General features: G+C 39.0%; 6 protein-coding genes across 14 annotated transcripts in view; 3 read left to right on the forward strand and 3 right to left on the reverse strand.

Moving 5' to 3' along the window:
* Window positions 1-27,626, reverse strand: part of LOC141434748 (uncharacterized) — a 201,254-nt gene extending 173,628 nt beyond the window's left edge. For all 8 annotated transcript variants that reach the window (XM_074097288.1, XM_074097371.1, XM_074097583.1 and 5 more), the window contains exon 1: window positions 27,416-27,626. The gene's annotated coding sequence lies outside the window, so the exon portion shown is untranslated. The remainder of the gene's footprint in view (window positions 1-27,415) is intronic.
* Window positions 27,627-29,598: 1,972 nt separating this feature from the next.
* LOC141437126 (pseudouridylate synthase TRUB2, mitochondrial) lies at window positions 29,599-35,445 on the forward strand. The gene is made up of 5 exons (XM_074100405.1): window positions 29,599-29,786; window positions 30,584-30,775; window positions 31,843-32,059; window positions 33,095-33,231; window positions 34,524-35,445. Exons 1-5 carry the CDS (start codon window positions 29,663-29,665, stop codon window positions 34,769-34,771), a joined length of 918 nt encoding a protein of 305 aa, XP_073956506.1. The 5' UTR covers window positions 29,599-29,662; the 3' UTR covers window positions 34,772-35,445.
* Window positions 35,446-43,035: 7,590 nt separating this feature from the next.
* Window positions 43,036-44,135, reverse strand: Pa1 (PTIP binding protein Pa1). The gene has a single exon (XM_074101517.1). The coding sequence runs from the start codon at window positions 44,043-44,045 to the stop codon at window positions 43,593-43,595; it is 453 nt and encodes a 150-aa protein (XP_073957618.1). The 5' UTR covers window positions 44,046-44,135; the 3' UTR covers window positions 43,036-43,592.
* Window positions 44,136-44,942: 807 nt separating this feature from the next.
* LOC141436700 (uncharacterized) lies at window positions 44,943-73,733 on the forward strand. Of its 2 annotated transcripts, XM_074099835.1 has the most exons (11): window positions 44,943-45,067; window positions 45,490-45,646; window positions 52,735-52,847; window positions 55,477-55,586; window positions 55,803-55,890; window positions 60,508-60,694; window positions 61,526-61,668; window positions 62,707-62,854; window positions 64,328-64,434; window positions 70,875-70,905; window positions 73,456-73,733. In XM_074099835.1, exons 2-10 carry the CDS (start codon window positions 45,496-45,498, stop codon window positions 70,887-70,889), a joined length of 1,062 nt encoding a protein of 353 aa, XP_073955936.1. In that variant the 5' UTR covers window positions 44,943-45,067; window positions 45,490-45,495; the 3' UTR covers window positions 70,890-70,905; window positions 73,456-73,733. The 2 variants fall into 2 exon arrangements, with proteins under 2 accessions (XP_073955936.1, XP_073955855.1); XM_074099754.1 differs by lacking the exon at window positions 70,875-70,905.
* Window positions 73,734-76,522: 2,789 nt separating this feature from the next.
* Window positions 76,523-95,713, forward strand: LOC141440503 (uncharacterized). The gene is made up of 13 exons (XM_074105032.1): window positions 76,523-76,799; window positions 83,055-83,140; window positions 83,932-84,028; window positions 84,557-84,693; window positions 85,269-86,022; window positions 86,406-86,493; window positions 87,326-87,454; window positions 88,630-88,792; window positions 89,988-90,154; window positions 92,268-92,397; window positions 92,716-92,872; window positions 93,394-93,536; window positions 94,871-95,713. The coding sequence occupies exons 1-13, from the start codon at window positions 76,544-76,546 to the stop codon at window positions 94,988-94,990; spliced, it is 2,427 nt and encodes an 808-aa protein (XP_073961133.1). The 5' UTR covers window positions 76,523-76,543; the 3' UTR covers window positions 94,991-95,713.
* A 2,618-nt stretch (window positions 95,714-98,331) lies between these two features.
* Window positions 98,332-141,760, reverse strand: part of LOC141434477 (nose resistant to fluoxetine protein 6-like) — a 64,553-nt gene continuing 21,124 nt past the window's right edge. Inside the window, exons 2-15 of the mRNA XM_074096924.1 lie at window positions 122,840-122,959; window positions 118,068-118,198; window positions 114,927-115,099; window positions 110,166-110,338; window positions 109,574-109,678; window positions 108,650-108,810; window positions 107,860-107,960; window positions 107,125-107,256; window positions 106,278-106,443; window positions 104,417-104,496; window positions 103,913-104,138; window positions 102,869-103,043; window positions 101,902-102,044; window positions 98,332-101,169 (exon numbers count right to left, since the gene is read on the reverse strand). Of these exons, the coding sequence (XP_073953025.1) occupies window positions 101,041-101,169; window positions 101,902-102,044; window positions 102,869-103,043; window positions 103,913-104,138; window positions 104,417-104,496; window positions 106,278-106,443; window positions 107,125-107,256; window positions 107,860-107,960; window positions 108,650-108,810; window positions 109,574-109,678; window positions 110,166-110,338; window positions 114,927-115,099; window positions 118,068-118,198; window positions 122,840-122,959 (2,015 nt within the window). The 3' untranslated portion in view covers window positions 98,332-101,040. The remainder of the gene's footprint in view (window positions 101,170-101,901; window positions 102,045-102,868; window positions 103,044-103,912; window positions 104,139-104,416; window positions 104,497-106,277; window positions 106,444-107,124; window positions 107,257-107,859; window positions 107,961-108,649; window positions 108,811-109,573; window positions 109,679-110,165; window positions 110,339-114,926; window positions 115,100-118,067; window positions 118,199-122,839; window positions 122,960-141,760) is intronic.

A 141,760-nucleotide genomic window follows, 5' to 3' on the forward strand; every position in this document is an offset into this window, starting at 1 on the left:
GCACGTACTCTTACGCTATGGCAGATTTTAATGGAAGCGACTGTATTTCTAATGAGAACGAGCGGAGTTTTGCAGGTGGTAGGACCTTGTGCAAGGTCCACCCGGATTGCTACCACCATCTTGGTCGCTAATCCTGCCGTGAAGCAGCAGTGCTTGCACTGTTGTGTTTCGGCGTGGAGAGTAAGACAGCCGGTGAAATTACTGGCACTTGAGGTATCCCATCTTAGGCCTCTAGGTGGCAACGCATCTGCAATCCCCCTGGTGTTGCAGATGTCTATGGGCGGTGGTGATCTCTTACTATCAGGAGACCCACTTGCTCGTTTGCCATCCAGTCAAATAAAAAAAAAAAGTCTCCTGAAACACGTATCTCGTGTACTACGATTAATTAATTATTTTGTAAGATTAATAAACACAAAACATCTTCGTTATATTCTCATTTAGCTTAAGGCTTGAGCTCATACTATTTTATACGAAAGTGAAATCACAAATCGAACACGGAACTGTTGAAACGCATCGCTATTGGCGAAACGGGAAACGCACCAGGAAAGGTGCGTAGGGATTGCGATAGCGGATACATATCAGGAACGGGTCGATTCTGTGCCGGAACAGCGGAAGAACACTTCCACAAACAGGCGGACACTAGATAAGCTATAAGGAAAATGAATTTAGCACTAAATAGATATATTGTGAACTAGCTTTTGCCCGCGACTTCGTCCGCGTGGAATAATAACTTTGGGAAGTATTTAATTTATTTAGGATACCTATTCTGCCAATAATAGCACATAGAAACTTCCACAGTTTACTGAAAATAACCTATTTTTATACATTGCTATAAATATAAACTCTTTTTTTGTTCTTTCATCATCCATACATCCATATTCTTTGGTAAAACATAAATATTTTGCGGGTGGCCACATTTTAGCAATACGACGTGGATTTTACCCTACCAAAAAAGGACTAATTATTATCCTTCATAGTGAACTCTTGACACCTAACGTCCTTTATTGTAAGTTAGGAGGGTAGGATTATAATTAAAACGGCATTTTTACTAAGCATAGCTACACATATTTCCGATTAACACACTTATAGTAAATTTGTTTGTAATTCCTTAAGAACTTTCATCCCCATATTTTCAAGTAGGTAAATAGCTCGAAATTTTAAAAGCGCCGGAAAAAATGTTTTTTCGTGTTCCGTAGCTGAAAAGAAAAAATGGAACCCTTTAGGATCACTTTGCTGTCCGTCCGTCTGTCTTTCTGTCAAGATCCTCTATCTCGTAAACGCACGGAGTATCAATCAATCAATCAATCATTTATTGTATCGGTATCGAATTGAGATTAAAACCCTAAACTATGGTCAATAGTCCCGAAAGCTGTGAAATTCAAACTTCTAAGTCAAGGCAATCAAAAGCTAAAATCTGAAAATCATAATTTTTCATGTCTGACTGTCTATGTCTCAATAAGCCATCTATAATAACCCCACATTGCGTACATTTTGCTATGAGTTTAAAGGGCACTGCTAACACTGCATCATCTCCTCTGCTAACATCCCCTCGCCGGTAAAAATTTCAAAAACGCTTGAACAAATATCTATTTATTTTATTATAATGTCCAAATGCCAAGTTTCACAAAGAACCATCGATTTATCATCGACGATGACGAACTTCCATATAAAATTTCATCCCTTAAGCTATTTCACCCCCTCACAGGGAGAATTTTAAAAACGCGTGAACAAACATCTATTTACCTCTTATCACGTGCCCAAATGGCTAGTTTAATAAAGATTCATCGATTTATCTTCGATAATGACGACCTTCCATATAAACTTTCCGCCCCTATTTCATCCCCTCACAGGTCGATATTTAAAAAAGCTCAAACAAAATATCGATATATTTCTTATTGAGTGCCTAAATGCCAATTTTCATAGTTTTCTTCGACGGCGACGAACTTCCACCATATTAAGTTTCATCCCCTTTTCAACCCCTTAAAACCTTTTTTTCGCAATAAAAGGTAGCCTATGTTCTTTCCCAAGGCCTATTCTATCTCTGTACCAAATTCATCCAAATCGGTTCAGCGGTTTAGGCGTGAAAGCGTAACAGACAGACAGACAGACAGAGCTACTTTCGCATTTATAATATTATATAGTATGGAAGTATGGATTGAGTGCCTAAATGCCAATTTCATAGTTTTTATCTTCGACGGCGACGAACTTCCATCATATTAAGTTTCATCCCCTATTTCAACCTATTAAAACCTTTTTTCGCGATAAAAGGTAGCCTATGTTCTTTCCCAAGGCCTATTCTATCTCTGTACCAAATTTCATCCAAATCGGTTCAGCGGTTTAGGCGTGAAAGCGTAACAGACAGACAGACAGACAGACAGACAGACAGAGTTACTTTCGCATTTATAATATTAGTATGGATAGTATGGATAGTATGGATAGTATGGATTATACTTTTTGCAATCTTAAACGCTGACATTTTGTTAATAATGAAACTTTAATTTATATATTTTTTTCTAATTATTCTTCAGAATGGATTTTCATTTACCCAGTTCAAATAATGTATCAAGGAATTTAAATTTAATAAACAATTTAGAATGTAAGAAAATTACAGTGCCCTGGCAGGGTATCATGTGCTTGCTGGCATCTTTACTTTAAGATCTACAATAATGGGGAATGTCTGAAAATTTTTAAAATGTTGTAACTTCTTATATCAATAGGAATAACAAATAAATCAAAAAATAAATATCACGCGACAATTCACACCAATTGACCTAGTCCCAAAGTAAGCTTAACAAAGCTTGTGTTATGGGTACTAAGCAAAGGATAAATATAATTATATAGATAGATACATACTAAAATTCATAGTGAACACCCAAGACCCGAGAACAAACATTCGTATTTTTCATACAAATATCTGCCCCGACACGGGAATCGAACCCGGGACCTCAAGCTTCGTAGTCAGGTTCTCTAACCACTAGGCCATCTGGTCGTCTAAAAACGCTAGGAATAACCATTCTAATTAACAGAAAAAAATATCAGATTTATAAGTAGCATCAATTAATTTAAAAAAATGAATGAGTTTTCTTTACCGCCAAATTACCACAGTCCGGTCGTTTACGGGTTGTTGGCTGTAGTAACATATTTTTGAGTGGTTCGAATAGTTACTTATTTTTCCACTTGACTGCACAAATTGGTATTGAAAATTTGTTTGAATTGCGTGGACATTAAACGTTTTTTGAACGGCTAAAGCCGCTAAAGCCAATCCCTCGTCGCTAGGTTTGGGGAGACCCTTACTGTCACACGTCAAAATAAATTAACAAAAAAAAAGATTTCGTCAACAAACAAAAACATCAATATAAACACTTAACAGGATTGGTCTCGGCGCGTGCGCCCTTGGAATCACTTCCTTGGCCGGCCGCTTCCTCATATAGTTTGTCCAATCACTGTACCTTTTAAATGGTCTTAATATCCTTTCGATGTTGGCAGCAGACACAGAAGCTTCAAATTTAGAAAACAACTAGTATTTAGTGTATAAATCAAGGAAAAACTAAAATATTGCCACCTGCTAAAATTTATTCCTTGCTTCTTTCCATTGTACGGGTTGCCTGGAAGACATCACTCTGAAGCGATAATGCCGCCTATTTATTGCTTACTTTAGAAAATCTCTAATCTCTATGTATATACCTATGTTTTCTATACTGCTTACGGCGCTGGTGTGCAATAAAGAGTTATTGTATTGTATTGTAATATTTTACAATTTCGGTCCAGTTTTCTATCTAGAACCTGATTCTGGTGTATCTACACCAACTGCATAAATGACTGTAATCCTATATCTTGGCAATCGCACTAAAGTTCACTAAACAATCTAATTTAATATAATATTATTACTTGTGAGATATATTGTGTTTTCATGCGATGGCCAAGTCAATCTGTTTATTTGAAACATAAGAGTGATATTGATATGGTCACTATATGACGTTAGGGTAGTTTATTTCGTAGCCTTAAGCCGTGGTGGCCGAGTGGTTTGACCTATGGCCTCTCAAGCAGAGGATCGTGGGTTCAAACCCCGGCTCGCACCTCTGAATTTTTCGAAATTCATGTGCGGAAATTCATTACATTTGAAATTTACCACGAGCTTTACGGTGAAGGAAAACATCGTGAGGAAACCTGCACAAACCTGCGAAGCAATTCAATGGTGTGTGTGAAGTACCCAATCCGCACCGGGCCCGCGTGGGAACTACTGCCCAAGCCCTCTCATTCTGAGGGGAGGCCTGTGCCCTGCAGTGGACGTATATAGGCTGGATGATGATGATGATCCGTTGGGAATATCGGGTTACACAATAGCGTACTTATTCTAGAGATCAAGCTGTGCATACCAAATTCCAACCCCTTAGCGGCTGAGCTTGGAATAGCGACCAACACAAACTTTCGCATTTTTAATATTAGGATTGCTTCATTTAGTTTAGGCGATGTGGATTAGGGTCGCGCGGGTCAGTTCCAAACTAGTTCTTTGTGCATCTGTCATGCGACGCCAACCGGTTGTACCGTTCTGTCAAGGTGACTCGTTTGTTGGACTCTGGCTCTGGGAAGGCCTTATGTTTGTATACGTCGACGACATCTTTGGTAAAATATGCGATTGATTCAGTGCTTGCTTCGCTGTGATCCGTAACTGTGAAAAACCGGTCAACCGTAGTTCCCGAACTTGCCTTAACTTTGCCTTAGAAATCATTTTTTACAAAAACTTAAAGTGATCAACCGATTAAGTTGAAAATAATTTTTCTACAAAGTTTTTGTTGAGCCTAACTTCCGTGTTTTTTTTCATGTTTTTTAGAAGTGCGGTTCAAAAGTTAGTGGGGGGGACACATTTTTTTTAAACTTTCGGAGTGAATATCTACAAATTATTCACTTTAAAAAAATATAATTCTGATTTTTAGTAGCTGAAACGAATTAAATATGTACATTATTATTTTTTAAACCTAGGATACAATATTTAAATTGTTTATTAATAAATTAAATTAAGTTTTACAGTCAATGTGACAGAGGGTAAATTTGTTAGCATTTTTATTGTTTATCGCTATCCCGCGCGGGAACTATGCAATTTTCCGGGATAAAGACTATCCTATGTCCTTCCCCGGGACTCGACATTATCTGTGTACCGAATTTCATCGAATTCTAAATGATGAGATAACAAACAAAACAAAGTTTCGCATTTACAATGTTAGTGGGATTCTATAATTGAATGTAATGCTATATCCTTAAGCCATTGTAATGATTTAAATCTAAATTTACTCCGGGGCAACTCGGTTATGCTTTTAGGTCATCGACATCTATGTACCTTACGGCACTAGACTGGCTGTTTGGAACAAACGTGCGGCGCATCAATCATCAATATTACTTTGACACAACCCCTGTCACGGACGTCAACAGACTATAGTGAACTGTTCACAAAAGCGCGCTGTGAACTGTTTTTGTGCGCCGTTTTAAAAGAAACATGCAGTCTGGTACATAGATGTCTATGTTTTAGGTACTCCTAGCTTATGGCACTTGTCTCACCGCCAGCGAGGAAACGATTGGCTATCGACTATTTTCTCGCTCAAGAAACGAACAAAAGATATAAGATCCTGTGTGAGTAAAAGAGACACATATATTAATAGTTGATCGCTGGCTGTTCACACTGTCGGCGAGAACTCGCTCTTACATCTTTTGTCGCAGCGACAAGAGCTATAAAACTCGCTGAGCTATAGATACTCGCTCAGCGATGTCAGGTTGGCGGCCGCCCCGCACGAGCGAGTCGAGTGGAGCGAGTAATCGCCCGTCGCACGCGAACACTCGCTTACAGCCGAGCGACAAAACTACACTCGCTTCTCGCTGCTCGCCCACTCGTTTCTAGTTACTCGCTCTACTCGCTTCTCGCTCATCGTCGGCGGTGGGACAAGTGCCTATATGATGGTAATGTTCTAGTATTCAATGAATTCTGCGGTAATTTATGACGAGTTAAACTGTGAACATGAGGAAATCAGTGTGACCGCATTAGTGAGCGGATTATCACCGTATTGATTTACCTATTACGTCAGTGCAGGCGCGTTCGGGGAAATGCGACGGCAATATTTATCAAATTTGAGATACCCTCTTGAACAGTAGTTGCAGTGGGTAATGTTTTGTCATCGTCTTTTGTCGGATAAGTTCTTATTTATAAATAAAAAAATAAAAAAATATCATGGACACTTGACACCAATTGACCTAGTCCCACACTAAGCAAAGCTTGCACCTACTATGGATATTAGGCAACGGATAAACATACTTATATAGATAAATACATATATACAGAATCTTTATTCAGTTTAGCCTAAATTATTTTCAATTACAGTAGAAAATTATAACCTAGTCAAATAACTCGCCCCTCGCCATTCCCGCCACAAAGGTGCCCTTAACGCTCACGGCATTTCCACGTTGGATAGCTATGGACAGCCTGTGCACCAGAAATGACTCGGAGCGAGGGTCCTCCCCTCTTTGCCTCAGTCGACGGCCCAAATCACCCACAAAACGCATACACATACATATTAAACATCCAAGACCCGAGAACAAACATTCGTGTTATTCACACAAATATCTGCCCCGGCCGGGAATCGAACCCGGGACCTCAAGCTTCGTAGTCAGGTACTCCAACCACTTGGCAATCCGGTCGTCAAAACAGTGCTACACCTCAACGCCGCTTGCTCTCCAATTTCCTACCAATCTGAAACTCCAATTCAACCCCGCAGCTCGCGGAGACCAAAGGCCGTTTAATCACTAGTGAACGATAGCGGATTCCAGGAATTTGGTAGATAAAAACGCACCAAATAATATCAACGGTAACGAAGCCGAACCGTTCCGTCAGCAGCGGTCATCGGTCAGCCCAATTTGTATCAATTGTAAATAATTAAAACGGCCCGGCGACACGGCAGCCTCGCTTGTACACGATGTACTCGCAGATTTAAGCGAAGGGGGCCTACCACGCTCTCTTAATACGATTCAGTTTAGGCTATAAACTGAATTGCATCGCTGTTTCGTACCACGACGTTACTTTTGCGATTCAGTTCAAGCACGGTTCAGCGACAGCGATACAGACATTTTCATTCACTCACTTCAAGCGGTTTTCGTACCATGACGCTTAATTTGAGTGGGAATTGAATCGCTTCAGTGTCAAATTTAGCGATTCAGTATAAGTTACTCATTCTGTTAATTCTTTTGGATCGCTTTTTTTCAACTAATGAATTTAAAGAACTTTTAAACTTATATTCAAGTTTTATAACTTTTCATACGTACTCACGACATTGTGCTTCTTAACTCCTCATTCACAAAACTAATTTTTCAGTAAGAAAAGAGACTTGTGGATTAGTGACAGCGTAAACATTTTATTTGTAATCAACACAACGGTTGCTAAGAACATGGAATGACATAGATTTATGGTTTTCCAAAATAAAGAGGTTTTAGTATACAATATTTGGTTTGCATATAGCGGCATCCCTTTCGCGACTTAGCGTTTCAGTTTCAGACCAGAGACAATATCGGTCTTTCATTCACTTGTAAACCATTGAGACTCAGCTCTAAGAAATAAACGTCGTGGTACTAATTTCGACGATTCAGTTTAGATGCCTAAATTGAACTGCTCTGCGTTTGGATCGTTTATGAAAAGATCATGGTAGGCCCCCAGGTCGTACGGGATGAATGCGAGCAAGGACTGCTAGAAACATGAGATGCTTTGAATACTTTTGCCGCTAAACTAGGGTTCTCCCCACTGTCAAAGCGAAATCAGAAACGTCGCGGTCAAACAGAACTATCGACGCTTTTTTAGGGTTGTGTAAGAAAAAAACAGATCCCGTATAGGATCACTGTCTTTCTGGTTGCCCGTCTGCCCCGGCTACAGACAATTTGCTCAGAAACCACTAAATCAATTGGGTCAATAATTGGTGTAATTTATCCCCAAAATTTAAGAAAATTAAATAAATACAAACTTGCTGTGTTACATACATATCAAATAAAAGGGCTTGTTATGAAAATCTTAATCATATCTTCATTTTTTCTTAATTTTTAAAATAAATTTGCTCGTAAACAGTGTCGTAACGTGCTACCTTGGTTGCAAACCCCCAAATAAAACCCAAAATCTTTTGTTCTTGTCATGAAACCCAAGGTCGGTAAATGAGTCATTGCGCGTACTGCTGCTGCTGCTGCACGACCTGCGCAAAGAGCGCCAAGAGCGCAGCCAGCGGTATAGGCAATTTATGTAAAAATATTAGTTTTTCTGTTACAATACAAATATACAATTTCACTCACAAATGTGATTATAAACATTGTACGTCGCACGGGCGGTACTGGAATTACGAACATCGACTCATTAAAGCCCGTCTTCGACTTCGGGCTTCTAATAGACTCTCGTTCGTAATTCCTTATTTACAGCCCTTAAGACACAATGTATTATTAGCATGGATTCAGGTGATCCACATTTTAATGCCACAATCCGATTGCGTTAATGCCCATTGGTTCAGCGGACGCTGCGTCCGCGCCGGGGCATCGCAATGAGGCGAGCAATTTGTCGATACACGGCAAATCGCGCGGGCAGGCCGCGGGTCGTTGACCCTGGCCGTTCTCTGGTCTAGACCGGCGGACGGCCTTTTTTATACTTGATCTCACACCAAACCAAATGAAAAATTAAGACAGATTCTGCCAACACAGTGGAAGCGCAGTTTTTTTTTATTTTATTTTTTGTTAGGAGGATGAATTAGTTAAGTCTTTGGTTGCAGACCCCTACACTACAAAGTGCAAAATTCTAACATCTTATCTTGCCGCTGATGCTTATATTATTAAATACGAGAGTGAGAGGGACGGTACGATACGAACTTCGATTTTCGAATTTCGTAGTAGCCCCCTAGCAACTCTCAGGTACACTGTACAGTCGAGTTCATAAAGTTGTGAGCAAAATTTTGATCAAAAATATCTAAAATCGACTCTATTATTAACGTGCGCGCGTTCAGATATTTTTGATCAAATTTTACACCAATTGTGTGAAAATTCTTTCTTAACGCACATTGCGCAAGTATGATTGAGCGTATAGTTTGGAATGACATATGATAGTTTTAATCCCGGAAAAGTGGACAGTTCCCGCGGGATAGAGATAGACGAATTATACGCGGACAGAAATAACTAATCGTTAAGGCATTAACCACCTCCGTCTAGACTTTGTACTCACTCGAGAAGCTAAAGCCAGCGTATCTTATCACAGGCATTAACAAAATCAATTTACTTTCGGATAAAACGGACATATACAACCGGACGTCACAAGGACGTTCCAATATCAAAATGATCCGACATAGGACATAGTATTTACTCTTTGTTATCAACGGTGATCGTACTTTTTCCAGCATTCTTGGTGCAATGACGTGAAATGACACACGTCAGCGACCTAGGGTTGTCGACGTGTATAATATGATTGACGTTTAAAATTATGTAATATTATGTTGTCATTGAAAATGAAATACTTTTTTTACCATCAGTTATTATATTATCTATATATATTATATCCCAAACGAATACCTAACGCGGCCGCGCGGCCGGCAGGGAAACTTCTCTTAAAGGTAAACGTCCACTTGTCGGTGTCGTACGCATCGGACGCATCGCACGCAACGGATCGTAGTATTCTTTGTTAAGAAACTCATATAAGTGCGTCCACCTGTCCGCATCGTAAGCATCGCACATTTCTATACAAAGCAACAAATCCGATACGTCCGAAGCGTACGATGCGGATAAGTGGACGCCTACCTTAAAACGAGTCATTCACCAATGCCGGTGACTCAGCAAGAGTAACCGCCGACGGCAACCAAAGTAATTTCGGGAACACCGCCACAGGTGCAACTGATAGGACCGGCAGAAACCCCAGCGAAACTACCGTATCCACCTCCGACAGAATTGCACGTGCGCTACAGGCACAGAATATATATATAACAGTACTAACGTAAACGTACAGAATGGCCAAGCTACGCCCCGCACCGGTTCGAGTTACCCCACCCCTCAAGCGCAGATTGCAGGAAAACCGCAGGAAAGCAGTCGGGTGCGCGACGCGATGTACCTATGTCGGCCGCACGGCACTAAGTTCGGCAGCAATAATTTTGCGAAATGGTAACGGTACCCTACCTACTTCCTTTTTCTAAATAAATAATGATATCTGAAAGTATCGCGATTAATACATGAAATAACTACCTACCGAATAATTCGTTTAAGTTTGTAGTCGTATATCTATTTTAATTGAAAATAATAATGCTTAAATAAATACACAGACAGACACATTTTAATTAGGTTTAAATTAATAGTTAAGATTAACGATTACATTGATTTGCACTATCTAAGCCATACCTAAGTCATCTAAGTCATTGGTAGCACTTGTTAGGATTTTGCGATAGTTAGCCCTGTGTATCTTACGCACACATAGACGCGTGTACAGACGTCGTCGTGCCTATGTAGATGCAAGAACGCGTATTTTGTACGGCGTAGCCGCCGTGTACGAAATACAATTATCTTTATATGTATCAATATATAGAAAATGGGTGAAATAAAATTGTGGGAAAAAGAAATTAGACCATCGGAATATACAGTACAGATGCTTTATTACACATATGACCCGATAATAGAATTTCAGGCAAACAGCGAAGCAGAATTATGGAGCGCGTTACATAGAATATTAGACAATATAAGTAATTCGGAAGCCACAACACTGTGTAGAAAAATATTAACAATATATAGGGAATATAGGGGTTGTAAATAAAGAAATACTAACCAAAATTTAGTATTTTTATTTATGTAGCACTACACAAAACGAACAATGGTTTGGAGCACATGGCACAATAAAAACTGTCGCGATATGAATTGTAAATATCATGTGGAAACACGTATTCAATAATAAGAAATGATGTATAATTAACACAGAAACCGCGCACGCAATCTTTGCACATTACAATCGCCGGGTGAGTGTAAGCAGGATAGTAACCTTTGATAAACATTTGCACGGCGCCACTGTAGTCCCGGAACTGATCGTAATGGTCACGGAGCAGAGAGCACTCTTCCAGGGAGAGAAAGGACGGAGGCCCGCTGCTAGAGTTGACGGAAACGCGACGTACATCGTTGGTCTGGAGCGGAACAGGCTTGACAGAAGCCGATGCGGCAGGCACTTGAACATCGATGAGTCCGGGCGGACGATCAGGAACACTGGGCATGAGGTCAGGGTCAGGCTCGTAGCGAATAGAGGGAACGTGCCCGCGTTCCTCTGGAGTAGGCGGTATTACAGACGGAGACTGGAGCGCAGTTTCCATGATGGTGACCGAATCGACAGCGCACTTAGTATTTTCCATTATTAAGACAACCGTACCGAACGACAACTGGATAGTTAATAAATATGTATAATGTTTTATTTTATTATTCTTAATTGTCAATAAAAATAATAATGTAGAGTGCACTGTTAACAAATTGATACTACTATTAACTAAGTACATACCGAAATCATAGTGAAGGAACAAAAAAAAAGTTTAAACATTTTATGCGCATTTTTAATCATTAAAAATGAACTAACTTTGAGTGGTAGATCTACCTATGTATTTTCAATTTCATATTCCATTTGTATCCTGTTCTACCGTTTTGCCCAAAATGTATATGACAACACTGCACACCACTGAATAGCTTCGCCGGCGTGTGCAGGTTTCCTCGCGATTTTTTCCTTCACCGTAAAGGTCGTCGTAAATTTCAAACGTAGACGTTAGACGGACGGACGGACGTCCTATGGCTGATATGATGAAAACTAATCTGAATACAGAAAAGTATAATCCGGAAAATGTGTAATCGTTTTTTTATCACGCAAGTCACATGACGACATTATCCACTTGCATTATTATCGACCGGGTAAATATTTTGCAACAAAAACGAACACACTAATTTGGCAATCTATTAGCTAATCGCTATTGTATTGTAATGGATTAATTAACTATATAATCGGTACAAAGTAATAATTAGCAGGCATTCAGTTTTTTTTTTTAATAATCTTACACGCTCAATTACCCAAAATTATGCAATACGTCACCACAGCAATCATATAAATCAGGGTTTCTCAAAGTGGGGATTCGATGGTGGGGCTTCGCGAAGACTGGCACGATGATTAAGATTGGTTTTTGCAGTCTTTTTGTATGTTTTAACTCCAAATTTGTTACTTATTTGTTGTTGTTTGTTTCAGTTTGTATTTTCGTGCGTTGGCAAGATGATTCTTACCTATATTTGTTACCCTTTATTGAAATATATTATGATGATGTTTGAAATAAAAATAAACTTAGTTTCTCCAACAGTCAATTTTATTACTGTCTTTCAGGGGGGGGGGCGCCGTTGCTTTAAGTGTTTACCGTGTTTACAAATAAAAATATAAAATAATCTATATGAAAACTAATTCCATCATCATCATCGGCCTATCTTAGTCCACTGCTGGACATAGGCCTCTCCAGTTGCACGCCACTGAGCACGATCCTCGGCCAGTCTCATCCAGTTCTAACTAACTAACTAACTAATTCCATACCTACCTATTTCCAAATGCATCAACTTTTATCGCGAAATGGTTTTCTTTAAGCTTTCAGTCAAATCTAATTTATAAAAATACCATTAATCAATACTTTAATACCAGGGGCCTACCATGACCTTTTCATAAACGATCCAAACGCAGAGCAGTTCCATTTAGGCACCTAAACTGAATCGTCGAAATTGGTACCACGACGTTTATTTCTTAGAGCTGAATCTCAATGGTTTACAAGTGAATGAAAGACCGATATTGTCTCTGGTCTGAAACTGAAACGCTAAGTCGCGAAAGGGATGCCGCTATATGCAAACCAAATATTGTATACTAAAACCTCTTTATTTTGGAAAACCATAACTCTATGTCTTTCCGTGTTCTAAGCAATCGTTGTGTTCATTACAAATAAAATCTTACGCTGGCACTAATCCACGAGTCTCTTTTCTCACTGAAAAATTAGTTTTATTAATGAGGAGTTAAGAAGCACAATGTCGTGAGTACCTATGAAAAGTAATAAAAGTTTAAAAGTTCTTGAAATTTAAAAAAAATCCAAGTAAAACTTAAAATTCCAAAAGAATTGACAGAATGAGTAACTTATACTGAATCGCTAAATTGACACTGAAGCGATTCAATTCCCACTCAAGTTAAGCGTCATGGTACGAACACCGCTTGAAGTGTGTGAATGAAAATGTCTGTATCGCTGTCGCTGAACCGTGCTGCCGTGAACTGAATCGCAAAAGTAACGTCGTGGTACGAAATAGCGATGCAGTTCAGTTTAGAGCCTAAACTGAATCGTATTAAGAGAGCGTGGTAGGCCCCCAGACCATTGAAAGCTTAACCCATCTATAGGTTCCATAATAATATTATAAATGCGAAAGTGTGTTTGTATGTTTGTCCGTCTTTCATGTCGAAACTGAACAACGGATCGACGCGATTTTTGGCATAGTGATAGTTTATGGGCCAGAGAGTGAAATAGGCTACTCATTATCCCGGAAAAATCGCGCGCAACAGCCGCGGGCAAAAGCTTTCATGTATATAAACTAAGTGACGCCACCGATATATATTTCGTATCAGTAAAACCAAATACGGCAATAAAATTAATTAACTCATTTAATTGCGTGCGATAAAACGGCTATAATGGTCACGTGGGTCACTGAGCTGAGTCATAACATTACTGTTAAACCCACAACCTAACAGCGCAGGATAAAAGTAGTACTGAGTACAGAACAATTTCTAATGGCTGGCCTATTATAATTTCCACTAATAGCATCAAAATAAATCCGGAATCATCCCAGCCTACACCTGTACGTCCCACTGCTGTGCACAGGCCTCCTATCAGAATGAGAGGGCTTGGGCCGTAGTTCCCACGCGGGCCCAGAGCGGATTGGGAACTTCACACACACACCATTGCATTGCTTCGCAGGTTGTGCAGGTTTCCTCACGATGTTTTCCTTCACCGTAAAGCAATAAAGTGTAAGCCTTCACCGTAAAGTATAAGCAATAAACATTTGTGCTATTATCTATCTATTCTGTAACGCATATGGACTGAAGGCCCTTTTTGGTGACCTGGCTGGCGTGACACCCCGTAACGACCAGATGGCCTAGTGGTTAGAGAACCTGACTACGAAGCTTGAGGTCCCGGGTTCGATTCCCGTGTCGGGGCAGATATTTGCATGAAAAATACGAATGTTTGTTCTCGGGTCTTGGGTGTTAATATGTATTTAAGTATGTATCTATCTATATAATTATATTTATCCGTTGCTTAGTACCCATAACACAAGCTTTGCTAAGCTTACTTTGGGACTAGGTCAATTGGTGTGAATTGTCCCGTGATATTAAAAAAAAAACTCGGTTTTATTGTTAGTTTCAGTGTTTTAGGGGCTGTTTCATCATCCATTGATTAGCGTTAACGGACGGTTAAATGCGATGCCGTCTCCGTCCATCCGAACAAAACAAATAGAGACGGCATCACATCTAACCGCCAGTTAACACTAATTAATGGATGGTGAAACAGCCCCTTAGTCCTATTATTGTAAGGTGGTGTTCTGGTGGTACTGATGGAACAAATTAATCTCTCTTTCTCTCTTTCAGCAGGGCACAAGCGAGCAGAGCGGCGCGGCTGATGTGCTGCCTTGTAACCATTCTGCGGAGATCGTCCACCAGTTGTGCAATGATACCCGCCCCAGCGCCCGCTGATCGAAAATCGAGTTCCTCTCTCTCGAAGACATTTATATCTAAGGCGTATTATAAAGTTAATGATTATATCATGGACAGGGATATATTGAAATAATTACGATCCGCATTAGCGATCCCTTCAAATAGCGAGCCTACTGTGTTTAAAATAAAGTTGTGTAAAATACTTGTGATGTATATCATTTAATAATATTGTAAATCTGTTTAAAAAAATATATACATCGTTGAGTTTCTTGCCGGATTCTTCTCAACAGAGGTTTTTCCGAACCGGTGGTAAATTTTTTTTGACATTCATAAGTGCTTGTTATAGCCTAAATTTAATAAAGATATTTTGAATTTGACTATGACTTTGACTATTGAATAACATGAGCGACAGCGAGACGGCATGTAACAAAGTTCGAATTTAGCACTTCACTTCCAACCCCTTCTTCCGTGGGATTAATTCTGATGTGACCCCGCCCCGCCCACCAAATCACTGTGTATCTTCAGTAGACACAGTGCAGGCTGGTTGACTCATCAAGTAACTAGTAGAAGATCCAAACTTGAAAAAATCTGCACCGGTCTGACAATAGCATGAAATGTATTATATAATAAATTTGGTATATTAGAAATGGTTTGGCTAAAAAATCCTGGACAGGCTATTTTTTTAAATATTTTTTATTAATTTTTAATTAAATGCAGACAACCCATATATCAACAATAAAACTTACGTTGATTGATATACAATTTGTTCTATTATCTGGACGCTGTTTTGCAATAATGTGTTAACTCTGATTAATTCTGCAATACAATGTCAAACCTTAGAAAAAAAAATTAACAGTTGATTGCAAAATGACAGTGAGTTGACTTAGTAAGTATTGCAAAACAGAGTCCATCTAATCAAGTGAAAGTAACTGACATTGACATAACTGTTTAAGTTTATACCTGGCAACCCAGTAGTTCCTCCAAAAACCCCACGTCTCCTTAAGTTCTATAGATTTTATACTTTAAGTCAATATAAAATTTTCTTATTATCTCGAAGATGCAACAAAAAATTATGAAAATCAATTAAAAAATAATTATATAAATATATCCTGTCCAGGATTTTTTTTAGCACACCCATTTCTAATATATTTTCTAATACGAAATTCATTATCAGACCGGTGCAGATTTTTTCAAGTTCGGATCTTAGACCAAACGTCAAGTTGCAGATGTCAGTTGCGCCACTCATCGGTTGTTGACGTGTCGTGGGAGCTTTTGCGCATCCCACACTGACAAATTGCTGTAAAGACCATTAATAGTCGTATACCATATACCATACTTTGCGTATACAGTAGTGGCGTGGCGTCAGATATTTCCGTGGTAAATCCAAAGCAAAGATCGCTAAATCCATATCCCTACTTAATATTATAAATGCGAAAGTAACTCTATCTGTCTGTCTGTTACGCTTTTACGTCGAAACCACTCAACCGATTTTGATGAAATTTGGTATATAGGTAGTTTGAACCCCAAGGATCAACATAGGATACCTTTTATTCCGGTAGAGGGCGCCACCGCGCGATAACCTAGCTCCGCGCAGACGTAGTCGCGGGCATAAGCTAGTATAAAATATTTAATTCGTATAGAATCAGCCATCCATACTAATATTATAAATGCGAAAGTGTGTGTGTTTGTCCATCTTTCACGCCGTAACGGAGCGACGGATCGACGTGATTTTTGGCATAGAGATAGTTTATGGGCCCGAGAGTAACATAGGCTACTTTTTATCCCGGAAAAATGCACAGTTCCCGAGGGAACAGCGCGCGATAACCTAATACCACGCGGGCGGAGCCGCGCGCAAAAGCTATATAAATTCTGTATGCCTTGTTGTTCCATTTTGTAAATAATGGACAAGCCGATGGGTATAGAGTTCTATGGACGCTTTGCCACTGGTATACAGTCAATCAAAATAGAACGACACCGAAGGGACACCAATATTCGGTCAGTAAAGACGGTTCATCGTTATAACCACTGTTATTTTGATAAATGAGATCGTGTTGTGACTTCTTTGTTGGTTATTCCATCCGATATGTTGTTATAAATGATGTCGTTATAAACGGGTTTGGCTTATCTCTAAGCAGCGGACACTAAACATCAACATGGAATGAAATGTCCCACTTTGGAGTCTATTAATTATTGTTATAGTAGGCTTTTTTGTTTATTTTCTTTTTAATACAAGTTTCCGCTGACTATACTCGCCGTCCGTGTCGCTCTCTCTGTGGGTTTCATAAAAAAAAGACAGACCAACTACGAACTCCAGACGCATCACTGAGGGTCGAGAGACAAAGGGAAACCACCTAGTACACTATTTTCCCAAGAAAGTGGAGGTTCACTGCTGATCCTCACGGCCACGCATGACAGCGACTTAGAAAACATACTTCCATTGTCATCTACCGTACATTATGTTTGCCAAATTTGAAGTCGATCCGACCACCGGAAATGGGCTAAAATAAACTAGCAGATTTGACCCAGCAGACAGGACAAATTATGCCCTGTTCACATTGTTCCAGTAAAATCGTGCCAGTGCCGATACATTGCGGGATCATAATCCAAACGAGTACACAAGATCGATCGAGCACCGCAGTGTCTTGCTACTGGAGCGGTTTGGTTTGTTTTGGTATGCTTGTAATACTGCCCTCCTGAGCCAAAAGGCACCTTTTGAAAAAAACCACTTGAATTATTAATACTATTGTGTAGCTTAAGACATTCTGCATCACATAACTCAAAAGTGTGTTTTAGGGTTCCGGAGCCAAAATGGCAAAAACGGAACCATAGTTTCGCCATGTCTGTCTGTCCGTCCGTCCGCGGCTTTGCTCAGGGACTATTAATGCTAGAAATAGCCGTTATTTTGCACGAATGTAAACTATGCCGATAAAATGGTACAATAAAAGAAATAAAAATTTAGGTTACCTCCCATAGACGTAAAGTGGGGGTGTTTTTTTTCTCTCATCCAACCCTATTGTGTGGAACATCGTTGGATGAGTCTTTAAAAACCATTCGGGGTTTGCTAGGACGATTTTTCGAGTCATTGATTTTTTTGCGAAATATTCAACTTTAAAGTGCAAAGTTTCATTAAAATCCAGCAATTAAAAAATTTGAAAAATTCAGGATGGTAGTAAGTATATCAAACTTACAAGGAAAACTATAACGGCTAAGTTTTCTTGAGAACTATTAGTAGGTTTACTCTTAAATAGCAGCCTAAGGTATAAAATAAACCTAAACTTGGAAGATTCCGTATAAAATACGAAATCCTTAGAAAAATATTACTTATATTTTTCGTAATGGCAACGGATCCCTATTTTGGGCGTGTCCGACACGCTCTTGGCTGGTTTTTATTTTTTCGAGGTAGCGCCTTTTGGCTTAGGAGGGCAGAATATACATCCGCGCATACGGTTACTGAATCGCATCGATCTATAAATCCGTACGAACGGACCGCAGACCGGTCATAGTGAAAGTGGAAATGCGACGATCGCAATTTCCCAGGAAACCACATTTCACTGTACGCGGAGTCGCCGCTCGCCGATGGTTTTCCGCGTCGGCCTTGTAAGGAGATGCTCGGATCTCTGTTCGATTTGAAACCATGTTGATTGTCCTGCCACCGAGCGGCAGTGCAGCGAGGAGAGTAAGATTGCCGGTGATATTAATAAGCACGTGCGATATCACATACGATAGACAGAACCCCCACCAACAAACCCCGTCCAGGGGCGAGTACACTATATAGTCGCGTGTGTGACCGGGGGTCCTATCCCGAATCGGTCTTTTGAGTAGGGAGCGCAAATGTCACTGTGATGCTACTTAAATCATCCATAAACGATGTCAAGGCCTTATATTATTATAAGACAGAAAAAAAAGTTGTTCAGACTTAGCTGAGGTTGGTTCTGATAAAAGAGTATTTTTTAAAAACATAAAACTGCATAAAACATCCAAATTTTCTTGACGTCAGGAAAACGTCACGAAATCTCGTGAGGAACAAATCGTAATTCGAACCAACAACAAAGATTATATGACTTTTTATCACATTTACCAAAAGGTGTTATATATATTTAAACACAATATTACTTATTTTTTGTCTTGAAATAGCGTCAGGAAATATACATAGTTTTTTATAAGTGGACAACTGAAAATGGACATCTTTTCGAGAAATACAGAAATAGTCATAGAGCTCCTTCATATCAAATTTCAAGTTTCTATGAAAACCCAGGGGTTTATCCAGAGTCGTTCTAAAGTTATGGTGTGACAAAGGAAAATACGGATTACTTTTTATACCTATAAGTTACAATACTATCAGTGTTTTCTATTACAAACGTTATGTTGTTGAATATCGGATAACTCTCCAATAATCTCGTTAATTTCCAACCCTACAAAAAATATAAAAGTATACCCCGACGTTTTACTTTATGAAGTTTTTCTGTTGAATAACAAATCTGCAGCGTTTCAACTCAAACCGCCTTATTCACTGGCTGGCCTTATGCATTCGACCTTGTGCTTTCAGACGAGGAAAAAAAACGATTCGTGAAATTGCCGTCTTTAGACTAAGTGGCTTATTACGAGAAACTAAAAAAAAAACTTCCATTTGTCTCTAATTGCAGTTTCTTAAAGATTTCTTAAGGAGTCCGGCTTAATGAAGCGTGAACATCTGCATCTTTGTTGTATAAATAAGTTTTTGTCAAAAATGTTATTTTTAATACAAGCTTTTGTTGCTGACTGTATTTTTTATTGGCTGTACTTGCGTTTTTATCTAAATTACTATACGAATACACTGCACTGGGTCGATTCTAGGGTAGGCAGTTGCCAATGAGGGCTATCGCGTATGAATTCACCACTAGAGGCGCTAGTGTAGCGTGAGGTCTCCGAAATGTCAAATCTCATAGTTTTTGAGTGAGCTACGCGGGTTTATTTATAAATAGAATAATTTTGTGAATATTTTGCAATATCTGAAATTAATTATGGCAAATATGCGTTCCGGAGCAATGAATGTCTGTGTTTTGAGACAGTTTTGTCTTTCGGAAACTTTTGTCCTCCCTTTTTTCCGAACAAAACGGGGACTATGCAACGCTGTGGCATGCTCGATATTTATATGGTACGGTTTTAAGGTGTATTAAATATGATTTAATCTAAACTTTGTTTTCACGCCCGTAATAACAGACTTTCAAACCTCTTAAATACTTAAAACCTCACGCAACAGTGCGCCATCTAGTGAGACAAAAAACGATAGCCCTCATTGAAGCACTAGCCCTGCTGCCTACTCAACGCACGGCATAGAATAGTAGAGACGTTGAAACTTTATCTACCGTTCAGAATCCCACTTGGAAGTAACTGAGCGCCAGGAGAGTATTAAAGTACCTGGGCGACCGAGCCTTGCTCGGGCTACAACTCGATAAATGGGCCAATCAACTATTTCACCGACACTTGGAGCGTCTCCTGCGTTACCAAAATTGTCTCTGGCGTTACCAAAAAAAATCGCACTTCCAACAAGTTATTTCACGTTTAATAGGTTGAACTTACGTAGGATGGCATGTATTCGTGTACACCATCTATTAAGATTGGTTTTTTGGAATCTTTTGTATTTTTATTTCAATTCCAAATTTTTTACTTTTATGGTCATCCCGTAAAACCGAAATTCAAAATACAAAACTGAAATATAGATGCACAGAAAAACAGAGAAATAAGACCATCACTGGAATCGAACCCAGGTCCTCGGTAATCCGTACCGCGTGCTATACCGCTACACCACTGATGGTCAACAACCATTTTCTTGGTCAACAACCGATTTCTGTTTTTTCTGTGCATTTCAGTTTGTATTTTCAATTACCATCTATTAAATTACAGAAAACATGTTTACTTACAAAAATCTGCAATTGTTTGAAAAATGTCGCAGACAGATTAGTGTGGGTAAAAAAAGTTGATCGGCCCAAATAAGCGTTTTTCCTATCCAAGAAATAAGACCATGTTAGATCGACTTGTCATCCCCGAAAACCCCCACATACCAAATTTCATCAAAATCGTTGGAGCCGTTTCCGAGTTTCTGATTGTATATTATAAAAATACTAGCTATCTAGCTAGTTTATCGCTATCCCGCGGGAACTCTGCAATTTTTGGGATAAAATCTATCCTATGTCCTTCCCCGGGACTCAAACTATCTGTATACCGAATTTCTTCTAAATCTGTTCAGCGGTTTAGACGTGATTGAGTAACAAACATCTAAACATCCAAACATCTTCACAAACTTTCACATTTATAATATTAGTAAGATATATACAAGCACTAGCTTTTGCCCGCGGCTTCGCCCGCATGCAATTCGGTTAACGCGCGCTGTTCCCTCGGGAACTGTGCATTTTTTCGGGATAAAAAGTAGCCATATCACACTCTGGCCCATAAACTATCTCTATGCCAAAAATCACGTCGATCCGTCGCGCCGTTTCGACGTGAAAGACGGACAAACATACACACAAACACACACTTTCGCATTTATAACATTAGTATGGATTTCTCGTTTAAAGGCATCCCATTAATGAACTAAAAGAATTTCCTTGCTCACCCGCGACCTTACGATAGCTAAGCCTATGCAAAATATGCGTGTTCATGCAGTTCCTCCACCTCCACACTGTAAGAACACACACAAATCACACAAACCCATCTATCACCACCACCATTACACTGACGCGTTTCGAACTCAACCCATCCCATTAACATAAACTCCATAGAACACTATTATATTCAGGCAATCTCAACTCCACAAAAAGTTGAACTAACCTCTACCATGATCCCTCCAATCATCCGACCCGTGTCTTGTGACAGCTATTACACGCAAAAAGAGACAAAAAATGCAATCGTGTGGTTACCGTCACGCCATCTCGAATTAGCAGTGACAAAAACATGGACGCGGCGCGGTGTCTCGCGCGATGGCCGCGGTCCGGTGCAAACAGGGTTGCCGTACGTCAGGATTTGTCCTGACATATAAGGATTTTGACCCTTTGCCAGACTTGCCAGGCGTGGCAAGTGTTAGGGTTTTTAGAAGAGAACTCATGAAATAAAAACTCAGTAATTAAATAAAGGAATAAACGAATTACAAAAAGGTACTACCAATCCACAACAAGTTTCGTCAAGTAACTTAAACTATAAACAAGAAAAGACATACAATTGTAAAATTGTTATTGTAAAGTTGTAAGTTGTTGTTGTAAGTTGTAGTTGTGTTGTTGTGGTAATTAAATATAGTATTATGTCTTCCTAGCGGGACATCCCGATTTTCAGGGGTCTGAGGCCGCGTCCCGACTTGTACCTAATCGGGAAGCTAAATATCCCGATAAATCAATAAAATGAAATATCAGTATCATTAGAAAATAAGAAATATGTATATTTTACGCATCAGCATCACATCACTATATCGAATGCGACAAATCATTCAAAATAGCACGTATCACATCACTAGCGCTAAAGGTTGGTATAGAATTGATTTTTATGCCTTTGGTTTTAATTCTAGAGAATGATGAAAAAGAGAAATCAGAGACGTGCGAGCGAGACCGCTCCGCGATGTCCGCGATCATGATATTTTTGTGCAATAAAGTGTTAAGTTGTAAATGTTTTTTGTTTATCCCAATCTACAACCCTACATCCCGATTTGTATGCCTTATGCACAAATTTAAAAAAAATCGGACCTGGCAACACTAGTCCTCACGTACATTTATTACAAAGTTTACACAGTTTCAATGATTAAAATAATAAATAATTTATTGAATCAGGCGTTACGGATGTCGCGATGTACGCGACCTTATAAGACACTTGTGTGTAGTGTGGAGGAACTGCATGAACACGCATGGGCGTACGCAGAAAACCCCCCCCTGAAAATTGTATGTCCTACAATATATTATGCCCCGTTTACCTATGAAGCAGGATCCCTTGCGGGTGTTTGCCCTACACACTACATATATCTGTGTTTCATGTAGGTGTCTTTTTGTAGTGTGTATGACAAAACAAGCGCGGGCGATCTGACCTAAAAATCTGACTTGCCCCCCCCTAGGCCAGAAGCTAAGTACGCCCTTGTGAACACGCATATTTAGCATAAACTTAGCTATCATAAGCTCGCGGGGCGGGTGAGTAAAGAAATTGTTTTAGTTCATTGAAATAATAAATGTAACTAGTATAATCAACAAAAGGAATAATATTTCTTGTAATAAAATTTAAAATAGAATAAATTACAGCTAAAGAGATATCAATCAGCGCTGCGCCATTCGTTGTTCAAGCTACAGCCAGGTTAATGTCAGGATTTTAATCAGGACACGTAATTTTTCCACATGACAACCCTAGAAGCGCGGCGACTCGCGCGATGGCCACGGACCAGTGTAAACAACTCTAAAGCCGACCTCAGATTTTAAGCTATAGTTTTCGTATTATTTAACCCTTAATAAGGCCCCATTTATTGAAGCATACTACCACAGAATCAAGAGCAGCTATCGAATACATACCTGACAATAGTAGATTGTACAACAAGAGCATAAAACGGGCCATTTTACCCGAGGCGTTCATATAGCCACCCGAGCCGGTACGTACGTATCCATGTTACATACTAAGTACAATACTATTAGCTTCTGTAATTCTCGGTGGAGCAAATGATAGCTTCAAATGAAGGTTTCCAGTCGAACAAAATATGAAAATATCGCTAAAGTTGTAATGAATAATTGCCATTGTATCTGGGGGGCACGCAGTGCCCCGCCAAGTCGAGCAAAACAAAAACAAAGGCACGGCCGTACCATACTTTTCTCGGAGCCATTCAGGCTATTTTCAACATTTTCTTTTTCTCAGAAACGTCAGTATTCGTCAGGTTACTTCAGTCAACCTCAGCATCTACCCATCAATACGGCGTAGGGGAAGTTCGCATCGAATCCTACTAATATTATAAATGCGAAAGTTTGTGAATGAGTGAGTGAGTGAGTGAGTGAGTGAGTACTCGTATGTTTGCTACTCCTTCACGCTGAAACAGCTGGACGGTTTTGGATGAAATTTGGTACGAAATAACAACCCCTACGCTTAGTCATCAAATTTGGTATGTTGGTAGCTGCACGTCTGGAATAACACATAGGCTAATTTTATCCCGATATTCCACGGGATAAAATATTGAAATTTCAACCGCTGGGTTTAGTGTAATTACACTTTGGAAAGTAAAACAACCTCAATGAAGACCACGACATAAATTTTGGGAATACGCAGGGGAATTTTGCAAAATCCCGGAATTTCAATTGCTACTACCAGATCGAATACTTTAAACGTGCGAAGCCTCGGGTAAACTCTAGCTATCAATATTGTTTTAACATTTAAGAATAAAACCTTACACAATTAAAACAAACAACACTGATAGATAGCGTACGGGCGCGGGTAGGCGTACCGTGGTAACAATTAAACATAATTTATCGCGCGGTTTATTTGCGATTGCGCGAGGCGTGACGTCAGAGCTGACTCAGCGCAGAACATATGGTGTGACCTAGCCTAGCTCATCTGGAGGCGCCCGAGTCGTTCTAGGTTACTCTGAACCCGGCGACTTGCCGACATGCAGATGTATTACCAACCGACAAACCACTCTGTTCACCCGGTTTGTTGGTTAGTAATATAACTTTTTTTATTACTAACCGAACAACTATCTACGGATTAACTAATGGTTTGTCAGTTGGTAATAAGCAAGTGACAAACCGTTAGTAGGAGAACCTTGATATTTTTTTCCATTTTCATAACCAGAACCTCCTGTTAATGTAATATCGATTTTGATGAGAACATAGGCCGACGGCAGACGTGATGAGTCGGCCACAAGCCTTTATTTAGTTTCACCTGTCCCGTTGTCTATCTGTCTGTCTGTAATGAAATCTGGCAAGTTAAATTCGACCAACCTCAAGTAGTTAGTTGGATTGACATGAAACTTGGTATACTTATGTAAATTGAATGACAATAGAATAATCTGCTAGTGACATACATCCTGGTAGTTCGGCTAGGATCGTCTCCACAGGACGGAACTCTTCAACGGTTAATGGCATCGACTTGAAACTTTGTATGCAAATGTAGTTTGGGTGACAATACAAGTACAGTCAACAAAAAGTACAGTCAGCAAAAAAATGATTTTTTTTACTAAAAACTAATTTTTTTGGAATCAAAATATCGCCAAATATAAAAATTTGCACCAACAATATTAGCTAAGATATGAATATGTTTGCTTGTATACTCAGCGGCACAGAATTTCACCCACTCAACATACAAATCGCAACAAAGCGCAGTGCTTACACTGTTGTGTTTCGGCATCGAGAGTAAGACAGCCGGTCAAATTACTGGCACTTGAGGTATCCCATCTTAGGCCTCTAGGTTGGCAACGCATCTGCAATCCCCCTGGTCTTGCAGGTGTCTATGGGCGGTGGTAATCTCTTACCATCAGATGATCCAATTGCTCCTTTGCCATCCAGTCGAATAAAAATAAATAAATAAAAATACATATCACAGAAATTGCATGGTTGCCGATGAATAATGCAAACCCAATTCTGAGGTAACTGGCAATTGCAACCACTAATACATTTATATCATACATACAATTACACAATTACGAAAACTATTACTAACTTTACTATTACCAGACAATGCAATGCATTGGTAAGTAAAATTATTAACAAAGCAATAGTACATTGTGTCTTAAGGGCGGTAAATAAGGAATTACGAACGAGAGTCTATTAGAAGCCCGAAGTCTAAGACTGAGGGCTTTAATGAGTCGATGTTCGTAATTCTAGTACCGCCCGTGCGACATACAATGTTTTTCATCACATTTACGAGTGAAATTGTATATTTGTAAAAGAAAAACTAAAAAAAAAATCAAAAATTGCCCATACCGCTGACTGCACTCTTAATATATATTGCACATAATTTATATTGTTGTAAGTAATTACTTACTGTATAAAGTATAAATCAATTGTAAAAATAACAGCTGGTTGTACAGTCACCAGCACCAATATCTGACACAAGAAAGCATACATAAATATCTGCTACAACTCAAATTTATGGGCCGGTAGGATTTGGCAAATATTTTTGCATGCTGTGTTGTGGCAGATATTCAATGCTGGTCTAAGTTCACTAAAATAATTTCCAAAATTTAAAACAGTATTCTCAGCTGGGCCTGTAGAAATATGTAAAAAGTTTTACATCCCACAGTTATAATATTGTTTATTTTGGTTAGAATTAGATTAAATTGACCACAATTATCAAATGGTCAATTATGTTTGAATCACAATTTCCGTAACATCCAACTTAAATGCATACTGCATGCATACTCAGTTCTTTAACAAAGCGAAGCTGCACCAACAAAATAAAGTTGTTGTTTTGAAAATACACACTGAGACATGGATGCACAGAAAAACCAGAAAAAGAGACCAGCGCAATCCATATAACCCCTACACCACCGCTGGACAGGACTCTAGACACAAATTCCTCCTATGCACACATATCTCAGGTTGCTTTTTTCTCTATTACGCTACTTAAGCAGCAGCACTAGCAACATCTATGTTTCGCTCTCATCGAGAGACGTCACATTCTTTCGGAACTAACCGCTCACCCAGACAAGAGATCCATGTTTCAGTTAGTATTTTCGATATGGTTTTCACGGGATACCCGTAAAAGTAACAAATTTGGAGTTGAAATAAAAAATACAAAATGATCAGAGGCCTTATTGTGTAACGCGCGGGCTCTTGCCATCGCTTTCACCATCTCTTTCTGTCACCATCTTACACCGTTAGACAGATAAGTATAACTAATGCGATAGCAAGCATCCACACATTAGACAATATGGCCTCTGATCAATTGTTGGCTCTAACAACAGACATCTGGCAAAGCCATTTGCATATACAACTTCTTTGGCCTGTCCCGTGTAGGGAACAGAGCAAGCACCCATGAGGCTGACATGATCACCTGGAGTGCTCAAAGCCTCATCAAAAATTAAAAAAAAAACTTTGATAACCTTTTTTTTATTTTGTCAGTTGGTAAATCAATCATAACTGGATGATTTAAATAAAAAGAAGTGTCAATAAATAAAAAAAACTTGTTATTTTTAAATTGCTAGGGTTAAATTTTTCATATTATTATAATAACAGCTATGGTACTAAAAATAAGTTCAATAAACTACATAAATGGTGAAATAATTAGTTTTGAGTCACTGCATATTTACAACAAAAAGACACATTTGTGAGCAAAAAATCAACCTTATAAACTTAGGAACAAACAATCTCATTGGATCTAGTTTTAGTCATAGGTGCTTAATTGAAATTTCTTTGAACAGACAAAATAATGAATGACCTAACAACTTGCATGATCAGTTTGGTCATGTATTTTGAGTATTAGTCAAACATTTTAATAACAAAAGAATAGGTGTACTTTAGCAAGTCATCAGTTGACTTTTTAAAATCGTTTTATGCCTAATATATTTGTGATACACTGTGTATGACTTGTTCAAAATGATCCTAGTAACCAGATAGAGTGGGTAAACAACGCCAGTCTATGCAATTTTGAGGCTAATTCTTCACTCCGAATAATACAGTTTAACGAATTCGTGTGAGACGCTCAGTAAAATCTCATGAATGTAGCAAAGATGAAAAAAATACGTAAGTAACTTACCAGCAAGTTTAAAGTTTCACAAGGAACACTTCACAAAAATGTAAGTTGATTACGAATACACTGTCCGGAAACGAATTCACACTGCACAGTTCAAATTAGGAATTATAGGTATTATGTTTACAGCGCGCTTTGCTCTCGATTTGAGCTACCGACCGTTCAAGACATCACATCAGCCCATCGGCCATTGCATTGCTTGCTTCACAGACTACTTCACCTCGCTCGCTGGCTGGCGCTTACAATCGAGAATCGACGAATCAACACGACAAAACGAACGATCAACGACAACGAAGCGACGGACGACGAACATCCGCCGTCATTTCTTTTTTTCTACTATATGTTGCCATGGTAAAAAAAACATTTTCTTCTATAGTGAAGAAGAATTCAGTGAAACGTTTTATATCGCAAGCTTAGTTTCTAACTGTTTTAACCGATATTAAAAACTGTATGTTACCACTTTTCTAAGAACTAACTTTGATGTTGTACCTTTATTTGTTTGAAAGGTGATATTTTGCAGGTGGTAGGACCTTGTGCAAGGTCCGCCCGGATTGCTACCACCATCTTGCTCGCTAATCCTGCCGTGAAGCAGCAGTGCTTGCACTGTTGTGTTACGGCGTGGAGAGTAAGACAGCTGGTGAAATTACTGGCACTTGAGGTATCCCATCTTAAGCCTCTAGGTTGACAACGCATCTGCAATACCCCTGGTGTTGCAGATGTTTATGGGCGGTGGTGATCTCTTTCTACCAGGAGACCCACATGCTCGTTTGCCAACCAGTCAAATAAAGAAAAATTAAGTTTTTGTAACTTAGATTAGTTACACTACAAGCGAAAAAAAATTTTGAATGAACTCCACAAAAACCCATGAAAATTAATTACAGTCCAGTCCAGTTTAATTACAGTTGTCAAATTTAAGGTTTGCAGCGGAGAAACAAGTTAAAATAAAAATAGTGTAGGTAGTTCTTTGATATGTTGTATATTATTAATTGTCTATGAGTGTGTTTCATAGCAACCATAGTATTTTATTTAGAAAATGTATATTCTATGATGGTATCTAATGGATACACAATAAACTGGCGACGAGGATGGTGTGCAACTACTAAATGGATTGAAGGCTTTCAGATGGCAAGAACAACAGATGATGGCACTGATGTATTAAACTGTTTAATACATCAGTGATGGAATAAGGAAAGAAATACTGTCGCAGAAGTTTCAATGAAAGGTAAGGAAGAAGAGATAAATTTCATTTAATAAAGTGCGAGCGAGCAGTTAGCTCTTCTGATTATAAGATTCATGGTTTTCATGTCTTGTAAAATCCAATGTACAATAAAAATAAATAAATGCACCCCAATAGGTATGTAAGCTAGAATCCTATCATGGATGCGACTGTCTGTGTCTGTCACGTATAGTCACTTACTTTATAGGTGAGGCCACATGCTAGTCGCTGGACGCTCTTTTCCTGCGATAAATCTGGTCACGTGACCCTATACAAATAAAAAAACCCGGCACTCAAAAAAGCAGTGTCAAGTCACTGCGTCGAACAGCAGCGTCAAGATGGTTGCTTGCAGGAACGATCTTGGTCTTGGAAGCTGATTTCTTAACCTCCTTTAGTTAAGTTTTTCCGAAATTGAATGGTTTATCTCTATAATATCACGTGACCAGATTTGACGCTGGAAATGAGCGGCGAGTGACTGAATGTGGCAGCGCCTTAATATCTGCCACAGTAAAGTGTGCAAAAATATCTTGTACCTCCTACCGGCCCCAGGAATAGAGTCGTATCAGATATAATTGCGCGCTTTGTTGTGGCAGATATAACTGCTGGTGACTGTACGATTTGGCTGTTTTTTCGATTTTCAATTGATAGTTTGAAAATAGTAGAAACTCAAAACGTTGTCTTCTAAATTTTTAGCGCTAGCAACATGAAATTAAAAAATAAGCAAAAGTGTTTTTTGATATTTAACCGAAATAAGGCATAAAATTCGAAAATTAATGAATATCTTATCTTTACCTACAATTTTTAATAAGCAACCGTATACAAAATTTACGTTTATTTATTTAGTTTGAGGTTTAATTAAAATACGTATTTTAGCATCTGTTAGCTTAAAATTTACTCATGCTTGTGTTTAAGTTTACTGTTTGAAATACGTCTTAGGATTGTTTTGACTTTTTATTTGTCACTGTCACTTCAGGTTTGGTTATGTTCATGTTATGTTTCACAAAGCGAATATTTTATTATAAATGCTATTTTAAACGATGGTCAAGTTTCCTAATGCCGCTGCGGCTTACAAAATCTTAAACGGCGTAATTTGTGTGTACAAACCACCATGCGTTCCAGTGAGACAAGTTCAACATACGATCATAACAAATCTGTGCAGAGGTTAGTTCTGGATATTTGTTACTTTTACACAGTTTTCGTTTGAATTCACGTTTACAGTTGACTTAATAAAATTAAAACATCCCCCAGATAATTATCCATTAATAACTTGCCATCGTATAAAATAAATATATATCCCGCTGAGTTCCTTGTCGGAATCTTCTCAAAAGAGGCTTTTCCGAACCGGTGGTAGATTTTTTTGGACATTCATAAGTGCTTGTTATAGCCTAAATTGAATAAAGATATTTTGACTTTGACTTTGACTCTGATCGTAACATTAGACCTGTCTAATTAGATGCTCACAAATATCTAAACACAACTATTTGTAATGTCAACAAAAAATGTCAGTGTGGGTCGTATTTTTGAGGGTTTTTTTTTATTCGAATGGTTGGCAAACGAGCTAGTGGGTCTCCTGATGGTAAGAGATCACCACTGCGTTGCCAACCTAGAGGCCTAAGATGGGATACCTCAAGTGCCAGTCATTTCACCGGCTGTCTTAATCTCCACACCAAAACACAACAGTGCAAGCACTGCTGCTTCACTGCAGGATTAGCGAGCAAGATGGTGGTAGCAATCCGGGCGGACCTTGCGCAAGGTCCTACCAAAGTTCCCATGATGATTAAACTATATAATAGCCTGCTGATGATATGGTGTGGCCAACTACTATCGAATATCTTAATTCAATTTAGACTATAACAAGCACTTATAAATGTAAAAAAAATCTACCACCGGAAAAAGGCACGATGTACGTTAATTTCACCTATACTGACGACACTAAATTAAATTCTATTTTTGCCTAGATCTAAATGCGTTGCCAGATCGTCCTATAGAGCAGCGTGTTGAGATTGTTGGAGCAACAAATGAGCCTATGACTGTGAAACTGGTTCCAAATTATGCCGATGACCCCCTGGCCTGCGGGCCGAGGTATATCCATGATGACTTCCGATGCTCCTGGGCTACGCATTTGGGGCTCTTCAGCAGCGGTGTGTTGTGTAAGTATAAGTGTTGTTGTTCCAGTTTAATTCACTATCCTTGCTTATATTACACTAGTGTTTACCTGCGGCTTTGCACACGTAAATGATAAGATCCCGCAACTGAATTGAAATTCCAGGATTTTTAAAAATTCCCGTGGGATTTTCCGAACATTAAAAACAATAATGTCAAATTTCATGAATCTAAGCCCAGCGGGTGTTTGTTTCCAGATTTTATCCCTATCCCGTAATAATATGGGATTAAAAAGTAGCCTATGTTTTGTTCCAGATGTCCATACCAAATTTCATCCAAATCTGTCTAACCGTTACAATGTGAAGCAGTAACAAACATAATCACTTACACTCACAAACTTTCGCATTTATAATATTAGTAGGTTAAATCTGTAACTGGAAAACTGTGGCCATGTGATGTTGACGAAAACTACTCAATTTAAACAGTGCTAGAGCAAGGGGCAGACCTGCAGCCTCTTGGTGGTAATACGGTATTTGACTATTTAGTATATTTTTTATAAATTAAAACTACACAATGCCTGTTATCAAATAGAAAAACAATTTTTAAGTTACCTTTACAAATAACAAAGTTATAAAGATTTGAAATTCAAGATTAGATAGAGAAAGACATAATGGCATTTCAAAAAAAAAAAAAAAAAACACTATAATTCCAATTTTCAACCGATTTAAATTTTCTCTTCGCTAATCACTATCTGTATATCTATATTTTCATAATAATATTAAGATATGGAAAAATCAGGAGTTGTCAAATACCATATTAAAATAATAATCCATACTAATATTATAAATACGAAAGTGTGTTTGTATGTTTGTCCATCTTCACATCGAAAGGGAACAATGGATCAACATGATTTTTGGCATAGAGATATTTTATAGGCCAGAGAGTGATATAGGCTACTTATTATCCCAGAAAATGCACAGTTTCCCGACCGCGGCCAAAAGCTAGTCATAATATTATTATACACTAACATAGTCAAGTAAGTAAGTGTAATGTAATATATATACTAACAATTACATGTGTTAGCTAGCCTGAAATAAGGGTTTTTTATCTCCAGTACTGGGAATAAACGACGGCACAAAACTCACATACAACTTGAACACATCCCGACTGACGAGGGCCTTCAAAGTCCATGGACAGCTGGGCAAAGCGACCGACACTTTCTTCTGGAATGGAAAGACTATGGAACGCTCTACGTACAGCCATGTGACGAGGGAGAAGATTGACAGAGTCGTCGCGCACATGCAGAGTTCTCATCAGAAAACTATATATGAGTAAGTGAGCGCGAATGACGCTGCGTTTTCTACCGGATGTGTTTGTCATAATCATAAACTCATAGAAAGCTATACAGGGTGGCCCATTTATATCGGTCAGTATGGGAAAGTCTGAAACTATACGACATACGAAAATTTCTTCTTAGGAACCAGGACATTGATTTTAATAACAAGAAAAACTGCAATCATGCATTTAAAAAAAAACCTGTACTCAGCTCGGGCTGTAGTTAAATTACAAAAAATAATATTTATAGGGGGGGGGGACTCCATACACGTAACAGAAATTGAAAAAAAAAATTTTTTTAACTCGCATCAACGTGTGGCACACAGTTCGACAGCTCTTTTGAAAAGATAGTAAGGTTTCTCGAAAACTTTTTTGATTAAGTGAAGATTTCCGGAAATAATCGCTCCCAAAGTAGCAAAAATTGTGTAAACCGTTTGTCCAAAAAATATGGAAAGGTAACGCTTAATAAATACTTTCAACGAAATTTGGTTTCAACATGATATACCGTTTTTGAGTTATTGCCGAAAAACTGCGATTCTCAACATAAGGACGCAAGTGCCGTGAAGATACGCTCTTTTTCTGGTAATCGATTTTAAGACTGTTGTAAGTGTTTTAATTGTTTTATAACGCACATAATCCTGCCTCCTGGTCTTGGGTTCGAATCCCGGCCGGGGCAGATATTTGTGTGAATAACACAAATGTTTGTTCTCGGGTTTTGGATGTTTAATATGTATTTAAGTATGTATTTATCTATATAAGTATGTTTATCCGTTGCCTAGTATCCATAGTACATGCTTTGCTTAGTTTGGGACTAGGTCAATTGGTGTCAAGTGTCCCATGATATTTATTTATTTATTTAATATTACTTGATTTTATTCGTAATGGCTACGGAACCCTATCTTGGGCGTGTCCGACACGCTCTTGGCCGGTTTTTTCATTCATATCCTCGTTACACATCCTCGCACCGCTCAGCTCGTACTACACTCTGGTTGTAACGCAGCCTAATGTTTATATTTGTTCACAATTCACAGGATGACAGGCCTCCACTTGGAATCTCAGACACTGTACGATCTGGCTTCGAAAGGTCCGATCAGGCCTTCAGACAACAAGCTACCTGTGCTGTATGGCATCAAATGTGTTCACTACAAGCCACCGGATTTTACTCTTGGTGAGTAAAAGGGTCAATGAACTTTTTCTTGTTTCGAAAATACAAACTGAGACATGGATGCACAGAAAAAACCAGAAAAAGAGACCAGCGCTGGGAATCGAACCCAGGTCCTCAGCAATCCGTGCTGCGTGCTATAACCCCTACACCACCGCTGGACAGGAATCTAGACACGAATTTTTCCTATGCATACGTATCTCAGGTTGGTTATTTCTACTACGCTACTTATGCAGCAGCACTAGCGACATCTATGTTCCGCTCTCATCGAGAGACGTCACACTCTTTCGGAACCTACCGCTCACCCAGACGAGATGTCGCTACTGCCTACTGCTACTGTCGCAAATTATGATTGGTTTTTTGGAGTCTCTTTGTATTTTTTATTTCAACTCCAAATAAAAAGTAAAAGTAACAAATTTGAAGTTGAAATAAAAAATACAAAAAGACTCCAAAAAACCAATCATAATTTTTCTTCTTTGTTTTTGTGTCACGTTGTCCAAGAGACACCATCGTTAGAGTTTCTTAAGACGACCAGATGGCCTAGTGGTTAGAGAATCTGACTACGAAGCTTGAGGTCCCGGGTTCGATTCCCGTGTCGGGGCAGATATTTGTATGAAGAATACGAATGTTTGTTCTCGGGTCTTGGGTGTGTTTAATATGTATTTAAGTTTGTGTCTATTTATATAATTATATTTATCTGTTGCTTAGTTAGTACCCATAACACAAGCTTTGCTAAGCTTACTTTGGGACTAGGTCAATGAGGGCTATCGCGTATGAATTCGCCACTAGAGGCGCTAGTGTAGCGTGAGGTCTCCGAAATGTCAAATCTCATAGTTTTTTGGTGAGCTACGCGGGTTTATTTATAATTAGAATAATTTTGTGAATATTTTGCAATATCTGAAATTAATTATGGCAAATATCCGTTCCGGGGCAATGAATGTCTGTGTTTTGAGACAGTTTTGTCTTTCGGAAACCTTTGTCCTCCCTTTTTTCCGAACAAAACGGGGACTATGGAACACTGTGGCATGCACGATATTTTTATGGTACGGTTTTAAGGTGTATTAAATATGATTTTAAACTAAACTTTGTTTTCACGCCCGTAATAACAGACTTTGAAAGCCATACTTAAAAACCTCACGCAACAGTGCGCCATCTAGTGAGACAAAAAACGATAGCTCTCATTGGTGTGAATTGTCCCGTGATATTTATATTTATACTAGCTTTTGCCCGCGACTTCGTCCGCGTAGGTTAGAACTTTGTTTCATCTCGTATTACTTAACCCCTAATTTATGTTCCAGAAATCCAGTCCGTGAACGAATACGACAAATACTTTTGGGCTTTAGTCCACGACTTGGGCGTCCAGCTGAAGACAACTGCCCACTGCACGGCCGTCCAGTGCCTCAGACAAGGCCGGTTCGACGTCAACCTAGCGTTACTACGGAAGCATTGGCAACTCGAACACATAGTGGACAATATGAACGCTTGTAGAATCATCATGGAGGAGTTTGAAGGTGTGCTAAAGCCTGATGCGAGGCTGACTGCTTAGAGTTAGTATTATTTAGTATGGTGCGTTTTAAATAATATAAGGATTTAATTTACTGGCAACTTTACTCGCTGAATGACAATTTTAGTGTTGCCAGCTGTGTAAATGTGTGATTCTGAAATGAAATCACGGTAAGGAGGGCTACTAAGAAATTTGAAAATCGAAGTTGGTATCGTACCTTCTCTCTCACTCTCATTAAATAATATTGGAGTCTTTTAAGTAGTAAGTCTTAATAGTAAGGTAATAAGCTTAGAGCACTGCGGGCTTCCTACCGGAAGCATAGCCAATAAGCATAAGCAAGGCATAGGGCTGGGTTTTTGTTGAATAAGGTTGCTGTTAATGTGCGACCTGTGCCTAAGTCACGACTTTATTCCGTGTCCTGGCCTGGTAAATTTTGAGGGCGTTAATTAAGATCATACATTCAGTTACAAAAGTAGCAGTAAATGAGTTTGCCAGAAAATCCATTCTTTTTGTTATTTGAAACAACCCATTTTTAAGTATTACTGCATCAATACAAATATGTAAAGGGTGTAATATAATAATAAGTAATGTACAGTGTAAAATAAAATAAATTAAAACCAAATGTGCACATTTTTTTTCTACAATTCCACAAAAGGCAAGATTTTGCTGAAAAAGTTCGCATATCTCAAAATCGATATTTTTCTGGATTATTTCTATTTTGAGGGTATTTATAGAGGGGGTTAACGAACATGTGGGACACCTGATGGAAAGCAATCACTGAATGATTGATTGATGATGTATTGATTTGAGATTTCTTCATATAGTTACGTTCATGGGGTAGGTTCGTGATCGAAAATCACTTTTAACACCGACCACTGTTACGCATGCTCGTTAGTAGCAAGAGAGGATGCTACTAACGAGCAAATGCTACCTAGTAGCATGTGTGAACAGGGGTTACATATTTGAATATCGAAAATTAAAATATTGATTGTATCACAATATCGAGAGTTGATTTTGATCTATGGTCAAAATGTTTAAGATTGAAATGTCGATTGATTAAAATATCGAATGAGTAAAAATGTCGATAGCCAATATATCTAAGTTGTAAATGTCAACATATTTGAATGTCGAAAATTAAAATATCGTACATACACATCTGCGTTATTCATTGCTCCTTTCTCTTGATACTTAGCAATTATTTTACATAATCTAGTCATTTTTAGTTGTTGTGGTCACAGTTCTAACCTAACCGAACCAAATATTTTTGGTAATTCATGTTCAATAGGTTAGGTTCGGTTAGTATTGCGTCAGCGAAGCGCCTCAACTGAGCGGAATAGGAGCTCCGCAAAGCGGATCTCCGTCGACTCCGTCACGTGATAGTTCATACATAGAATATTCGATACTATGTACTTCGATATTTATATCTTTCGATGTCACTTTCGTAGATAAATTTATTTTCGATATATTGGACGTAGGTTATCTAACCATTCGACAATATAAACTTTTATTATTTTAAACATCGACATTTTACCCGTAGATATTTTAACATTCAATATTCAGTGGGTAGATGCTTCTTCTAGAGAAAAGTGTCTAGTGATTTACTCCTTAATAATTTCAAGATTTTAATTAAATTAAGGACTATAAACCTAATAAGAGTGAACTTAAATATAGTGAAAAGGATTGTGCAGTGTTTACAAACATTTTAGTGTTGTGAATGCTTTTTATAATAGTTATTATAACATTTTTAGTTTAAGTGACTTCTGAACTACCCTCATTTAAGTGTCAGGGTTTTATTTTAACACAAAATTGAAGTGTTGTGTTTATAATGGAGGTTGGGGAAGAGGATGAGAAATCCAATGAAATTCCCAATTTGGATTCCATGTCACCGGAAGAAATAAACCAAGTTATTCTGGGATCGGACCTGGAATGGGATGATAATGATGTGGACCCCCAAGTGCCAGGTCGGAAAAGGCTGAGAGGAGAATCCTCGCCAGAAGAGGATGAGACGTATTTAGAAGGCTTTACGGAAGTAATCAGACGGAAAAAGAGGGTAAATCAACGCGACTCTCCATTGAGAGACTCTGCACAAAGACATTCAGCATTGCCGGAAGAGGATGATTCAAATACTTTTGTGGAGGTTTCAGTGAGTAGTAAAGAGGGTCTTCCAAAGAAAATAGGGATGGCAAGAATATTGAAAAATAGCAATGTTACTGGTGTACTGAAAGTGACATACAAGAGTCCTTATAAAATTCTAATAAGATTTAAGGACTGTGAGTCAGCTGGCACGCTAATGAAGTGCGCACAGATTATAAATGCAGGCTGGACATGTCGTAAAACAAGTGAAGTGGCATATACATATGGTGTTGTCAAGGATGTCGATCTGGACATAGACGATGACAAAATAAAAGATGAATTTCAATGTGATTTGGAGATCATCAGTGCAAAGAGACTTAATAGAAGAGACAAGGATGGGAAGTGGGTTAGAAGTGAAAAAATACGCTTACAGTTCTCGGGCTCGGACTTGCCTCCATATGTTTTCTCATATGGACTAAGGATGGAAGTCGAGCCATACATTTTTCCTGTTACACAGTGTAGCAAGTGTTGGAAGTTTGGGCACATCAGAAACTTCTGCCCATCAAATAAGCAAAGATGCCCAAAATGCGGTGCAGATCATGAAAATTGCGAAACTACGGTGTTTAAATGCACAAATTGCAAAGGTGATCACATGTCTGTGGTTAAAAGTTTGTGTCCAGCTTTCCATAAGGAGAAAAAAATTAGAGAGTTGATGGCTGAGAAAAGATGTACCTATAAAGTAGCTCTCTTAAAAATTCGGCAAGCATTTGAATCTGAGGAATCTACATCTGGCAAAAAAAGTTGGGAAAATGAGGAGAGTTCAGAAAGTAATACTCCCCAGCCTCAAGCCAAAACGTTTGCAGATGCTCTAAAGAAAAACCAAGAAAATAAAACTGTAAATGAAAACAAACCAGCGAGCAGGAAAACTCCCAAAGGAAATGAGAATACTAAAAAACGACAACATAAAAATAATGAAGGGTGTTCGTCACAGCAAGGAGAGAATAACGCTCCTGTCCATGGGAACCATGAGAAAGACAAAAACGATGAATATGATGATGAACCAAAAAAGCAAAAGGATACAGGATTATTTAGACGATTTTTAAACAAATTGAAGGAGATTATTTTGGCTAAGGAGGATTGGGGAGAAAAAATTCAAATGATTGTTAAGTACATTGTTGAAGAAGTGAAATTATTGTTTAAGGAATTTATGAATGTTGACGCGCTGCTGAGTCTTTTTAATTTCACCTGGGATGGCTCTTCAATGTAATATAGAAACATTAAACATTATCCAATGGAATGCACACAGCATTAAAGCAAAGCTAAAGGAGTTGGAAAACATTCTTATACAGGATAAGATACATTTAGGTTTTATATGTGAAACCTGGTTGTCCAAGGATGATTGTGTTAAGTTAAGTAACTACAACATATTGAGATTGGATAGAGATGATGGTTACGGTGGTGTGTGTGTCCTCTACCACAAATCTATTAAGTTGAGACCTTATACCTTTGTTACTCCTAACCCTATTCTGGAGATACTGGTTGTGACAGTAGACAATGTTAGTGGTCTTAAAAATATTATTTCCATTTATTGCCCAAACTCACAAAGTGTTAGCCAGAGCGATTGGGATGGCTTATTTGAAATATTTGATAAAGAGACAATAATATTGGGAGACATGAACGCACACCACTTGTTATGGTCATATAAAACCGATTGTAAGGGAGAAAAGCTGTATAAAGCAATGTTTGAGAATAATTTCGTATGCCTTAACAATGGTACCCACACCAGAATTACAATAGTTGATGGACAGCCGCAAGAATCTTCTCCAGATGTCACATTTGTATCAACTGACCTTTCATTGAAATGCACATGGATGGTTACCAACGAGAACTTAGGCAGTGATCACTTGATTATTAGGTTAAAAGTGGGATACGAAAAATCTACAGTGCCTATTTTGAAAAGAAACTATAAAAAGGCGAATTGGAAAGAGTTTAAGAATAAATTAAATTCCGTTTTCAATCAGCAGCAACTGTCACTAAATGTACAGGAAAGTTATGATAAGTTTTTAAAAAGCATTACAGATGCAGCTGATGAAACAATACCTTGGATCAAAATATCGCAAGACCCTACTAACAAATTTTCTCCCAAGCCTTATTGGTCTGCAGAAATCTCAGAATCAGTAGCACAGAGACGATTGGCTCTTAAAAATTTCAGGAAAAATCCCACTCCTGACAATCTTAGCACATTGCAAACGAGGATATCACGTAGTCAACAGTTAATAAGAAGAGAAAGTGCTAAAGCTTGGAGACAGTTTTGCAGTGATATAGACACCGAGACTTCGCCTTCGGAAATGTGGAGGAAGATGGGGTGGATGAAGGGTAAAAAGTCGGCAGGCAGCGCTATTGATCCTGCTAAGGCTACTGAATTGCTCCAGTCACTAACACCAGACTCCGTCGAAGAGCTTCAACCAACATTAGTTGATAGTTTTAACCCAATTCTGGAAAAGAAGATCACTATGGCAGAGTTAATGAATTCACTAAAACGTAAAGATTCTGCCCCAGGCGCTGATAATGTATCTTATTCCATGATTTATAATTTGCCGACATCTGGTAAGGCAATGCTTTTGTATATATATAATTTAGTTTTAGCAACGGGGGCAGTCCCAGACCAGTGGCGCCATATTAAAGTTGTACCAGTACCGAAACCTGGTCGAGACTCAGATTCGGCATCTTCATTGAGACCTATTTCTTTAATATCATGTTCCTGCAAAATTTTTCATTACATCCTTATGAAAAGAATAGAGTGGCATGTTGAACACCAAAGCCTGCTGTCAGACTCTACTATTGGATTTAGAAGGGCTCGTTCTTGTTACGATAATCTGGTAAGATTGCTCACCACTGTACAGTTAGGTTTTTCAAGGAAAGCGGCCGTTGTAGCCTGTTTCCTTGACATCGAAAATGCGTATAATAATGTTAACGTGCACTTTCTGGTGAGGATGTTGGAGAGAATTGGGGTTGGAAAAAGGATTTGCCAATACATTTGGAACTTTTTATCAAGGCGAAAACTTCAGGTTACTGGGCTGAATGGCAACAATATGAGATATACCAGTGTGGGGCTTGCTCAAGGTGACCCATTATCTCCATTACTTTTTAACATCGCCACCATGAATATATGTAAAAATATTTCAAGTGTGCATATATCCCAATATGCTGACGATTTTGTTCTGTATGCAATGATAGATGGTAGAAACTTATTATCCACTGTTAATAATATTGAAACAAGTTTGGAGTTAGTTATAGAAATGCTAAAGGATATAGGTTTGTCAGTATCTGAAAAGAAAACAAATTTATGTATATTTAGCAGATGTAGGCAAAAGTTTCAGAACATACAAGTAAGAATAAATGATAATCCATTAAAAGCAGTAGCTAAAGTTAAATATCTTGGCATGTGGTTGGATACCTCTCTTCGATGGGGCTTACATATTAAGGAGATTTGTGGGAAAGCTTATAAATATTTAAATATATTAAAAATTCTATCAGGAGGCTCTTGGGGTGTCCATCCAATACACCTCAGGCGTCTTTATATTTCACTAATAAGAAGCAGAATAGATTATGGTAGTTTTTTATTTGGCTCTTGTGCAAATACTCATTTAAGAAAATTAAACCTCTTACAAAATCGAGCTCTCCGAATATGTGGAAGTTTTATCCGTAGTACACCCATACATGTGATGGAGAATGAACTCTGCCTACCGCCTCTCTCCATACGTAGGCAATGGCTGGCATCCAGGTACTGGTTGGGAGTTTGTTCGAGATCACATGATAAGGTATCTGACCTTCTGGAACAGCTATCCGTACAATGTGATCAGAGTTATTGGAATAATAAAGTTAAGCCAGTACTAGTCACAGTCCACAATTTGTTTAAGGATGTGGATTTGCACCAGAGCCCGATATTGGACATGTTTTCTGTGGACATTTGGACATCGTATATTGACATTCATTCTTGTATTAAGTGTGATGTAGATGAGATTAATTTACCAAAAAGAAATGTACCATGTGACTTGCTTAAGCAGAGTGTTATTAAAATGTTGGAGGAAAAATATGAAGGATTTTATAAATTGTATACGGATGGGTCCAAAGGCAAGGGTGTTGGTGCTGCATTTTTTGATCCTCAGTCAAATAATTCAAAACTAATTAAATTGCACAACGAGATTTGTATTATGAGAGCTGAACTGGTAGCCCTGCATGAAGCCCTTTCTTATGCTGTAGATTTGGAAAGAAATAAAATAATTATCCTAACTGACTCCAGGAGTGCACTTCAACACCTGGCTCGGTGTGTCTCGGGCTCCCGAGGTATGCCGATAGCCTACAATATCCTAAAAATCATACACAGGTTGCACTCCAACTGTGTCCAAATCGTGTTGCAATGGATCCCATCTCATGTGGGTTTAGCTGGTAATGAGCAAGCTGATAGTTTAGCTAACATAGCAGTTTCAAGAGGGGTTGAGATTGGATGTAAACCTTATGGTACAGAATTGATGTATTTAGCCAAGGCAAAGTGTAATGAACAATGGCAAATAGTGTTTAACAAAGTATCTGAAACAAAGGGCATTTGGTATAGTACTATTCAAAACAAAGTGTACAAGGTACCCTGGTTTGATTGTGCCAGCCTTCCCAGGGAATTACTTGTGCTTGCATTTCGTGTGCGATCTGGTCACATTCCACTAAATTATTTCCTAAATTTGATGAGAGTTGTACAATCACCCTTGTGTTTAGGTTGTAATAAGACTGAAGACCTCCTTCATTTTCTTCTGGAATGTGATCAGAATAAGGATACCAGAAACCGGTATCTGGATGGTATGGATCTGTGGAATGGAAGTGTAAATGTGATTCTGAGTCATCCACTTTCAGAAGAAGCGATGCGGATTTACAAGTTCATCAGACGGGCCTTTGCATCCAGAGACTAGGTTTCTGCACAAGAGAGTGTAACATGTATCTGAGGCCCCCCATGAGGCTGGCATAGTCACTTTTAGTGTACTGAAGCCTCGTTAAAATATAAGATTAAAAAAAAAAAAAAAAAAACATTCAATATTCAAATATGTAACCGTGAACAGGACATGCTATGTACTAGCGAGCATGCTTATTAGTGGCATGCTCGAGACGGGGGTGGAAGGGGGAAAGGTAAGCAAGTGTGAACGCGTTTGATTCAGTCCATGAACTTGCTCATTAGTGGCTGGGCGACCGAGCTTTGCTCGGGCTAAAACTCTAATATGATAAGCGTTTTCCCAGAGATAAGACTAAGCTACATCGATTTCTCACCCTTGAAAACCCCCACACGCCAAATTTCATCGAAATCGTTGGAGCCGTTTCTGAGATTCTCGAAATATATACGAGAATTGCTCGTTTAAATGTATTAGATAGATTGTCAGATTTGAGGAGGGTTGGGATAATAGTTAAAGGACATGTGTAGGTTTTGCCTTTTCCTCCACAGTTTTTCTTAATAATACTTACTAACTAGATATACATATAACAATATAGATATACAGTGGCGTAGCTACCGGAGGGCTAGACGGGGCAGTGCCCCGGGGCCCCCAAGCTCAGGGGGCCCCTCGGACTCTGAATTACAAACTGTAAATGAATTCGGAACACGACGAATACCGAACAAACGATTTAATAAAGTTTAGTTGGGGCCCTAGTTTATTTTTTGCCCCAGGGCCTTTGGTTAACCGCTACGCCACTGTAGATATATACGTTTTCATCAGACTGGCAGGTAGAGGGTTCCATAGTTAGTAGGGTCTTGTTGAAACCTTTAGGCATGAAACCCTAAAAAGCATACACTTCGCGGCAGTCGCGGCACACCTGAAAATATACGCGGCACACGGCACACCGGTTAAAAAGTATATTTTTTTAAAAGTGTTGCAATAAATAAATACTGAAGGGTCACCAACATAGACAAGCGAATTAGCTCATTGAAGTGGCAATGGGCAGGACATATAGCATGGAGAACAGATGGCTAGAACTAGATTGCTTTGGTGTTATAATGGTGATGTACACCAGCAGAACAACAATAATAAGTCAATAGTAGATTGTACAGCAAGAGCATAAAACAAGCCAGTTTACCCAAGACATTCATATAGCCATGTCGATAGACACGTTGAGGGGAAAATGGGTTTAATGCTTGAGTTTTATACTCTGCTTTTCACTTTGATGGCGAGGAAATGAAATAGCAACAGCGGAACAATTGTTCACTTACTATGTACCTTTTATTGTTCACATATTACTTATTATAATTATAAATATTTTGTTTTATTGATTGATTTGAGTGAGTTTACATTTATATAAATTCAAAATTATTTAAAAACATTATGTAGATATTTCTTTGTTTGCGGCTGTTTACACCTGATTGCCTTGGTCTTAGACGAAGATTTCACTTTATGCACAAGAGCATAAAAAGTCATTTTATGTTGCATAGATCCAGCATAAACATGCTTTACAAGCATGAGAAGTAAAAAATGTATTATTACATCACCGAATATAGTCTTTTAACTTATCTTTATTTACTTTTTGTCCTTATGTTTAAAGGATTTTTATCAGTGGCATAAGCATCCACTTAAGTCATTTTGCCAGTGGTTAGAGATCCTGACTACGAAGCTCGAGGTCCTGGGTTTGATCCCCAGTTGCGGCAGATACTTGTATGAATAATACAAGTGTTTGTTTTCGAGTCTTGGGTGTTTAACTTTGCCCAATTCCTTTAGCTTTTCCGCGTGTCAAAACGGTCTTTAAGACTCATAAAAGGTCATGAACTGCTAGGAACTGTTGTAGGTGTGTTTCCCTGCTTCTCCATCTGTTCAATGCGTTTATGTCTTATCAAATTCGAGAGTATTCCGTCAAAGGATGTTGTTTTCTTCTTAGCAGAACCCCGGAGCGTGTCTTCGCCTTCTCGTCTCACTCTAAGTCGCAACGAACTCATTTCATCCATGAAGTCAAAGTCAGACTTTTCTTCCCTTACTGGTGATACTGGAACCTCTACTTTGTTTTCCTTCGCGACGGGTACAGGCGAGGGTGCCCTGCGCCCTGGACATTTCCATTCTAGCGCCACAGAACCGTTTTTGTCAATGTTATTGTACAGTTCTTCCAATTCGTTTGGCTCCAGTGTCCAGGTTTTGCCTATGGTCGTGCCACAGTTTTCTAGCTCTTCATCGGAACATGCCAAGTCCCAATCGTCGCCTTTCAGTTCGATTCCAGACATGTTTGTGTATTTTAATAATTAATTAGTAATATATAAGATTCAGCCGATTTCAGCCAGACCCGTCATGACATGAGTGTCTGTCACTGTCATTGCTCTGAGCTAATGCCGTTATTTTTATCATGTTTGATGGTCGCAGGTTTGCAATAGATATTCCCATTTCTATCTTTCAAACGCGATAAGATAGCGGTAAAAAGAGATGACAAATGAGACTGTGATTACGGGCGCGTTAGACAATTAAGATTAAGAGCCGCTATTTTTTTACTTTATCACTTGTTAATATAAATGGAAGCCTTCACCAATAAAAAGTGGTAAAAATCAAATTCAAGTTTATTTTAGTACGATATGAAATAAAATATTTCAAAGCTTGGTTGGTGTGACCAAGAAAGTCATTCAATTCGTGCAGATTATTTGTTAACCTTAGCAAAAAACGCCTCAAAATGAAAGCGTCTCTCGGAAGTGCATCAGCTACTTTTAAAGTATTATCTTAAAATTTGTTTATTACGTAACATACGGTGATAAAAGTAACAAATAATTATAAAAAACATGTTTCATAAAATATAAAAAGTATTAATAAAGCTTCAGTTGAAAAATACAATATGTAAGTAGTTCATTTTACTTAAAAGTACAGAGAAGTTTTTTGCAATTTTTTAAACAAAAGCGTGGTTGCTTAATACGTTAAAGTTTAATAATTCGAATACAAGTTATACATTTGTTAATTCTAGAATGATTTAACAAGTATTGCAGTTAAATTGCAGCAGTACTGGCCAGATATCAAGGTTTCCCACATATAATAGTACACTATACCCTACATTTTAATCAAAAAAATAAATATCCACGAAAAAAAAATGACATCGTTTTTTTGAATGGCAATACCGATAACCTCACTTTTTCATTAATGGCGGGTGCGCTTGCGTGATGCCGGCTGCATGTTATTATTGCTTTTAGTTTGGCGTCTTTTCGGTTAAAATAGTAGCGTCGAGTGTGTTCTCCGTTGAAATCTCATCCCGACCTTAATACTTTACGTAAGTTACAGTGATATCTAACGAACATAATCTTCTGTTGTAATTGAAGCGTTTGCGGCGGTGTACAGTTTCGTTTCGTGAATTTTCCATTGGAGTCGTAAGCATTGTAACGCCATGCTTATTGCGCGGGTGGCTTGTTTTGATGAATTTAGCATCGCGACAGTATGAATTAGTGTTAAAACATGTATTTTTGCCCTCTGCATTACGATTCCTAATTATTTTTGCCTTCTACGATGTTTCGCGCCTAAGCGTTAGTAACTTTGTCCTTGAGGCGACTAGGCGCCAAGTGAGCTTGTCAATCGATCGAAGTGGTATATTTCGGAACGCGTCTTTGATGTTGTTAAAATGTCGAGGTATTTTGTCGGCGGAGTGCTTTACGGCTGTTGTGGATAACATGATTTGACGGCGGTATTTGGTTTCAGTTGAAAATGGTAGCACAGAAACGCGGTCGCGGCGCGAAGGCCCAGGCGGCGAAGCAAAAGGCAGCACCGGTGGCCGAAGAGGTGCCGGAGGCTGAGGTCGCGGAGGCGGTTGAAGAGATGGAAGAGAATAATGGGGACTCTGAACAGGTGGAGCAAGGTATGTTTCAGTCACAAGTTTTTTTTTGTTACAAGCTTTTTTTCTGCAATTAGCATTCTCATCCAAACTACAAAGTACACCGAAATTTAAGTCCTAACCTACCTCTTATTCCTAACGTCCAAAGTTTCATCTTTTTCTAACTAATGTGCTGTATGCTGTAAGACTTAGACAAGTCATAAGTTTGGTAAATTCGGAAGTTCATTAAGCATAATTAAGTTCTGCATTCATCAAATAATTTGTATTTTGTGTAGTTGAGAGTTGAGGAAATTGAATTATGTACAAGAGTGGAACGTTTTCTTAATCAATTTCACTATTTCTTTGGCAGATGGTAATGGGCAGGGGTCGGACAAAAAGTGCCGATGATGTCAAACCACTTATAGGATGATTTCAAATAGTATTTTTGATTTTCATAAACAATTATCACATCATTTATCAACCTCTTTATTAAACAATATGAAATTTATTTTATTCACTTAATTCCATTTATTTATTTAACATTATTTTGTTACTTCATTAATGCTACTTTGTTACTACATGTCACACAGAAGTTTAAATAAAAACATCATCTTGTGTGCAAGATTACGTCATTTTTACGTCATCCGCACTTTTTGTTCGACCCCTGGTAATGGGATGTCAACATGACATTAATAGCACAAAGGTTAGGTACCCTGGTATGTGAGTCAATTTCCTCAACTACATTCTGCAATTTGTTTTTCGTAAAATATGCAGGACTAATGATAAGCAATGGAAGTGGATCAACATCTTTTTTGTAAGGGCATATATATAATTGTATGTTGAACTGAGACCCTGGTATTTGCAGATTTCTTTTCATAGTTTGCGTCCTAGACTATAGCCCAACCCTTTTCTCCAAGTCTAGTCATACCATCTGGCCTCTTGCCAACATTATGCTGAGTGGGGTCCACTTTATACCATTCAATGTTATTTTTTATTCCATCTAATGTATTTTTATGTGTATTGAATATGTGTAAATAAATGTTTCTCTCTCTCTCTCTCTCTCCCTCTCTCTCAATGCCTTTTTATTGTTTTAAACCCCACCGTCTATTGCTTACCTTGTAATTTTCTCCCTACATACCTGTTTTCTGTATCGTTTACTATTACAGTGTACAATAAATAATAAAGAGTCATTGTATTGCTATGTAATGTCGAAATAAAGAAAATAAAAACGATTCCAATGAACTGGGAACATTTTATTTTTGAGGCCAGTAAAAAAAATGCTATTAAAATACAGGTTTTGAAAATCTCTTCTCGTGAAATATGATTGGTAGCGGTGTCGATATTTTTTTTAAATACTTGTTATGTACTCAGTAATATGTATATGCATTAAACCATTAATTCTTATCTTCCGTCCTAGGAATGCACAAGTGCGTATGGTCTTTGATTAATAAACTAAGATGGGATTAGTGGTGACAGTCCTATACTGTTTACCCTGGAATCTTGGAGTAAGTTACGAGTGCAAAAATCCTCTACATGATTGTCTCTTTTTTGTATGAAAATCATTTGATTTGGTACAGTCAAGGACTTTAATTCATGAGCCACCACAGGAGCCATTTCACAGTAAATGTCATAGTGACATCGCATTAACAAGAGAAATGACTTTTCCTTTGAAAAGGTTCCAAGCGGCTCATGAATCCTAAAATAAGTGTGTAAAAGCCTTAGTGTGTTAAAGATTGAGAAGTGCATATTATGATATTCACTCACAGTATTTTAACAAACATTTATTTCAGTTCGTATTTTTATGTATGTTACTTTGAATTTGGAAAGTCAAATTTCTCCAACTTAATATGGAGTGGTGAATTTTAAGATGAATTTAAACTCTTCGCATACGTATATGTATGTATATTGTTTTCTTGCAAATTAAGTAATTTTATTTTATTTTATTTTACTTGCTATAAATTGTATAGCCTTTGATAGGCAAGAGTGGAGCAAGAGAGGAGAGGCCTTTGCCCAGCAGTGGGACACAAAAGTAGGCTAATAAAAAAAAAATGTATAGCCATGGCAATTCGATGGAAGATTGATTATAGCCCTTTTCAACCACACTTTTTTAATATTTCGTTGATGCAAAAGGAGGGGTGTTATAAGTTTGACCGATATCTGTGTCTGTGTGTCTGTCTGTCTGCACCGTAGTTCATAAACGGGTGGACCAATATAAATGTTGTGATTTTGAACATGAAACTACCGTGAGACTCACTCATATTAAATATAATGACCCGAAACATGTCGAGCTAAACTCGATTTAAGACGTGAGTTATCCGGGTCATCATATTTAATATAAATGTTGTGGCTTTTATTTAAATTCAGGTTTTCTAGCGATGATTCTTAGACATGTTTCATCAAAATCGGTTGAACTTTGAAATGACAAGTCGGGGATTTTCCAACTTTATGTTGGTTAGGTTACTAACTTTAAAATCTTGATATAATTAATGAAAAAAAATTGTCATCTCCAGAATGAGAGGACTTGGGCTGTAGTCCCTACGCGGGTCCCTTGCGTGTTCGGTACTTCGGAAAATAAATTATGGTTATAAATCTTTTTTCTCCTCAGACATACCTCAGACATTTGTAATCTCCTTCAGAAATGGAAACAAACGATTGGTTTTATTTTTCTTTCTCGTTTGAATCTCCAGGAAGACCAACAAGTCCCGAGTGACTAACATTCTGGATGTACAGTCGAACAAACTGAACCACACCAGGGGAGACCTTATTGCAAGCTTTTATTTAACTTGCCCAGTATTTCAAATTTTTGAGTTAGGTATGAATATATAAGTTGGATGACAATACAAGTTACAGGAGGTAGGACCTTGTGCAAGGTCCGCCCGGATTGCTACTACCATCTTGCTCGCTAATCCTGCCGTGAAGCAGCATGCAAGCACTGCTTGTTGTGTTTCGGCGTGGAGAGTAAGACAGCCGGTGAAATAACTGGCACTTAAGGTATCCCATCTTAGGCCTCTACCTCTAGGTTGGCAACGCATCTGCAATACCCCAGGTGTTGCTGATGTTTATGGGCGGTGGTGATCTCTTACCATCAGGAGACCCACATGCTCGTGTGCCATCCATTCGAATAAAAAAATAAAAAATAAAAAAGTACGGTCAAAAGCGTAAATATTTATATGTTACCAAGATGTTAAAATATCTGTATACGTCGATGTATACATATTTTGACGCTATGATTGTATTATACTGTCAGCAAGAAGAGTTGGGTTTTAAAAATGAAATTTTAAACAAATTTATAATTAATCAATATGATTTCCTTCACAAAAGCATGGGACATCAACATGACATTGATATGACATGGCATTAAGGCTCCATCTACACAATGAGGGCTATCGCGAATGAATTCGCCACTAGAGGCGCTAGTGTAGCGTGAGGTCTCCGAAATGTCAAATCTCATAGTTTTTGGGTGAGCTACGCGGGTTTATTTAAAATTAGAATAATTTTGTGAATATTTTGCAATATCTGAAATTAATTATGGCAAATATGCGTTCCGGGGCAATGAATGTCTGTGTTTTGAGACAGTTTTGTCTTTCGGAAACCTTTGTCCTCCCTTTTTTCCGAACAAAACGGGGACTATGCAACACTGTGGCATGCTCGATATTTTTGTGGTACGATTTTAAGGTGTTTTAAATATGATTTTAATCTAAAATTTGTTTTTACGCCCGTAATAATAGACTGTGAAAGCCATACTTAAAAACCTCACGCAACAGTGCGCCATCTAGTGAGACAAAAAACGATAGCCCTCATTCAGTTAGTTCGACTTTACTGTACTCGAATCTGGCCCTATGAAGTGCAAAATTCGAACTTTTGACGTCCCACTGAAGCTTATATTATTTAATACGAGTGAGAGGGACGGCACGATACGAACTTCACTTCGAATTTCCTGGACGGGATATTCGGTACGGAAAAGCCCTGCTTATCGCGTAAAGCGTCAAGGTCGTGCGCGCGCGCTGGTTTATTCGCGTCGATGACGTAGTGATGGCACAAGGAAAAATTAGTAGCGTGACTTGCACTCCAAACTCGAGAGATGGCGCTGTTGTCAAAGTACTTTATTTGGAGATTTATTGTACTGGAGCCAATTTTTAAGCCAGGTCTCCATTGAGCGAGCCGCCGCGCGTTAAAAAATGACCACACTACGTAGATTTTATATAGGACTAGCTTTTGCCCGCGGCTTCGCTCGCGTAGAATTCGGTTGTCGCGCGCTGTTCCCTCGGGAACTGCATTTTTCCGGGATAAAAAGTAACCTATGTCACTCTCTAGCCCATAAACTATCTCTATGCCAAAAATCACGTCAATCCGTCGCTCCGTTTCGGACAAACATACAAACACACACTATTTATAAAAAATCGATATTGAACATCATGTAGTGCGGACTCGCACGTTGCCTAAATTTTTTACGTGACGTGACATGCCCTAGACTACGAAGTGGAAAATTTGAACTTTGTATCTTGCCGTCCCTTTGACGCTTATATTATTTAATACGAGAGTGAGCGGGACGGTGCGATACGAACTTCGATTTTCGATTTACGTAGTAGCCCCTCAGCAAAGGGGAACACTAGGTATATATAAATTATCGAGAGCGTGGAATTGCATGTGTAGTGGTAATATGTGTTTATAGGCATTAGAGAGAAAGATCTCTATATTGTTGTTTCTCTCTCACTAAAGTGGAATGCCTATAAACACAATATCACTACATATGCAATTTTCACGCTCCCGTTAATTTTTCTATACGGTTGGTTCCCTAATTTGGGTCATGTGGGGAGTTAGGACATTTCCCCAAAATCGTCATAGGTTTAGGTTATGTCACAGAGTACATATATAAGTTATGTTAAGTTTACATCGGCCCGAAGAGCCAAAACGACACAAAAATAGGAGCTCCGCTCTGGCGGAGCTCCGTCGACACTGTTTCTGTGTCGATTAAAATTGGCAAAAAACGCGATTGTGTAAATAGGCTTCAGTAAAAAAGCATATTGGGAATAAAAAGGCTTTTAGGAAAATCTGCGAATGGAAAAAAACATGTTAGGAATAAATACGTCTGCTGTAAATCCTACTTATATTATAAATGCGAAAGTTTGTGAGTGAGTGAGTATGTTTGTTACTCCTTCACGCTGAAACGGCTGAACGCATTTGGATGAAATTTGGTATGTAGATAGCTGGACATTTGGAATAAAATACTTTATGTTTTTAAAGTAACGTCAATGAAAACCACGATTCAATTTTCGGGAATTCCCACGGGATTTTTTTTTAAATCCCGAAAGTTCAATTCAGCTGCTGGATCTAATGATTTAAGTGTGCGAAACACTAGTCAAGAATAGGTAAATGTGCGACTGGAAATTTTGTTACTAGGAAAAGACGATTTTGCGGAAATTTCCTAACTACGCTATGTATCCACTTTTTTGTACTAGTTGCATAGAAAACCGACTGTACTTACGTTCCATCCGATGATACACCGCATTCACGTGTCACTTGGATCAGCTACGTTAAAGGTCGCTGACCTCTTGTTTTATACTGGCCATAAAAAGGTAAGGAAAAGTAGTCGGCGTGACGCGTCCATTGTCAGGGACGGTGGAACGTGGTTTGATGTTTGACCACCGTTGTAGGGTTTTTTTTTTGCACTGGCAATGTCAATTGAATATATTAGCTTATTTCATAATTAATTTTATGATAATATCATAACTTATGAAACCATCAACCAATTTTCAATTGAAATCTTCATAAAATTAATTTCACTGGAATGAGTAATGGGTTATTCCTGTCCAGGAGTTGACAGATATCTGAATTCCTGAAGCCCAAGACAAATTTTTGATTTATGAACTTTGTCTTTATGTAATTTATGGTAGAATTTGATGTTAAAATTACAATTAGTTCTTTATAAAGGACTCCGGGCGTTAGGAGGTTATTTTGAAATGAAATTAAATGAATTTAATTCAATTTCCCCTCCACTATTATATTTTAAAAACCAGATTTTCGAGTTTGGTATTTTAGGAATCTAATATTATTAGAATATATTAACGGGAGTGTTTGCAACTTTGTATTGAGAATATGGTTATAAAAAATGTGTTCTTATGGGAATCTTCTTAGTCGGACATTCTTGTCAGAGTGGTCGTGGTTGTACAGACGAGGTACATGGAGAGATGTTCGGTGGGTCGCAGACGCAGACCCTTTCGAGGACAGCCCTCTTAGCGATGTGCTTCCATTTCTGCCGGTTAGAGGCGTTGCGAGTACACTGGACCATGGTGGACTCAGTAGCTTTTTTAATCAGGTCAGTCCAGCGAGTTGGTGATCGGCCGCGTGCCCTCCTGCCTTCCACCTGCCCCTGAACCATTATGGGAATGCAATATTAAAATAACAGGTGCATTTGGCAATCTGGTATTTCACTATTCACTATGGCTTTGCGGCCACGAGCCGTTTACAATACTCTGGTTGCTCATTAGGACTACATGATCGAGAGCGTCAATAGGGAATATTAGTGCAATTCTCTGCCGCCAGAGTGCAGCACTAACACTCAACCGTAAACAGTTTTTAGAGTATAATATATCAAGATCAATTAAATTGTTGGAAATATAGCTCTATTGTTATTATCGATGTAAATATCGTATAATTTGATTGCTTAGTAGCGACATCTCTTGTCTGGGTGAGCGGTTAGTTCCGAAAGAATGTGACGTCTCTCGACGAAACATAGATGTCGCTAGTGCTGCTGCTTAAGTAGCTTTGTAGAAATAAGCAACCTGAGATATGTATGCGTAGGAAAAATTCGTGTCTAGATTCCTGTCCAGCAGTGGTGTAGGGGTTAAAGCACGCAGCACGGATTGCTGAGGACATGGGTTCGATTCCCAGTGCTGGTCTCTTTTTCTGGTTTTTCTGTGCATCCATGTCTCAGTTTTTACTTTCGGTAAATATCATGTTATTTTGTTACTAATAAATATCTCATATTTCTATAGGTACTAATACTCTTTGGTCATGATCTGTCATGGCGACAAAATATAAAGAGAACTGACTTCATGGAGGTTTGCCCTAGTGTCGCTCCCTGCGCAGAGTTTTGCCTAATATGCCCTATTGCAATCCGTGGTCTGTTGCAGGAGACGAGGCCGGCGCCGGCGACGCCCCCACCGAGGAGGCCGCGCAGGCCGAGGGCGACGGGGCCCCCGGGGCGGAGGCCGAGGCGAGGCCCGAGGAGCCCAAGGAGGAGAAGGTGAATTTGGACTTCGTTTTGTTTGCTCGTTGTCCGTAAGGGGGATAGTGGTGAACAAGAGCTTCCCCCTTAGAACGCCACAATGAACGACAATACAGGGTGGAAAGTTGAGATGGGACAGCAAGGGCAGCTACTGGATCCCTTGCTGCTACGCGAAAATGCTCTTAGGAGACTTTTACCAACTTTTTGAGTGATGACAATCGACATTCACAGATTTTTGATAAAATTTACAGTCAGTGAGAAAATAGACAGATTAAACTGGACATTTTAACTAAAGTTAGTGTCTTAACCCGGTATTGCTGCCCCATATCAACTTTCCATCCTGTATAGTATGTTATATTAGTATGTATTATGTATACTTAAAAAGTAGGGAGAACTGGAGATTCATTGGTATTTAAAGAAGAAAATTATAATAAAATGTTTATTTCTACCATTCTTTATCTAATAACATTTCATTTCCATATTACACTGTGATGTATCAATATTTTTGCGTTATTAAGTAAAAATATTTTATTTTTATTTTCATTTTACCAGTTGCATTCGAATGCCCCTTATTGTCATTGAGTAGTAGATATATTTGCTTGTCCTGACTTGTAATTATAGTGTATTAACATCAATCAATCAATTGATATAAATTTTACTAGTAGTCAAAACTCCATTGACATATCGTCACTACTTTGGAAAAGCTCGTATCTCAAAATCGATAATTTGTCTGAGTGAACTTTATGAACATTATTTCAAGAGCCAATTTTGTTGACGCATTGATTTGAGATACTAGTTTTTTTAAAGTAGTGACGATATCTATGTACCTTACGCCACAGATGTCGATGCGAAACTCTATCTCCTCCATAGATTTCGTATGACAATAAAAACCGATAATTTAGTAAAAACAGACTTATTGACTGATAAATAGAGAGCGGATTTGTAATAGCGATTACAAGTTTAATATGGATAAGACTAGTAGAAGTAAGAGTTTATTTTTTATCATAAAGGTACGCAATAAATAGGATCTATATGTTTGAGCTGTATAAAACTACTTTAATTATAATAACATATTTTTCTTTACAAGAATATATATTATTATTATTATTTTTCTTTGTATGTTGCAAGAATAACAATTACTGAATTTAACTATCTATAAGATTGCATTGCGGTAAGTAACTAATAAGGTAACTGTAAGACCAATAAACGATGATATCTCTGGGGCCCTAGTGAAAAAGGGGTTAATTCTGCAGAAGTTGAACAGCTGATTTCGACTTAAACCCCTTTACACATAAAATAGAAAATAGCTGTGTAATTTCTGCAGACTTAACCCCTTTTTCACTAGGTTCCCAGTCTAATAAATATATCGTCACTACTTTGAAAAAATCTCGTATCTCAAATCAATACGTCAACAAATTTGACCCTTAAAACAATGTTCATTAAGTTCACTCGGGAAGATCATCGATTTTGAGATACCAGCTTTTTTCAAAGTAGTGACGATATCTTTCTATCTATCTAACCAATCGCACTAGGCATATCCATATTAAACTTGTAATCGCTACTTCAAATCCGCTCTCTAATGATAAATAATGTGCAGACTAGAGTAAGATTTAGGGGCTGTTTCACCATCCATTGACGACCGGATGGCTAAGTGGTTAGAGAACCTGACTACGAAGTTTGAGGTCCTGGGTTCGAATCCCGGCCGGGGCAGATTTTGTGTGAATAACACGAATGTTTGTTCTCGGTTCGAATCCTGGCCGGGGCAGATATTTGTGTGAATAACACGAATGTTTGTTCTCGGGTCTTGGATGTTTAATATGTATTTAAGTATGTATTTATCTATATAAGTATGTTTATCCGTTGCCTAGTATCCATAGTACAAGCTTTGCTTAGTTTGGGACTAGGTCAATTGGTGTCAAATGTCCCATGATATTTATTTATTATTTATTATTATTCATTTATTGATTAGTGTTAATTGACGGTTAAATGTGATGCCGTCTCTATTTGTTTTGTTCGAATAGACGGAGACGGCATCACATTTAACCGTTATTTAACACTAATCAATGGATGGTGAAACAGCCCCTTAACGTTTTAATCATTTGTGATTTTCACTCATAGTCAAAATACCACCAACGGGACTTATCACGCTAACACACACGAGTAATATTTACCTCGACGTTTCGGCAACATTGCAGTGGCCGTGGTCACGAGTAGACGTCGAAACGTCGAGGTAAATAATACTCGTGTGTGTTAGCGTGATAATTCCGTTGGTGGTATTTTGACTATAAAGTAAGATTATCAAAATTCCAACAGCTTAGGAAACTAACCTATATTTTATTCTTCCACAAGGGTTGAAACCGCGGTTCATGTTATAGGGTAAACCATACAGTAATTGGCCACGGTACAGTAATTGCCCACTTGAATTAAATCAAAAATTTACAAAGAAAAGTGGTGATAAATCATAACAAATATCGTGCTAATTATAATAATCTAGTCGCTTTTATCATTAAATTATTTGTATTATTGTTGTTTCATATAAAAAAATCAAGTGGGCAATTACTGTATGGTTTACCCTATGTAGTTTGTATAAATAATGAATTAAGCTCTATTGTCGAAGTACTCAAATGAATTCCTATTTTTCCTTGAGGTTGAGTCGGGGAAACTACTGGTGGAGAATCTGCCAGCGAGCTACCTCTTCGACTACCAGGACAAGCTCAAGGAGTTGTTCTCCAAGCACGGAGAAGTCACCAACATCAAGTGAGTGCCACATGTTTCTGCCCGCCCTCAGTAACATTGCATCTTTGACTGTTAACAATAAACATTCAAATATCAATCTTGTTTATTTGTATAAAAAGCTCTTTTAATCAAATTGTTTACATGTTTTTTTGTGAATACGCTCCGAGATGCGAAGCACTTGGAGCGAAAGCCCCTCCAGAACGGAGTACTAACTTGGCTATTTTCTTTCTTTTATAGACGTGGTCCAATCATTGTTACCGAACTGACCATAACTCCAACATTATCGGCTATAGTCGAATACAAAAACAAAGAATCACTGCAAAAGGTAAACAAAATGTTTATTACAATTTTTATGCCTTTAAAAGTAGCATAGACACCCTATTTAGGGTTGAAACGGTTCGTTCACTGCTTGATACTTACTAAACTCTTCCAAATTGTTTTTACGGACGCCCTTTTAAATAATAGAATGACTATTTGAATGTTCAAACTAGATGTGCCTGCGGTAAGTCTATTCTATATCTTCACAAACGCAAAAGCAACTTTATGTCTTTCAGATATTTAGTTGAGGTACGCGCGTACACTCGATTGTCTTTTCTTGCTTCAAGTAAAAAAATAAGATATTTATATAGTTGATATAAGTTCGATTGTACATGCGTGCATGTTGCTGTTCTTGGCGGAATGAAGGCGGATCAGCGATACGCGGAGGAAAAGGGAATTGCAAAAGCGGTTTTAGTTGTGAATTTAATTTATTTGAGAACAACTGTAAGGGGCTGTTTCACCATCCATTGATTAGTGTTAACGGACGGTTAAATGTGATGCCGTCTCCGTCTCGAACAAAATAAATAGGCATCACATTTAACCGTCAGTTAACACTAATCTATGGATGGTGAAACAGCCCCTAAGCGTGGAAGTTACTGTGAATCAATTTTTTAAACCACTTATTTAAATTTTATACGTAAAAAATAGAACAAATGGATATAATGGGGAATGTCTGAAAAAATTAGAAACGCTAGAGACTTTTTATATCAATAGGAATAACCTTTCTAATTAACAGAAAAAAATATCAGATTAACAGAAAAGAATAATTGATAATTAAAAAAAATGTAAGAGTTTCTTTACCGCCAAATTACCACAGTCCGGTCGGTTACGGGTTGTTCCATAGTCGAGAATAAAAAACAGTTAAAAGAGAATTTATGTGTCTTTGACTCGATCGTTTTGACAGCTGAAACTCTTTACCGGGCCGAATAGTACTGACATGGAAATACCGACTCTGTTTTTCATGTACTCGCCCATAGAAACTGACATGAGCTTCTATGGATGTGTAGATGAAAAACAGGGTGGTAGTTCCATGTCGGTATTGTCCGAGCCGGTAAAGAGTGTCAGCTGTCAAAACGATCGAGTCAAAGACACATAAATTCTTTTTTAATGTTTTTTATTTTGGACTATGGAACAACCCGTAAACGACCGGACTGTGGTAATTTGGCGGTAGAGAAAACTTTCATTTTTAAAAATTAATTGATGCTACTTAAAAATCTGATATTTTTTTTCTGTTAAATAGAAAGGTTATTCCTATCGATAAAAAAAGTTTCAAACTTTTCTAAATTTTCATCCATTCCCCATTGAGTATTTCCATAAACACTGGTGTCAAACAATTTTGCTATTTTAAATGGGATTCTTGTGGACAATACTAATATTAAATTGTTTTTGAGATCTTAAAATTTGTCATCACCAGTTACATGATTATTTCTCAAAAAGTTGTCCATTTTTAAATTTTTCAGTTGTACACTTATAAAAAAAACCTGACGCTATTTCACCACAAAAAATAAGTATTTGTGTGGTAAAAGTGATAAAAAGTCAGATAATCTTTGTTGTTGGATCCAATAGAAAGTTTTGATGTAGATTTCTATGTATAATAAAATTCTAAACTATTGTAACCTAAAAGGCTGTACCCTAAAGGAAGCAAAAAGAAAACTTATGAAACTACTGCATTCCTTGAGTTACGATGACACTGAAGCAATTTTAGATACGATCTCTTAAGCACTTTGTAACCTATATTTATGTGATCTGACTACCATATTGTGATTCCTTTGTTTTAAGTAAGTTTTATAGCTAAACTAAGGTTTTGTATCCTAGTTAAGCCAGTTATAACCTGAATTAATATTATAATATAATTTTAACTGGTTCCCCGCGTTACAGGCGAAGCCTAGTGCGGGGACCCCTGGTAATCTTGTCAACCACTGTATATTTTTAAATAAACACATTTTCACATTTTTCAGTTACAAAATAACGATTGTCTCCTCACAAGATTTCGTGACGTTTTCCTGACGTCAAGAAATTTTGGATGTTTTATGTAAATTATGTTTTACGATCTCGTCCTTAGGGTTAATAATTTCTTGACAAAACTGATTTCTTGTCAATTTCATGATGGGACAACTTTTTGAGATATACATGACATATTTCGTTTCTTGCCGCGTTCTTTTCAACGGAGCTTTTTCCGAACAAGCGGTAGATGTTGTTTTTTAAATTCATATCATAAGTGCTTGTTACAGTAACTTGAATAAAGATTATTTGGACTTTGATCCATTGTTGTGTAAATAAGAGCAAGCGTATGGGTTTAAAAGTTGATTCGCCCTGACTTTTACAAGCGAGCTAGTAGGGTCCAATTGCATAATAAATACTACCATCCACTTGAGATCAAGAAATCCGCTAATACAATTTATCTATACCCATATAGTAAATCCTCAATTACGCGTTTAAAAACCATAGGTAAATCACCAGCATTACGACATTGGATTCTATTATGAACACGGCTGTATCGTAATGAGATTTCATACATCATTACAGTACGGGGGGGGGGGGGGCGACCACGTGCAGCAGCAGGTCGTCGCGGGCGCAGGTCGTCGCGGGCGCAGCTCGTGGGGCAGACCAGACATACCTACCTAGTTCTCGTTAATGCAGGTCATTCTCAATGGTTCGCGGAACACATGATAGAGGATTTAATATATGGATATAGATAAAATATTGTATGCAACTGTACGTAATTAGGCCTTAAAACACATGTGACCCTATTATGAATCTCGGCTAGGCCTCGTTTCATAAACCCACGCTCGTGTTTTAAGGACCCCTATTACGATACAGTTGCATAAAATACTATTGCATGTACAATTTTTCTATTATACAATTGGGCCAAGTTCTCTAGCACTAAGGTTTCACGAATAAGGTTGGTCCTAGCGGGAACTTCGATTCATCGGTGCAAGACCGTAAGTATCAAGAAGGGTTTTAAAATAAGGATATTTCTAGTGCAAAGCTCTTTACACAGTAATATCGATTGATTTGGTTAATCTGAATTTCAAAATACAAATGATATTTCCGCGTTGCGTCTGATCTCATGATTTTTAATATTTAGCTAAGTGTCTGATTTTCGGCTTGAAGATTAATTACTTAATGAGGGCTATCGTTTTTTGTCTCACTAGATGGCGCACTGTTGCGTGAGGTTTTTAAGTATGGCTTTCAAAGTCCGTTATTACGGGCCTGAAAACAAAGTTTAGATTAAAATCATATTTAATACAACTTAAAACCGTACCATAAAAATATCAAGCATGCCACAGTGTTGCTTAGTCCCCGTTTTGTTCGGAAAAAAAGGGAGGACAAAGGTTTCCGAAAGATAAAACTGTCTCAAAACACAGACATTCATTGCCCCGGAACGCATATTTGCCATAATTAATTTCAGATATTGCAAAATATTCTCAAAATTATTCTAATTATAAATAAACCCGCGTAGCTCACCCAAAAACTATGAGATTTGACATTTCGGAGACCTCACGCTACACTAGCGCCTCTAGTGGCGAATTCATACGCGATAGCCCTCATTAGCATAAAATGCAGATGCAGTATTTTTGTGAGACATAATGATACCTACGCGACGCTGTAGGTACAGACTAGTTGATGTTCTGTGTTCTTGAATATATATCAATCAATATTGTACAGTACTTATAAGGTTTTTTTTTTACCTACAGTGTAACGCGCATTTTTTTTTGGGAGAGCCAATGAACCAGGAAAATTATTTAAGTTACTACAATGCGGTTTTTTTTGAAAGTTGCGAATCTATTTTAGAAAATATTTTTTTTTGTTAGCATTTTTTTTTAATTAGTATTATTAACAGATACTGCAAACAAGTTGACCATCAGTATCAGTCAAAAAATAATATTAAAAACATCGTTAGTTTTTAAAAATGCAGGTTTTTTTTCTAAAACTTCTGATGGTCACATGGACGTTTGTACCGGACATTGTCGAACCGGCCGCGAACAACCCTTCAAGTACAAACCAGGCCTTACAATAATAAATATAAGAATAATAATAATGTTTATTTATTGCAGATTAAATCAATACTACGAAGTGCAAAATTCGAACTTCGTATTATGCCGTCTCGCTGACGCTTATATTTATACGAGAGAGAGGGACGGTACGATACGAACTTCCATTTTCGGATTTCGAAGCTTGCCGTTCCGCTGATGCTAATATTAACATGTTCGCCCCAAATGACACAACGTCTGTGACTTTTTAGTTCTTACTCCTGTGCTAGTGACACGTATTTGTGACTGCTGTGGGATATGCGGTATGTCTAGCGTAAGAGCTTAGTGTATCGCATTCGGCTCTGGCAACGTTCCGCTAAGCCCTTACCAGCCAGCCTTTAGGAGGTACGAATTATTTTGACACGACATGCGTGTCACTGGCATAGGAGTGTATTACGTCTGTGACACGGATACGTGTCACTGGCATATAAGTTACTGCTGTGGGATATGCGTAGGCAATAGCGTTAAAGCTTAGTGGATCGTTGCTGGGGCCGAACGTGCTAATACGAGAGTGAAAGGGACTGTACGATGCGAACTTCGAATTTCGTAGTAGCCCAGGAGCGGAGCCCTAACGCTGGTATGTTCCGCAGGCGCTCACGGAGGAAGGCACCCTCCTGGACGGGAGCCCCATCTCGGTGGCGGTGGAGTCCCGCGCCGAGACGGCGGTGCTCGTGGGCGTGCCCTACGAGGCCGGCACCGAGTACGTCAAGCAATTGTTCTCGCAGTGTGGCGAGGTTGCGCATATACACGAATTCAGCAAGACCAAGTACAAGATACGTGAGTATTGATCGCTGCTAAGCTGTTGCTAAAACTGTTGACGACTGGATAGCTGCCAGTGGTTGGAGAACCTGATTATGAAGCTTGGTCCCAGTTCGCTTCCCGGTTGGGGGCAGATATTTTTATGAATAATATGAATGTTTGTTCTCTGAGTCTTGGACTTTTAATATGTGTTTATCTAAAGGCTGACCAGAATTATAAAAAACCTCGCCATATTGCGGATAACCAATGGAACTAATTTCTTGCACTTGTAACACTGAATTCAAATGTCATCTGTCTATTGCTGTCAAAGTTTAACGTTGTTTGCGCGTGGTATTTTAAAGTGGTATTTTGTGTTTTTGTGCTTTAAAATGCCGAAGATTATCCATAGCTTTGGAAGGAAAATAGTTCGCAATGTATAAAAGTATTTGTCATAGAAAAAAGATATGCGTGGTCAAATGTATGCAGTGATAGGTAATTTTGTATTTAGCGTGGGCCAAATTTTTATGTTTCCTAGTATCCATAGGGACTATGTATATAAATTGGTGTCAAGTTTCCCGTGATATTTATTAATTTATTGTTCTTTTCTGCGATTCTCCTTCCGTTGTGATATTAATCCGGTATCTTCGAAACACTAGACTAGAACGAAGCTGGCCAATAGATTTTCTACCAATAGGGTTACTGACCCAACCTCGTATGAAATTTGAATAAATTAGAAATCTACTTTAGGATGTGTATTTAAAATGGTTATTCCAATTTCGTAAACTTTCATATACGACGTTGAGGCAGAGACCCGGGCTACGCGGGTGTTTATCGTCAATGAGCGGTGTTTCTGACGGTGTTTGTGTGCAGTGCGGGTGACCTTCCACGCCAAGGAGTCCGTGGAGCGCGCCCTGAAGCTGGACCGGGAGCTGCGCATCAACGGGTTCCTCGTGACCGTCTCCAAGTACCGGGACGAGGATGAGCAGAAGGCGCACGCCGCTAACGCCAACAAGGTAGCACCTGAATACCGAGTAAACAGAGCTAGAGCATTTGTAATAAATGCTTGTTACAGTCGAGTCCAGGTTTTGCAGGTGGTAGGACCTTGTGCAAGGTCCGCCCGGATTGCTACGACCATCTTGCTCGATAATCCTGCCGTGAAGCAAGCAGTGCTTGCAATGTTGTGTTTCGGCGTGGAGAGTAAGACAGCCGGTGCAATTACTGGCACTTGAGGTATCCCATCTTAGGCCTCTAGGTTGGCAACGCATCTGCAATACCCCTGGTGTTGCAGATGTTTATGGGCGGTGGTGATCTCTCACCGTCAGGAGACCCACATGCTCGTTTGCCATCCAGTCGAATAAAAAAATATATCGAAAATACAAACTGAGACATGGATGCACAGAAAAACCAGAAAAAGAGATCAGCACTGGGAATCGAACCCAGGTCCTCAGCAATCCGTGCTGCGTGCTACCCCTACACCACTGCTGGACAAGCGCTGGTCTCTTTTTATGGTTTTTCTGTGCATCCATGTCTCAGTTTGTATTTTCGATATGGTTTCACCCGTAAAAGTAACAAATTTGGAGTTGAAATAAAACATACAAAAAGACTCCAAAAAACCAATCATAATTAAGTTTGATATATATCCATTTTGTATGAAAGCCATATTATTATTTGTTTGTGCACTTTATCAATTACTTTCTTTGTAAAAAATAATAGAATAAACACAACAAAAACTTACTCTTTCATAACGAAATATTTCTGACACGACTGACGCCATTAACGCCGGCAGCAGTGTTGCCATTAATGGATTAGAACCTACTATTAGGGAGTATCTTTTAACTACTGCAACGCCATCTACATTTGGAAAGTAGAAATACAGTTACAAAGGCCAAAACTAGCCAAAAATTACTTAATAATATCAAATTTTTAAACCAATTTTTGTATTGATATATATCATGAAAAATCATTTGATATAATATCATCGAACCCTGTTTTTGATGAAATTTTTGCTCAAAAGTTTACGAACTTGACGGTTTAACTCGCTTCGTCCGCAGAACAAGAGGCAGCATCCGCAGCAGCAGCAACAGAACCGCAACCCGAACCCGAACGCGAGCCCGAACGCGAACGCTAATCCGAACGCGAACCGGCAGAACAACTTCCGGCCCAGGGGCGGCGCGTTCAACGCACGCGGCAACTTCAGAGGTCAGTGTGCCTGTATTTTTTAGGGTTCCGGAGCCGAAATGGCAAAAACGGAACCCTTATAGTTTCGCCATGTCTGTCTGTCTGTCCGTCCGCGGCTTTGATCAATGCTAGGAAGCTTTAATTTTGCACGGATATGAAGGTAAACTATGCCGACAAAATGGTACAATTAAAAATTCAAAAACTATTTTTTTTAGGGTACCATAGACGTAAAGTGGGGGTGATTTTTTTTCTCATCCAACCCTATGGTGTGGGGTATCGTTGGATAGGTCTTTTAAAACCATTAGGGGTTTGCTAAGACGATTTTTCGATTTAGTGATTTGTTTGCGAAATATTTAACTTTAAAGTGCAAATTTTCATTAAAAGCGAGCGTCCCCCCTCCCCTCTATAATCTAAACCGGTGGGTGGAAAAATTTGAAAAAATTCAGGATGGTAGTAAGTATATCAAACTTTCAAGGAAAACTATAACGGCTAAGTTTGCTTGAGAATTATTATTAGTTTATGAGTAAATAGCAGCCTAAGGTATAAAATATACCTAAACTTGGAAGATACCGTAGAAAATACGAAATCCTTAGAAAAATATCACTTAATGTTTTCGTAATGGCTAACCCTATTTTGGGCGTGTCCGACACGCTCTTGGCCGCTTTTTTTTATATAAGAGGGTACAAACGAGCATGCGGGATGCTGTATGCTAGAGACGCCGCGAATACTCGTTGTATATTATTCTGTATTCGGCATCACTTCACTTGTATTTTTTCTGGTCAAAGCCAAAATATCTTTTTGACTTCTCGTGCTAAAACTTCGTATTTAAACTGGTTCTAGGCCACATAAAATGGCTTTTTATGCTCTCGTGTGTAAAGTAAAATATTCGCCTAAAGCTAAGGCAATCAGGTGCCAAGTATTTTATTAATTCGTACTAGAAAACGATTGGCTATCGACTATTTTCTCGCTCAAGAAACGAACAAAAGATATAAGATCCTGTGTGAGTAAAAGAGACACATATATTAATAGTTGATCGCTGGCTGTTCACACTGTCGGCGAGAACTCGCTCTTACATCTTTTGTCGCAGCGACAAGAGCTATAAAACTCGCTGAGCTATAGATACTCGCTCAGCGATGTCAGCTTGGCGGCTGCCCCGCTCGAGCGAGTCGAGTGGAGTGAGTAATCGCCCGTCGCACTCGAACACTCGCTTACAGCTAGCGAAAGAACTACACTCGCTTCTCGCTGCTCGCCCACTCGTTTCTAGTTACTCGCTCTACTCGCTTCTCGCTCATCGTCGGCGGTGGGACAAGTGCCTAAAGTTGATAATCGTTTGCACGTCATAAAACAATAATGCCAATAGACGTGTCTGTCAACTTGAAAGTTCGACTTCAACAACATATTCATTTGATAGGAACTTGTTCAAAAATTATTTTTAAACAAGTTGGTAGACCACTTATTTGGCTGATGGTATAATCTACTATTTTTCCTGTACAGGTGGACGCGGGCGTGGCGGGTTCCCGGCGCGCGGCGGCGGATTCCCCGCCCGCGGCGGCTACGCCCCCGTCAATAGCTACGCCATGCCCGGATTCATGGTCAGGCCGGTGAGTCGGCGACGTTATGCTTAGCTTAGCTCTAGACTAGTCAGCTTTTTAGTGCAGCTTGTTGCCATGGTAATGTCTCCTGAGTAACTTATTAAAAGTATTATTTTATGGGGTACAAATCCACTAAAAGTTAGAAGTTGTGACAGTTTTAAGGCAATTCCTTCATGGCTCATCTCCTAAGCATACTAGTATATATTGCAAACTTTTTTCTAACAAAGATGTCTCCTGAGTTACGGGACCGAATAAAAACACTAAAAAGTTGATTGAACACTATTCACTAGAGTGAACGGGTCGTCATCTTTTTCTTATTTGTTATCCTGCCTCGTTGTCCAAGAGACAACAGTGATAGAGTTTCTTAAAAAAACTGTTATAATACATTTTACTAATGTGCTTAGGAGACTGTCCATAAAATAATGGGCTTATAACTACGACAAAAATAGACGCTCGATTAATTTTAACCACAGCAAACATAAACTCACGGTTTTAAGTTGTACAGGGGACGTAACCATGGCAACGAGGTGCAAGAAAAAGTTATCGACCCGAATAATCCTTTCCCATCGTGTTTTTAAGGGCTACCTAGTTTTTAGCGCTGGTCAAAGTGTATATAGGGGGGTGAGGGAGGATGGGCGCGTAGCGCGCCGGCTCAAGATAGGTTGGTCAGAACGTGCACGATTTTAGGTATCTTCTTATTACCAAAACATGTACATTTAAATAATGTAACGTGTCTACGCGGCAAAATAGATCTAGTTTTCTTATTATGCGACGCGACGTCGTCGGCGTCGGCGGGTAACGACGAAGACAACTATCAAAAATCCCTAATTGTGTTTTTTTGTATGTAATTTTTTTGTATTTCATGTGTCATTTTGTGTACCTATTATTTTATGTATAATTTGAATTTTACAGCGCATTGCTGTTTAAATGTAATGGTGTAATTTTTGTTGACAAATAAATAAATGAGAAAAAAAAAACATAAACAAGACCTGCCGCGCAATGTTTACGCCGTACTAAGGGGTTTTTTTGAGACAAACTGGATATTTTTCTATCGAACGAACTACAGGTATTCGTGTGTCTACAGTGTATGACTTTTTTATTATGAGAGGGAGAAAACGAGTAAGCGGGTCATTTGATGGAAAATGATCACCATTGCCCATGAGTACCTACTGCTCAAGGAGTCATTTATAAAGTAAATCCTCAAATACCCTTACAGTTTTAAAACTAAAGCTTTACTGATGATGATGATGTCCTCCATGTCGTGTCCGACAAAGGCGAACCTTTAGGCTTGTTTATTATGTGCCCGAATATGGCTGGCAAAGCCAAACTTAGTCTTAAAGGTGCTATTACAGGGCGCGCAATGTAATTGACCACTATCATTATACGTGTAAGTGTAGGAAGGTCTCGGGCGGGTCTTTATAGTAAGACGTTTGGCATCCAGGTGTTCCAAGCGATGCGTCTCAAAATTTGCAACAGCCTTATTTACAGAGCTGCGCCATTCCAGTCTCTGCTTCGCGAGATCTTCCCAACTCTCGCATGGGGTGTTAAAGCTTTACTAGTAATGATGCAAGGGGTTAAATGAGTGTAAGAAAAGCGCTAAAAGCTCAGCGAGTGTTTTGATCTTGTGCAGGTCTGTGAGGCTACTTTTCGCGTGTTGTTGTGTGAGGCCGTATACTACGAAATGCAAAAAAATAAAAATAAGACCAGGATAGAAAGGGATGGGGAATGCGATTGCGAACGTTAGCACGTTAGACAATACGGCCTTAAGCCGAGTTTAGACTTGAAAGGGAAATCGTGCAAGTTGCATTACATCGCGGCGCTCGATTGACCACTACAAACTCGTTGGCTTTACGGCCTCGCAATGTAATTGACCACTACAAACTGGTTGGCTTTACAGCCTCGCAACGTAATGCAACTTGCACGATTTCTCTTGCATCTCGGCTTTAGAAATAAGGGGGCGTCCATAAATTACGTGAGACATTTTTTAGGATTTTTGACTCCCCCGCCCTCCTTGGTGAGATTTCGTAAGATTTCCTTAACTCCCTCCCCCTCCCCAAATCTCACGTGAAATTTTTTGAAATGTGTTTTGGCTGTAAACCGTTGGATTTAAAAAAGAAGAATACAAAAAAAAAAATCTACATATTAATTTTATTTACGACTAGCAAAGACTAGTATTTCACTGTGATAAATTAAATAATTTTAACTTAAATTAATAAACTTTACTTTCACGCAATATTACACGGTTTTCTGTTGAAAAAAAATTACGTGATATTAGTCAAAACCCCCCTCTCCCCAAGTGAGATTTGGAAAGATTTTACTTGACCCCCTCCCCCCCTTTATGACCTCACGTAATTAATGGACGCCCCCTAACCAGAAATAGGAATCCACGCGGGGCATAGTTTTGTGACAGGTAGCGAGTTCCTATATCGATTATCTCAATTATCGATGCTTGTTCCATATACTAGTGATCATTCCAAGTTTTGTTTGTAAAAATAATATATGTTTTTATCAAAAGTGTGAAAATCGAACAAAATAATAACGTAATTCTCTTCTTTTTTTTTTAATGCTGCATGCCAAATTTTTCCACCACTGTAATCAGTTATACATAGGTTTACAAATAAATCACTTGACTTTGACTTTTTGACGTTGAACGATTTTGATACTCATCACAATTGTTTTTCTTAATTACTGTCCCATCTGCTGTTGTTAAAAAAAACGATCAGAATTTGTTCCAAATTTTCGGTCGTTACATCTCCGTCTTGACTGATGATCGATTTCAGGTGGCTGAATGGCAAATAAATCATTTAAAATATGCTTTGTGTGAACTTCATCAGAACAATACTTTCAAAATACACACCATACTGGGGGCGATTACTAGTATACGGGACGAGCATCGATAATTGAGATTATCGATGTAGGAACTCGCTACATGTCATCAATTAATAGAGTTAATAGAGTTTGCAAAATGTATAATTCCAGTTTTTCTGAAGTTGATATATTTAACACATGTCTCCAAGAGTTTAAATTGTTACTTAGTTATTATATATGTTACACATTCGCATGTTCATGTTAGTTTTCTGCCTGTATAGGTGTCCATAGTCTTTTAAAGTAATGTCACATTTTTAAATTATTACTTTATTCCTAAGGTTAGTAATATGTAATAATAACCTGTGGTAACTTTACTGGTTGGTGTATTAGCTAAGTTTTCATTTGTACCCAAATAAACATTAAAACATTAAAAAAAATCCCCGTGGATCCCTATGTCTGGAAATGACGCTCGCTCGTAGTGGCGCCGTTAAACCGCCACGCCCCGTTTGACGTGCACCCGCTTCACTGCATTGGCCCTCATAATTGTTGCTTATTAAACGTGCTTTTATAAACGCTTTCGCTGACGTACCAATTAAAAATCGCCTTTTTATGTTTGTTAGTCACACCTATCATTTAATTGGTTTGTATTTCAAACGCCTTTCGAAATTGGCTTCGCCTCGAATCGAATCGGCTTTGATACTTCACCTATTTCCCAAGTTTTAGGGGCTGCTTCACCATCCATTGATTAGCGGTAGCTTACCTTCTGGCAAGGGTGGCTGCAACCATATTGAATACATAAAAATACATATTTCCGTTTGTGACATTTCAATTCTTAAATCCTGAATCCTTATCTTTAACCGTCGGTTAACGCTAATCAATGGATGGTGATACAGCCCCTAAAACCGATTGGTATTGTCACCATTATTCAACCCTCTTCCAGGCTCCGCGAATTTAGATATGCTACCACAAAATTAATGATAGTTTTCTATTGTTTACCTATAAGGGATTAATTGAAAAAAAAAAAAAACTAATATTTTTTAGGGCTTCAATGAGGCTATCGTTTTTTGTCTCACTAGATGGTGCACTGTTGCGTGAGGTTTTTAAGTATGGCTTTCAAAGTCTGTTATTACGGGCGTGAAAACAAAGTAGATTAAAATCATATTTAATACACCTTAAAACCGTACCATGAAAATATCAAGCATGCCACAGTTGCATAGTCCCCGTTTTGTTCGGAAAAAAGGGAGGACAAAGGTTTCTGAAAGACAAAACTGGCTCAGAGCACAGACATTCATTACCCCGGAACGCATATTTGCCATAATTAATTTCAGATATTGCAAAATATTCACAAAATTATTCTAATTATAAATAAACCCGTGTAGCTCACCCAAAGATTATGAGATTTCACATTTCGGAGACCTCACGCTACACTAGCGCCTCTAGCGGCGAATTCATTCGCGATAGCCCTCATTGATTTTGTATTTTATTATAAATTTTGCATGTGCCAATGGCAATGTGATTGCTTTATGCACTATGCCTGGAAAAGGGTTACACCGGAGGCTATATTGTCTATTAGGGTCCACAGACGCAATAACGGTTGTGGGTTTAATTTTACCTAATTCAACCGATCGGATTTCTATTCAAATTTTGATATTATTCCGTCCGACGGTACAGTTGTAAAAAGTCGTAGTTTTTTCACACACACGATACATACAACGGTATTGCTTGAACGGTTCAGTCACAAAACAGATAGGTACAGATATCAATCTACATACTTTTCTCAGCGCTCGAGCAACGCACACATAGAAACGTGTCACTCGGAACGAGTGGGACCAGTGCGAGCGCGAGTGCCATCCGCTCGAGACACGCGTCTGTGAACTTTTTTGTGCAATAATGCAGAATGCGAATTTATTATACTTTCAAATATAATAATCAGTGTCGAGATCGTCGCAAGATATTTTCTGTGACGTAATATAACAATGACGTTAACATTAAAATATTTTAGTTAATATTAATTTATATTTCCATTCGTCCCGTTTCATTCTCAACAATAAATCCCACAACTAGATACAAGTGCCACTACCGCGGTAGTTTTTTGGTGCATAAGCCATAGTTGACAACCTTAGAGCGACCGCCGAGCGTAGGTATGAAAAGTGAAGTACAGTCAAGGGCAAAGATATCGACACGGCCAAAGTTGCAAAAATATGTATACACGGCCTTAATGTTAAGTGCATAGAGTCGCGTATACATATTTATGCAACTTTGGCCGTGTCGATATCTTTGCCCTTGACTGTACATACGTATGAGATTGACTTCTGTACCGTGTATCTGTTTTGTGGTTCAGTGTTATCGTTAGGATTATTCTGTCTGTGGGCCCTGTAATGTGCGCACACGATCGCTTTCGCCATTTCTTTCCACTCTCATCCAATAACGTTTGACAGAAAGAAATAGTGATTGTGATTGTGCCTTGACAATTATGGCCTAAGATTTACAAAGATTGCCGATTAAAACTCGACAGACTCCAGTTTTATTTTGAGTAGTATACAGTTCCATAGATAGGCATCATTGTATTTTGTCCTGTATGTTGTGCTATGTCACAATAAGTAGCATTTTTTTATATAACCACTGTATAATTTTTCAACTGCATCAAACTTAAAATAATTTACAATAAAAAAAAATGTTCTCTCTATTTACTTATATTATGCTCATCCCCGAACTTACAATTTAGTACATATAGTCAGCATCACAAGTAAATGAGAAGTTGTGGTGCTTAATAATCTAAGCACTTATTACCTTGGCAGTAGAGTCGTGTGTAGATTGATTTGAGCATTGAGCACCATAACCATTCATGCACTTCTGCTGCTCATTGTACAGTCAAGGGCAAAGATATCGACACGGCCAAAGTTACAAAAATATGTATACACGACTTTATGCACTTAACATTAAGGCCTTGACTGTACATTTTTCTTTTAACTCGCACCATTTTTACTAACAGCATAAAATGTGTCGAAACTGTATTTTTTTGCAACAATTTCAATAGATGCTTTCAGCTTACCGGTTTGCATGGCTTTATTTACCTACATCGCTTTCCATTACAGAAACGAATGCATAGAAAGGTGTTCAAAGAAATGCAGTCAGTTTGTCCCGTTTCACTTCTCGTGTTGAGTTCCTGTCATCTTATGTGACATATCTATGATGCTGTTCATTTGTTTCGGAAGATAAAACAGAGACTGCGCCACAGACATCTGTCACATAAAACAATAGGAATGTAACATAGAATGGTGGAATAGGGCCATAAATCTAATAAAATGTACCCTGCGTCTACTTGCTATAAAATCTCTCACTAACTCAAAATATTAACTTCATGTTAAATCTTCGGTTGGTGAGTTCATTTAGTAGATGCAAGGTCGTTTATATCTTGACAAGTTTGTGCATGTCACGCGTTAGAACCCTGTTGCAGTCAGCATTTGCCGCATTTATAAAAAAAAACTTGGTAAGTGCAGCTGAAGTTCGCTGCGACAGAGTATTACCGAAAGTAACACACCAACTTGCCAAGTTATAGTTATCAGATTTATGTAAAAATAATTACTTATCCCGCCATGTCTGCTATTTCTTTGCCGTTAATATCTCTGCATTCTTTTCAGAAGTACCTGTTTTAGGAACTGCATTTTGCAGGTAATACCGCTGCTGCACATATTTGCTCACGTGCTCAATAGTAGAACGGTTGAAATGATTATAGAATGAGCAAGCTTTGATAGCGCGCGTATTAAACGCGTGCGACTGAACTTTCGGTTTCGAATTTCGTCGTTAAATTGGACTTCGGTTGAAACTAGGACGAAACCGGTGCGTACCACTACGGTAGAGGCGTTGTACAATGAGGGCTATCGCGTATGAATTCGCCGCTAGAGGCGCCAGTGTAGCGTTAGGTCTCCGAAATGTCAAATCTCATAGTTTTTGGGTGAGCTACGCGGGTTTATTTATAATTAGAATAATTTTGTGAATATTTTGCAATATCTGAAATTAATTATGGCAAATATGCGTTTCGGGGCAATGAATGTCTGTATTTTGAGACAGTTTTGTCTTTCGGAAACCTTTGTCCTCCCTTTTTCCGAACAAAACGGGGCAACACTGTGGCATGCTCGATATTTTTATGGTACGGTTTTAAAGTGTATTAAATATGATTTTAATCTAAACATTGTTTTCACGCCCGTAATAACAGACTTTGAAAGCCATACTTAAAAACCTCACGCAACAGTGCGCCATCTAGTGAGACAAAAAACGATAGCCCTCATTCTCCATACAAATAATTTACGCCGTCGCTATCGAGTACGGTCACTGTTAATTCATGGTAGTGGTAAGGTGAGCTTTCGCGTGGCGTGCACTTTTTTTTAGAGTGACTAGACTATTCATCGAATAATTATGGGCTAGATTTTTTTTCGAATGGGAGTTTTTTTTTTGTTCTATTGTCAAGGGAACAAAAAATTACAGATGAGGAACGTCCAGGTTCGGTAGTGGGGGACCGTGACTTTAAGTCGGTGTGATCAAAGGCGTACGTTTTTCTCTTAACTTTATATTTTTTTTGTATGATTACGTTTTTTTATATGATTGACAAAAGAACTGACGGATTATAACTTTTTCTAATGCAGCAGTTTCGGTTTCGGTTGGATAATAGTCAAATGCTGCAATCCTGTTTAGCTTCGTCGCCTGGGAAAAACCGGACTTGTAATAAACTAAATACAGCGTGTGGTTCGATCAACCTTTTCTTGTACCTCGTTGCCATGGTTGCGTCCCCTGGACAACTCTTTAAAACCATGAGTTTGTTTTGTGTGGTTAAGTCATCGAGCGTACATTTTTGTTGTAGTTACAGTCGAGTTCATAGACTTGTAGGCAAAAATTTGATCAAAAATATCTGAACACGCCTCTACGCCGTTACAATAGAGTCGTGTTCAGATATTTTCGATCAAATTTTGGCTCACAAGTTTATGAACTCGACTTTACAAGCCCATTATTTTATGGACTACCTATCTATATCCTAAGCACATTAGTTGCATACATAATTACAGATATTATACAACAGTTTTTAACCACCATCACTGTTGTCCTTTGGATAACGGGACAGAGAAACAAGAAAAAGTAGATAGACAATCAAACGTCTCAAAAAAATACGCTCGTTCGTACAATACGTGTTTGGACTTGTCCTAGTACCGATCATTTTCTTAAATCAAGCCCTGCCGTGCTACTATTGAGCATGAGTACTCACTCATCCATCGTAGTCAATCCATAAATGCTTCCAAGGCCCTAGAACTCGGCGTAAAATCAAAGTTGTGATGAAAAACGTTTCTAGGAGCGTACAGGTAAACTAACCCAATAATCGTCCGAAATAATCCGAAAGAATTGAAAGACTTGTATTAGGTATGTAATAATATTTTATTAGAACATTTTTAATTTCTGTGATTGGGAATGAGAACGAGTATATTCACTGTCTCCAAACATAGTGATTTGACAAAGTCACACGTACACGTGTGCTTCCACTTTGGGGACACTGGAAAAGAGCTTGAAATTACCCCACATTGGTGGCACACGGACAGGGAAGCTGTTAACCTCGTGGGGCGTGGCGTAATTTATATATATATGACTTGAAAAAAATAACTTTACATGATTGATGTTCGGTTAAAATTGTGAAAACAAATTTTTCATCACACTTGCTCGTAAACAGTGTCGTAACATGCAACCCCCCAAATAAAACCCTCGACCTTAATGTGCTTGTCATGAAACCCGTGGTCGGTAAATGAGTGTGATACCGCATGGCGTGCAGGAGCGCGGCGCGCGCACGTCGGGCACATCACATGCTGCGGGGGGGTTTGTTGTGCGCGGAGCTGGCACTGCCAAGAGCGCAGTCAGCGGCATCGGCAATTTTTGAAAAAATATTAGTTTTTCTTTTACAAATATACAATTTTACTCGCAAATGTGATGAAAAACATTGTATGTCGCACGGGCGGTACTAGAATTACGAACATCGACTCATTAAAGCCCTCGGTCTTCGACTTCGGGCTTCTAATAGACTCTCGTTCACAATGTACTATTAATATCCATTGAATCAGCAGTTTGTAATTCGTAGGTTCGTAATTCCTTGTTTACCGCCCTTAAGACACTATTACGTCGGGCCTCAGAAGGTTAAATGAAGTGAAGTGAGTTGTATATTGATGATTTTGTTTTTGCCAACAGCAAGGTGGGTTCATGAACGACGGTCAGCGGCCGAACAAGAGACCCCGACAGATGTAATTATACTATGAATAAATCAACGTCGCGCTGCGCCCGCGTCATATATGTCAGATGTCATTTGTCCGTGTGTGTGTGAGCGTCCCTACAGACTACAGAGTGGCATGTTAATTGCAGTATCATAAACATAAATCTAGCTAATTGTATTTACATAAGTGCATGAAATAAAAATAATAGGGAGTAAGTTATTGTCTTTTGCAGGTAATAAATACTATTACTAACAGGGTGCGTGTTTTATTTTGTTTGGGGTTGGGGGGGGGGGGGGCTGAAAAACAAGTGTTTGTTAAAAATATTTTTAACCCTTTTCCAGGCCTCGCGGATTTAGATTTGCTACCACAAAATAAATCATAGTTTTACGTTGTTGTACGTACCAAATGAGGGATTAATTTAAAAACGAATAATGTTTTTAACGAATTCAAATTATTTTGTACCATATTGTATATTTAGTAAGGTCGAATATTTGTGTACATTTATGTGGTTGCTACATGCACTATGCCTGGAAAAGGGTTAATACAACCTTTTTCGCTGACTACTCTTGCCTTTGATAGTACCAAATTTTGAGTCGATCTGACCACTGGTAGTGGGTAAAATTCGGCTTGCAAGGTTTTTACCTTCAAAATTTCTAATGAAGGTCGATAAAAAAATATTAAAAGGAAGTCGCCCTAAAGCAAGATTCCAAAGATGCTGGTCGCGCTCCTCTCTGAATGGAGGAGCTAATTCTTTCTCCGGGAAAGCTGCCAGCTCTTTGGTCTCTTGTGACTTCTACCAACCTAAGTTACTGACATACGAACGGAACAAGTTAACACGTTGGGCCCCGGCTTCGATCTACTAAGCTCTAACGCTATGCCTACACATATCCCACAGCAGTCACAAATTGGTGTCACTGGCATAGAAGTAAGAACTAAGAAGTCACAGACGTAACATAATCCGGTTGATCCGGTTTGATCACAAAAACGTTGTATTACTGACGTTTATGATCAAAAATTCGTACTCATATGCGCCGGTAACACGCATGTGTGTCAAGAGAATTCGTACCTCTTAAAGGCTGGCATAGCGTAAAGGCTTAGCGGAACGTTGCCGGAGCCGAATGTGATGTGATGATCCACAAAACTCTTACGCTATGCCTACGGATGTCCCACAGCAGTCACAAATACGTGTCACTGGCTTAGGAGTAAGAACTAAAAAGTCACAGACATTGTGTTACTGGGGCTGAATGTGTTAAAAGAGCAAACAGTTTTTTCTTTCCGTGATTGCATGTTAATCACTCATTAATCATTACGCTATCCAGAGCGATTGATATAACCAGCCGAAGGCCCCGTGTTCATGAATTATTTTTCTAATCGGCAACTGGGATTGGGCCGCTCGCCACTGTTCAAAATTTATCAAGAGTTGTACATATTCGTAGTAAATGAAGGGTCCACGGAAATAATGTCTCGTCACCTAAGCAACTTTTTGAGTTATAGCGGTTTGAAAGTAAGATTAGATTTATAGAAAAATATGGCTGTCTATTGGAGGACAATTTTGCCAGTGTCTAGTAGGTTTTGCCGTTGTACGGTATAAAAAAACTAGATAACGAAATACGAGAGGTACCTAATGGTGGATGAACGATGATCGATTTGAAAGTTACTCATCACGAACAATTACTATGGTTACCATTTGCTTAAAAGTTAAAAAAATATATATTATTAAAATATTTTTTTTTTTTAGCCTATTTTTGTGTCCCACTGCTGGGCAGAAGCTCAAAAGTCCAAACTCAAGGTTTGCCAGCGGACAATGGAGCGTAGCATTCTTGGTGTCCGAAGAACGGACCGGATTAAAAACACTGAGCTGCGCTCAATGACTCGAATTGCTGACGTGGGCGTAAAGACGGCCAAGTTGAAGTGGGACTGGGCTGGACAAGTCTGTCGAATGAACCCATAACATTGGGCCAAAATTGTTACGGAATGGGTCCCTAGTGACGAATACCGTATTAGAGGCAGACCGAAGAGGAGATGGAGGGACGACTTAGATGCCTATAATGTGGGATGGCGGAGCTCGCCTTTGATAGGCAGGAGTGGAGCAAGAGAGGAGATATTTTATAATGTTTTCGGATTATTTAATTCAATGGTAAGTTGTAGTGCTTTGCGAGCTCTACATTTTGAGATTGAAATCTCAATTTAAAAATAAGGTGGCTAGATGTTCTTTCCGTGGACCCTTCAATATTGTCATTAATAAACCAGAATTAGCATTAGGTACACCTAGGTACACGGCCAAATTAGGAAAAGTTGTAAGTAGCTCAACAATCCCCGTTCGCGACTGTACGTTGCTTTTATTTAACTTGCTTTTAAAGCAGTGATCAAGTTCACTTGATTTGGTATGGTTATATCAATAGGGTACAGCCAAAAAATTAAAGGCGCATGTCTAGTAATGAGGGCTATCGTTTTTTGTCTCACTAGATGGCGTACTGTTGCGTGAGGTTTTTAAGCATGGCTTTCAAAGTCTTATTACGGGCGTGAAAACAAAGTTTAGATTAAAATCACATTAAATACACCTTAAAACCGTACCATAAAAATATCGAGCATGCCACAGTGTTGCATAGTCCCCGTTTTGTTCGGAAAAAATTGAGGACAAAGGTTTCCGAAAGACAAAACTGTCTCAAAACACAGACATTCATTGCCCCGGAACGCATATTTGCCATAATTAATTTCAGATATTGCAAAATATTCACAAAATTATTCTAATTATAAATAAACCCGCGTAGCTCACCCAAAAACTATGAGATTTGACATTTCGGAGACCTCACGCTACACTAGCGCCTCTAGTGGTCAATTCACACGCGATAGCCCTCACTGACCTTTTTTTGGGACCATCGACAGCCTTTGCCTAAAATTGGGACACTAAAAAGCATATAAAAAAATGAATTTGATCGGAACGCGCGCACGCGCACTGCGAAGTAGACTGAACCTTAGAGATTTCTAACCGTCGAAGATGCGTTCACCGTTCATAATAGTTGTTCAACTCGGCGCGAGCGCACGCACGTAAATGCTCCAAGAAAATGACTAAATTACTAATAATATGTTTACTTTGTCTAACAGTAACTAGCCAGCATAGTCCTAGAAGAAAACAACGTAATTTGCAGTTTAGGGGCGATGTTTTGGATAGTTTTTTTAACCTCTATGACACTTCTTACTTGGCTAGAGCATGGCCTACTATGCGTAACGGCGTGCATTTAAATATAAACGACGATTGTTTTGAAGATGTTAAAGTGTTTTTCAAGGACTTCAGCAGAGGACGCGCTTGGGCCTTCATAGGTGAGTTTTTGTAACTATCTATCTATATACATCTACATAAATGTATGTACGCTCGTAACTTAAGAAACTACGTAACTACGAAAAGTAAATAGGTAATATTTAATTTTGTATTTATCTTTACTACTTAAAAAAAACATTAAATTAAAAAAAAAAAAAAAAAACCTGACTGCCAAAACTAAAAGGAAGAAAATAAGTCGTGGTCTAGAACTCTGTTAAGTAGCTAATTTAAAGTTCAACAGTCGGGACCCATTTAAATCGTGACGCTCAAAAACTCTTAGTAATAAAAAATACAAAAAGATTCCAAAAAAACAATGTTAAGGTACACCTACCTATTAAATGCATGTATTCTGTTTGCGATGAGGGCTATCGTTTTTTGTCTTTCTAGATGGCGCCACTGTTGCGTGAGGTTAATAAGTGTCAAGTGTGGCTTTCAAAGTCTGTTATTACGGGCGTGAAAATAAAGCTTAGATTAAAATCATATTTAATACACCTTAAAACCGTACCATAAAAATATCGAGCAACCACAGTGTTGCGTAGTCCCGTTTTGTTCGGAAAAAAAGGGAGGACCAAAGTTTCCGAAATACAAAACTGTCTCAAAACACAGACTTTCATTGCCCCGTAACGCATATTTGCCATAATTAATTTCAGGTAGGAAATGCAAAATATTTACAAATATAAAAAAAAACCCGCGTTACCCAAAAACTATGATTTGACATTTCGGAGACCTCACGCTACACTAGCGCCTCTAGCGGCGAATTCATTCGTGATAGCCCTCATAGTCTATCGGGCTTGACTTGACAGATGAATTGACCAGAATCGTTATTTTCCAAAATTATTTCCAAATTCACATTTTTTCTGATTTTTTTTTACTGAAGCTTGTTTTCAAAATGGCGTTTTCCCCCAATGTTAATCGACTAAGAAACATGGTAGGTTTAGGTTTGTTGTTAAGTCAAGCCAAAAACACTAGAAGTCGACACCGTTATCGCCATCGCCTAGCTCTCCGTGCTGACCTGCCGATTTCGGCTTTCAATCCAAACCTTTCCATGTCGCTCGACCCTTGCATCATCATCATCATCCCAGCCTATATACGTCCCACTGCTGGGCACAGGCTTCCTCTAAGAACAAGAGGGCTTGGTCCATAGTTCCCACGCGGGCCCAGTGCGGATTGGGAACTTCGCACGCACCATTGAATCGCTTCGCAAGTTTGTGCAGGTTTCCTCACGATGTTTTCCTTCACCGCAAAGCTCGTGGTAAATTTCCAATGTAATTCCGCACATGAATTGCGAAAAACTCAGACCCTTGTATAACGAGATCTAACGCCAAGTTCATAAAATCACATAGAAGTATACTTCTACTATACTAGGTTGGTAGGAGCTTCGTGTCAGCGGGTGGAGCTCCATCGACACAATACAATACAAAGACTTTATTGTACACCAGAAATAGTAAGCGATACAGAAAACAGAAACACAGAGAAAAAATAACAAGGTAAGCAATAGGCGGCCTTATCTCTTAAGAGCGATATCTTACAGGCAACCTTTTTTACAGAAAGAAGGAAGGACTAGTTTACAACAGGTTGCGCATCAAAAGTAGACCAGAAAATTAAAACGTAACAGAAATACATCTATGTACATAAAATAAATATAAACAGGGCGATAAACAGCAACAAATAAATGAATTATCATAAAGCTAATTATTACAAGACGACGGATTCAATTCAAACCTTTCCGTGTCGCTAGGCCCTTGCATAACTAGATCTAACGCCAAGTTCATAAACCCGAAGTGCCGGTAACGCATCAAATCATGTGCGTGATTAGAAAAAACTTATTTGCTTTGCTAATGGTGGCTTTCGAGAGTAACGCTCGCCACAGTTCAGTGGTCGCACTGTATAATGAGTAACTACTGTACAACCCAAGTCATGATCGCCAGTTAGAGATGAGTTAAACTATTTTCATCAGACTTGCTCGTAAACAGTGTCGTAACATGCAGGCTACCTTGGTTGCAACCCCTCAAATAAAACCCTCGACCTTAACGTGCTTGTCATGAAACCTGTGGCCGGTAAATGAGTCATTGCGCGTACAAATTTTCTTGTCATGAAGCCCAAGGTCGGTAAATGAGTCATTGCCCGTACCAAGTACCATATATACATATATACATACTATATATACTATATAAGGTATATATGGTTCTTGCCCGTACGCCCGTACTAATGGTGCTGCGCGCGCTGCTGCTCCGCGCGGCGCTGCTGCACGCGCACCCCCTCCCGCAGCTCGGGCGCGCTGTGCAGGGGAGCTTTGTCTTAAAAATAAACAATTGTACTCGCAAATGTGATGAAAAACATTGTACGTCGCACGGGCGGTACTAGAATTACGAACATCGACTCATTAAAGCCCTCAGTCTTCGTCTTCGGGCTTCTAATAGACTCTCGTTCACAATGATTAATATCCATTGAATCAGCAGGGCTACTACGAAACTCGATGTTCGTGTCGTGCGGTCCCTCTCGCTCTCGTATTAAATAGTGTTAGAGTTCCGAGTTTCGTAGTAGCCCTGCTGGCGTTACTTTGCGGAGGTCCATTTCAATTAACTTAAACAATTACTTTGTTCAAAAATACAAACTGAGACATGGATGCACAGAAAAACCAGAAAAAGAGACCAGCACTGGGAATCGAACCCAGGTCCTCAGCAATCCGTGCTGCGTGCTATAACCCCTACACCACTGCTGGACAAGTGCTGGTCTCTTTTTCTGGTTTTTCTGTGCATCCATGTCTCAGTTTGTATTTGCGATATGGTTTCACGGGATACCCGTAAAAGTAACGAATTTGGAGTTGAAATAAAAAATACAAAAAGACTCCAAAAAACAATCATAATTACTTTGTTCACTCGAAACATGTTATGATAAGTAGCTATGTTTATGCAAGATATTGGTCATGCAGTTCCTCCACCTCCACCTCCACACTGTAAGAACACACACAAATCACACGAACCCATATATCACCACCACACTACACTGACGCGTTTCGAACTCAATCAGAGCTCGTCTTCAGAGCAACACAGCCGTACACCATGCTACCAGATGTTAGACCCAACAGAGAGATGAACGATACGGATTTCGTAGTGGCCCCCCAGAATTGCGTGTAAGTGAAGTGTAATATATACAAATATCACTAATTTAATACCGTCGAATTCAGATTGAGATTGACTTTTACCGATGGAAATATACTGAGTGGCAAAAAATCTGGCCCTCAAATGTATGCAGTAACAGGTAATTTTGTAACTAGAGTGGACCACATTTTGTACCGCTGAGTGTAGGTACATTATTTACGACAGTACACGCACTGCACGCACACATAGGTAAAGGTGCGGTCACATGCAGCCGCTCGACGCTCGTTTCCAGTGTCAAATCTGGCCACGTGACATAGCGACAAAGCTGAAAATCTCATAGCGCCTACAGACTCACGCGAGAAGTCTCGGCGAGAAGTCTTGCCGAGGAAATTGCACGAAAACCGAGAAGGCATCTACACTCCCGACCTTCTCATTTGCATTCTCGATCGTTATCCGGAATGGACGACATTGCAGACATTAAGTCCACGGTCGCACTGAGACCGAACAAGAATGTAATACCGTTCTCGTGTCTCGCCCGAGAAACCCTTTGAAAATACCGACACCGATCGGAGAACAGGCGAGCGCGAGAACGAGACGGCGAGAAAGCGATCACATTCACGCTTCTCGGGTGTTCTCGGGGGTTCTCGGCGTGAGTCTGTAGGCGCTTTATCGCTGGAAAAAAACCCTTTTCAATTTCGGAAAACACTTTTTTTTTGGTCCGATTTCTCTTATTTGTGCCACTGCCACGCACGACTGCCACTTAGCTCCTAATTATCGTCCTACTACAAGTCCAACTAAGCTTGCCCATAAAGAGTAGAAATTAAAAATAGGGTTCCGTAGCCATTACGAAAACATTAAGTAATATTTTTCTAAGGATTTCGTATTTTATACCTTAGGCTGCTATTTACTCATAAACAACTAATAATTCTCAAGCAAACTTAGCCGTTATAGTTTTCTTTGGAAGTTTGATATACTGACTACCTTACTGAATGTTTTCAAATTTTTCCACCTACCGTTTTAGATTTTAGAGGGGGGGACGCTCGATATTAATGAAAATTTGCACTTTAAACTTGAATTTTTCGCAAACAAATCAATGAATCGAAAAATCGTCTTAGCAAACCCCAAATGGTTTTAAAAGACCTATCCAACGATACCCACATAATAGGGTTGGATGAGAAAAAAAAATCACCCCTCTACGTCTATGGGAGGTACCCTAAAAAAAAAGTTTTTGAATTTTTAATTGTACAATTTTGTCGGCATATTCTACCTATATATCCGTGCAAAATTACAGCTTTCTAGCATTGATAGTCCCTGAGCAAAGCCGCGGACAGACAGACATGGCGAAACTATAAGGGTTCCGTTTTTGCCATTTTGGCTCCGGAACCCTAAAAAGTGGCAACACTGTAGTGACCTCTCTTTTTTTGCTCCCTGGTTTGAACGGGATGACACTACAGCGTTGCCACTTTTTAATTTCTTCTCTTCATGGGCTAGCTTTGTAAATTAGCTTCCAAGACCAAGAACATCTTGACGCTGCTGTGCTACGGCGACTTGACGCTACTTTTTGTGTCGCGGGAAATTCAAAATAGGGTCATGTGCCGCACCTTTATTCACAAACTCGCTTTTATAATATGAATAGATTAGTGGTACGGCAAATACCGAAGTCAATGCGCGCTGTGAAAAACAATTAAAAACTAAACACACATGCAATCATTAGCATCTCCATCAAGTAATGTAGTTTTAAAACAAATGATGTAGAATCTATTTTAATTGCATAATTGCAGAGAGAGTTGACGTGGTAATCGTTGACAAACAGCCGAGCTGTTTGAAATGACTGCTATCACGCTATGGTGTTTAGACGTGTTTTAGAATATCTTTGATTACAAAAATTAAACTTTTCAACTCACGATTATAAGCCAGGAAAATGACTGGTTTCGATCTTATCAAAAGATCTTTTTCGAAGGATAGTTCGAAAAACAAAGTGCTGGTAGGTAGTTTAAAGTTGGGGAGTGGAGCAAATTTTAAAGCCCGGTTCACATTTATTTGTCGTGTTGTGCCGTAACGCATCAGAACGGTATGGGTTTCATACATTTTATATTGTGACTGCTTGTGTTATGTCGCAAAACAAGCATAGAGACGCTCATCGTGTCGACAACACGACAAATAAAGGCCCAGAAGGCCTACTCCGAAACACGAAACTCGAAGTTCGTATCGTACCGTCCCTCTCGCTCGCGTATTAAATAGTATAAGTGTCAAAGGACCGCACGACACGAACTTCGAGTTTCGAGTTTCTAGCCCTGCTGTTCGTACTGTGAATTTATTCTGCGCGGTTTTTCTCCGCAATGAGGGCTATCGTTTTTTGTCTCACTAGATGGCGCACTGTTGCGTGAGGTTTTTAAGTGTGGCTTTCAGAGTCTGTTATTACGGGCGTTAAAACAAAGTTTAGATTAAAATCATATTTAAAACACCTTAAAACCGTACCATAAAAATATCCAGCCACCACAGTGTTGCTTAGTCCCGCTTTGTTCGGAAAAAAAGGAAGGACAAAAGTTTCCGAAAAACAAAACTGTCTCAAAACACAGACATTCATTGCCCCGTAACGCATATTTGCCATAATTAATTTCAGGTAATGCAAAATATTCACAAAAAAAATCTAATTATAAATAAACCCGCGTAGCTCGCCCAAAAACTATGAGATTTGACATTTCGGAGACCTCACGCTACACTAGCGCCTCTAGCGGCGAATTCATTCGCGATAGCCCTCATTCTGTAACACATTTAATCTTATACGAGTATCCGCACCGGCGGTAAAAAAATCACGAAGAAATTATGTGTAAAGCACGGAATATTAACCGTGCGAATAAATATCGCGTTGTGAAAATTCGCAGAGCGGACAGGACCTACCTGGCTATATTTTATCATTTTCAATTTGTGAGATACAAAGTAAGTGGCATTAAGTACGTTTCAAAGCACTGCTTTGCCCATCTCGAGTATATAACTACTTAAGCAGCGTTTCCACCAGAGATGTGCTGTGTGAGAATGCGTACATAAATGAAGCGTTTCTATTGGTTAATGAAAAACACCTCTCGCAACCACTTCCTCGTACATTATCGGTGGAAACACTGCTTAACTTAGTGTTTTGATTTTGTTTTACGTAAGCGGCGGACGCGTCGGGGCACTACAACTCCGGCGCATACAGCGGAAGCCGGCACTGGCTCGGATCCAAGCAGCAGTGTTTAAAACTGGTGAGATCTCAGATCATGTATCGGGCTTGACCACGCAACCCTCGAACCTGCGAACCAATGGGGGCTAAAAAACAGGCGAAACATCGCTAGATGGCGTTAGTATCGTGAGGTGTTTTGATTGGCTCATTAAGTTATTAGCCACCAGTTGGCGCCACTGTAGACAAAGGTCCTGCCTGAAGTAGGTATAGTGGTTAGTTATTACAGGCGTGAAAACAAAATTAAAATTGTAAATCATATGTAATACCTTAAAACCGTACCATAAAAATATCGAGCATGCACCAGTGTTGCGTAGTCCCGTTTTGTTCGGAAAAAAGGGAGGGCAAAGGTTTCCGAAAGACAAAACTGTTTCAAAACACAAACATTCATTGCCCCGTAACGCATATTTGCCATAATTAATTTCAGATATTGCAAAATATTCACAAAATTATTCTAATTATAAATATTTGACATTTCGAAGACCTTACGCTACACTAGCGCCTCTAGCGGCGAATTCATACCGTAACGTCAAAAAACTTCACGATACTAACGCCATCTAGCGATATTTCACCTGTGTTTTAGCCCTCATTGGTGTCAAGCAAGACTTTTTATGTACAGCCAACGTCATAAATAAGTGACCACTTTTGTACCTTGTCGCTTTCAGTCTGTACACAATTTCGTATGGGTTTCCAAACATGACGTTAAAATGACCAGGTACTAAATTGTTCACTTATTTCTGACGTTGACTGTACATAGCAATACATTAAAATCAATCTTTTATCGGAATGATACGATTACAAAATTTTTTTTTTCAGGATAAAAATCAAAGTAGTAAAGATGACAAGGAAATATTAGAGAAATATAAAAGCGACGCGTTTCTCAACGCTGTGTTACGGAAGGAATTCACCCACGGCAAGTAATTATATCTACTCGTAGGTACAGTACAGTCAAGTTCATAAACATGTGAGCAAAAATCTGATTAAAAATATCTGAACACGACTCCATTTTACGGCGTAGAAGCGTGCTCAGGTATTTTTGGTCAAAGTTTTGTTCACAAGTTTATGAACTCGACTGTACCTCTATAGCCCAGTTGGGTGTAACTTATACGTATTCTTACCGTCTGTACCTACTGTATCATAGTTGAGAAATTTGAATCCCATACCGTTAGGAACCTTTTCCAACCAACCCAACCAACCTACCAACTGTCTACCTGGAAGCCACACTATGCAAGCCAATGTACAGCAAAGAAACTGATTTGCGTACCAAGATGGAACTTTTTCATAATCAGTTTGACTATGATTTCTATGGCAGCTGTATAGGATGTCAACATGACATTAGTAATACCAATTCACCCTGGTACGCGTTTCAGTTTGCTTGACTGTGTGTGTTTAAGTATAGGTATCATTGTGGAGATGAAAAGAGCGTTATCTTTGATCCCAGGGCAAGAGTGGAGGACTATGTCGGCGCAAGACCCGCTGGTGCATCGAGCTCTGGCGTCCGTGAGCTCGCCGCCACTCCGCCTCGCGTTCACTACCGTCCGTCTCACTCTTAACATCACCAAGCTCTCCATGGCTAAGGTATGGTCTAAAGGAGCAAAACAGACTAAGTATTATGTTCAACAACCTTACCAACATAAAGTTGGAAACCCCCCCGAATTTGTCACTTCAAAGTTCAATATCTCAAAAACGACTAAACCGATTTTACTGAAACATTTCTAGGAACCATCGCCAGAAAACCTGATTGAAAATAAAAAAACCATATTCAAATCGGTCCACCCTTTAGAGCTACGGTGCCACAGACAGAGAGCGGTTAGTTCCAATGGAATGCTGAAAGTTTCTCGATGAGGGCTACAGCATAGATGTCGCTAGTGTCGCTGCTTAAGTGACTAAATAGGAAACAAACAAGCTGGGATATGTGGTGCATAGGAGAAATTCGTGTCTGTACCCCTATCCGCACGGAATGCCGAGGACCTGGGTTCGATTCCCAGCGCTGGTCTATTTTTCTGGTTTTTTTCTGTGCATCCATGTTTCGGTTTGTATTTAAGCTGAATTTCACGGGATGACCGTAAAAGTAACAAATTTGGAGTTGAAATAAAAAATAGAAAAATACTCCAAAAACCAATCTCGATTGAGATTTTATCAATTATTTCCAGAGCCAAGAAATAGTCCAAGGTGTATGCTTGCCGCGCTCCTGCACTCCCGAGGACATCTCTGCCATCATGAACTTCTCCATCATGATAACAGACACCCTGAAGACCAACAGGACAGTGCCACGGACCGTCAAAGTGATATCCTCGCGGCGCATCGAAGAAACCTACGACATTTCGAGAGACATCCAAGCTCTTGTCATCATTTCTATCACTGTTTTCCTACTGTTACTATCTTTACTAGCTACCTTGGTAGAAAACAACATGATTAAATGCAAACCGCGTTCAAAAACCAAGAGTTTCAACGTCCAAAAGTACAATAACGACTTGAACAGCAACTCCAACGTGGTCGACATGGAGAGATTGGCGGTAAACAATGTTAGTAACATCAACTTGGCCAGTGTCCAGAAGATGAAAACCAGTGGCCCTCCTTGCATTACGCTCGACGTAATGACTTTGGAGAACAAAACGAACAGCTGCAAACGTTGTGGGAAATACAAGAAGCAATGCGTCAATCCTAAAATGAACGAAAACTTGGATGCTTGCCCCAGAATTAAGTACAATTCGTACCCCAGTCTCGTGGGGAAGAGGCATTTCTGTGAACATCTGTTGCTCTGTTTTTCGCTGAACTACAGCTGGAAGAGGTTATTTAACACGAATATGGCGAATAAAGACTTGTCTGTCATGCATGGGTTGCGGATTATCACCACTTTCTGGGTGGTGTTTCTACATGTGGCCACAGTGACCAGTTATTTGTCAGGTGCGCCTTAGTAACTATATACATCACTAGAGTTTACCCGCGCCTGCGCACACGTAAATCATTAGTTTCAGCAGCTGAATTGAAATTCCGGGATTTTTGAAAATTCCCGTGGGAATTCCCGAAAATTAAATCGTGGTTTTCATTGACGTTACATTAAAAACAATCGTGTCAAATTTCATGACTCTGAGCCCAGCGTTCTATACCGTGGGAATGTCGGAATAAAAAGTAGCCTATGTTTTATTCCAGATGTCCAGCTATCTACATACCAAATTTCATCCAAATGCGTTCAGCCGTTTCAGCGTGAAAGAGTAACGAACATACTCACTCACTCTCAAACTTTCGTATTTATTATATACTTAAGTAGGACTTTGGATATGTTTCAGATAATGACACCAACATGGGTCGTCAGAACAACGTGTATATGATCCTCGCTACTGGTTCCATAGCGTTCGATACATTACTGTTCGTCAGGTAATGTAATGATCAAAATATAAGTAAAAGTATTAAAGTACTTAAGATTGTTTTTTTGGAATCTTTTTCTATTTTTTATTTCAATTCCAAATTTTTTGTTACTTTTACGGTCATCCCGTAAAACCTATATCGAAAATACAAACTGGAATATAGATGCACAGAAAAACCAGAAAAATAAGACCAGCGCTGGGAATCGAACCTAGATCCTCGGCATTCCGTGCCGTGTGCTATACCGCTACACCACCGCTGGACAACGATACAGACACGAATTTCTCTTATGCACCTCATATCTCAGCTTGTTTGTTTCTTATTTAGCCACTTAAGCAGCGACACTAGCGACATCTATGCCGTAGCCCTCATCGGGAAACTTTTCGGCTTTTCTTGTCCGGGTGAGCGGTTAGTTCCGATGGAGTGTTTGTTTTGTGATTGTATACAATTTTTTATTAAAAAGCCTTGGTGGCCTTGTGGTTTGACGTGGGTTTGACCTATCGCCTCTCAAGCAGATGTTCGTGGGTTCAAACCCCGGCCCGCACCTCTGAGTTTTTTGAAGTTCTTTAAATAAAATATATCACTAGTTTTACGGTGAAGGAAAACATCGTGAGGATACCTGCACAAACCTGTGAAGTAATTAAATGGTATATATATGCGAAGTTCCCAATGTGCACTGCGCCCGCGTGGGAAATACGGCCCAAGCCCTATTCTGAGAGGAGGCCTGTGCCTGTCATAGGCTGGGATGATGATACATATTTTTGCCCTTGACTGTAACATTCAAAGCGCTCGGTGCGCGAACCACTCGCTCTCGTGTTTTTTAACTTGTCGGCTTTGTTCCCAGCGGGCTCTTCAGCGCTTACCACTTCTTCTACCTGAAGAGCCAGTACTCCGTCGAGGAGCTGGTCAGCTTCGGCGGCCCGTGCGGCCAGCTGCTGCAGCTCGTCTGTTTCATCACCAACAGGGCTGTGAGGTGACGACGATGAAATGGAAGATTTTTTTTTATTCGACTGGATGGCAAACGAGCAAGTGGGTCTCCTGATGGTAAGAGATCACCACCGCCCATAAACATCTGCAACACCAGGGGTATTGCAGATGCGTTGCCAACCTAGAGGCCTAAGATGGGATACCTCAAGTGCCAGTAATTTCACCGGCTGTCTTGCTATCCACGCCGAAACACAAGAGTGCAAGCACTGCTGCTTCACGATCACAATCAAATGATAGTTTTCAGGATTCGATTTGTAGCATTCGAAGATGGCGGATGTAGACAATATCTAATTTTGCTATTTCTGTTTCTTTGGCTAGTTGAAGTATAATTTTGATAGTGTTTTATGCGGCGATTAACCTTAACAGTGAACAGTGATCCCAAAATTCTATATTGCTCTCGTGTCTAACCTTTTTTAATACGCAAGTGGTCTCCGCGTGGTTTCTGGAATTTTACTATCAAGTTGCAAAAACTACAATCACCGTACAACGTCCCTCTCAAAGAGAGTTTACCTTGACACTGGCGAAATTGTCCTATTAATTAGGACAGAAAAGCCATATTTTAAAAGAGAAGATAGTTTTCGAATACAAAAACTGTCATTAGATTGTGATCGCGAGTGTCAGAAACGTTACCATAATTTAGGCTTCTATTTGTTTTTGATGTACGCCGCTCTTGTCCAGTCGCCGCGGTAAGCATTGACATCCGATATAACTCCCGTTTCAAAAGTAACGGAACCGGAACCGAAACGGATGTTTAATATCAAACGTAAGTTCCGACTTAACGGAAACGGAATCGAAGCTCCGTAACATCCCTGCTCTAATGTTACTGCACTTTTTCGCAACAGAAGTTAAGATATGTCTAAACGTCAAAATTTTTTGTATGTAGATACGAGTATTAAAATTATCCTTGGCCGCTTGTAGACCAAGGTCCATACTTAGAAAAGAGGAGAAAGAAAGAAAGAAAATACATTTATTCACAACACAAGACACGACAATAGTATTAAGTACAAATAGACAACACGTAGGAAAGTATGTGTCATTGCGGTTGTGAATAGGACACTGGCTCAGCATAATGCTGAAGCGTTAATAATAAACACCCCAGCGCTGATTTTCAGCCAGCACCGTTGGTGAGCCTCGGACCGCTCATTCTCCATTATTTTACAGGTTACTCCCTTCCTACGTGTACACAGTATTCTTGGCTGCCTTCTTAAGCCGGGTGTCTCGCCACACCGCGGCCCTGGAGCTGCCGGGCCGCGACCACGACTGCGGCGCCACCTGGTGGCGGAACATCCTATACATAACTAACGCGTACCCCCAAGAGGAGCGGGTGAGGTTTTTAACTGACTTTTAATAAATAAAGATAAATTATGAATTTAATTTAAATTTCCAGAACAATACAGGTCCAACTAAAAAAAAGGTATATTACGTACAACAAAATTAAATAAGCTAAAACTATAATAAATCTAAATATGGACCCTGCAGCATGGTACCAAAGATGCTGGCAGCATTTCCCCGCTGGATCGCAAGACTGATGCGTTGAGCGAGGAAACTGCCAGCTCTGCGGTCTCCTGTGGTATCTCTGAGTCTCTTTGATAGATCTTTGAAGATACTCAGAGCGCCAGGGCCCCACGGACCAAGGGTCTCGATGCCGAAAGGTACAAAATCATATTCGGCACCGTGACCACTGTATTTTCCTGCTTTGGCAGTTTCTGCCATTTCTGCTGCTGCTGCTGCCCTTATTGATGTTCGGTGGAGATGAGTCGGGGCCAGTGTGATAAATTGATAACAAAATGAGTCATATCACTTGAATAAATGAATACAACTATTATTATTAAATGAAAAATCTGTATAATAAATAAAAAAACACACACACAAACATCACGCCTGTATTCCCAAATGGGGTAGGCAGAGCACACGAAACTTTACCGCTTCGCATGCATTCGTGATCAAGGCGCATGCAACTGTGCCGAAATATTAAGCTTCTCTAAGATCTAGAATCAAGGTACGCGAAACAAAACCCGAATTTAAATCATAAAATTACATGATAATCATAATTGGGGGGCTGAAGCGAAGTCTTTGGTGTGGGAGCTGGGCCGTAGGCTACGGGACAGGGGTTGCGACCCCCGCTCCGGGTCGTACCTGGTTCACCAGGTGGCGCTGGCCATACAGCGGGGAAATGTGGCTGGCATTATGGGCACCTTTGAGCCGGGTACGACGCGGAATGGTGGTTTTTAGGTTGTAGTTTAGGTCTTAGTTTGTAGGTTATGTTATAGGTTTAGGTTAATTTATTTTTTTTTTTTATAAAGAGGATGCCTCACTCTTTATTTTTGTAGTTGTAATTATTTTTTTAATTTTCTTTGACATTGTTTGGTTTCTTTTGATTATTTGTGGTTTGATTAATTTGTTATTCTATTTAATTTGACATTTTTGTTTTATTTAGTCAGGATTTATCTTTAGTTTAATAGGTAATGTGTATAATATAACATTGTAAATTTTCTATTTAGTAAAATTACTATTTTTAGTGTCTCCAAATATCGTGGTACCTGACAGCCGAGACGCAGCTGCATGCGGCTGGCGCTCTGTTGTGCGCGATCGCGCGGCACCGGCTCGCTTTAGCGTTGGCGGCGCTCGCGGGGCTCGCCGGCGGCGCCGCCGACGTCGCTGCCGCCTTGGGTGAGCGAGGCCGCGTGTGAGTAAGACGCTGTCTCTAATATCACTTCGAAACCAGAGGCTTTAGAGCAGTAGTTCCCAAACTTATTTATCTCGTGGACCACTTTCAAAATTTTACTGGTTTCGGTGGACCCCCTGCTGCTACATTTCTACCACATTCTTTAAGTCGCCAAAAAATAAAAATTGTGTCGCTTCTGAGTTCTGTCCAGTCGCTTGCCCTATTAAAATATTATCTGCTTGGTTAGGTACTTAAAACAATGTAGGTAGGCCCTTATAAAAACTATATATGCTTACATTTTGGCTCTTTACTATCAAAAGCAGATAAATTTTCGTGGACCCCCATTAACATCTTATGGACCCCCATTTTTTGTTCACGCCTACGTAGACCCCCAGCAAGTCTCCCGTGGACCCCTGGGGGTCCACCTGGACCACTTTGGGAATCACTGCTTTAGAGAAAATACTGTCTTTTAAATAGACACTTTGGGTGTTGGAAGTCTTAATTTGTGTGCAGCGTTCGGGGATTCGTGGTCGTAATGGGTTTGTATTTTAATTTTTATGGCAACGATGGTACAGTCCGTTTCATCTTGATGTTGACATGAAAGCAAAAAAAACGAGCTCTTCGAGGAAAAAGAGCTTTTCTCGATGAGTATATGCTTTTATTGAGGCGTATGGTTAACCAAAAAAAGCCGTGGTGGCCTAGTGGTTTGACCTATCGCCTCTCAAACAGAGGGTCGTGGGTTCAAACCCCGGCTCGCACCTCTGAGTTTTTCCAAATTCATGTGCGGAATTACATTTGAAATTTACCACGAGCTTTGCGGTGAAGGAAAACATCGTGAGGAAACCTGCACAAACCTGCGAAGCAATTCAATGGTGCGTGTGAAGTTCCCAATCCGCACTGGGCCGCGTGGGAACTATGGCCCAAGCCCTCTTGTTCTGAGAGGAGGCCTGTGCCCAGCAGTGGGACGTATATAGGCTGGGATGATGATGATGATGGTTAACCAATCATTTTCTAAAGGGTGCGAGGCGATATGTGGATTCCACCCAAAAAGTTACCCCACAATAGCGTCTTTCGTGCGTCGACGTCGTACCAGCGTCCGCGCGTCGTCGACGCGACGCCAGCGCTGCGTAAGCCCGGCGTTCGGCAGCAGCGCCGCGTCGACGCTCGGAAGATGCTACTGTGTGTGTGTGTGTGGGGGGGGGGGGTGTCTACGCACTTGTACTTGTACTTCATTCTGACAAATTGTGTAGGATGAGGGTAGAAAAGGGCGGCTCATTTTTCAGGACACATTTCTGGAAAATGGCCGAGTATTCTGATACAGTTTTATAGTCATCTGGTAGAAATAAAGGAATTCTCTACAGCCGATTCGTAAAAAATGTGTCAAAAAAAAAAGAGGCGGTTTTGAAATGCTGGAATACTTAAACGTAAAAAAATCGCCCCCACTTCACGTCTACGGGAGGCACTCTAAAAAAATCTTTTTGAAAGTACATTTTATTTTACCTAATTAAATGATATAATATATTACCATAATAATTTACTTATTGGTATAGACTATGTTAGAATGTTCATGACATTAAAAATAAAAATAAATAATAGTACTCATAAATTAAAACATTTATATGAAACAGATACAAAATTCAGATCTATTGCCAAGAAGACATTAATATCTAAGGCGTATTATAAAGTTAATGATTATATCATGGACAGGGATATTTGGAAATAATTCCGATCCGCATTAGCGATTCCTTCAAATAGCTAACCTACTGTGTTAAAAATAAAGTTGTGTTAAATACGAGCTTTGCGGTGAAGGAAAACATCGTGAGGAAACCTGCACAAACCTGCGAAGCAATTCAATGGTGCGTGTGAAGTTCCCAATCCTACTATAACCCAAACTATAGCCCAAGCCCTCTTGTTCTGAGAGGAGGCCTGTGCCCAGCAGTGGGACGTATATAGGCTGGGATGATGATGTGTTAAATACTTGTGATGTATATCATTTAATAATATTGTAAATCTGTTTAAAAAAAATATATACCTCGTTGAGTTTCTTGCCGGATTGTTCTCAACAGAGGTTTTTCCGAACCGGTGGTAGGTGGTAGACTTTGACTTTGATTATTAGGTACTTTCATGTCAACAGGTTACCGGACGCGTTTGCCGCATACCGTCTGATAATGGAGCGGCCGTTTGCCCGCATAGCGCCCTACTTCATCGGCATATTCGGGGGGTGGCTGGTGCGGCGGATGGGGGGCAAGCTCATGGTGTCCCGGGTGAGTTCACGACCGGCCTTAGCTATCTAGGTGCCCCGGGTGAGTCTGTCCTTGGCGCACTCTTAGATATGACAAGCGACAAAATGATAGAAAACTAAGTAAGTAGATGTTTCTATCGCGTATAAGTACTATACTCGTAATATTTTGTAAAATATGTATTTGTTTTAGTAATACAAAGAAAATACCTAAAAACGCGCGCGTTTTGACACTTCTGACCAACTTGTCTTGAACCGACCCGCTTCTCCCCTCAAAACACAAATTTTCGCTTTAAATTTTGTACAATTTACTTTGATTAATTCTTCGTTCACTTATCTTTAGTCGGCCTCCACGTGCCTTTGGCTTGCATCGCTGTCAGTGCTGGCGATAGCATCAGCTGTGCCGTGGGTGAGCCCGCTCTGGACCAGTTCCTTGCTGCACCTGGCTTGGCCTGCCGTCCTGCTGTGGCCTGCTCTGGTCTGCGCTACGGACTACGCAGGTAAGACTGCGTCATTGTCAGTGCCGAAGCCAGTGTCTGACATGCTGACGGTCGCGATCGCATTCGGCTCTTTCTACCCTCGTCTTATACCATGTGACAGAAAGAGGTGAAAACGATTGTGATTCCAAGTGTGTTAGACAATAGGCCTCTGCAGCGACAGCCGTGCCGGGGGAGCCCGTTCAAGACCTGTTTCTTGCTGCATCTGGCCGGGCCTGCCGTCCTATTGTGGTCTGCACTACGGACTATTTCATCATCATCATCAGCCAGAAGACGTCCACCGCTGAGCAAAGGCCTTCAGGACGCCACAATTAACGACAACTCGCCACTTGCATCCACTGGTTGCCCGTTATTCTCAAGATGTCATCAGTCCATTGCACCTAGTGGGAGGCTTGCCAACGCTTCGTCTTCCGGTTCGCGGTCGCCACTCGAGAACTTTTCTTCCCCAACGGTTATTAGATGTGGCCCGCCCATTGCCGCTTCAACTACCCTCGAAATATTTAATTATTATGTGTTATCTCCAGGTTTTTGTCGTCGACTTCTGGACAGCAGCGCGGTGGCAGCGCTTAGCCGGCTCTGCTATAGCATCCTTCTTCTGCATGGCGTCGTCACCAGAACTGTCCTGCTCAGCATGGACGGGGCACTGTGTTCCAGCACTATGTGTATTGTGAGTATTGTTCGTCCTAACAGTGTCCTAACCTAACCCTTATAATAAAATTCCAAAAAATATTATAAATGAAACAGATACAAAATTCAGATCTATTGTCAAGAAGACATTAATATCTAAGGGGTATTATAAAGTTAATGATTATATCATGGACAGGGATATTTGGAAATAATTCCGATCCGCATTAGCGATCCCTTCAAATAGCGAACCTACTGTGTTAGAAATAAAGTTGTGTTAAATACTTGTGATGTATACATATCATTTAATAATATTGTAAATCTGTTTAAAAAAAATATACCTCGTTGAGTTTCTTGCCGGATTCTTCTCAACAGAGGTTTTTCCGAACCGGTGGTAGTTTTTTTTGACATTCATAAGTGCTCGTTATAGCCTAAATTTAATAAAGACATTGTGACTTTTACTTTGACTTTGAACCTCATAAGTCTCTCGTGTTTTCCTGTCCACGCGTTATATTTATGGCAAAAATTTGCGCTGTTACACGGTTGCGTCTGCGTCTCTGGTCAATTAGTTTTGTTTTCATTTTATTATTACTTACTTAATTTTGTTTCTACTAATTTATTAGGGTTCCGGAGACAAAATGGCAAAAACGGAACCCTTATAGTTTCGCCATGTCTGTCTGTCCGTCCGTCCGCGCGGCTTTGCCATGCTAGGAACCTGTAATTTTGCACGGATATTATATGTAAACTATGCAATAATGGTACAATATATTTTTTTTTTTTTTTTTAGTGTACCGCCCATACACGTAAAGTGGGGGTGATTTTTTTTTCTCATCCAACCCTATAGTGTGGGGTGTCGTTGGATAGGTCTTTTAAAACCATTAGGGGTTTGCAAAGACGGTTTTTCGAGTCATTGATTTTTTTGCGAAATATTCAACTTTAAAGTGCAAATTTTCATTAAAATCGAGCGTCCCCCCTCTAAAATCTAAACCGGTGGGTTGAAAAATTTTAAAAAAATCAGAATGGTAGTAAGTATAACAAACTTTCAAGGAAAACTATAACGGCTAAGTTTGCTTGAGAATTAGTAGTAGTTTTACTCTTAATTATAGCAGCCTAAGGTATAAAATTTACCTAAACTTGGAAGATTCCATATAAAATACGAAATCCTTAGAAAACCCTATTTTGGGCGTGTCCGACACGCTCTTGGCCGGTTTTGTATAAGTATCTTGTTATAACTTCTGTTATCTTTATCATTGCTAGTGATCTATCTACGTCACTTTACTTCGTCGTCACTCAACGTCACTGTTTTAGACTATCACGATCATTACTGAGTTAAATACCTATCCAAACCAAGTATAATCCCATATTTCTCCTCCCCAGTGGTCGTACTTCGCGGGAACTACTCTTCTGACGCTACTGGCGTCGCTACTGCTCTCTCTACTGGTAGAAATGCCATGCTGCAGTCTACTAAGAAGATTGTCAGACTGTGCTAGCTCCTAGGATAAGTGTTATTGTTTGTTATTGATTTGATTAACCCTTAATAAGGCCCCTTTTATTGGAGCATACTACCACAGAATCAAAAGCAGCTATCGAATACATACCTGGCAAAGAATATTTTTAAAGCTGGTCGTATTTTTAATAATTACAATGGAAATTGTGACGTATTACGAAATTAATAAGGTTCAGTGTCCAACTCAATGCAAGTGGTCGCTAAATTGCCTAATTGCCTGAAGTTATTTGGAAAAAAAAATTGACAAATAGAAAAAAAAGGTGCATTATGCCACTTTTCATCATCATCTCCTCATATCATCCGTAGGACGTCTACTGTTAGACATTTGCGCAATCGCTTGCGCACCTTAATATATCCTGCGCATTTGACCGCTTCTGACGACTCCGACGACGTAAAAGTGCCAAATAACTAACTAGGAGTCGAGGTGGTCGCAATGGCCGAAATCGGTCGGATCATCATCATATCATATCACTGTTAGACATTAGGTGTATCGACGTAGAGACTTTGTACCATTTGACTGATTTTTATTAGTTACCAATATTATTTACGTTGATGTTCTAACAAATACGTCTTTAGAGTTCTTTTAGATTGTGAACGCACATACCATTGAATGAGGGCTAAAAGACAGGCGAATACCTCAAGATTGTATTAGTATCGTAAGTTTTTTTGACATTACGGTCTTGCTTGTAATTGACAATAACTAAATGAGCCAATGAGGGCTATCGTCATCTGTGAATGTGGTTTGGCTGATGGAACTTTAGAACATATGTTTTTGGAATGTACAAAAATATCTGTTCCTTTATATAGTATCCTCCCTCGTGATGTTATTCGTCCTATTAATATTAATTTTCTCCTAACTTTAGTTTTCTCTCCATTTTGTGAAATTTTAGACAAATTTTTGACTAAAAATAAAATTAAATTGTAAATGTAGTCTTTTTTTTTTTTTTTTTTTTTTTCCATGTTCATTCTCGTTTCAATGTTTTATTACCTGTAGTGAACTGTCATATCTTTGCTTACTGTATCTCATCATCTAATTATTTCATGTATTTATTGTTTAGTTTAACCTAGTGTATCGTATCCTCATTTCAGATAGTAACTGGTAGTTATCCCACCGAAAACTGGCTGATTATCTATCAAGTCGTCCACCTACCCATCGTGTCTCTGTCAACCTCGACACTGGCAGAATCATCAAAAAATTGATGGAGCCACTTTTCCTAAATTTGATTGAGGGCTATCGTTTTTTGTCTCACTAGATGGCGCACTGTTGCGTGAGGTTTTTAAGTGTGGCTTTCAGAGTCTGTTATTACGGGCGTTAAAACAAAGTTTAGATTAAAATCATATTTAAAACACCTTAAAACCGTACCATAAAAATATCCAGCAACCACAATGTTGCTTAGTCCCGCTTTGTCCGGAAAAAAAGGGAGGACAAAAGTTTCCGAAAAACAAAACTGTCAAAACACAGACATTCATTGCCCCTTAACGCATAATTGCCATAATTAATTTCAGGTAATGCAAAATATTCACATAAATTTTCTAATTATAAATAAACCGCGTAACTCACCCAAAAACTATGAGATTTGACATTTCATTTCATTTTCATTTTTTCATTTCGGAGACCTCACGCTACACTAGCGCCTCTAGCGGCGAATTCATTCGCGATAGCCCTCATTGCAAGCAAGACCGTAACGACAAAAAACCTCCCGATACTAACGCCATCTACCGATATTAAATGCTAATAACTAAATGAGCCAATCGCAAGCAAGACCGTAACGTCAAAAAACCTCACGGTACTATCGCCATCTAGCGATGTTTCGCCTGTCTTTTAGCCTTCATTGGTTCGCAGGTTCAATGGTTTTGTGCGTGGTCAAACCCGATATGTCAAAATAAATAACACTATTTTAAAAGTTTCAATTCGAAGTTTTACGATTGTGCGGTTTTCTCCCTCTAACACAAAATAAAAGACTGCATGCTATTTATATTTTTTAATTAAAAATACAATAAAAAAGACTTACAACTAGAATAATATTTACAACCTATTTACAATATAAAATTCGATTTAGAACTAAGTACGGTAACTTTAGCAAGCTCGTAATATATAAGTAACTTCACTAATACACTTAGTGCTGGAAAGGACATTTTCTTTGAGAAATCCTCACCCTCTTTGAGAACCAGAAATTTAACTGTCGGATTAACTTGAAATCGGATAGCTTGGTTACGTTACGAGGTCCAGAAACAAACCCACAAATAAATGCTTGTAAGTCTGATCGTTTGTTTATTGCCTCATCACGTCTAAACCACTGAATCGATTTAGATTAAATTCGGTACCTATGTGTATTGAATCCCTTGGGATAGCGGTAAACGAATTCTACGCAGATGGAGTCGTGGACAACAGGTTAGTTGGTTTATAATTGCCAATCACAAGCGAGACTAACGTCAAACGGATCTTACGACACTAACGCCATCTAGCGTGCTATCAGAAAAAACTGAACAGGTTTTAATGAGGGCTAAAAAACAGGCGAAACATCGCTAGATGGCGTTAGTATCGTGAGGTTTTTTGACGTAACGGTCTTGCTTGCAAGGAGGGCTATCGTTTTTTGTCTCACTAGATGGCGCACTATTGCGTGAGGTTTTTAAGTATGGTTTTGAAAGTCTGTTATTACGGGTGTGGAAACAAAGTTTAGATTTAAATCATATTTAATACACCTTAAAACCGTACCATATAAATATCGAGCATGCCACAGTGTTGCATAGTCCCCGTTTTGTTCGGAAAAAAGGGAGGACAAAGGTTTCCGAAAGACAAAACTGTCTCAAAACACAGACATTCATTGCCCCGGAACGCATATTTGCCATAATTAATTACAGATATTGCAAAATATTCACAAAATTATTCTAATTCTAAATAAACCCGCGTAGCTCACCAAAAACTATGAGATTTGACATTTCGGAGACCTCACGCTACACTAGCGCCTCTAGCGGCGAATTCATACGCGATAGCCTTCATTGGCTCATTTATATTTGTAGTTCTACAAACATTTACGCTGCATGAAGAGATGTTGAGTTTCCACCAGTGATGTGCGAGGACATGTTGCGAGGAACGTGTTTTTCATGCACCAATAGAAACGCTTCATTTAACTATCTTCGCACAGCACATCTCTAGTGGAAACAGTTGCGCGGAGCGAAGCGAGGTAAATGAATCGTTTCTACTGATTCATGAAAAACACATTCGCAACATCCTCGCACATCTCTGGTGAAAACGGAGCCTTATGTAGAATTTCGTTTCTGTCCTTTCGCTGATTGTATATAAATGAGCTTGCTAGCGTCTAGTTTTATAAAAAAAAGTAATGATCCTTTAAATGCATTCACTGCCAAGGCTCGGAACCGGTTTATAAAATCGACCTTTTCTTACTCATTTTTATAAAGCTTAAACGAAGTAACCGTAAACGAGGGCTACCCGCGACTAGCTTTGCCACTATATGCGTACTTTTCTAACCATCCAAGTTAGAAAGAGATGGGTCGATGTTAATTTTTGTAAATCTTGTTTTCGAGAGTAAAAAGTACAAATATAATGATGAAGCGAATCGCGGCTGAGTCTTCCACTACGAGCGGACCATTTTTTCCCGTTGTTTTTTGAGTATAAGACATCTTTACTTGTAAAATCATTGGAGCAGAACGCGGGCTAAACAGTCAGTTATGCTCGTAATGGAAGGCAAGCATTATCCTTATCTAATATATTTACACATATTTTTTGGATACAACGAAATGTCTAATTTACATTTCTACACAATTATAATTGTCATGATTGTACAAAGTGTTTCATTTTAATTTATAACATCTATGCGTTGGCTTAAAAATGATACAGCATTGCGAATCTTTGATGAATAATACCAAATATAGGCCAGAGGCGTTGTCTGCCATTCTTGGAATCTCTAAAGATTTCTTCACTTTTTTCTGTCACACGGTGTAAGACGGGGGTAGAAAGGGATGGTCACGCGACGTGACGAAAGATCCAAGAATTACAACGTTAGCTCTCGCGTCAGTGCATATAGTGCACACGTCTCGGATTGCCAAGGACCCGTATTTGGTTCCCGGTCTCTACATTTATTTTCTTCTTTTTCAATATGTTCTGGTTACAGGAAGATAGTAACATTCTACTTAATTAACGCCTCTTACATCGATGATGGACTTTATTAGAAAGAAATTAAAATAGTTGCATCGTTATGTAAGTATATTATTCACATTTCACACAGGCAGTATTTACTTAGCTTTGATTTTTAGGTATTTAGTGTGAGACCGTTTATCTTTGGTATTATTCATCTGGATTCTGAATACAATGCGGATTTTAGGTAAATATAATTGACAATAAAAACCAGTTGTGTAAAGCTTAAAGAGTAAACATATAAAGTGTCAGTTTCTGACACAATAATTAAATATATTCAATATATTATCATCTACATAAACACAGAAATATCAACAATATCTCAAGACAGTATCTTTTGCTTCGAAAATTCTTAAGTCAATTTGACAAACATTTGTAGTTTGAGTTCTTAACGCGATGTTTTTGAGATCTATCTGGTAAACAATGTTGAAAATTTGTACGTACTTTGTCGCATGCCTTACTTCGAATATGTATTTGCACTTATTTTGAACGAACATATTAACCCTTAAATAATAAATTAAATAATTAAGCTTGTAGTCTTTAAATGGTCAGAATAAGTAAAAAATTATGCAGTCAATAATTCCATGCTAGGTAGGTTAACCTTACTGGAAAGCCACATTTTTGACCACCCCTGTGAGCTTCATTTCTAAACCTCCCTTTTATTATAGTTACCTAATTAACGTGTCCAAATTCTCTGTTGCCACTATCCCTCTGTAAGCCTTCAGTCCACAAGAGGGCGTTATTCATATTGAGAATCCATGGTCTAAACGTCTGATAAAATCGAAGGTAGGTAATATCCAGCGTTTCAACGGCGTTTTTCTCTTCATTACCGTTTTGGCAAGTAATAAAAAGAAATAATGCTAGCTTTTAAATTATTATGAAAACTAAAGACAATACCGATGCTTCAACTAGTTAGTGTGATCAAAATTATTTTGACTTGTACTTTCGTTGAGCTAATAAACGAGATGGTAATGACGTTAAACCCAGCGGGCAATCGCTAGAATATTCACCCAGGTACGGTCACCATCATAATGGTACATAACCACTTAACAGCCACAGTATCCAGTCGTGACAGCCAATAGAATGCCTAAGACGCCACGTTCATCTATACACGACCAACGTTCAACTCGAAATTAATCCTTCTGCAATGGAATTAAAAATCAAGTTGATTTGTCGCGTTTTCTGTGTCGTACAGAGCACTTCATTTGTTTTGTGGCGGTGAAGAGGTTCTCTGTAGCGCTGAACAATCCACGACTTAAATAATCAGCGTTAATATCTAATGAATGATTAAGCATATAACAGTTTAGTGCTCTATTCAGGTCCCTATAAGCTCGACCTCGCTTGTTATTATGGTAGCGAGACCACTTTTTTTCGAGTTCAGAATAAATCCCAATTCGCCCATGGGTCCTATCAAGCAAGTTCTAAATTAAGCGGTGCCAACTCTATAACTGTATTATTAACACGATTGGAACGGTCTTGGGAGGTCCAATGTGCCAAACACGTGGTGTAAGCATACGAAATAAGAAGCCAGTGTCATTACCAGTTTCATCGGGTTTCAAACATAGAACCTGATAAACCCACACTAGTACAAAGTTAAAGTCACCAACACAAAAACAATAGTGCTATCTTGTCAACATACAAAAAAATCATAATAGGCCTCGCTACGCTTCTCTTAATTCGTCGTGCATCTCTTTCACGTCAATCTAGTTAGAATAAGACAAAATACAGGTAAAGCAACTTTGTTCTGGCAAAATAATTTGTTATAGCTACTGATTTTCGGGGACCTCAAGCTTCCCTGAGCTGACCTCAAGGGTGATTTTCGGGGTTTGAGGGTTTAAAGTTGGCACCGTTCTGTGATTTCGCACCTATGGTTGTGGATAGGGTTCAGACCCGGTGAGGTTTCCGCTGCGGGGACACTATCTTCAGCATGGTGACGATCGGAGCTTCAAAGGCGACTGATATCACGAATGCCAGGAAATATGATATCACTGTGAGCCCCAGGAAAAGAACAAACTGGAAAAAAATAAACATTTTAGATGATATTTCTGAATAAAATGAGGATGATGGTTTTTTTTATTCGACTGGATGGCAAACGAGCAAGTGGGTCTCCTGATGGTAAGAGATCACCACCGCCCATAAACATCTGGAACACCAGGGTTATTGCAGATGCGTTGCCAACCTAGAGGCCTAAGATGGGATACCTTAAGTGCCAGTAACTTGACCGGCTGTCTTACTCTCCACGCCGAAACACAACAGTGCAAGCACTGCTGCTTCACGGCAGGATTAGCGAGCAAGATGGTGGTAGCAATCCGGGCGGACCTTGCACAAGGTCCTACCACCTGCCATGCTGAGAATGATATTAAAATACATATTTACGATCTTGGAGTACTACAAATCAACATGATCATCATATAAGCCATAGGACGTCCACTGTTGGACATACCCCTCCCCCATAGACCTCCAGTTGCCTCGGTCGGAAGCGGCTTGCATCCACCGTGAACCCGCGACTTTAACCAGGTCGCCCGTCCATCTCGTTGGTGGACGTCCTACGCTGCGTATGCCGATCCGCGGCCTTTACTCGAGAACTTTTCGGCCCCAACGGCCATCCGTTCTCCGTGCTATATGGCCCGCCCATTGCCACTTCAACGAGCTGATTCGCTTGGCTATGTCGGTGACCCTTGTTCTTCTACGTATCTCCTCATTTCTGAAGCGATGATCATGACAATGTAAACAGTATGAGCTTACCACAAGCAGCTCCCCAAGATGAATGGGATGCGTCAGATGCATAGCCACGTATCGTAGCACCACTGGATGCACCAGGTAGGCGCAGTACGTCACACGAGAGAACGGGTACAGGATCGGTGCTGACAACAGCGGTTCCACCCAACCTGGTGATGAGAAGAAGCGTTGAGTGCTTTATTTAGATAGGACATGTTGACAATACGACAATACTCACTTATAGTTCTTATAGGTAGATTTTACTGCGTACAGGTAGCGAAGTTTGCTACATTCTTGACACAGTGGTCGTGGTCGGTTTGAGGATCAGGAGTGAACCTTCACGACAACTTTCTTGGGAAAATAGTGTGATGGTCTGCCACCCCTCGCTTGCCGGTTTGTTTCATAAACCAACAATCGTTTTAATGCGTCTGACCATAATAACAGTCACATAAACTACTATAGTTCGCTAGTCATACCGTAATTTTTGTCAGAATCATCGTTTGTCATATTTTTTTTCCCACTGACACATTACAGTTTTTGAAATTATTAAATGGTCATCCTATAGAAAACTATAGGTTAGGTTAGGTTTGTTTTATAACAACTCTGAACAATTATTCGATTCTGAGAAAAAAGAGTCATAACAAACCATCGTTCTGACAAACATTACATTCGGACTTCCAATAAGTATGCGAGCCGATATGGACCTATCATCATCATCATATCAACCCTAGGACGTCCATTGCTGGACATAGGCCTCCCCCATATACCCCCCATTGCTTTAGTTGGAAGCGGCCAGCGTCCACCGTGAACCCACGTCTTTAATCACAGGCCTTATTGCCTAACGCGCGGGCTCCCTCCATCTCTTTCTGTCACCATCTTACACCGTTAGACAGAAAGAAATAATGGATGTCCATCTCGTTGGTGGTTGCGAATTCGAAAACTTTTTTTACGAGTGACTTTAAAAATAAAGATCATGGAAACTGAATGTAAGTACCTCCATGTCCCGTGGAGCACGCAATTATAATCCACCCGACGCACGCAGCCCAGAGGGAGTGAGAGAGCGCGCTATAGATGGCCGCCGAAGCTACGCCCAGCTCGGTCTTGTACAGGCCGAAGATCAGGAACAGAAAGGTCGCTGTGCAGATCACCCAGCCAATCCAAGCCCATACCTAGAAGAGTACGTAGGTATGTTAAAGAGTTGAAGTCATATGCCATGTCCTATTGTGCAACAACAATGTGGCACAGAGTAAAATATATCCTAAGGCTCCCATTACCCATACCTATGATTTTTATGTATTTAAATATTTCCGACGAAACATGAATTCGATGAAGCAAGAATCCTGTGAAACAAGAGTCCGCCGAAACAAGAATTCGTTGAAACAAAAATCTGAGGAAACAGCAATTCAACAGCACATGATAGCTTGCATCTTTTAAAGGCTTGAAATGATATATCGTGTACAAAAAGCCCGTTTCTTTTAAGTCTCCCGCCGACCATCAATGCTCAGTGTTAGGGCACTTTCAGACTAGTGCTTTTTCTGCGCCTATACTCGTAACCCGTGTGGTAAAAGGCGTACCTGCAGGGCTACTACGAAACTCGAAACTCGAAGTTCGTGTCGTGCGGTCCCTCTGACACTTATACTATTTAATACGAGAGCGAAAGGGGCGGTACGACACGAACTTCGAGTTTCTAGTTTCGTAGTAGCCCTGCTGTACGCACATACTCGCGCTTCCAAAAACGAGCTGATACGCGCAAATAAAACGGGTTCTCTGCCTTTTGCCGAAGTATTTTTCCCAAAATGTTTCATTTGAAAAACTGTTTTATTTCCCAACTCCCGATTTTCTCTGAAACCATGTTTTTTCTGAACTTTCATAAAACAAACCTAACCTATCCTACTGCATTCTATGAAACCATAAGAAAATACAGTAACAAAAGTTTTGGTTTCGTAGAAAATTGACAGTTGGGAAATAAAACAGTTGACGAATGAAACATTCGGGAAAAAACATTTCTGCGAGCAGGATACCACTATCGATTCCTTACTCTGCTCATCCGGATCTTGAGATTAGTCTTGAATAATATCCAGCCCGTAGCCATCCCCACGAGATAAGGACCCAGTCTGGTCCAGGGCTTGTCATAGATCTTGTCGAACTGCGTGAAGGGATCCTCGCTGTTGGGGATGTGGTCGTTGCTCCAGGAGACGTAGCCCGTGGTCAGGAGAGAGGAGATGAAGAACACGAGGGTTAGGGCGGCTGAGAGCTTGAAGTGGCTGGAATACAGACAGAATTGATTGTTGGTACCGAAATTTAGACAACGAAAGAAAAAAGAAAGAACAATATTTTATTTCCTAATACGAGCACAATTTTTACAACGTAATGGTGATGAAAGGGTCCCCTTCCCACTCAGCATGTGTTGCTAACATAGTGCGTGCAGCAACACTAATTTTCCGCACTTTTTCAAATTGTAGACCCAGTAGTACAGGCTGTTAAAGCTTGAGAGGGCCGGCTGAGGTAGAGATATTGAAATAGCTGAATTATGATTTGTTACCTTGTGGCTAAGATTAGAAGGATTGCACTGACGGCGTAGAACTGTGTGTCATCCGACAAATACCAACTCCAGAGCATGCACTGTGGACAATAGTAATAAATAACAACATTTTAGTAAGTGAAACGAAATTGATACACAAACTTTTAAAGAATAACCAAATAGTTCAACCATTTTACACTCGAAATGAGACGTTCCAAAGGGGCGTCCTCATCTTGATTATTCGTCGTTAATTCAGTTTCGTTAAAGCACGACACAAAACGAATATCGATACCAATAGAGACTACCATCTACTGCCATAATCTTTTCGTTATAAGATGCTGATAAACTTGAGCGTACATTTGTTAACAAAACATCGAGCATTCGCTGTTTTTATTTCGTCGACTAGACAACACAGAGCTAAGCATAGAGCCAACATTGCTACGTGCATTTACGCGATCATTAACTTATAGGGAACGCTCTATTAATGCTCGTCAAAACATTTTCATCATTTAAGCTCTGAAAGTAGGTTGCATTTAACTTGAAATCCGTGTTGTAAATGCGATTTACATTTTTAGGGATGCAAGTAGGTCAATTTGAAATCGAATGGTGCTTCTTTGTATTCACGAACTGGTAAAAATGGAGATTGTAATGCGTGATACTCACCTGTCACCTCCAACCGGCATTTGTACCTATTCCATTTTGACCGCGGGCTTCCTAGATGGCGCTAAAGTATAATTGCACACGGGCACAGCGGTGTTAGGGGCGCCGGCGCCGGCCGCGGCCCTTTGTACCTATTCCATTTTGACCGCGCGCTTCCTAGATGACGCTAAAGTAATAAATTGCACACGGGCGCAGCGGTGTTAGGGGCGCCGGCGCCGGCCGCGCCCTTTGTACCTATTCCATTTTGACCGCGCGCTTCCTAGATGGCGCTAAAGTAATAATTGCACACGGGCGCAGCGGTGTTAGGGGCGCCGGCGCCGGCCGCGGCCCTTTGTACCTATTCAATTTTGACCGCGCGCTTCCTAGATGGCGCTAAAGTAATAATTGCACACGGGCGCAGCGGTGTTAGGGGCGCCGGCGCCGGCCGCGGCACTTTGTACCTATTCCATTTTGACCGCGCGCTTCCTAGATGGCGCTAAAGTAATAATTGCACACGGGCCCTACATGGGCTATAGACGCCGCTGTTAAAACTGTCACAATTCCTAAATTTTAGTGGGTTTGTAGGTACGTCATAAAAACATACTGTTAATAAGTTACACAGCCAACAAGCTACGGGCCAAGCCACGCCACGCCTTGAGATACGCCCAAGATAGGGTTCCGTAGCCATTACGATAAAATCAAGTAATATTTTTCTAAGGAAGGAAGCCTTAGGCTGCTATTTACTCTAAGAATATATAGTTATAATTTTCCTTGTAAGTTTGATACATTTTTGCCCCATCCTGAATTTTTCCAAATTTTCCACCCAACAGTTTAGATTTTAATGAAAAATTGCACTATAAAGTTGAATATTTCGCAAACAGATCACTGAATAGAAAAATCGCATCGGCAATCCCGCAATTGTTTAAAAAGAGCTATCCAACAATACCCCACACTATTGGGTTAGTCGAGAAAAAAACACCAACTACTATGGGAGGTACCCTAAAAAATGTTTTTTATATTTTTTTATATTACCACTTTTTCGGCGTGACTGACATATGTATATTCATGCCAAATTACAGCTTTCTAGTAGTAACGGTCTCTCAGACAGACAGACGGACAGACATGGCGAAACTTAAGGGTTCCTAGTTGACTGCGGACCCTAAAAAGTTGTTTGACCCTTATTATTACAAATGAACGCTCAAGTTTATCATAGCTATAGCTAGTAGCACCTTCAGAAGCTTACCATCTGTTCAACTGGGAACAAGGTGTTGATATACAACAGGTTCCTCCACCAGTACTTGGGGCAGGTCTCGTGGTCCATCGCCGGTGGCTCGAAGACTGCGTTGTGAGCGAACCACTTCATGGTCACCTCCACCACTCCCAGCATGAAGAGGTACGGCGCGGTCAGTCTGAGGATTAGTGAGGGTTGAGAAACTCATCATTATTATCATCATCGTTGGACACAGGGCTCCCCCATAGACCTTCAGTTGCTTCGGTTGGAAGTGGCCTGCATCCACCGCGACGCGTGGCATTAACATGGTTTCCGTCCATCTTAACAGTTGGTGGACGTCCTACACTGCACTTGCCAGTTCGCCGGTCCATTCGAGAACTATTCAGCCCCAAGGGCCATCTGTTCTCCGTGCTATATGGCCTGCCCATTGTCAGTTCAACGAGCTTATTCCCTTGGCGATGTCGGTGACCAACGTTATGTAGCTTTTTAAGTTTAACTTCACGACGATGTTTTGGTGTGAAATATTTTGCAGAATGCCGCATTATGTTGAATTAGTGTGTAGAATGTTTGAATGAATGACATTGAAACTGAAGCGTCAACTTCTTAAGCGTTATATCTTATATATTACAATTGAATACAATGATTCTTTATGTAATAATATACATAGTAAGCAGTACAGTAAAAAGAGTTACCAACAAAGAAAAAATCCAAGTAAAGCAATATGCAACATTAATGGCAGATACATTTTTGTTGTAGGCAATATTAAGAACTTATGTCCTTATCTGATATATGATAGATGCATCTCCTGAACTGATAGCGCATGCTAACTAAATGACTAATGAGCAGGTTCTGGTCTTACCTGGCAAACCTGTATCCCATGAGTCCGAAGAACTGCAGCAGACCGGAGGTGAGTTTCCGCCGGCCCTTCGTGAGGAGGTCCAGCTTGCCTTTAGCATTCGTTCGGAAGTAGAGGAACGACACGAGCATGCCTCTGCAAAGGTGAGGATATACTTTAAAAGATTGGCGGAAGAAGCTTTTATTTACGAGTAGCAAGAGAAAGAGAAAAAGCTAATTAAAGAAAACATGCGATACAAGTTGGGTCAAACTTTCTTGTTTGTTATTCGGACCTTATTCGGACCCATAGAGAGATAGTCCTTAGTAATGGACTTGTTAATGCGACAAAAATGTACGCTCCATTAATTTTAACCACAGAAATCATAGAAACTCATGGTTTTAATGAGTTGTCCAGGGGACGTAACTATGGCAAAGAGGTACGAGAAAAAGTTGACCAAACCTGTTTATTCTACAAAGAAATCACATAAAAATACTAAATGAAAATAAAAAAAAGAAGAAATTGGATCATTAAATTAAAGCTAAAATATAAACTAGTTCCTTGAAATTAAATTGAATCTAAAAATGCCCTCGTGGCATTGCGCCCAAAAGGCTGCCAGCCTTTTGGTCTTCAGTTGTGTCAACCAGGCACTTTTGCAAATCTTTTTAGAGTAGAAGCGCGCCAGGACCCCATGGACCCAGGTTCCCGAAGCTGGTTTGAAAACTACTGGTTCTTGCTTTGATAAATCTGAACAGTGCCTACCCGAGGCAGAAGAACGTGTCGACGCTGTACACTGCACTGATGATGAGCTGGAACCAGAAGCTCTTCTCCAGGATAGCCCGAAGAGCCGTGTTGTCGGCGTACTGGAAGTTAACATAATAAGTCAATTGGTAATGTTACAATTACCAAGCACTTTCAGTCACACGAGAGCGTATGTGGTTCAGCTGTACTGTGTCACAATCATGTACTGTAATTTGTATAGTTACAGTGCAGGTTACCATGTACTTAACATTAGGCTTTGGCACTACGGATCATTCCGATTTGCCTTTGAATAAAAATAAAATGGTTTTGGTTACCGCTGGAGTACACGAGTTCTTGAGTGGGAACCGCGTCTTGGCAAACGTAGTGTAGGGCGCCCTCCGGCCAGGTGGAGTGACGATTTGCGAATGTCTGCTGGTAGAAGCTGCATGCGTCTAGCCGAGGACAGGGCGCAATGGCGCTCTTTGGGGGAGGCCTATGTCCAGCAGTGGACTGCTATCGATCGATGATGATGATGATAAAAATGGTTTTGAATTAGACCCATGTCATGGAATTATACGTACTTTGTTTCCGAAGGAGACTCCATACCTAACAATGGTTTTCCAGCTGATGAAGTATACGCTCTATATATAAGCCTATTTATTAACATAACATACATATTACCTGTGTGCCAAATGTAACGCAAATTCGTTCAATAGTTTTTGCGTGAAAGAGTACAAAGTAGGTATCTACTTTGTTTCCGAAGGAGACTCCATACCTAACAATGGTTTTCCAGCTGATGAAATATACGCACCTTGAAGACGACAATGCACGTGTGCCCAAATATGACCCACACCATTGATAGGGAGCGGAGACCGTGCACCACCGGCACTGTGTCGGAACCAACGGTCTGGTCGAATATCTGAAGAACGTTGGCCTTCATCGAGAACGAGAGAAGTAACTCGGACCACACGCCTGCAAAAAATGGGTGAGCTGAGTGTACTGTGAGAACATTGAAAAAAATAGGAACTAGATTTAAAAGGGCTTCAACTTTGACTTTTTTGCTTGAAGGTGTCGTGCCATGACCGTAAAAGGGACGTGTCGTGTGAATGTCAAGCGTCGTGGAGACGACGGACGGGAAAACTTAGTGTAGGGTGTCCTGAGGCACGGACGTACGACCTTAAAAGGGTCGCTGGCGGCGTATAGATGCGCGGTTGAAAACAGAGTGTTGTGGCACGCTATGGAAGAGACCTACGTTCAGCAGTAGACAGACAGTGATTAATGTCATTCAAACTTTTTTGTAGGAAAATGGCTGATTCATGTCATTTTCATTTTTTTGTGAAGTACAGGAATTCAAATAAGTAGTGCACACAGATAATTTCATTCAATCCATGCCAACTCTTGTGAATCAATCTGTTTAGGGTTCATGTTTCGATATTTTTGATCACCTTGGCCACTCCGAAATATCTATGATGGCAACAATATTATTATATGTCTTGTCTTTTTCCTATTGTTATGTTAATTGTGATGTTTTTTATGACGTTAAATAAATGTATTTTCTTTCTTTCTTTAATACAAACTATCCCGTTTGTGAGGGTAGTTTTATTTTTATTTTTATACAGTATTATAGGCTTGAGCTTGGCCACAATCACGCCTGATGGAAAGCGAGGATGAGGCCTACGATGGAGCACGCTTGCCTAGTAAATGCTCATTCACCCAGGACTTGAAGTTTACTTACTGAGCTTGAGCTCGTCGTTTGTAGACGAGGTCTCCGCGGTGAGATGCTCCTCGGAGTTGTTCGTATTGATCGCGATATTGTTGTTCACGTTGTACATCGATTTTCCTGTAACGGTAACAGTTGAAACTCTTAGACCGTGCTGACCGAAAGTTTAAAAACTATTTGAATTAAAAAAAAAGTACCTGGGCGACCGACTTTGCTCGGGCTAAAGCTCGATAATAAGCGTTTTCCTAGAGATATTTACGACCAAGCTAAAAAAAATTTTTTATTTTACCGCTGATATGTATATTCATGACAAATTACAGCTTTCTATATACATATATACTATATACATATATACTAAGCGGGTCTAGGTTGAAGAAGAAGAAAAAGAAGATATACTAACGGTCTCTGAGCTTAGCCACGGACAGACAGACAGACGGACAGACATGGAAGCTTTAAGGGTTCCTAGTTCACCACGGAACCCTAAAAAGGTGGTGGAAAACAGGCCTTATTGTCTAACAACCTTTCGGTCACACGATATAAGAAGGATGATGTTAGAAAGAGATGGTGAAACCGATGGCGAGCGCTCTTGAGCCTCTGGTCTCCTTACCTTTAGCAACTGTGATGGCGTCTAGACCATTGAGGTCCAGTCGGATGTCGCGGCCGCTGCCGTCGGCCGCCATGTTGGCAGCGCGGCGTCGGCGCCGGCGCACGTCCCGCGCCAGCTTCATGTCGTACGCGGTCGCTGTCGTTAGGATGACTGCCATGATGCAGCACACGCCTCTGAGGAAGAATTAATATAAATATCAAGGGACAATGAGGGCTGTCGCGTATGACTTCGTCGCTAGAGGCGCTGGTGTAGCGAGAGGTCTCTGAAATGTCAAATGTCACTGTTTTTGGGTGAGCTACTCGGGTTTATTTATAATTAGAATAATTTTGTGAATATTTTGCAATACCTGAAATGAATTACATAGTACGGCAAATAATATGCCATACGGGGAAATTAATGTCTGTGCTTTGAGACAGTTTTGTCGTTCGAAAACCATTGTCTTCCCTTTATTCCAAGCAAAACGAGAACACAATACTGTGGCATGCTCGATATTTTTATGGTACATATTTAAGGTATTAAATATAATTTACAAATTTTGTTTTCACGTCCGTAATAACAAACTAACCACTATACTTCAGGCAGGACCTTTGTCTACAGTGGCGTCAACTGGTGAGCGCGAAAACGGTAGCCCTCATTGACACCAATGAGGGTTTTCCGACAGGCAAAATATCGCTAGATGGCGTTAGTATCGTGAGATCCGTTTGAAGTCTCAGTCTTGCTTGCGATTGGCTCATTTATATATTTAACCAATCACACCAATCACTAACGCCATCTACCCGGGTACTAGGCAACAGATATGCTTAAACTAGCCGTTACCCCTGACTCCATCCACGTTGAATTCGGTTAACGATATACCGAAGGAACTATGCAATTTTTCGGGATAAAACTATCCCATGTCTTTCACCGTGACTCAACTATGTGTATACCGAATTTCATTCAAATCAGTTCACGAGTTTAGACGTGAAGAATTGATAAACATACAAACATACTAAACTTTCGCATTTATAATATTAGTAGGATTACATTTTAGACAAAAGTTACACACGCCAAGAATATGTTAAAATTGTTTTCAGGTTTTCCTTTAGACGAGATAGTGACATCTATTGATACAAAAATAAACTAAAAGTCCGGCTTAACTGCGTTACTCAATGCTCGAGAAGTTTACTGGTTTTTGTAGAACACCAGCACCAATATATGACACAGCAAAGTGTGCAATATCTGATACGACTTTATTTCTAGGGCCGGTAGGGTGTGTCAGATAATTTTGCTCGCTCCGCTGTGTTAGATAATAATGCAGGTGACTCTAATTGATTATTTATTGTAATCCGAATATTAAATTAATTCGGAATCATTTAGCAAGTTGTTCAGATGTAGTACATAACTGTTTTTTTACCGTATTTGTCGGAAAAGTTCGTGTTTAACGTGTTCTCTCAATTAGCTTCACTAGCCTCACTTCGTTCGAGCGCCAGAAATATCTCGGGTGCAATGGGTCACTTTCAACCTTGGTTATCAATCTACTAATTCACTATCTCTGTAGCATCAGAGCACTATACAGATGTTCTAAAATCAGATCAATTTCAGAATAATTTAGCAGATCGTCAGGCAAGTTTGACGTAATATTTGTTTGGGCAGATGATGCAAAATAAGCTTTAAAAACAACTCGGCGTTTTGACAACTAGGTCACAATAAAAACCGGATTTCGAACGAGTAATTTGTAAATGCAGATGTAGTAAACATCATAAAAATAAATTGCAATAAAATATGATTAATAAGCAAGGCACCATTTCAACTTTCCGTAAGGTCACAACCTTAAAAGGGTCATTGGAGTCAAAACAATTAACGTATAAACTACAGTTCAAACCCTTATCCGGTAGGTAGTATGGCTCTAAATGCATTGTTCATGTGCGATCTTTAAATAAACCAATTTTCAATAAAAACGGCAATGGTCAATTTTTGTTTTCTCTTGACATTTTTAATCGACATTGAATTGGAAGTTCCTGATGAATAAATTGCCTATTAAACACAAATATGGATGAAAGAGTTTTTTTTTTAAATTTCAAGACCACGGGGCGCGGTAGCCTTTGCGGAAGTTTCCGGACATATTTACGATAAATAATGTCTTTTATTTTGAAGATTGCAAGGTTGATGGCCGGTTAAATCTTCAAAAGGATCAAGGTTCGAACACGGTGTCACACCTTTTGAGTCTTTCGAAATTTATGTGCAAAACTAGAGTTTACCCGCGGCTTCGTACGCGTAAACTATTCGATCTGGTAGTTACAATTTAAATTCCGGGATTTTACAAAATTCCCCTGGGAAATCCCAAAATTTATATCGTGATATTCATTGAGGTTGATAAAAAGTAGCCTATGTGTTATTCCAGACGTCCGGCTATCTACGTACCAAATTTCATCCCAATGCGTCTAGCCGTTTTAGCGTGAAGGAGTAACAAACACACACACACACACGCACACACAAAACTTTCGCATTTATAATATAAAGTAGGAAGTAGGATTTCTATTAAACTAGGACAGGTATGTCTCATCAGGCAGGCGAATACTAACGACGAGGTTTTGGTAATGCAACCTTTAAATTAAAAAGGTGAGAATTTATGGACAACTGAAGAGGTAAAATAAGGAATAAAATGCTGGCGCATTACCTAGTTTCGGAGGTAAAAAGGAGGGCACCTACTCTTCTCATTTACCTACTTCGGTGTGGACGAAGTCGCGGACAAAAGCTATTATGGTGAAACGATACTTTATTCAACTATCTATAATATAAAAGTGAACCGCCAGAACGGAAAAAAAGAGACAGAACAGGACGGCGCTCTACGACACCATTTTGACACGTTTTTCCCAAAAAACGCATTATGTCTTTGGAATTTTAAAGCAATTCGATTCTTTGACCTTGGGAATCGCGAAAAACTTGAGAAAATATGATATTGGGTGTATACATTTTGTGTATTAAGCAAAATAAAATCACAAGTTCGAATTTCGAGCCAAAAACGAGCGATCTATGCCAGTGTTGCCATTCAGGGATAAAGAAATCTATTAATTATCCTGCATTGCAGTCTGTAAAGCTCTTTACCCATTCATTGCCGCGCGCCAGATTACGCTGGGCTTAGAGTCATGAAATTTGGTATGTAGATAGCTGGATGTCTGAAATAACACATATGCTACTTTTATTGCAATATTCCCACGGGATAGTTGTTCTTAACACAATACCTCAATGAAGATTACGATATAAATTTTGGGATTTCCCACAGGAATTTTGTAACTAATTTAATTGTAACTACCAGATCGAATAGTTTACGCGTGCGAAGTCGCGGGTAAACTCTAGTCCTAAGTTAAACTCAATGCGCTACAAACTTCAATAAACTAAGATAAATGTCGTAATCTGATCCAGCAACCCGTTTATTACAAGCATAAAGTTACAGAAACGCAAAACATACTCTCAGCTCACGCAATAAAGTCTGATCTGATATAATTAGCTGACGACAGAACGAGTTCTGCAGAATTGTAGATGTGTAATGAAATTTTGTAAATTACACGCAATGTTGTGTAATATTGTTACACGCGCTGTTTTGACGGCGAAATTGTTTTGCAATTGAAAATTGCGACCTTGGATCTCGTTCTTTGGTGATTTGGGTGCAATATGTGGCTTTACACCTCTCCATTTCTTCCGTGGATGTTGTAAGAAGCGAATGAGGATATACTTACTTAGGTTAAGATATATTATAGCGATAGGCTAGCAATCTGTCACTATTGTACCGTTTTTGTCAAACTTAAAACCTAAAATTGCTAAACTCCAATTCAATAGAATCTGACAATCCTGTAGACACTTCCAGCCTACTAATATAAACACCGGGCCGCCTAAGGCTTTGTGATGTGACTATTATTCTTTTTTGATTCCTTTTAGACGATAATTGCAACAACAGGGACATATATAATCAAGTGTGCCCACGATAGGGTGTCTTAAATATGTAGAAAATTGTCAGATTCTATTGAATTGTACTTTAAGTGGCTCCGAAGCGGTAACGTTTCGTGTGCTCTGCCTACCCCATTTGGGAACACAGGCGTGATGTCTGTGTGTGATGTTGCTTTAGCATTTTTAAAATTTATTATGCTCGGTTGCGAAAGTTTTCATATTTTGACTAGCTTTTGCCCGTGGCTTCGCTCGCGCAGATTTAGTATGTAGTTTAGAACATAGTCAAAATACCATGAACTTATTAGTCCCATAACGCTAACACACGAGTAATATTTACCTCGACGTTTCGGCAAAATTACAGTGGCCGTGGTCACGAGTAGACTGAAGTGTGGGGTGTCAAGTCTGCCTAGCACTTAGCAGCGCGAGCACTTCAGACTCACTTCAGTCTACTCGTGACCACGGCCACTGTAATGTTGCCGAAACGTCCAGGTAAATATTACTCTTGTGTGTTAGCGTGATAAGTCCTGTGCGTGTTATTTTGACTATGAGTGAAAATCACGAAAGTTTAAAACGTTATACTTCATAGGAACTTGTTTGAAAATTGATGGACCACTTATTTGGCTGATGGCATGTTTTTTTTTAGATTAAGGGGCTGTTTCACCATCCATTGATTAACATGTGTTAACTGGCGGTTAGGTGTGATGGCGTCTCTGTTTGTTTTATTCGAATAGAGGGAGACGGCATCACAGTTAACCGTCGGTTAACGCTAATCAATGGATGGTGAAACAGCCCCTAAGAATCAATCAGGTTGATTTTTATGTCTTTAAGTGAACTCACAGTAAAACCAGGAAGGTCGTGTCCTCCATGTAGCTGTACCCTCCATGGTCGGGGCTCCGGACAGCGGTGACGGTGTGGCGCAGAAGCGGAGCCCTGGCCAACTGTACCAGCGCGCCCACGGCGTCGCGGGAGCAGGACGCCGGGAGACACAGCCCGAGGTGGAGCGTGCGACGCTGGGGGCGATAGCGGAAGATTAATTATTTTATTCGACTGGATGGGAAACGAGCAAGCGGGTCTCCTGATGGTAAGAGACCACCGCCCTTAGACACCTGCAACACCAGGAGGATTGTAGATGAATGCCAACCTAGAGGCCTTAGATGGGATACCTCAAGTGCCAGTAATTTGACTGGCTGTCTTACTATCCAAGCCGAAATACAACAGAGTAAGAACTGCTGCTTCACGGCAGCACGGAGCAAGATGGTGGTAGCAATCCGGGTGGACCTTGCACAAGGCCCTACCACCTACCATGCTGAGGATGATATTAAAATACATACTTACGATCTTGGAGTACCACAAATCAACATCGTCATCATATCAGCCATAGGACGTCCACTGTTGGACATAGCCCTCCCCCATAGACCTCCAGTTGCCTCGGTTGGAAGCGGCTTGCATCGACCGTGAACCCGCGACTTTAACCAGGTCGTCCGTCCATCTCGTTGGTGGACGTCCTACGCTGCGTATGCCGATCCGCGGTCCTCCACTCGAGAACCTTTCGGCCCCAACGACCATCTGTTCTCCATGCTATATGGCCTGGCCATTGCCACTTCAACAAGCTAATTCGATTACGACGTCACATACGTTAATGGTAGGGCCACACACATCGCGATAAAAAATGATTGCGATAAAACTTCGTCTTCGGCCTACGTCATTGTGCATGGCCACATTGCAAACGAAGAAATATCAATCGGTAAATACTTAAACCCTTTGATGTGCGCGAGTTTACTGACAGTGGGGCGAAGTGTCTGCGGCTTCGCTCTAATGCCTTTAATCACAAGTACCGAGCAAACGGGCGAGACAATAAATACAGTGATGTACAAGCGAGAATTGCAGGGCTACTACGAAACTCGAAACGCGAAGTTCGTGTCGTGCGGTCCCTCTCGCTCTCGTATTAAATAGTATAAGTGTCAGAGGGACCGCACGACACGAACTTCGAGTTTCGAGTTTCGTAGTAGCCCTGCTGTTCAGCGCTCGCTCGCTCGCTATGTTTATACGCACCGAGTACTCGGCCGAGAGCACTGTCTCGCCCGTTTACTCGGTATGTGCGGTATTCGCGAATATTCGGCTACACACATCTTGATAAAGCGAATGTTCGCGTTATAGCGATGTGTGTGGCCTAGCATCAAGTTTCTGTTCCAACGGCAGGCGAAAAAACTTACTAAACCTTTCGCATGTATCCCAAAGTCATTATAAAACATGATACAAGATTAATTGTCTTGAGTTACCACTAACAGCCCATGCTTTGAAAGTTTGTACTAAGAGCAAATGATAAATGCATCGGACATAGTTCTTCAATGTACGTTTTTTCGACTGCCGTTGGAACGGAGTATACCCACTATGCCGTATTGCCATGTTGGGAATACGTAAAGCTCTGCGCAAGAGGTGACTCTAGCACAAACCGCACACAAACCGCCATGACAACGTCAGTTCACTTTATATTGCGTCGCCGTGACAGATTTACATTTGGACATCTGGAATAACACATAGGCTACTTTTTATCCCGATATTCCCACGGGATAGGGATAAAATCTCGAAATATCATCCTCTGGGCTTAGAGTCATGAAATTTGGTATGTATGTAGCTGGACGTCTGGAATAACACATAGGCTACTTTTTATCCCGATATTCTCACGGGATAGGGATAAAATCTCGAAATATCATCCTCTGGGCTTAGAGTCATAAAATTTGGTATGTATGTAGCTGGATGTCTGGAATAACACATAGGCTACTTTTTATCGCGATATTCCCACGGGATAGGAATAAAATATTGCAATTTCAACCGTTGGTTTTTTTTTGCATTAGAAAAAGGGTAAACAATAATCTTGACGAGTCTTTTTATTGAAAAAGTTTTTAAAAAACAGTAACCATTACTTATGATACTTACCAAAATATTGTACGCTAATTATTACATACATATTTTACTGTGGCTTATTTTTCATAAAAAAAATCAATAAATAACACGTCAAGATCGCTTACATTCTTTCTAATGCAAAAAAAGTGAAGTATAGCGTGTTTAGTATGTATAGTGAAGTGTGAAATTGAACGTGAAATGCTTATAAGCCATGAGCTTTTTGTTTAAGGAAAACATTGCGAGGAGGGATTGTAATTTTTGGGACTTTCCATGGGAGATTAGAAGGATTCTCTAAATTGAATTAAATTGCTGGATCGCATGGTTTGCGCGTGCGCAGCCGCGAGTAAAGTCTCGAAGGTTTACCTTTGAATCATCGACAATCTTTTTATCGAAAAGTTAAAAGTCAAAGTTTCACGTATTTTCATTTCATCGACAATTCACTACATCGAACGATTAGATCAGGTATTTTTAATCAAGTAATTTTAATTCACAAAAACGTTAGTTCTTAGATAGTTTATTTTGTAGTACATCATTTCATGTATTTTTGTTTATATTCATAATTGGAATCTTAAAATACATTGTTTTTTTTTCTAGCACAAATTCGTTGCTTCAATAAAGTAATAACCTTTGTTTAGTTTTTATTACATAAAACAAAAGTTGCCCACATAATTAAAAAAAATTAAGTGAATAGTCGATGAAACCATATTTATAATAAAAAAAAAAACAAAATCCTCTCCTCCTCTGTATAAAAAAATGCTTTCTCCTAACTAGGTTAGCTGGAAGAGATCCATTTTTAGGGATAAGCTTGCCTTTGTTCTCCTCTCTGTGTATGTGTATTTGTATTTTATTTTTATGTGCAATAAAGAATTTACATACATACAAAAAAAAGTTTATTGCAGACCAGGGTCCATAGATTGTTATGTTAGTAATACATAATCTTATTTAACATTACTTCAAGAGATAATATTTAAACTTATACGAACGGTTTTCGATGAACTGAAATTCGATCAAAAGATTGTCGATAAAGTAAATCCCTTATTGTATCAGTATGTCTGTTAGTACAGACAGCCTCACGGTTTTGATGATGTCGGGCTGGTCGGCGGTGGCGGTCAAGCGCACGTTGTAGAAGGCAGCGTCGAAGGGCGGGCCGAAGCCCGACATGGATACATCCTCGCGCCAGTCGCTGAAGATCTGCGACCCGGTCTCTGGAAGAGAGCAATCATCATATAATGTTTAAAAGGGTCTATATCCAAGTGCGTCGCCAGCCGATGGCCCAGGGGTGGGCAAGTTGATATGGAGAATGAGAAGAGTATAAATTGTACGTATTTATTGGTATTGGTGAATTCATTCGAGTTTCGATGATCGGTCAAGCGTGTTTGGTTGTTTTACATTTGGCAACTTTTTTAGAGTCTCTGGAAGGGGGGAGGGGCTTCTGCTTCAACTATTATTTATTTATTTATTTATTAAATGCAATTCACATGTCAAAAGTACAATATAGCACTAACATTATGAAACCCGGAAGGGCAGCATTTTCAAGAGAGAGAGAGTTTCCAAAACAATAAATTGGTATCTTAGAATCAATTAAAGTTGTGGCAATAATACAAAATTAAAATAGAATAGAATAATTAAAAAACAATAACAATAATAGTAATATTAAATATAATGACCCGGATAACTCACGTCTTAAGGCGAGTTTAGCTCGACATGTTTCGGGCTAATCCGTAGCCCTTAACCGTAACCCCTCAGCGGCTGCTGCAACACGCGCACCCACGCATCGCGTTGCTCCGAAGACGAAGGGCTACGGATTAGCCCGAAACATGTCGAGCTAAACTCGATTTAAGACGTGAGTTATCCGGGTCATTATATTTAATATGAGTGAGTCTCACGGTAGTTTCATGTTCAAAATAATAGTAATATTAATAATTGTAGTGATGCAACTAATTTGTCAGAATGTTATTGGAATAAGTCAATAATTATTCCATTGTCCATTGTAAAGGTTGCCTGGAAGAGATCGCTCTGAAGCGATTAGGCCGCCTATTGCTTACCTTAGAAAATCTCTATGTATATACTTGTGTTCTCTGTACTGTTTACTGTATTGGTGTGCAATAAAGAGTTATTGTATTGTATTGTATTGTATTATTAGTGAATATTATGCTATAGGTATGTCAGGGCGATTTAATATTAGTATCATAATGTCATAATATAGTCTTATCTTGAACGATGTGTCAATGAGTGTGTAAACAATGGCGTTGGTAAAACATTTTTTAATTTAACTTTAGATTAGGTAGGCTCTGTGATAATTATTCTTTAAAATATTCTTCAAGCGAGTAATAACTTTTTTTTATCAAGAATTACTTCAGTAGTTTGTGTATTACATTGGTTTCCATTGTGCATATTATTATTACAAGTCTTATAATAACAGCAATTGCACAATCTTTGACAGCCCAATTTGGCAGTCACATTGACTAATGTCAATTAGTATGTGTGTCAAATAACACATTGCGCTGGAGTTTAATATGACAAATGATCGAGTATCATTAACATTGTGTTTCAAGGTATTGTATCGACAAGTTCTACGTCGCGCGTTGAGCTCTTATGTATGGAGTTGCGCTTACGCATGATATCGTGAACTCGTTAATCGTTCTTTTGGAAACGTGTAAAAATACACGGCATTACGTCATTGGATCGGAAAACTAAATAATTTGCCAGTTTTTTGGAAAATCCTACGGGACTTTTTTGTTAGTCCAACACGCTAAAGAGGCTGGACGATCTGGATGAAATTTAGTATGTTGACAGCTGGACCTTTGGAATAACGCATATGCTACTCTTATCTCGATATTCCCGCGGGATAGGGATAAAACCACGAATTTACTTTTTGGGAATTCCCACGGGAGTTTTATAAAATCCAAGAATGTTTATTCAGCTGCAGGATCTGATTGCGTGCAAAGCCGCGGGTAAATAATAGAGTTAAATAAAGTTAATACTTACTTATAATATTAGCACAATTGAATATAAATTACATCTAGCCTTGGACAAGCTTTTGGTTGGAACAAGTGGTATTTCGCGACATTCAGGTCAACCATTTTATACGTTTGAATACAGGCTGATTCCTAAAAGTGGACAGAAATAAATTCAAATCAAATCAAGAGGGGTGTTATAAGTTTGACCGCTATGTGTGTCTGTTAAACGGGTGGATCAATTTGAATGCGGTTCTTTATTTGAAAGCAGGTTTTCTAGCGTTGGTTCTTAGACATGTTTTATTAAAAAACTCTGAAGTGTCAAAGTCCGGGGTTTTCCAACTTTTTGTTGGTTAGGTCATTGTGTTCGTTATTGTCAGTGTCAAGACATGATTTGTGTGAAACAAATAAAAGAAATAACCTTACAAATGAAAGGTTGGAAAACCCCGACTTCATCACTTCAAAGTTTAATATCTCAAAAACTGAATCAATTTAATTAAGAAACATTGCTAGAAAACCTGCTTTCAAATAATAAAACCGCATTCAAAACGGTCCACCCGTTTAAGAGCTGCGGTGCCACACACACACACACACATAGCGGTCAAACTTATATCACACCTCTTTTTGCGTCAGGGGTTTAAAATGAATCACCGAAATGCATGTAAGCGCATAACTTCCAAAACTTGATAATTCTTTTTTTTGTGTTTGTTTGTCAATGTCAGGACAAGGGTTGTGTGAAACAAAATAAAAAAAGAAACGAAGGCAAAGCCGCGGGCAACAGCTAGTCCTTGATAAAAAAGCGGTGGTGGCTGAGTGGTTTGACCGATAGCCACTCAAGCAAAAGGTCGTGGGTAACCCAAGCTCGCACCTTAAGTTTATGGGAATTCATGTGCGAAATAACATTTAAATTTGCCACGAGCTTTACGGCGGAGGTAAAAATCGTGAGGAAACCTGCACAAACCTGCGAAGTAATTCAATGGTGCGTGTGGAGTTCCCAATCCGCATTGTACCCGCGTGGGAACTACGGTAAGCCTCTCATTTTGAGAGGAGGCCTGTGCCCAGGGATGATGAAAGAGTCAACCTAGCATGGTGTACGATTGTGTTGCTCTGAAGATGAGCTCTGGTTGAGTTCGAAACGCTGGGGGTGGAGGAACTGCATGAATACACATATCTTGCATAAACTTGGCTATCATAAGGTCGCGGGTGAGCAAAGAAATTAATTTAGTTAATTTAGACTCAACCTGTATACATCGCTATATTATTTAAATTGTATTGTTTTGTTACTAAGAGAATAGCGTTTAAGTTTAATAACACTGCTAGGACATACAAACATATTAGAAATGTACAAATTATCTATTCATGTAGTTTTATGTAGTCATAAGTGTATAATATATCTGTTGTATGGCGGTCCGAGGGTCACCGACGGTGCTGGCTGAAAATCAACGCTGGGGCGTTTTCAACCCCCGACGCAAAAAGAGGGGTGTTATAAGTTTGACCACTATGTGTGGGTGTGTGTGTATGTGTGTGTGTGTGTGTGTGTGTCCAAATATACCTAGTTAACCCCCAGTGTTCACTGTTCAACACTGTTCTGTAAATTATATCCAGTAGTTATTAGGGTTCAGTAGTCAAATAGGAACCCTCATAGTTTCGCCATGTCTGTCCGTCTGTCTGTCTGTCTATCCGCGGGTAAGCTCAGAGACCGTTAGTCTGTAATTTGACATGAATATGCATATCAGTCACGCCGACAAGGTGGTACAATAAAAAAAAAGTAAAAAAATAGTTTTTAGGGTACCTCCCATAGACGTAAAGTGGGGGTTTTTATTTCGACTAACCCTATATTGTGGAGTATCGTTGGATAGGGCTTTTAAAAGCATTGGGGGGTTGCTAAGACATTTTTTCTATTTATTGATCTGTTTGCGAAATATTCAACTTTAAAGTGGAAATTTTCATTGAAATCGAGCGTCCCCCCCTCCAAAATCTAAACTGTTGGGTGATTAAATTTGAAAAAATTCAGAATGGTAGTAAATATATCAAATTTACAAGGAAAATTATAGCGGCTAAGATTGCTTGAGAATTATTAGTAGTTTAAGAGGAAATAGCAGCCTAAGGTATAAAATATACCTAAACTTCACAATACGAAATAAATATTACTTGATTTTTTTCGTAATGGCTACGGAACCTTATCCTGGGCGTGTACGACACGCTCTTGGCTGGTTTATATATAAATCGACCGATATATATATATATATATTGTTTTTCTTTTCCCGCAATAATTACTCGTTCGTTTACGTGGGTGTACACTCACCGGGGTTCAGCTGAAAACCAGCGCTGCAGCTCTGGTTACAGGGCTACGGCACATGCTGAGCTGAGTCCTTTTGGCATTATACTACAGTACAACGTCTCTATCTAATCTTTTTTATTCTTCTATTTATGTTTTTACTGTGTCTTTGTTGTGATGTAGTGTGTTTTTTTATATCAATAAATGTTGTGAGTTTGAGTTAGTTGTCTTTATTCCCCAGTGTTCCTAACAAGCATTGTTCTCGTGTTTGGGCGGGGCATGGCGTTATCTTAGAACGTGGCACAGGCCCGTGACCCCAGTTCAGTTGTACTCCCCAAATTTCCCCAACTATCCCTTGGTGTCCCCTGCACTTACTGTTCTTGTGTTTGGGCAGGGCGTGGCGTTATCTAAGAACATGGCACAGGCCCGTGACCCCGGTTCAGTTGTAGTCCCCAAATTTCCCCAACTATCCCTTGGTGTCCCCAGCACTTACTGTTCTTGTGTTTGGGCGGGGCGTGGCGTTATCTTAGAACGTGGCACAGGCCCGTGACCCCGGTTCAGTTGTAGTCCCCAAATTTCCCCAACTATCCCTTGGTGTCCCCAGCACTTACTGTTCTTGTGTTTGGGCGGGGCGTGGCGTTCGTTCAGAACGTGGCAGAGCTCCGCAGACCCAATCCAGTAATTGTTGCCCCAGTAGAACATGGCCGTGTACCGCCCACTAGCGTCCTCCACTGTAAAGAAAGGGAATCATTAAAATACAGATACAGGATACAAGCACACCGACTAGTTTAAGGTTAATAAATAATCCTACTTCCTACCATATTATAAATGTGAAAGTTTGTGTGTGTGTGTTCGTTACTCCTTCACGCTAAAACGGCTAGACGGATTTAAATGAAATTTGGTAAATATGTAGATAGCTGGACATCTGGAATAACTATCCCGATATTCCAAAGGGATAGGGACAAAATCTTGAAATTTCAACCGCATATACATTTTGTGGATTCCCAGGGGAATTTTATAAAATCCCGGAATTTCAATTGTACCAGATCGAATAGTTTACGTGTGTTAAGCGGCGGGTAAACTCTAGTAATAAATATCATGGGACGTTGTTGATACCAATTGACCTAGTCCCAAACTAAGCAAAGCTTGTACTATGGATACTAGGCAACGGATAAACATACTTATATAGATAAGTATTAAATACATATTAAACATCCAAGACCCGAGAACAAACGTCCGTGTTATTCACACAAATGTCTGCCCAGGGCGGGGATCGAACCCGGGCCCTCTCTAGCTTCGTAGTCAGGTTCTCTAACCACTTGGCCAACTAGTCCTCAATATTTTTTTATTTCAATGTTAGTATTTGTTTATGTTAAGTAATGTTTCTGTATCAATAAAAACTTTCATTTCATTTTAAAATAATGTAGTCAACTTTGCCTACCTAAGTCCTTACTGGTAAGGGGTCAGCGGCAGAAGTGGTTGAGCGGTTACGGTGCTCAGAATCTATACACGACTCTATTGCCAAGGTACTAAGAGAGTGTTTAGATAATTTTGAGTACCGCAACTGCTCATTTACTTCTGCTGCCGACTGTGCTATGCGATGGAGGAAAGAGGTCAAACTTGGTTTAACGGTAGAGGTTCTAGTTGAAAACAAAATTTATGATGATGGGATGATTGTTCTCGGTTCTTGGACGTTAATATTATGTATTTAAGTACATTTTTATCTATATAAGTATGTTTATCCGTTGCCTAGCACCCTAGTACAAGCTTTGCTTAGTTTGGGACTAGCGTGGAATTCAGTTATCGCGGGCTGTTCCCTCGGAAACTGTACGTTTTTCGGGATAAAAAGTAGCCAATGTGAAAGATGGAAAAACATACAAACAAACACACACACATTTATAATATAAGTACTCGTATGGATTTATTTCAATGTTTTTTTTTAATTGAACCTACATTCATGGTTAAAAAGAAAGTAATAAATTGAAATTGTTTTATATTGTCAACTACCTTATCTTAGGTAAGTATGATAGGGTGACATTGGCACCCTTAAGGTACAACATCCAAAAAACATGCCGACCTTAACACACCAATTACAGTAACTTTCAGACCGTAGGTATCATTTGTAACCGACCGTGATATTTCCCTTCTGTGATATTGATATTAAACACGAAGGTATAACCATCGATTTTGAGCAGCTATTCTTATATTTAAAAGAGCTAAGTAAGATTGTTTTTTTTGGAATCTTTTTGTATTTTTATTTCAATTCTAAATTTTTACTTTTACGGTCATCCCGTAAAACCTAAAACCAGAAAAATAAGACCAGCACTGGAAATCGAACCTAGGTCCTCGGTATTCCGTACCGCGAGCTATACCGCTACACCACTGCTGGTCAACGGTACAGACACGAATTTCCCCTATGCACCTCATATCTCAGCTTGTTTGTTTCTTATTTAGCCACTTGAGCAATGACGCTAGCGACATCTACACCGTAGCCTTCATCGAGAAACTTTCGGCACTCCATTGGAACCAACCGCTCACCCGGACAAGAGCTAGAGAGCTAAGTAAGTTAAGTATAGACAGCAGAGGGGTACTACGAAATTCGAAAATCGAAGTTTCGTACCGTCCCTCTCACTCCTCGTATTAAATAATATTATCGTTAGCGGGATGACAATATACGAAGTTCGAATTTTGCACTTCGCCAGGCCAGAACATGCATCCAAATTACGTCACTTTTTCCGAAAAAAAAAACACGTTTGTCGGGGGTATGGTAGCCCCCTTTTATATTTATTTTATTCTGTTCTTAGTATTTGTTGTTATAGCGGCCACAGATAAATAATCTGTGTAAATTTCAACTGTCTAACTATCACAGTTCATGAGATACAACCTGGTGACAGACAGACGGACGGACGGTCAGCGAAGTCTTAATAATAGGGTTTCCGTTTTTACCCTTTGGGTACGGAATCCTAACGCAGTCCCTTATATTTTGCACGTGATAAAATATTTAGGTTTGGTTAATAAGACCTTCTAGGTACCATCAGCCAAATAAGTGGTCTATCAATTTTTAAACAAGATCCTATCAAATGAATATGTCGCTAAAGTCGAACTTTCAAGTTGACAGGCACGTCTACTGTACTGGCATTATTGTTTTATGACATGCAAACGATTATCAACTTTAGGGTGGTATACCACATATTTGGCTGATGGTACCTATATTACAATTTAACTGAAACACGTTTTTTTTTCTAGTTCAGGATAATGTGTGTAATTTATTTCTCTGAGAGCCCATACGTTTGATAACATTGTATTTTTTACATCAAAAATAAATAAATATGATGATTTATTATTATTTACTTACTAGAATACGTTTATCGCTATCCCGGGTGAACAAAGCAATTTTCCGGGATAAAAACTATCCTATGTCCTTCTCCGGGACTCAAACTTGCTGTATACCGAATTTAATCTAAACCGGTTCAGCGGCTTAGACGTAAACAGGTAACAAACAAACAGACTTACAAACATTCGCATTTATAATACTAGAGTTTACCTGCGGCTTCGCAGGCGGAAACTATTCGATCTGGTAGTCACAATTGAAATTCGGGGATTTTACGAAATTCCCCTGGGAAATCCCAAAATTTATATCGTGCATGGTCTTCATTTAGGTTCTTTTAAGAAGAACAACTGTCCAAAATTTCATGACTCTACACCCAGCGGTTGAAATTTCAAAATTGTATCCCTATCCCGTGTGAATATCGGGATAAAAAGTATCCTATGTTTTAATCCAGGTTATAAACTAACATGTTGCCATATTTCATCCAACTTCGTCCAACCGTTTCAACGTGAAGAACCTTTCGGAACGTTCTGTCCGTTTCCCAGAATACCCTTTCCCAAAACACCCGTTCCGAAATAACAGTTTCCTAAATAGCTGTATGCCAAAAGACCTGTTTCTCATCGCATCAGAATGTCAAAACACCCAGTTTTCATAGCATCCGTATGCCAAAATATTCGTCGCTCATGACACCCGTATTCCCAAAAGACTCGTTTCACGCCAAATGTTACTAATTGCTTCATTAGAAGTGTGGAAAGCCTCCAAGGTCAAAATAAAAATGACAGATTTTGCTCGACTTAGTGGTAGGGTTGCTATAATTATTAAAAAATGATACGGGATTAACAACGCTATTTTTTTGTTAAAGTTGGTGACAGGAACGGGTGTTTTGGGAAACGGATATATTGACAAACGTATTTTTTGGGAACCGGATTATTTAGGAAAAAGTAGTGACGGGAACGGATGTTTTGAGAACCGGTGTTTTGGAAAACGGATATCTTGACAAACGTATTTTTTGGGAACCGGATTATTTAGGAAAAAGTAGTGACGGGAACGGATGTTTTGGGAACCGGTGTTTTGGGAAACGGACAGAACGTTCCGAAAGGGTTAAGAAGTAACAAACATATTTACTCACTCACAAAATCACTCACTCACCCACTCACTCACTCACAAACTTACACATTTATAATATTAGTAGGATAGGATAGTAGGATAGGATTATTAGGACTAAAGGTTAGTTAGTAGTGGTACATATTTGATGAGAAGTAGCTCATCTCACGTTTCAACTTAGACTAATGCATTGGTATTATGAAATGGATGTGGCAAGCTGTTTGTTCGGCCTTGGAGACCCTATCGTAACGCAGGTACATACAAATAGCGAAGTTACGTTGTCGGTAACGTGAGTTGACTTGAGCGAACCCATTCTATCAAAATAAAAAAAATAGGACAATTTGCAACTAATGACTCTGGGCGTGAACCTATACTTGCTTTGGATAGGTATTTAACTACATGTAAACAAACTTTAGCTGCCAGATTTGGTACATTAAAGGAATTTAAACATTTTACTTATCTTTCATTGTAATACTTTTTTTTATTTAAATTTATTACTATTTATTTAAATACAGAAATGTAAATGTTTTGATAGTTAATGGAGGAATTTAAATATTTATCACACCAATTGACGTTGTTTTATTTACATTTAGTTAAATAACTATCCAAACCAAGTGTAGAAAGTTTTTAAAATCGCTAATGTATTTTTTTACAAACTTTTAATTAGCTTTCCTTGTTTGTTTTTTTATTTATTTATTTGGGTTAAATCTTGGAAACTGAATTTGAGCCACTTCCATTGGTCAGATTAACTTAAAATTTGGCATACTCTTGTATAAATCTAGTGACAATTCAATAATCTGGTAGTGACATCCTGGTGGTCAGGCCAGGATCGTCTGCGCAGGACGGAACTCCTCAATGGTTAGTGGCACCGACTTGAAATTTGGTACGGACGTGTGGTTAGGTGAAAATGCAAGTATACTTGGTTGCTACCAAAAGTACAGACAGCAAGAAAAACTTGTATTAAAAATGAAAATTTAAACAAAAACTTTTTGTACCACAAACACAACCAGACATTGGTGTTAGTGCTAAGAAGCGATATTATAAATAAAAAATAGATAAATATCATGGGGCCACTGACAAGAAATTGATCTAGTCCCAAACTTATATAGATAAATACATACTTAAATATATATTAAACGTCCAAGACTCGAGAGCAAACATTCGTATTATTCATAAAAATATCTGCCCCGGCCGGGGATGGAACCCGGGACCTCAAACTTCGTAGTCAGGTTCTCTAAGCACTTGGCTATCAGATCGTCAATTTTATTAAGATTTGTTATTTGGAATCTTTTTGTATTTTTTATTTCAATTCCATTTTTTTTGTATTTTCTATATACGTCAATATTATAATATAATATATTGTAATAAATGTTAAGTTCAACATTGACTACCTGATTATAATTAGACAATTTATAATTGTATTGCGTACAGTAATTTGACACGAAAGAGAAGTGTATTTGTGACAGCTGTCACTTTAGCAAGTGCGACTTCTCGTAAAAAAACAAATTAGTGATCATGATCAATTTGTGACACATTGCGTGCTAATTAATTTTATAAGAATCAGAATCAGAATCATTTATTATCAATAACTGTTACATGAAAAAGAATAGTATTTTTTAATTAAACATCGAAAGTGTTTTTATTTTGACTTTCACGAATTACCTTTAAAGTTTGAGATTATAAAAAAAAATGACACGCACATGCTTTATTATTTATAATACTGATTTTGCTATAAGTAGTCTGTGGTAACAAAACCTTGTTCGTCTCAGTAAAAAAATGACCGACTTTGACGACAAATTAGGAAATTAATGCTATGTATAGAGGCTGTAACAAATGAGTGTCGCATCTGTTACTTAGTTAATAATAAATATACAATTATAACCTGTGCTTTTTAAGACTTATGAACATGTGTTTTTCACCTTGATCATCTAGTTTTAATGTTGATTGGCCCAGTTTTTTAAGGCTGGTTCAATTAATATTATCATTTCTACGTGAAACTTTAATTGTTGATAACCTTCCTTGTCAACAGTAGTTTTAACTATCACTAGGTTACCTCGCCTAGGTAAGTCTATTTCGTTCAAAAGTCAACAAAATCTAAAATCATATTATTCTGCACGTAGGCCGCAAAGAGCTCTTTTACGTGTCACTTATATAACCAGTGCTTTCGGAAAGACCATCATTGCCAAGAGGAATGCGCAGCAAAAACTTTGCAGAAAGTTATTTCAAAAAAATATTTCTTCGCGATGTATGTAAAGTCGAGGGCTTAATGTCTATATATAGCGGAAGCGTAAAATTTATGGATAAATAGAACTTATCGTTAGTGGCATAAACTTATATGGATATTTTTGAAATCTTGTTAACGTACACATATTTATGCCCTTGACTGTACATGCCAAACTTCCAAAAGGCGGCACCAAATTGTTTTTTTTTTTCGTTATTGTCAGGACAAGTTTGTAATAAACAAAATTAAAAAAAAAACTAGAACGGGAGCAATGCCGCGGGGAACAGCTAGTGTGTAATAAGAGAAACATGTACAATAGAAGAGGATGTAGTGATTAAGATTGAGACGGACAGATTTGTCGGTGGTATAGACGTGTTGAGGGAATATTTCGCTGCTTTAGTTGGATACTGTCACAACTAGAAAAAATAGTAGATTGTTCAACTAGGGACTTTGCTCGGGCGGCTAAACATCTCGTGTCATTATGGTTGTTTTGGTCTCGCGTTAAACACTCAACTTTTCAATTGGAATGCGAGGAAAAAAATGTTGTGTTCAAAATTACAATACTACTTTTTAATAACAAAACCGGCCAAGAGCGTGTCGGACACGCCCAATAGGGTTCCGTAGTCATTACGAAAAATTTAAGTTATATTTTTCTAAGGATTTCGTATTTTATACGGAATCTTCCAAGTTTAGTTCCGACCGTCATCCTTTCTTTCATTCAGTCATTCGTTCTTTGAGTCACATATTCGCTAGGTAAAACGTTCAAGGTACAGTCGAGTACATTTGAGAGCTAAAATTTGATCAAAAATATCTGAACGCGACTCTATTGCTAACGGCGTAGAAGCGTAGATATTTTTGATCAAACTTTTGCTCACAAGTTTATGAACTCGACTGTACCCCGGTAGATGGGGAACGCGTGTGTGTCTGTCCGTCTTGCGTTGCCGGTCGTCGCTCAACATCTGCCTGTAGATCTAACTGTATGTCATAACAATTAATGCTATGCGTGCGTTACGTCCTATAGAGAGCAATGAGAGATTCAGGTCCCATTATTACGCACTGTTACTTAATGTTGAGGCGTACGCGCGGACGCGGTCTGCGCCGGAGTAGTCATGCGAGGCAAAAGAGGTAGCGGAAAGTATCTGCCGGTATACCGGGTGTGGCCTGTAATATGAGCAAATAATTAAAACATAGACCATACTCGATAAAATGAACATTAGTTCAGCGACTTTTAAAAATGATTAGTTTTTTTAATTTTAATTACACTTTAAAGTTTATTCGGAGACGCAATGTGAAGAAAAATGGTTGATGTTTGTAGCGTGACAGGCAACGTCAGTTGTGTTCTAGGATGGCGTACATTGATTGCAATATTTAATTTGTATGAAAAAAGGAAAATCTAAAGACTCCATTATTTTTAAAAGTTGCTGAACTAATGTTGTTCATTTTATGGAGTATGGTCTATGTTTTAATTATTTGCTCATATTACAGGCCACACCCGTTATAAGGCATAAAATATGGATTGAACGAAAGTAATGTCACTTAGATATTTTTGTAGGAAAATGACAGCATGACATTTTCACATTTGTGTGAAATGTATTTCAAACAGGTAACACATAGATATACTTTTTAGATAAAAAATAGTAGCCTTTAATGTCAGTTTTTGACCTTTAATGTCTTCTAAGACCCACGTCTAATTTCGATCATTAGAATTTGAGACTTAATGTCAATCAGCAGAAGTTGACATTAGTTTTGACGAATGTCCTAGCTAAATTTAGGACGTTAGGCCTTACGTTAAGTGCGAAGTGGGTTATCGCGTGCGCTTGTGCCTTGCGCGCGCGCCGGCAAGTGGGCCGGTTGCGCAACACGCTTTCTCTGCGCAAGCGCGATGGCGGGAAAGTATTGTCTCAGTGGACCAGGACAAGTTCCTGGGCCAACCGCACCAGGAAACGGGGTATGCCCAAATAAGAAAGAGAGAGATGGAGGTTAATCAACTTTCAGTGTACCTTATTTTTAATCCCCGACGCAAAGAGAGGTGTTATAAGTTTGACCGCTGTGTGTGTCTGTGTTTGTCTGTGGCGCCGTAGCTCTTAAACGGGTGGACCGATTTGATGCGGTTTTTTTATTTGGAAGCAGGTTTTCTAGCGATGGTTCTTAGATGTTTTTGAGATATTGAACTTTGAAGTGACAAAGTCGGAGGTTTTCCAACCTTTTGTTGCTTAGGTTGGGTTAGTAGCTATAATAACGTCTCCTGAGTTACTTATTAAATAACCTAACCAAAAAAAGCTGGAAAAACCTCAAATTTGTCACTTGAAAGTTTAATACCTCAAAACAGTAGAACCGCTCCGATGAAACATGTCTAAGCACCATCGCTCGGAAACCTGATTTCAAATGAAAAACCGCATTCAAATTGGGCCATCCTTTTAGAGCTACGGTGCCACAGACAGACACCTAGCGGTCAAATTTATAACACCCCTCTTTTTGCGTCGGGGATTACAAAAAGTATGATTTTATGGAGTAAATCCACTAAAAGTTAGGAGTAGTGACAGCTTTAAGGCAATTGCTTCATGGCTCATCAACAAGGCACCTACCTAAGCATGCTAATACATATTATAACAATCATTTTTAGGGTTCCGGAGCCAAAATGGAAAAAACCGGAACCCTTATAGTTTCGCTATGTCTGTCTGTACGTCCGTCCGCGGCTTTGCTCAGGGACTATCAATGCTAGAAAGCTGTACGGATATATATGTAAACTATACCGACAAAATGGTAGAATAAAAAATTTTTTTTTAGTGTTCCTCCCATAGACGTAAAGGGTGGGGGGGTGATTTGTTTTTCTCATCCAACCCTGTAGTGTGGGGTATCGTTGGATTGGTCTTTGAAAACAATTAGGGGTAAGACGTTTTTTCGATTCAGTGATTTGTTTGCGAAATATTCAACTTTAAAGTGCAAAAGCTCTTCTTATGTTTTTGTTTTTCATTTATTTATTTTATTAACCCGCTTCTGGTTAGTAGTCTGATTGACTTGCAATTTAATCTTAAGTTGGATGAGAATGCAAGTACAGTCAGCAAAAAAGCATGTATTAAAAATTACATTTTTAACAGAAACTTATTTATTATATTATAAGCTATCTGGGTCTGTGTGTAATCAAACCATAGAAATCAAATTTAGCCCACTTTTAGTTGTCAGATTGATTTACGTATGTAAATTTGGTGATAATATATTAAACTGGTGCTCTTACCATGACCGACTCGACACTTGATATGGAAAATGTAGTTTGGATAACGATACAATAATAGCCAGAAAAAAAGCTAGTATTTTTTTACATAATCCTTTTTAAAAGTCAAAATCAAAGTCAAAGTATTTTATTTGTTAAACATAGGTATAACTGTATACAGTGGTAAAAGAAAATATTATCGTCTCACCATGTTTTGCCAATTGGCGTACAAAAATAATTTAAAATAAGGGAGAGATTAAAATAACAAAATATCAGATTTAATATTTCAATATTTTGTTCTATCACTTTGTTAGCGTTATAATAATATCCACCCAAAGCAAATTAGAGCTTTCTAGCACTAAAACTCTTTGAGCTAATTCGCTGTCAGACAGACATGGCAAAATTGGGGTACAGCATTTTGCCCACCTAACCCAAAAAAATTGATTTAACGCCTCGGAATGTAAACCGTAGCCGTAACCGGTTAAGTCGCGGTGTCCGGTCGTAAAGTGTTAACGCATAATCGTCGCTTTTCGTTACTCAACGATTATGTAAAGGTTTCGCGAATCACGGACAGGTCTGCGATCGATGCCGCGAATTAAACTGTGCCATGACACCGACCAGTCCCTCTTATTCTGAGAGGAGGCATGTGCCCAGCAGTGGGTCTTATATAGGCTGCGATGATGATAAAGACCGACCAGTCTGATATTAAGTGGTTTTTGTTACAAATTACATTTTCAATATAAGCTTCTTAAAGAAAGAAAGAAAAAAAGATACAATTTATTTGTCAAAATTCAGCACAGCAAAAAAACACACAATTAAAAATATTACAACCTTATTAAATACTCTTATATACTAAAAAAGAAAGAAAAAAAGAAAAAAAAGACATTGTTTTTGTTGACATCTAAACTACAATTCTTAAATGCCATTAACCGTTGAGGAGTCTCGTCCTGTGGAGACGATCTTGGCCGGACTACCGGGATGCCTAATAAGAAGATATATATATTTATTTCCTACTAAAAAAAAACATTATAATTTATAAAGACATGTCAGGTAATTATAAGATTACGAAAGAGAAAGAAAATGTTTAATCACCATATAAATAAAGTAACAAGATACAACAGCAAGGTACACAATAACATACTTAAAGCCGAAAGGGCTTGCAGCTTAGCAATGTAAAGGTGCGGAATCAAATAATAAAATAATACATACTTAATAGTTAATTGAAATACTATGAAAAGTCAGCTAAAACTAAAAATATAATAACAATAATGGATATATATTTGGAACTAGAACCTGCGGGGCTAATACTAAATTCGAAAATCGAAGTTCGTATAGTACCGAGTACCGTCCCTCTCACACTCGTATTAAATAATAGAAGTATCAGCGGGAAGGCAAGACACGAATTTCGAATTTTGCAATTCGTAGTAAAGGACCTGACTACAAAGCTCGGGTTCGATCCTCGGTCGGGACAGATAATTGTATGTATAATTCATTTGCTATTTGCTTTGTATTTGCTCTCGGGTCTTGGATGTTTATTATGTATTTAAATACGTGTATTTATCTAAAATAAATGAATAAATAATAAAATAAATATCCTGGGACACTTGACACCAATTGACCTAGTCCCAAACTAAGCAAAGCTTGTACTATGGATACTAGGCAACGGATAAACATACTTATATAGATAAATACGTACTTAAATACATATTAAACATCCAAGACCCGAGAACAAACATTCGTGTTATTCACACAAATATCTGCCCCGGCCGGGATTCGAACCCAGGACCTCAAGCTTCGTAGTCAGGTTCTCTAACCACTTAGCCATCCGGTCGTCAAAAATAGTAACATACTTTATTAAATAAATGTTTATCCGTTGCCTAGTATCCATACTATAAGCTTTGCTTAGTTTGGGACTAGTACAATTGGTGTCAATAATGTACAGTCAGCAACAAAGATATGAATACAGCTAAAGTGCAAAAAATAAGTATACACGACTTTTAATGTTCAGGCAATATAATCCTATATATATTTTTAGCAAAACAAAAGTATGTATATTTTTGTTGCTGACTCTACTATGATGTTTATTAATTTTAGAAGAAAGAAAGAAAGAAGACATTTATTCACTAATACGGAAATACTTTAATTTTATACAAAAAAAATAGTAACATACTTTATTAAATAAAACCTGGAGTCTGGCAAAAAGATTCTCGAGGCAGAGCTATATTAAAAAAAAATAGTCAGAATAAAAACCTTTTACGCCTTTTACGATTTACTTTTGTTTTTTGATCCCAAAACTCGTCAGAACAGAACCCATTGACGGTCATTGACATAGAATACTGCATTCCGTTAGTCATACATTCTTTAGTTCTTTATTCAAACTTATTTGTTCTTGGTGTTTTAGTAGGAAGACAGTTGGATAGCCAGAAGGTAGATGCTTTGGGCCCATTTAGAAAGGCCTGTAAATAGATAACTTTAAAATTAAGATTTTTCCCTTGGTTAGGTTATCGTTTTGTTTCGTACTAAGTATCTGTAACGGTTAAACATAGAACCCTCAACGGAATGTACTTAAATAGAGATAAATATACGCATACAATAATAAAAACCGGTCCAGCGTGTGTCGGTCATAAGAAAAGCATTTTTCACACCTCTCCTTCAGAAAAGTAACTTTTCCTCCCTGGCGAGAGGGAGCAAAGTGCAACTTTTCTGTTCAAGGCTTTTCTAAGTGTTTTATTGCAAATGCCATTTTTTGAAGTTGATAATTGTAAAGCCACGCCATTTTCTATGCTGGTTGTTCTTTAATAATATTTAGAATTATTTTTTTCAAGTTTATTAATGCTCGGTGTGAAAAGTTGTATGAGTCACTCGGGAGCAAAATTATTTTCATCTTGGGCGCTAACACTTGAATCCCTCATTACGCTTAGGATTCTACTTTAGAATCCTTCGCTACATTCTGGATTCAATTTACGCCCTCGCCGTAAATACACCATTTTGCTCCCTTGTGACACAAATAACTATTAAATTTGTTGGTAGTTTTAAAAAAATACGTATAGTAGAGCCCCTTGCGGCCCATTTTCATTTATAAAATTTAAATTTAAATAGTTTATTTCGCATAAACGATTTGAATTTGAATGTTATGCATAAAATTAAAAATAATACGTTTTTTGTAGTTATCAGAATGTGTAATTTAATTTTTTATTTTGTGTTGTAACGGCAACAGTCGTAAACTAACCAACAAAAACTTGGGTAATCCCCGACATTGTCACTTCAAAGTTCAATATCTCATAAACGCTAGAAAACCTGCATTCAAATAAAAAAGGCATTGAAACTTATTAGAAGTGTGTAGTTTCATTAATTTAAAAATAATAATATAAAACAGGGATTATAAAAACGCGAATTTTTCTTAACTTAATTTTATAAATGTTCGTGGTTGATTGCCGTAGTGTTAAAGAATGATACGCAGTCTTAGAAAGATTCTTTATGCACTAGGGCGTAAAATGTAACTTCACTAACCCTACGTCCAGCATAAATAACGATAACTTTACGAGCCTGAATGAAAGCGTGTATTTTTTTTTAATTTTGCCCACTTGCTTCTTTAGTTTAGACGGATACATTTGCACACAGAAGGTTCTGCTAACTCCTGTGTCTGCCTCTAGTTGAAATGGCAGCCTTAACTCATGTCACGTACAGAGAAAGTGATATGTCATAAGTGATGCTAACGAGCTTAACTGTCAGGCAAACAGCTGTCATCAAACATTCAACTACTGCGCATTATTCTTTTATTATGTAGGAAATGCTTTTTTTTTTCGGACGGACTGTTGCTCTTAGCCACAGACGGCTATTACAGCTTACCGGAGAGAGGGCGAGCTGCCAGATGGGCTCCGCAAGTGGGTGATTTAAACTTAGCATGCCAAAGGGGTGTAGGAAATGCGTCATTTTTACAAGCTTTTATTTAGTTTCACCTGTCCTGTCCGTTTATCAAACCATATTGGTTTAATAATATGTGTTGTGTCTCATAAATTCTATGAGAATATGAGACAAAACACTAACTAATATTATTTCACTAATATGCTTCGAGAAGCGGGCCCGGCGGCCGGGCGGGAAAACTTTGCTTGTTATTCCGCCTTTAGCCATAATGACTTTTTACAATCCATATGACCTACTAATACCTTCACGAAAGTACCGCCCAAAACCTTCGGACCGATTTCCCAATCGATTGCGAGACAAAATGACCACCATTTATGACCATTTAAAATGTTTATGTTTAATTAGGTGGTAAACTTAAGCCGAAAGCGTGTTCAAGGCTAAGAAATAGTTTAGTTAAAGGTATCTATTAAAATAATATGTAGTTTCATAATTACAACCTTTTTTGTAACATCGTAATTTGTGCAGTTGAAATCTTGCAAGTAAAATTTGGCCCACTTGTAGATTGAATGGTAATGATATTACAGATTGCGTTAGATAATATAGCGTGAATCGTTATACAAAGGGAAATAGATTCAGATATTACAGTAATTTGACATGAGAGAAGCGGATCTGTGATAGTTTTCACGTCAACAGGTGCGGCCTTTACTAAATATCCTTAAAAATTGCAGTTATAACAACAATATACGGTGTACACGTAATTTTTACTAAAGAAGCATTTTAGAGACGTACAGTCACCAGCACGAATATCTGACACAACAAGCGTGCATAAATATCTGATACGACTCTATTTCAAGAGCCGGAAGGACGTTCTCGTATTGAATGATATAAGTGTCGGTATGATTCGAACTTATATTTTCGAATTTCGTAGCAGTCCTGCTGTATCGCATAAAAATATCGATGCCCCAGTGGTTCATCCCTAAGCACTACCCAAAGACACACACGAGTAGGATCCCGGCATTGAAGTGTTATGCAAAATTTCAGTTAGTTCCCGATACGCCTGATTCTTGTTTCGTCGGATTCTTGCTTGTTTGTTGTTGAATGACTTCGATTGCCTAGAAATTGGTTAGATTCGGGATCCAATTTGTAGCATTCGAACATGGCGGATGTAGACAACATCTAATTTTACTATTTCTGTTTCTTTGGCTAGTTGAAGTATAATTTTGATAGTGTTTTATGCGGCGATTAACCTTAACAGTGAACAGTGATCACAAAATTCTATATTGCTCTCGTGTCTGAAATTTTTTAATGCGCAAGTTGTCTCCATGTGGTTTCTGGAATTTTACTATCAAGTTGCAAAAACCACAATCACCGTACAACGTCCCTCTCAAGAGAGTTTACTTTGACACTGGCGAAATTGTCCTATTAATTACGACAGAAAAGCCATATTTTAAAAAAGAAGAAGAATGGTTAGATTCATATTTTTAAGGCAATAGCATAATATTCCAGGAAAAATACCCCGTTAGGCCTCAATAATATGATTAAAACCACGACATTTCCTTAGTTTTGTTTAAATTAAACATTTCGACAAACAAGAATCCGGCGAATCGGGAAGTAACCCAAATTGGTTTCGTTCAGCGCAGCTCGAATTAATTTGAAATTATAAGCTTTTATTTAACTTGCATTGTTTAATTTATGTATCTATGTATGTGCGGGTCAAATCTTGCAAGTTGAAATTTGACATATTTATGTAAATCTGGTGACAGTAAAATAATCTAGCAGTGACGTCTTGGTAGTCCAGCCAAGGTTATCTCTGCAGGATGAAACTCCTCATCGGTAAATGGCATTGACTTGAAATTTGGTACGAAAATGTAGTATGACAATGTCAATACAGTCAACAAAAAGTAAGGTGGTAGATTTTTTTTTCACATTCACAAGTGCTTGTTATAGCCAAAATTGAATAAAGATATTTTGACTTTGACTTTGATTTTGACAGTCAGCAAAAAAAGCTTATATTAAAAATGATTTTTTACCAAAAACTTATTCCATTAGGATTTTCATTTATTTATATCGGATCATGTAACGCGGTGGCGCAAGCGCTGTTTCGACAGCAGGAAAACGCGCGCGCCGTAACCGTTACATTGTCTTAATTTTGATATTACGTTTTATGCACGCGGCCCTACTTAAACTGATAAATAAATGTTTGGTAAACATTCATTTTTAATACAAGCTTTTTTTGCTCACTGTACTTTTTGTAGACTGCACTTATGTTGTCATCCAAACTACATTTGCGTACCAAATTTCAAATCGAATTACAGAATCGAAAGTTGAAGAATTCCGTCCTGTTGAGACGATCCTGGCCGGACCACCAGAATGGCACGACCAGATTATTGTAGTGTCACGCAAGTAACATACCTACCTATAAGTGTACCAAATTTCAAGTCAATCCAACTACTGGAAGTTGGCCGAATTTAACTTGCAAGATTTGATTACAGACAGACAACGGGACAGGTGATACTAAATAGAAGCTTGTAAATAAGGCATTTTTAGAAGCTTTTATCAAATTTGCACAGTTTTTTGTAGTTGGGTCAAATCTAAAATGCAAGATTTGACCCAACTACAAAAAACTGGAAATTTGGCATACCTAATTAAGCGCGGAAAGGATGGATCTCCTCAATAGTTAATGGCATCTACCTACTTGAAATTTGATACGGAAAAGTTATTTATTTAAAGAAAAACTTTTATAACATGCTTTTATTTAACTGGCTATGTATGTACTTACTTACTCGTATGTATGCTCGGGTCAAATCTTGCAACATAATTTTGACTCACACTGGCCACATTAACTTGAAATTTGGCATACTTATGTAAATATGGTGACAATACGGGTATACGCAAGGAATCTCTCAACAGTTACGGCGCAGACGCGAAATTTTGCATGATTTTGTAATTTAAATGAAAACTTGTAAGTAATTTTGATTCACTGTCATGTTATTTCCCGCTTTCTTTGCGCTTAGATCTTTTAAACCAAGCGGTGGATTTAAATGCAGTGTTCACCCTCAGGGCAATTTTGATGGAAGGTTTATATGTATACTAGTATTTACCCACGGCTTGGCACACGTAAACTATTCAATCTGGTAGTTACAATACGGTATTTGACAACTCCTTAATTTGCCATATCTTAATATTATTTTGAAAATATACATATACAGATATCGGTTGAAAATTGGATTTAGTGATTTTTTGAAAAATCTGTATACCTGCCTCTTTCTCAAACGCTTTTCTCTATGCATCAAGTACGGCGGTACTAGCGTGTAACGTCACATGCCAGTATGTCTTTCTCTGTCTAATCTTGAATTTCAAACCATTATAACTTTGTTATTTGTAAAGGTAGCTTAAAAATTGTTTCTCTACTCGATAACAGGCATTGTATATATGTATATCGTCGTCTTCATTGAGGTTGTGTTAAGAACAACTGTACAAAATTTCATGACTCTAAACCCAGCGGTGGTCATTTCAAGATTTCATCCCTATCCCGTGGGAATATCGGATGGAAAAGTAGCCTATGTGTTATTCTAGACGTCCAGCTATCTACGTACCAAATTTCATTCAAATCCGTCCAACCTATACCTATTTAGCGTGTAAGAGTATCAAACAAAATATATCAAAAGATATCAGATGTTGATCTTTCTCGCATTACTTCAAATTTTTGTCATTTATAATACTAGTAGAATATGCTAGAGATTCGCGCGATACGCGAACGTAGGTTTTGGGGAATGAGCTAAATAATGTCCAAGTGTCTTGGATTAGATACATTTTTTTGAAAAATGTACCCCTAAAAAGCCAGAGCGGGCCGCAGTTATAATTAAAATTAATATGGTAGAAACCACTTTCTCGCTGACCCACAGAGCGTTATACAAGGCTCGTTTTGAGTTCATTTTACGTAAAGCTGTGGTTATTACGCAATAAGTAAGTAAGTGGTTTTATGCAGTAGCAGCGATTCGTACACTTTAGTAGATTGGATACTAGATTAAACATACGTATGTCTAGAACAGTGGTGGGCAAACTTTCTTCATCATCATCATCCCAGCCCATATACGTCCCAGTGCTGGGCACAGGCCTCCTCTCAGAATAAGAGGGCCTCTGAGTTTTTCGAAATTCATGTGCGGAATTACATTTGAAATTTACCACGAGTTTTGCGGTGAAGGAAAACATCGTGAGGAAACCTGCACAAACCTGCGAAGCGATTCAATGGTGCGTGCGAAGTTCGCGTGGGAACTATAGCACAAGCCCTCTAACTTTCTTCATAGGGGGGCAAAAAGTTACAGATATTTTAGACGAGGGGCAGGATTACACCGTTCTTTTTTATACTTTTTTATGGCTTTGCCCGTACTTTGCCCATCACTGGTCTAGAACTAAAAATAATTATTTTGCCCACCCGCGACCTTATGATAGCTACATCTATGCAACAAATGTGTGTTCATGCAGATCCTCCACCTCCACACTGTAAGAACACAACACAAACTCAACTTACCATCACCACACGGACGCGTTTCCAATTCAACCAGAGTTCATACTCTGAGCAACACAACCGTTCACTTTGCTGTCAGATGTAGATTAATGTAGTGACGTGTTGGTTGTGTTGCTCTGAGAATGAACACTGATTAAGTTCGAAACGTGTCAGTGTTGTTTTGAAGTAACAATTTTTTTTAATTGAAATAAAATAAAAACAAAATGATTCCAAAAAAGCAATCTTAATTATTCTTAGTTCATTGGTATTGACCTCTGCAAAGTAACGCCTGATTCAATAAATTAAACGTTCAAGAGCAAATAAAACTATCCTAAACTTATCGTACCTACAAAAAACAGAAAGAGAACTAAAACTAACACTGAAACTTATTATACAGGGTGGCTCATTTAGATCAGTCCGTATGGGAAAGTCAGAAACTATAGACTTACGAAGATCTATTCTTAGGAATCATGTCATCGATTTTAATAACAAGAAAAACTGCATCCATACAATAAATTTATAAATTGGTTAAAGGCCATGTAATTCCGGAATATATGCAAATGTTGAGAACATCGTGGTATCATACGAAAATCAAATAATATTAGAATCAAATGAAACTCAATTTTTAGGCATAATTATAGATAATAAAAGTTCCTGGAAGCAGCATGTTCAGAGCATGGCAAACAAAAATCGCTTTGCCTGTGCACTATGGAAACTTACTAAAATCTCAAATGAACAAACCGCATTAAAAGCGTACCATGGCTATATTGCATCCATATTGCGATATGGTATACTGTTATGGGGAAATTTAGTAGACGTAAACAGAATATTTATTGCTTAAAACCAAACAATTAAACCACTTTTCAAACGATTAAATCTATTGACAGTGCCATGTTTGTATATATTTGAAATATGGAATGCAACTTCGTTAAATCTTATCCAAACTACTTCAAAAGGAAGAACCAAATATGTACCTAATTTAAATACAAGATACCCGGAAATAATAATTTACCCCAAAACTAACTAACTTTTTGTATCGCAGAAACTGTGTGCCAATGAGGGCTATTGCGTATGAATTCGCCACTAGAGGCGCTAGTGTAGCGTGAGGTCTCCGAAATGTCAAATCTCATAAGCTTTTGAGTGAGCTACGCGGGTTTATTTATAATTTGAATAATTTTGTGAATATTTTGCAATATCTGTAATTCATTATTATTATTATTATTATTATTTGACGACTAGATGGCCTAGTGGTTAGAGAACCTGACTACGAAGCTTGAGGTCCCGGGTTCGATTCCCG

The sequence above is a fragment of the Choristoneura fumiferana genome, chromosome Z (genome assembly GCF_025370935.1).
Source record: "Choristoneura fumiferana chromosome Z, NRCan_CFum_1, whole genome shotgun sequence".
Lineage (NCBI taxonomy): Eukaryota > Metazoa > Arthropoda > Insecta > Lepidoptera > Tortricidae > Choristoneura > Choristoneura fumiferana.

What these genes read in the sequence shown, in the direction of transcription:
- LOC141437126 (XM_074100405.1), top strand. Translation starts at nt 29,663, where the DNA reads ATGGTCAAGTTTCCTAATGCCGCTGCGGCTTACAAAATCTTAAACGGC. An exon ending in CATAACAAATCTGTGCAGAG is followed by an intron (nt 29,787 to 30,583) that starts GTTAGTTCTGGA and finishes ATTTTTGCCTAG; the next exon opens with ATCTAAATGCGTTGCCAGAT. An exon ending in CATCAGAAAACTATATATGA is followed by an intron (nt 32,060 to 33,094) that starts GTAAGTGAGCGC and finishes CACAATTCACAG; the next exon opens with GATGACAGGCCTCCACTTGG.
- Pa1 (XM_074101517.1), bottom strand. Translation starts at nt 44,045, where the DNA reads ATGTCTGGAATCGAACTGAAAGGCGACGATTGGGACTTGGCATGTTCC.
- LOC141436700 (XM_074099754.1), top strand. Translation starts at nt 45,496, where the DNA reads ATGGTAGCACAGAAACGCGGTCGCGGCGCGAAGGCCCAGGCGGCGAAG. An exon ending in CAAGACCAAGTACAAGATAC is followed by an intron (nt 60,695 to 61,525) that starts GTGAGTATTGAT and finishes GTTTGTGTGCAG; the next exon opens with TGCGGGTGACCTTCCACGCC. An exon ending in ACGCCGCTAACGCCAACAAG is followed by an intron (nt 61,669 to 62,706) that starts GTAGCACCTGAA and finishes CTTCGTCCGCAG; the next exon opens with AACAAGAGGCAGCATCCGCA.
- LOC141440503 (XM_074105032.1), top strand. Translation starts at nt 76,544, where the DNA reads ATGACTAAATTACTAATAATATGTTTACTTTGTCTAACAGTAACTAGC. An exon ending in AGCAGCAGTGTTTAAAACTG is followed by an intron (nt 83,141 to 83,931) that starts GTGAGATCTCAG and finishes TTTTTTTTTCAG; the next exon opens with GATAAAAATCAAAGTAGTAA. An exon ending in TTGGGTGAGCGAGGCCGCGT is followed by an intron (nt 90,155 to 92,267) that starts GTGAGTAAGACG and finishes TCATGTCAACAG; the next exon opens with GTTACCGGACGCGTTTGCCG.